Source organism: Anabrus simplex, chromosome 1 (assembly GCF_040414725.1).
Source record: "Anabrus simplex isolate iqAnaSimp1 chromosome 1, ASM4041472v1, whole genome shotgun sequence".
NCBI lineage: Eukaryota > Metazoa > Arthropoda > Insecta > Orthoptera > Tettigoniidae > Anabrus > Anabrus simplex.
The window spans coordinates 836,875,375-837,019,553 of NC_090265.1; positions in this window are offsets into that span (position 1 = coordinate 836,875,375).

Sequence of the window (144,179 nt, forward strand, 5' to 3'; positions counted from 1 at the left end):
ATAGGTCTTATCAGTCAACCATTCATCAATGATCTGCATTTAGGTGGCAGATTCCCTATCAGTTGTTTACCTATCTTTTATCTTAAACATTTTCAAAAGATTTGGAAATTTATCGAACATTTCTATTGATAATTTATTCCAATCCCTTACTCCTCGTTATATAAATGAATATTTTCCCCAATTTGTCTCCTTGAATTCCAACATTATCTTCATACTATGATCTTTATTACTTTTAACAGTTCCGCTCAAGAGTATTCGTCTACTTATGTCATTCCACTACAACACTCCACTGACAGCCCGAAACATGCCACATAGTCGAGCATCTCGTCTCCTTACTCCTAAGTCTTCCCAGCCTAAAGTTCGCAACATTTTAGTAACACTACTCCTTTCTCGGAAATCACCTAAAACAAATCGTGCTGCTTTCCTTAGAATTGTTTGCAGTTCTTGTATCAAGTAGTCCTGGTGAGGGATCCGTACACTGGAGCCATACTCTAACTGCGGTCTTACCAGAGACTTATACCCCCTCTCCCTTACATCCTTACTAAAACCCCTGAATACACTCACAACCATGTGAAGAGATCTGTAACCTTTCTTAACAGCCTCATTAATGTGATTACCCCAATGGAGGTCATTCCTTATATTAATACCTGGCTACTTACAATGTTCCCCATGGGGTACTATGACCTTATCAACACAATAATTAAAACTCAGAAGACTTATCCTCTTGGTGAAACTTACAGCTTGACTTTTCAACCTATTTACGTTCATACCATCGTCTGCTGTCGATCTCACTACATTCTTTGTCTCTCCCTGCAGTCGCTCACAATCCTGCAACTCATTTACTACTCCATACAGTATAACATCATCTCCAGATAGCCTTATCTGTGATTCCAATTCTTTACTCATATCATTTAAATAAATTAGAACCGAGCTCGGTAGCTGCAGTCGCTTAAGTGCGGCCAGTATCCAGTATTCGGGAGATAGTAGGTTCGAACCCCAATGTCGGCAGCCATGAAAATAGTTTTCCGTGGTTTCCCATTTTCACACCAGGCAAATGCTGGGGCTGTACCTTAATTAAGGCCACGGTCGCTTCCTTCCCACTCCTAGCCCTTCCCTGTCCCATCGTCGCCATAAGACCTATCTGTGTCGGTGCGACGTAAAGCAACTAGCAAAAAATAGATTAGGGAATATAAAGTTCCAATAATACTGCCCTGTGGGACCCCTCCCCATCCCCCGTCTTAATCATTATGGGATCAGATAACGCATTGACATTATTGCTTTTAAGCCATCCTGTTCTGAAGGTTTCATCATTGGTCCAACAATTAGATTTGAGACCAACGAAAACCAGCCGGAAGAGGTCGATGCAGAAAAAAGGAAGAATTTATGAAGAAACGGTGGACTTCTGGACTTCTGTAATCGACTTGATGTTAGGTGCTCGAGGAACCATACCTACATTTTTTGTCAACTTCTGCAGTACCTTTGGGCTGAATAGAGATTTCATCTATAACATTACGATTACCATACTCAAGAAGTCCATCATGATCTTCAAGAACCATGCTTACGGACCTGTTTGAGATGCCTCACTCAAATGCCTACACGTAACATCATACAATATCCATATATTGCTGTTAAGGTACTCTTTGTCTTTGGGCAACCTGCAGCTGTTGCAGGAAGATTGTACGATAATAATAACTGACATCTATTTTCTAGAAATGCAGCCACCCATTCAACCACTCTTTTGTCTAGTCCTATATCCCTCATTATCGTCAGTAATCTCTCACGATCTACCCTATCAAAGGCCTTGGATAGGTCAATAGCGATACAGTCTATTTGACTTCCTGAATCTAAACTAACTGCTATATCTTTCTAGGATCCTATAAGTTGAGCTTCACTACAATAACTTTTCCTAAACCCTAACTGCCTTCTCTCAAACCAGTTAGTAATTTCGCCTTCTTATGGGGACGATGGGATAAGAAATGGCTAGGAGTGGGAAGGAAGCCGGCCGCGGCCTTAATGAAAGCATAGCCCAGCATTTTCCTGGTGAGAAAATGAGAAAATACGGAAAACCCTATTCAGATCTGCCGACAGTGGGGTTCGAACCCACTATCTCATGAATGCAAGCTCACAGTTGCACGACCCTAACCACGTGGCCAATTCGCTCGGTTTCAGTACATTTAATTGCATATTAAGAAACCTTCATTTCTCCGGCCACAATCCAACAATTTACATCCCTCAGGACTGGTAGTAATTGAGAGGCCGTTAAGCATAGTAGTAGTAATAGTACTAGTAGTATTAGTAGCAGTTCTAAACATTTGGTGATGTTGAGACATGCGACTGCCCCTAATTTAGGAGGACAACCTGTCTGGTATAAATGAACAATACCTTCTATCGTTATATTGCCTCTCGCACGTCACGTTAATATGAATTAACGTCAGTGTATAATTAGCGTAATAAGGCTCAGATGTGGAGAAGCCTACAAGGATATAAATAAAATTATCATCAGACGAGAAAGGGGAAGGACGTACGTCGTTCATTAATTTTAATGTGCGTGGTGTTGTGCATGGGCTCTCACGACAGAACACCACGGTGCTTTCCATGCCTTAGGTATATCATCACTTTCATTAAATTATGGATGACTGAAAGAGGACTGATATATATTGCAACCTTAAAAAATTGATAGTATTAAATACATTTTCTCAGCTCCTTCTACGTGTACAGTCAGAGGCCAAACTTTTGTGATAAGGGCCCGCCTGCCAAAATAGAAATTCGGGCCCCTCAAATAAAATGTAAAACTTACGAATAACTAAAATAAATTTAACCAGGCGAGTTGGCCGTGCGGTTAGGGGCGCGCAGCTGTGAGCTTGTATCAGGGAGATATTGGGTTTGAATTCCACTGTCGGCAGCTCTGACTGTGATTTTCCGTAGTTTCCTATTTTCATACCAGGCAAATGCTGGGGCTGTATCTGAATTAAGGCCACGGCCGCTTCCTTCCCACTCCTATCCCATCGTCGCCATAAGACCTATCTGTGTCGGCCCGACGTAAAGAAAGTAGCAAAAGAAATTAATTAAAGCAGGTAGATAATATGCAACATATTGTCAAATTATATAAACAAAGTGATTATTCAGCCTATTAAAATATAATTGTAATATGTTTTATTTGGCTGCCTACGTGGTTTAATAGCTAAGCTGCTGAACCATACAAACTTAATTGTTCGTAATTAAAATTTGTTTCATTCTACAGAAATTACAGAAATATACTCTGTAATCGATACCAAAGTCTCAGTTAATGTATTCATTTACAACACAGAAAATTATACCAACAAAATTAAATCAAAAACTGTTCAAATAAAGCATGCAAATTATCATACTTCGATATTGTTTACAGCTGTGTTATAGTAACTGCTGCTACGTAGATACAACCAAATGGAAAATCCTTTAAACTGTAAAACAAACTATTTACACTGATTCTGAAAAACTGCCTGGACCATTTCCGTACAGAGTGACATTAGGCTAGATATATATATATATGTGTGTTATTCGTCGGCCTCTCACCACTGGGTTCTGTCGTTCAAATCCCGGTCACTCCATGTGAGATTTGTGCTGGACAAAGCGGCGGCGGAACAGGCTCTTCTCCGGGTTCTCCAATTTTCCCTGTCATCTTTCATTCCAGCAACACTCTCCAGTATCATTTCATTTCCTCTGCCAGTCATTAATCATTGCCCCAGAGGAGTGCGACAGGCTTCAGCAGCCTGAACAATTCCTATCCTCGCCGCTAAATGGGGAATTCATTCACCCCATTCCTGATCCGGTCAAATGACTGGAAAAAGGCTGTGGATTTTCATGGTGCGCGCGCTGATATAATGTGCTGTAGAAATGGAGTCATGCAAAAAAGACCCTGCACGCCCTAACGTTACGCCCCTGTGTACTTTATTGAAACTTTCTCAATGAAAAAATAACGCGTCTAAAATGAAGTACCATATTTCATAAGTGACGGAAGCCTTATCATATTCACTGATTAATTATTTAAAATGTGAGAACTAATTTCCTTCATGACTATGGCTTTCATTCATACAACCTGTGACAATCTTGCACTGAGGAAGCTAACTGAATCCCTGATGGAGTCTGCATCCCCAAAACCGATAAAGAGGAAAATCAAGCTCTGGTTCGACAGTGAATGCTACACAGCACGGAACCTGGTCCTGGAAAAACTGAATGACCTGAAAGAAATAGATACGAACGACGACACTCTAAGTCTCAACTATGTACACGCGAGAACGATGTATACCTCACTCCTGAAGGCTAAGAATCAACATTATATCCAGACCAAAGAAGAAGAATTAATACGAGAAGCAGAAGCAAAACCCTATAAAGTCGTAGAGCCACGGGAAACCAAGGTGACTCCAAGTATCTCAATGACAATATGAGAAAACCACTTCGCAAATATACTTCAGAAAAAGAAAATGCAATACCATGTTAAAGGAAGTACCCCGCTAACGGAAGAAGAAAGAATAACAGAAGACTAAGTCTGGCAATCAGTTGAAAACAGCAAACCTCGAAAGGCAGCTGGCCCAGACAATATCTCAAACGAGCTGATGAAGGGATCAATGATATATACCATTAAGTTATGGACACCCCTATACAACAAGTGCCTAGAAATCATGCAGTATGGAGAGAATCGACGGTCAAATTGATCTACAAACGGAAAGGACCACAGAACACCCTAGAATACTACAGAGGGATAGCCTTGGAATGTGTACTACTCAAGATAATAAACAACATCTTACTTAAAAAGATCCATGACATACTGGCACTTATACCACGGGAACAGTACGGCTTTACTCCCGGAAGATCAACTATACAAGCGGTGGGACACGAACTCCAATTCATAAGCGAAGCCCTGGTTAAACCCAAAGGCCATGCATATGCAGCATTCGTTGATTACAAGCAAGCTTTTGACGGGGTAAACAGGGATAGGATACTAGAGAAACTAAAGCCTGTGTTAGACGAAGAAAGCCAGATCTTTAAGTTTATAGCAAGCATCCTCCAAGAAAATACAATCAGAATCCATGATGGCCTAATGCAATCGAAAGAAATCCAGCAAACAAACAGAGTACTCCAGGGAGATCCTATAAGCCTCATTATGTTTAACGTACTTACCTATGATGTGATACAAAGAATACAAACAGAAGTGAGGATGTGGTTGTACGCCGATGACATGATCCTGCTCTCAGAAAGAAGAGAGCCCCTGCAAGAAGCCATAAACAAATTGGAAGAGTGGTCCCAAAAAATGACCTAGTTATAAATAGGGAAAATACAAACATAATGAAATTCAGAAAAGGAGGAAATCTGGCAAACACTGATAGATTCACTTGCGGGGAAAAAGTACCAGAAATAGTCAAAAGCTACAAATACCTAGGACTCACACTGCAAGTGACAGGACATGCCTTTTCCAAGCACATTGAAGACAGAGCTGTAAGAGCAATAAAGGCAACTTTCGAGATAAAGAAACTGAATCTACTATCCATCACAACAGCCCTGAAACTACTCGACATAAAGATTGCTCCCATTGCCTCATACGGCATACAGCTTATATGGAACCACCTCACATACTCGAATATGAAGCGATTAGAGGGAATTAAAACAGCCTACCTGAAAAGAATGCTCTGCGTCTCAAAACACACGCAAGACAGAATATCGTATATCCTGGCAGGCACAACCTTCTTTATAGAAGCTCATAATCTGATACTAACACCACGAAGCTCCAGATTCCTAGAAGACAGGTGACAGAAAGTGAGAGACATCAATTCCTGACTCCTCACCACCCCAGCGATGACAAGCACCGAATGGAAAAAGGCCAACTACCAACTGCGCCATGTATATACGAGATTGGCAGCCAACGGACTACATCACCAAGGGATACCACAGCTCGACTGACAGATGTCAGTGCACCCTATGTGGAAGACCATGCAACACGTATCATATCATTGAGTGCAAAGACAGGACATTGACTTTGTCATACTATCCAATGATGCTAATTTCGTTTAATTAATTAATACCGTGTACACAATGTGTTTAATAAATTATATTGAATAAAGTTCAGTGAATGAAGTCAGAACGGTCGATCCGGCAACACTAGCGACATGCAACGCTGCACCTGCGTAGCAGGAGGTTTTGACCACCTGCTCCCAACTTTGTTCAGTTGAACATCGTGTGTGTGCAGTGTAAGACCTGTTTGACACAGTGCGTGTTTAGTGCGTTGGTTCTGAACTGCGAACAGGAACATGAACGACCACAAGATCAATGTACAGTTTTGTTTTAAGCTTGGCAAGACACCGAAAGAAACGCATGCGATGCTGGTACGTGTTTGTAAAAATCAAGCACTGTGCTTGAAGTGTGTGTACGAGTGGTTCGCCCGTTTTCGAGGAGGCCGAAGTGTTTTTGACAACCCCCGTAGCGGAAGACGAAAACATTGAGAAGGTGAGGACATTAATCACGAACGATAGGCGATTCACTGTGCGCATGATAGCGGATGAACTGCAGGAAATAGATTTGACGATATTCCTGACATCCTACAAAACGTGACGAGGATTTTGAACACCATCCCAAAGGAAGCCTTCTTGCAAAGTTTCCAGGTCATGTATCGCCGATCTCAGCAGTAAATAGTTATGGGAGGGGACTATTTTGAAGGACAGTAAAGTCACTGTCGTGCATTGTTCATCTATGTTGATAGTACAGGACTATTCGCCGAACTTTATTGTCACAGGTTGTTTATTTGCATTCCTTTTCTTTATTGTGTTGTTTTAAGTAACTGATATAAGACTCACCGTCTCCAGAGATATACTTCCAAAATTAGAAATATTTATTTTGTGTTAATTTTGGTTAATTTTTTCATGCAAGAGCATCTGTGGCTCAGGCGGCAGCATATCGGCCTCTCGCCGTTGGGTTCCGTGGTTCGAATCGCGGTCATTCCATGTGATATTTGTGCTGGATAAAGCCGAGGCGGAACAGGTTTTTCTCGGGGTACTCTGTTTTTCCCTGTCATATTTCATTCCAGCAACACTCTCCAATATCATTTCATCTCATCTGTCATTCATTAATCACTGCCCCAGAGGAGTGGACAGGCTTCGGCTGCCGGCATAATTCCTATCCTCGCCGCTAGATGGGCCTTCATTCATTCCATTCCTGACCCGGTCGAATGACTGGAAACAGGCTGTGGATTTTCATTTTCAATTTTGCATACAGATAATTTTCATCTAGATATCTATCAACCATAAGCACACCAGTTTTATAGATACATTATTACACCCAAGAATACTAAGGGGAAAATGATTAGTAACTACTTTTACGGTTTACGAAGATGCCAAGGTGGCCATATTTTGTTCCGTAAGTGTTGTTTTACGTACATTAAGTTATACCACATAGTTTAGAAGTAATGAGGAAAAGAGAGCTGAAACAATTAGTTTACGGGAAATGAGCTATACGCAGTAACTTTTCACCGACTCCAGAACCACAATGCCTTACGTTTTAATAATTGATACCGTAACATCAAACTTAATGCATACATTTATAACATTCTTTCGCCAGAATGTACTACTATAACTGAACTATAAACAAAACCTGTTTGGTAGTCTATTCTTTGGAGTTTTTACACATAAGAGGCAGTCAAGTATAAACCGAACACCTGCCATAACACACATTCAGCGCGAATCTGCTTAACCTCCAGGGTTGGTTTTCCCCTCGGATTCAGCGAGGGAACCCACCTCTATCGCCTCAAGGGCAGTGTCCTGGAGCGTGAGACATTGGGCCGGGGTACAACTGGGGAGAATGACCAGTACGTCGCTCAGGCGGCTTCACCTGCTATGCTGAATAGCGGCCTTGTGGGTGATGGGAAGACTGGAAGGGATAGACAAGGAAGAGGGAAGGAAATTACCGTGGCCTTAAGTTAAGCACCATCCCGGCATTTGCCTGGAGGAGAAGTGTGAAACCACGGAAAACCACTTCCAGGATGCCTGAGATGGAAATCAAACCCACCTCTGCTCAGTTGACCTGCCGAGGCTGAGTAGACCTCGTTCCAGACATCGTACCACTTTTCAAATTTCGTGGCAGAGCCGGGAATCGAAGCCGATCCTCCATGGGTGGCAGCTAATCACACTAACCACTACACCACAGAGGCGGACCACCGTTTCTTTCTAGCCTTATAAGTACTGTATATAAAACATATACTGTAAATACAACTTCATTTTAAGTTATATCTTCAGGAACAAAACAGAATTTTGCCTAAAATCTGAGGTTTGGTTATAAATTAACTGCGTCGAAACTGAAGAGAGATGGCTTTAGATATTACAGAATATTCACGATTATCATAATTTTCACATAGGCCTACTTCCAACTGTTCCTTAAATGTTAGTTCTGTCTAAAAATTGTACATAAAAACAATATTCTAGAAAATCTACTTCTCTAACTTTTCTGCCTGAAACATTTTTACCGGATGAGTCACAATGATGGAGATATTCACAAATTGAAGTAATCTCAGCGGACAAACAATTAGTCACTTCTGGAGAAATCATCACAAACATCATTTAATGCCGTGTTACTCTGCCTCTGGACTTGGTAAACTCCCTGGATTCGGTTAGGAAGTGAGTACAAAAGGTTGTGCAAGTACGTCCATCCAAGTTAAGGCATTCGCTGAGGATTTGATCGCGCAATTCCACCAAATAGCGGGGATGCTTATGTTGGCGTTTTACCAACTATTCCAACATGTCCCATAGATTTTCAAGGAGGTTCAAGTCAGGTGATTTTGCAGGCCCATCGAGATGTAATAGGCTGGGGGAATGTTCATAAAACCAGTCACATATGCGTCCAGTCCGATCAACTTTCCGACTGTCATCTTGAAAAATGTTTAAATAAACATGCTGGTTCATGTTAGTCTTACGACAAACGCCCCCAAAATCCCACAGACCCAACTCCAGCTTGAACCTGTCCTTGCGCACATCCAGGATGAAATGCTTTATTTGGCCTTCGGTGCACTCGACGACTTGCGTCATTGGAATACAAGCAAAAACGTGATTCCTCACTCCACATTGCGTTCCGCCAGTCATGCACTGTCCACGTTCGATGATTTCTAACCCATTGAAAACGCGCAGTTTTACGTGCCTGTGTGAGCAATGGCCTCTTGCGAGTGATGACTCCAAATGTCCATTGCATGCACTTTCCGTCGCATGTTCTCTTTCTAACAGATAGGGATGGACCTTCATTCACTGACTGCAGCAACTCCTGTCGGGTTTGGAAGCGATTTGATTCGCAAGTCGTGAAACGCGTCTCCGGTCTCTCTCAGTCAGGAACTTTTCCAAACCCTACGGCACTTTACGCCGACCGCTGCTCAGCCCGAAGGCCTGCAGATTACGATGGACCGTGTGGTCAGCACGACGCATCCTCTCGGTCGTTATTCTGGGCTATCGAGACCAGGGCCGCCATCTCACCGTCAGATAGCTCCTCAATTCTACTCATGTAGGTTGAGTGGACCTCGAACCAGCCCTCAGGTCGAGAGAAAATCCCTGACTTGGTCGGGAATCGAACCCGGGGCCTCCGGGTGAGAGGCAGGCACGCTACCCCTACACCACGGGGCCGGCACTCAGGATCATTTACCGACCACAATTCTGACATCATATTTCGAGGCCACGTGTAGTACACACTGCTTGTATTTACGTTGTATAGTCCGCTACGAAACACAAACAAAATCAGCAACTTCGTGCACCGTACGGTCATGGGCACGGCTAAACCCGGTTGCCCCGTTTTGCCACTCTGTCACATCCTTACATCTACCCATGTTGACGTACACTGTCCGCATGAAACAGCAATGTCTCACTGACCGCTACTGCCTTATGCTCACGTAGAGGCAGTACGCGGGACTCTTCCGGTGCACCATCTGTACAGGCTTAACTATCCATCTGCGCGTGAGCACTACAGTGACAAATTGTTGGTCAGCTGAGTTTATTCACTGCTAACAAACGAGCTATTAATATATCAATGAATTCCATTGTCATTGCAGATAAATATCAGTAATCAGAGCCTAACGACTTATCCAGAAATGTTTCGTGGAGGTCAGACAAGAGATGAATGATATAAAGCCGGGTTGGGTAGCTCAAACGGTAGAGCACAGACCTTCTGAGCTCAAATTGGTGGGGTCAATCCCTGCTTCATCTAACGTTCTTTGAAGGTGCTCGAATACTCCACAGCCTCTTGTTGGTAGGTTTGGTTGCATGTAAAAGAGCACCTACGGGACAAAATTCTGGCATCTTGGTGTCTCCTAAAACGGTAAAAGAAGTCAGTGTTGTGTATCCATTAATATTATCATTACACAATATAATACTAATAATAATAATAGTAATAATAAAAATAATAATAATAATAATAGAATTTACGAACTTTGGCCCCTTGCCTAAATAGTCAGCATTGAGGTTTTCGATTCAGAGGGTCCCGGGTTCGATTTTCGGCAGGGTGAGGGATTTTAATTGTGTATGGATAATTTCTCCGGCTCGGCAACTTGGTGTATGTCTTTGTCTTAATACATTTTCCTCCGTTTACACACATCACGCCACACTACCAACCGCCACAGAAATACGTAACGACTACATCTCTCCTCATAGGGCAGGAGTCAGGAAGGGCATCAGGCAGTAAAATGGGGATGAATCGGCATCAAGTGCTGGTTCTAATAAATTGGAAAAGTGTCCAGGAAGGCGAAAGTTTACGAGAATAGATTGTTTGAATTTTGCTGCGTGTGGGACGCACACGTCACATCAAAGTGGTTCAAGATGTTAATGTGGTGCTCATTTCTGTAGTAGGCTGAGAGAATCCTCAAAACCACATTTTTCTCTCAATTCTAAAATTTTTCGACCTTATGACAAGGAATCGAACCTATGTCCTTCTTAGTAAAACAAGAACACATTATCGTATCAGGCAGGTAGCTTTTCACTGAATCTAATGTAAACGTATGAATGTAATACGCATCGCATCACTCGGCTATCTTCTTCCTCTTCTACATTTCCGTCTTCCGTCGCTTTCAAAACCCTGCTGGAGTCGCGGGTGCAAACTGTGTCGTACATGTGGACTTGGCTCTGTTTTGTACCCAGATGCCCTTCCTGACTCCAATCCTCTGTGGAACAGCGGTAGAGTGTCTGCCTATGTATCCCCAGATCGCGGGTTAGAAGAGGTAGTTGGATTGTTGAAGGACCAAAAAATGGAGATTCCATACTCCATGTCGTAGAGTGTTGGCATGTAAAAGATTTTTGGTGTCACATTTGCTGTTTGCTCGAGTAATTGAATTAACACTCTCGGACATGAATCGTCCGATAGAAAACCATTTCATAGCAATCTGGTAGAGTAAAAATGAACTTCGAAATTGGCACGTAGATTACCTAAATAGTCATATCAAAACACCCCCCACATGGTAACTGAGTCCATATCATATCTGCGACTAAGCCCATTAGGGCTATGTGAAGTACTTAGAGGCGTGCAATTGCGTTCGTTTGTACCCATATTTCATTCGTTTACTGTGGGCTTCCTTTCTGCCTTCAGACCAGGTTGTTCCAGTCTTCTTTGGTCTTTCCTCTTGGTCAACTTTCCATCTGAAGATTACCCTGTTTTGGACATCTGCTGGTGTAATTCTTGCCTGTTTTTATTTCGCCAGTCCATTTCATTGTGTCGATTTTGGCTTTACTCCTGTTTTCTTAGATTCAACTCCCTGTTTTGTAACTCTGTCTGGGTGAATTATTTTAATATGTCCAGAGAATCTTAACCTGCGATTTCTAATGTCACTGTGAATATTTGTGTATTGCTTGATCTGCTGTCTGCCTCTGAGTCAGTATTTTTCAACGGCGAGTTTTGGGCCTAGATTTTTCTTATGATTGTGCGTTCCTTTTTCAATGTCTGCTTTCCTGCTCAAAATTAGCATTTCTGACCAAAGAGACATTCTAGTTTAATGACTGTATTGTAATGTCTTAGTTTTGTGTGCTTGTAAATACTTTTTTTGTAGATGTTTTGAGTAAGTCGGTATGCAGTTTGCACCTTTTGCCATCGAATTTTAATGTCTTTTCTTCCGAGACCATTTTCCTGAATTGTCTCACCAAGTTACTTAAATTCTAATACTCGTTTAAATTTGCCATATTTCATGAATTTTGGTGCTTGTTTGTTGCTGGTAATATATTATGTCTATTCAAAATATATCTGAAGGCAGACATTTTCCACACTTTCTTTCAGAAGTTTAATCCGATTTTGGGCTGTTGAAATGTCTCAGGTTAATAATACTAGGTCGTCTGTAAATTCTAGGCAATCTATCGCTAAATCGCTAACTGTCCTCTGCCTAAAGTGATTTGCTGGTTCATATTATTATTCATCGCTAGGGCCGTTAAGAACCGCGAGATCTCAACTGTTTGTCTTCTTGCGAGCCCACTAGGTGTTCATCCTTTCGGAGTGTGCTTTCTCCCATGCATCAGAATGGACACGCTTCAGTCCAGTTGGGACTTCTTCTTGATGAACCTGTCTAAGTTAGTGTTTGAGTGGTGCTCGGAGTTGAATCTCTGTTTCTGAGATTCCATACTTTAAAATATCCTCATCGATCTCCACCAACCAAGGAGGAATCGTTTTGAGACTTCTGAAGTAGGATAGCAAACGGTTACAGATTGTTTCAGCGGGCAATCTGAAGAGGTGAGTGTAAGAAGTTATCCTTCTTTTCCGGATTACGCTTGATATATTTGCGGTGTGGAGGCTATATTTCTAAATTGCTCTGAAGTCTGTAAACACCATCTTTGAGGTTGGGACCAAGAATTTTTTGGTTAATTCTCTTTTCTTTAATTGCCAGTTTTTCAAACAGGCTATGCGTTCGAAGTGTTACACATTCTGCTGCATATAATGCTTCAAGTCTAGTTACAGTTTGATATGTCTGCATTTCGATAGATAGATGTTTTGCTTTATTATTATTATTACAAGCGAATTGGCCACTTAGGATCATGCTGCACTTCATTTCCTTTCTTTTTATTGCTGTGTCTAATACTCCTTCCAACATTTTCTGACCGGCTTCATTTGTCCTCCTACCCAGGCACTACCACTCTTCTTAGTTATTCCTTCGGCTTGAAACCCTTCAAAAATTTTCACTGTGCTCTTAAATGTATTTCTTTACAACATTTGGACCTCTGATAGAACTTTTGCATATCTTTCCACGTTTCCTCAATCCATAATGTAGTGGTCCTCTTTTTCGAGAATTGATGAAACATCTGTTTAGTAAATCTATTTCCGTTCATTCTCTACAAATATCCTAGAAATTCCAACCTCCTCCTCTTCATTGTCTCGGAGATTCTCTCCACATTTTGATAAACTTCCTTGTTGCTCCTAAGTTCCCATCTGCCTTCTTTTTTGGCAACGAACATAATTTTTCTGATGATTCTTCTTTCTAAGTCCTCTAGCTTTTCTAACTTCGTGGACAGGTATTCATTGGCATACAAGCATTCTCTTTTGACCACGGTGTTGCAGTATTTTTTTTTTTGCTAGTTGCTTTACGTCGCACCGACCCAGATAGGTCTTATGGCGACGATGGGACAGGAAGGGGCTAGGAGTTGGAAGAAAGCAGCCGTCCCCTTAATTAAATTACAGCCCCAGCATTTGCCTGGTGTGAAAGTGGGAAAGCACGGAAAACCATCTTCAGGGCTGCCGACAGTGGGATTCGAGCCCACTATCTCCCGGATGCATGCTCACTGCCATGCGCCCCTGACCGCACCGCCAACTCGCCCGGTGTGTTTTATTTTGACATTCCAGGATATGCACTTCTTATTGTGGATGTTTTTTCGTTAATACATGCGTATTCACCATTTTTTTAAATCGGATCATCTATTGTTGCTTTTTCTAGTCCATTCTCCTGTATTTTCTCACCAGGATACTTGAATTTCTAGACCCTTCCGATCTAATCCCTGTTTCGATGACCTTCAGCACATTATCGTCATGAAATTGTTCTTTTCTTTTGATATCCTAAGTCATAAGTTAGAAGTAAGAGACATGAAAGTAGCGAGACATTGCTGATACAAATAGGTGGGAACAATGGCAGGAAGATATTCAGAATGAGGAGATAAAGGCTAAGGAATGAACTGGATGGATGAAGCTGTACGCATAAACCGGCTTCGGTGGTGGGGTCATGTGAGACGAATGGAGGAGGAAAGGTTACCTTGGAGAATAATGGACTCTCTTATGTAAGGTAAAAGAAGTAGGAGACCAAGACGACGATGGTTAGACTCAGTTTCTAATAATTTAAAGATAAGAGGTATAGAACTAAATGAAGCCACAACAATAGTTGCAAACCGAGGATTCTGGCGACGTTTAGTAAATTCACAGAGGCTTGCAGACTGAACGCTGAAAGGCATAACGGTTTATAATGATAATGTATGTGTTCATGTAATGAGAAATGTATATTGGTCAGAGGAGTAAAGCAAATACTACTCAAATCCTTCCAGCCGGTCGATAATCGAAACGGGAACCTTTGAACTGAAGATCTTGACACTGACCACGCAACCAAAGACCTGGACTCGTTAATCTAAATATTATGGTAGCTCTTTTTTCTTTGACCGAGAATCCCATTAACTATACACAGCACGCTTCTAGACAGAAATGTATTGTTCTTGAGCAACAAGTTCATGTTCTGAATTTACTCATAGTACTGAGGTACGCGAAGGTTCTAGCTTTAGAGTAAGATATATTCATCACAAGAGAAGGGAGTGGGATTCCATGGCGGTATAAATCATAAGGAAAAGAACAGCGTATTCAGCAGCGCTGCGGTGGTGGATTCTTGAAGAAATATCACGAGGCTGCCGCTCGCGTAATGAATATTGCTGTCGACTCCGTTGCCATGGCAACAGAACATCCTCTCTTTGCTTGCAGGCAACTCCTCCCACACGATCGCCCCCGAAGCTTTAGAAGAGGATTTATGCTCTCCTTTTTCTGGGCATTCACGAGTACGATTCATTGTTAACTTTTAAAAGTGAAATTCCGTTTATATAACCAATGTTAAATTTGAATTTGTAATCTGTAGTACAATGAGGTAGCATTTATGAAAATTTGAACAGTAAAATGTAGCCAATGGAATATTATTTTTTACTCTTCAGTTGCCTCGAGTTTAGTCCCTAGACTCTCTTCAAAGCTGGTAATTACTGCCCATCTGTAGCCAATTTATCTTCGTCTAACATCGCTTGTCTCGTGGAACAAAAAGCATTCTGTTGGAATGACGAGGGTTTCGAATAAACTTCCACGAACATCGTTACGTCTGTCACTTACTAAATCCCGCCTTTTGCTCTCTCTCTCTCTCTCTCTCTCTCTCAGATCCGATCTGAACTGATCGATTTAAGATGTGACTATATTGATGGGAATATCATTTCCTGCTTAACTCCCAAAGACATAACATTTTTCAGCATATTAAGATTAATTCATTTAAACGTTTATTCAATAACAAGATACCGGTAGGTGTAATTATTAATCATTAATTGCTATATATTTATTTACTAGCTGATGTACCCGTGCTTCGCTACGGAATTCTACATTGTATACAGAATTCTAGGTTAGGTTGTGTGCATGTTGTGAGCAGGATTGTATGAAATTGCATAGCTCTTAACGTTACCCTAGAAACGCGACTGACTGAGTTAGGGAATTTTCACTGTAATGGTAGACCCGCTTGCATACCATCAGTCAAAATCAGGTTGGGACGTTCTCATTATAATGGTAGGAACTCACTCTCCACCTGCCTTTCTAAATCCTCAGAAAGACTGACTTAGTGGTTTTCCCAACTGAAATGAACATGCATTACAATAACGTCAGTAGGAATGGCGCGATTGAAAGCAATGCTTTCATATGAAATACTTGATCAAATGAAAAACCAGAAATTTTCTCACTTTTAACGAACAGGACTAAGCTGCCGATCTAAAAGTCCAAAGTTCCAGAGCTGGAATGACCAAGCCACAGACACCGCAAAGTTTTCCTCCAAGCCAGAAAAGAAATCCCCTCTTCACTGCTAATTTGGAATAAAATGAATGTAGAATTTAATAAAAATGAAAAGGAAGTAGCGGCTATTTTCAGGGTTGAGTTATGAGCATTTAGTGAATTGTAGTGCTATAATTTGGAATAGCTCTAATTGTTATTCAAGACCAGTGCATACTACTACTACTACTACTACTACTACTACTACTCTACTAAGTGAGCCTCTGCCTTAAGAAGCTATGCCCACTGCTCATTCAAAACAGCGCGTCAGAGTAGGGATCGAACAGCTGGAATACTATGATGAACCAGTGTGCTACGTACCAGCTGTATCAGAAAATGTATGAACCAAAGGAATAACATGCTAAAGAAGAAAGTTTTCTAACTCCCCGGCTATTTCCCGCCAATATTCCGTCAGGCTATTATACTCGCTACGCAGCAGTAATCCCATCTATCGGAGTTCAGAGGCAGCATAAGAGACAAAGAACATCACAATAAACAATGGTCAATGTAATGTTATTGTTGATCAATGTTATGAACTTTCGATACTGTAACCCTTCACATTTAGTTTTCTTTCCACTCTGAAATACCACTCTTATCATAGTCGGTACGTTAAAACTGAATAAAACATAAATGATCGGAAATTGTATTCTCTATAACCTTTGTTATGTAGTACTTTTCGATAGAACCAATAAGGTACTTAACAATTACATTTTAGGCGCCTCCCACTAAACTACAGTTTAATCCAGGGTGAATAAAATTCTTTATAGCTTAGACTGTAGTATCTTATTCCCCCACTCTATATACCGATTTTCATTAAATTATGTTAACCCATTTTTCCTTGACTCGGCGTTGAAATGGACTTCGCAACAAAAATACATATTCATCAATATCTGTGTTACCATAGCCGGTATGGTAAAAATGTATAAGACATAAATGGTCGGAAATTTAATTCTATATAACATTGGTTATGTAGTATTTATCGATACGACCACTAATAATATAAATATTTGAGAATTACATTTTAGGCCTTCCACTAAACTACCATTTCACTCACGGTGAATTAAATTCTTTACAGTCTAGATTGCAGTGCCTTATTCTCCGACTTTGCGTACCAATTTCCAATAAGATAGGACCACTAATAATGCAAATATTTAAGAATAATTTTTAGGCCTTCCCCTAAACTACCATTTCACTCAGTACGAATAAAATTATTGATAGCCTAGATTGTAGCGACTTATTCCCCGCCCTTGCATACCAATTTTTATTAAGATAGAACCACTAATACCATAAATAATTGAAAATTAACTTTTCAGCCTTCCCCTAAACTACCATTTCCATCAGTGTGAATAAAATTGTTTATAGCCTAGATTGTAGCGACGTATTCTCCTACTTTGCATACCAATTTTCATTAAGTTCGCTTTAGCCGTTTTCTAGTGACGCGTGTACATACATACAGACAGAGAGATAGACAGATAGACAGACAGACAGACAGAAATTACGGAAAAGTAAAAAGTGCATTTCCTTGTTACTATGGACATGACAGATACAGAAATACCATTCTTTTCAAAATCTGAGCAATGTACAGACAAAACTCTAATTTTATTTATTTATTTATTTATTTATTTTTATTTATTTATTTATTTATTTATTTATTTATTTATTTATTTATTTATTTATTTATTTATTTATTTATTTATTTATTTGTTTATTTATTTATTTATTTATTTATTTATTTATTTATTTATTTATTTATTTATTTATTTATTTATTTATTTATTTATTTCGTATAGAACAACTAATGTAGCCCAGCTTTCTGGATGACCCGAGTTCGATTCCCCGCCGACTGGAGGATTTAAGCCATGTCTGGTTATTTTTGTTCGTCTCAATAAATACCTCTCCACATACAACCAACACACCACACTACCAACCACCACTGGAATACGCAATAGTGGATATATTACATCCTTGCGCACAGGTTAGCGTCAGGAAGGACATCTGGCCATCAAACAGGGCAAAATCCACGTGTGCCACACAGTTCGCACCCGTAAACTCACCAGGTGTGGAAAATGTGAAAGGAGAAGAAGAACATGGAAATGAAAGCCATGGTTGGCAGAAGAAGCGAAAAAAAATCGAATATGTCATGAGTAGGGCGAGTATTTATAGGCACTAAAATCACCCAATATATGCAGGCAAATATGCACTTTAAAATCTCCAAATAAGCACTCAAATGGCACACATAGTCACTAAAACCCTGCCCGAATACAACATCTCCTTAGCATTTAAAATTACTCAGCATATGTAAATCGTCCTCAGCTAAAGGTTTTACGCCAAGGGACAAGTGGTCACCAAAATCCGGAAGAAGTAAAAGCTATTATTATTATTATTATTATTATTATTATTATTATTATTATTATTATTATTATTATTATTATTATTATTATTATTAGTATTATTCATACACTTCTCCACATGAATTATGGGTAGTAATGGGGCACGGGATGCACCAAGTGTCTTACAATAATTAAAGTATTTACACATTATCATACGAACGTTGATGTAGAGGTATATACGAAACTGTAGATCACGGGATCTTCATGCTTGCGAGAGGAACGATCGCACAATGTTGCATGTTGACAGGAGGACAGAATGTTGCATAATTTTGTAGATGTTCGGTGGAAGACCCAGTTCTCGCAGACTCTTCTGAAGTGTGTGTGACATGAGGCCGTTGACTGACAGAATCACAGGGAATATCCGTACCTCACTATTATTATTATTATTATTATTATTATTATTATTATTATTATTATTATTATTACAATAATTGAAGATACTTGTCTCCTCCAGACAATAATTATGTCAACCGTCAGCATATGTTACAATGGACAACCAGATTTTGTTCCAAATTTTGAACAGTAAAACATTGCCTGTTGTCAGCTAACATATTTTTAAATTGAGAAAATGACTTTTCCACTTCATATGAGGTCCGCGGACAGTATGTAAGAGCAGCTAACTTTGCTGGGGTGAAACAGGTGGTGATGCTACGACTTTCCCTTCGAGAACAGCAACAATGGCAGAAGCATCCCCCCATCTGGAATTCCTCTGCGAATTACTGTGAAATTTGGCACTGATTTTATCTCCTATTGCTCCATTAAGGTTAGCAATAGTCGCCTTCATCTCACAAATCCCTACAGACTTCACAAGGGGCAATTCTCTTTCTTCTATCTGCTTTATTTTGGAAGGAAGCGGTACGAACTTGTAAGAAATGTACGTGAGCCCGTTGAAGATCTTGTTTCCCAATGCAGGGTATAAGATTCAAGACCAGCTCTCTCTCTCTAAGCAGAATCAGACGAGAGTAAGAATGCTGTTGTCCTTTAATCACATTTAAGTGCTTGTCTTTGGTAGCTACCTGCAAAGAAGAATGCCTGCTTTCAGCGGCTATCTGGTAAATAAAACTAACAAATAGAGATGGTTAGAAATATACTATTTTAAATATTTTTCGTTATATGTAGTTAACATGCAAAATCTATCTATATATGTACTGTAAAACGCTAACGTGTATGCTTCACAAAACTAAAACTCTTAAACCACAGAGTGTTACCAAAATCTTCCAAATCGTCTCAATAGTACAGGAAAAAATCCTGCATTTCTTTCAAAGTCAACGAAAATACATTTATTTTCAATATCAAATCATTAAATAATCTCTCCAATAATTGCAGGCGAAGGCTTACCATAGCCCGCCATACATTCTGCGCTTAGCAGGTTGCTAAGCGACTAAACCTTGATGGAAGAACATTGCATGCAGCCATGTTCGATTGCTACCAGTGAAACCAGAGAATATACACTTCCTTTGTGATGGAAGAATTCTATTACCGAGCTCGATAGCTGCAGTCGCTTAAGTGCGGCCAGTAAACAGTATTCGGGAGATTAATGGGTTCGAACCCCACTGTCGGCAGCCCTGAAGATGGTTTTCCGTTCTTTCCCATTTTTACACCTGGCAAATGCTGGGGCTTGACCTTAATTAAGGCCACGGCCGCTTCCTTCCCAGTCCTAGCCCTTTCCTGTCCCATCGTCGCCATAAGGCCTATCTGTGTCGGAGCGACGTAAAGAGAATAGCAACAAAAAAGATTACTATTCTCTGCTGGATACTCTTTGATTCTCTGATATTCTCCAGCTTCTGAATATAATCAACAGATGGCAGAATGTTCCTAATAACTACTAAGAGAAAACAGTCTACGTACGCACAGACGTCAAGGTATCAAGTCAACTCGCCTTCCGTATGACCATTAATAAAACGCAGGAACAAACTCTTGAAAATCTGGGTAGTCTACTTATCCGAACCAGTATTCAGAGAAGGCCAATTGTATGTTGCACTATCTCGAGCAAGATCGTTTCACAATGTTAAGTGTTAGATACGGCCGAATGGTCGAAGCACAGAGAATATTGTATGGAAATAAGTGTTGTAAACTATATTACGAATGAATCAGATATTATGTACCAGTGTTAAATGTTCAACCAACTATTGAAAAGGGCAGGAATATTGGCCTATTTATAAGGAATGGTGCGGAGCAGCACGAGTCCAGTGGTATCTTTAAAATGGATACGAAATAGGCATTTATTGCCACTATAAAACCCACGTTTTTCCTTCGCAAATAGACTGAAACATAGTTTAGACTTACGAGCCTACAATTTTGGGTGGAGGGTAAAAATAGCCATTTATGACGAAATCCTCGCCTTAGCCATTAGTAGGATTTCGAAAGAAAAGAAATAGAAAGATTCCCTAGGAGTTTTATATCTGTGTAGAGTCATTTAAAAGGATAATAAGTTCACGATGCTGTATAAATTCCTCGCAGGAACACTTTCCTCAGAAACACATGAACATACAGATGTAATATTTGTTGCTGGTATTTACATGGCAGGTAAATTATACTGTATATCCAGCTAAGGTTGCTTGTAAAAATATTAAAAACTTACAATTGTATCGAATAAATGTGTGAAACATAGTTCCAAATAATTATGATAAGTGTGGGAAAGAAAGTAGTTTAAACAAAATGAAATGTCGTAAATGGAGGTTCCTTTGTTCGATATTCGCATTCTTCAACGAGTCACAGCTCTTTTCCTCCGACGGTTATAATTGAGAATTTCGATCTTCTTCCTTTGTCCCTCTATTACAATCATAATACTAAACCCATGACCTTTAGGGTTCAATACGTTACTATCCTTCACTAACGTCTCTCTCTCTCTCATTCTCTCTCTCTCTCTCTCTCTCTCTCTCTCTCTCTCTCTTTCTCTTTCTCTTTCTCTGAAGGCCACTGACGGATGTTGACGCATTCACGCACAGTCTTGTTTTATTCTTAATCATCTCAGATTCTGTACTCCATTTTCTATTTCCAATAGCCACTTAATTTTCAACCGACTGGTGTCTTATACTTATATTCCACGCCTTCTTTTCAACACCAAGAGATTAAGTTAATGAGCCTGAGGGAGTTTTTAATTTTCCCGTCTTTTGTTTTCTTTTTCTTCCCGGAGTCTAAACTCTTCTGTTTCCATTATTATTAAGAATGATCATTTTCTTCTACACCCCCTTAATGAATTAAGATTCCTAATGGTTACAGGTGAATAGCTGAAGACAGATCAAGATAAATAACACTACACCCATTTATTTTTCGTTATAATCACCAAAGTTATTGCCCGGACCATCGGACAAGTGCTCAGCGTGCTCAGTGCTTCGATTCAGAGGACCCTGGGTTCTATTCCTGGCCGGTCGGGGATTTTAATTTCCTATGGTTAATTCCTCAAGACAAAAGTAATGATTGTCAGTAGACAGAAAACCAACAAGCAAATGTGATGAGGGAGATTGCTAGTTTTGGGGTTGTCCAGAAATGTGTCTACTTGGGATCCATGATTTGCATCTTCCTATAGAGCGTCTTCTCAGGATCACTTGTAATTTGTCAAATGATTTACAGCCTGTTGCCGCGTGACGCCATGCCAGATTGATCTCTCTGGCTGAGACCTAGACGCAGCTGTTGACTCCTCTGTTGAGTTCGTCCGCCACTTATCCTACTGCTGATACTGGCAGTCAGCAGAGTTTCTGTAGACCTCCTCTTCGATCATTTCAAAGGAGTCCTACCGAAATCATCCATAACCCTAAAAATGAGCCCATAAAGCTCAAAGGCAAGATATACAAGACTGGTGTTAGACCCGCTGTCAATTACGGCTCCGCGTGTTGGACAAGGCAAAAGAAGCATGATCAGAAAATGCACGTAATGGAAATTCGGATGCTGTGATAGTCAGCGGGTGCCACCGTCTTGGACCGAGTGTGCAGTGAGTATATACCAGATGGATGCATACGTTTTTGCCGGGTTTTGTGGTAAGAAAACACATCATTTTCAAGGGAAATTCATTTTTGTTTTTTCAAAATATTGGCCATCGGCTTCTACACACTTCGCCCATCCTTCAGGTAAGTTATGAATACAATGCCAGAAAAACTGCTTGTCTTTTGCGGCAAACCATCCGTCGAGCCATTTTCCAACTTCCGCGTGCCCCATTGATGCGAAGAGGTGATAGTCAGAGGGCACCAAGCCGGGAAAGTACGGCGGGTGCGGAAGGATGTACCATCCAAGCGATTTCAAGGTGTCTTTCACTGGTTTCGCTGTATGAGACGGTGCATTTATGTGTAACAAAATCACTTTGCCATGTCTTTTGTCCCATTCCGGATGCCTTTCAATCAGCTCGTGATTTAAATTAATCATTTCTTGGCGATAGCGTTGTGCATGAACGGATTCGCGGGTCTTCAAGAGTCTTCGCACCTTTGTGGTCTACCAGAGCGTGCACTGTCTTTCACACTTAATTCACAGCGTTTAAATTGTCAAAACCATGCCTCACGTGTTCTAACCGATATAACGTGTTCACCATATGTTTCTACCAGCAAACGACGACTTTCCACAGCCTTTTCCTTCTCACTGAAGAAGAAAATCAATGCGTCCCACAAATGTTCTTTTTCAGGCGCAAACGTTGACATGATCACCGAAGGATGCAACACAGACGCTAGTGTTTGGCGGACTCATCTTGCGCGTGTTGGTAGGTTAATGTCAGACGAACAAACTGACGTATGTGTCAAATTCATACGCTGCGTACTGTTCCCTGGTGCATTCTCTTAGTGAAATCAGAAAAGACTTATGCAGACACCTGGTACTAGGATCATTTAATACGGCACCTATCAGTAAGAAATGAAGGAGCGGCAGACGCCCTGGTACGGATGGACACGTACAACGTCGAGATGCAGATCATCACGTTAAGAGAGCTCTTGCAACTTAGAAACCAAGGAGAGGGCGTGGGCGTCCGAGAGGAACATGGTGGCGTACAGCCGAAAAGGTCTTGCATAGAAACGGCATTCCAGTGGAGGAGACATCCAAATGGAGGGAGTACTCTCTGAGGATCAGAATAGCTGACCCTGAGTGGTACTTGGGAGTGTCCATTGTGGGCATACATACGGCCAGGAAAGAAGGAGAAGAAGAGCTCCATGATTTGCAATACGGCGAAATCAGTAGATGAACGACCATGACCAGGGCAGCTACCACAAAACTGAATAGCGTACGGGAAGTCCGTACTCTAACAAAGATCACAAAAAGTTCAGTTTTTCATATTCGCCATTGCCACTTGTAATCAAACAGGCAGATAACAGGAAACTGGAGAGCTTCGAGATTTGGGTTTACCGATGCATTCTCCGAATTTCTCGGGCTGAACACCGAGCAAATGCGTCCGTGCTTTAAGAACTAGACATCCAGACTAGGCTTCTGGAATGGACTCACCTCCGGTACTTCGGACATGCCGCCAGAAGAACTAGCACTCTGGAGAAGCTTGTGGTGAAGGGAAAGATTAATGGCAAGAGATCGCGAGGAAGACATCCAATCAAATGGGTGGGCCAGCTGCAGCGTCTGGTGGGGAAATCTCTCCTCGAACCAACGTTGAAAGTGACAGACCGCTAGACTTGGAGAAAGAAAATTAGGGCATAAAATCATGTACGCGGCCATGCCTTGTCGAGGGTAGAGGATTGAGGTGGAGGAGGTAGTTAATTCGGCTAAGTCGGGAACTAGGTGGTTTGTGTTGTCCGTTTTAATGCACATCTGTATTTACATACAACACGACGCATTATTGACCACAACAGAAACATGCAATGGTAATTACCTCCCTCCAGATTGGGCTGACTTCAGGAGAATCAATCGGCCGCAAAACTGAGCCGAATCCACATACATTTCAGACTCCAAGTAATCGGGAAAACGGCTAGAAAGAAAGAGAAATACCAAAATTTTTCAGACATTTATCACAGCATAAGACGAGTGTCTCCTTTACTTGACAATAGAAAGTGGCCTACTACGTGTTAAACGCCGTTAATGAATTGCATTAGCGAATTTGTCTAATTTCAATGGACAGCTAGTCCGCTCTTCCTCTTGCACAATCGTTCGACCCTCTGCTTCCAAACTTGTTGGGAGACATCAGTTTCTCTCCGTGTAGAGATACAATCCTTCTTTGAATGGTAGTTTCCATGCTCTGATCTGTAGAATAAAATCACCATGTGGACCTTCTCCCGTAACCACTTGTTCAGTAACTTCACTATTTTTCAACCGTCATTGCACCAAGGCTTTGGTTTACAGACTTGTGCGCTATTTTTCATTCATCACTGTGCCAAGATTTTGGTTTACCGACTTGTGCACCTGTGCGGAGCGAAACCTACCGATGTGACTACAAGCTATGTGGCTAGCTCAGTTCCTTGGTTTCTGAGCAACATAATAGAATATAGAATGTATTTATTTTAAGTTAATTAAAAGTAGGGCCAGATATCCCTTTGGCTGTATCTAACTGCCACTGTAACTTAAATTTATCAATTAATATACAAAATTTAATAACAAGAATGCATAAAAGATCGTAAGGTTCATTTTCATACCGAGGATAACATCTAGGCACAGTTCCTTGGTTTTTGAGCAATATAATAGAATATAGAATGTATTTATTTTAAGTTAATTAAAAGTAGGGCCAGATATCCCTTTGGCTGTATCTAACTACCATTGTAACTTAAATTTATCAATTAATATACAAAATTTAATAACAAGAATGCATAAAAGATCGTAAGGTACATTTTCATACCGAGGATAACATCTAGGAAATTATAAAATCTATTAAAAGTGTTTAATAAAACATTTTTGGCAAATCCGACCGTTATTTCTACTGGATCGATCTGCTTCATTTCTCTTTTATTCTCTCCGGAATTACCTGCCGGTGAATCATGAGACTTTGATAGGTCTCTCTATGGTCAGCCGCAATATGTTTTGTACTTAGCAGGTTGCTAAGCGACTAACACTTTCATTAATATTTTGATATATGTGATTTTCATCCTTAGTAATGTCGTTGCATGCAGCCATATTTGATTACCACCTGTGAATCCTGAGAGTATACACTTCCTCTGATGATAGAAGAATACTAATCTCTGCTAGATACTCTTTGATTCTCTGACCTTCCCCAGCTTCTGAAAATACTCAACAGATGGCAGGGTGTTCCAATAACGTACATACTGCTAGCAGTCTACGTACGTACGGACGGGAAGGTATCAGATTGACTAACCTTCTGTCAAGGTACGTAGAATACAAGGTAGGGATCACCAGAGAGGTGCGCAGTAGCAAAGCAGAGCTGTGACGTCACGCAGGACCCTCGCGTTGAATCTGCCCTGAATGAGGTAGAGGTAGTTCGAATAAGAATCGCTGTGCTCGCAGAAGCTAGGTGCTAATAATACACGATAGTAATATATCTGTGGTGTATAAGAAACCGTGTGTCTTTATTTTATGTGATGAAACGTAAAAATCAGTAATAGTGTACACTTTTCAGTATGGTTTGTCATGGGAGTGCAGGCTGTACAAAACATAGTAGGCACGCGAAAGAACGAAACATACACTTTCATGTATTCCTTAAAGCCACTGCCCTAAATAAATGGTGACAAAACTAATCAAGACATTATCGAAAGCTATCTTTCTCAGCTTCGAGAGTTCGGAAGACTTTTATGACCATCTTCTTCCGACAGCTGTGACGCAAAAGGTCAAATCATTGCTTCTCAGCCTCAATATGCTTCCGAGGTGACAAGACATTCCAACTGTTCTCCGGAGGATTATGAAACATTACGTCCAAATATGTTACATGCTACTGATGAACTCGATCAAAACTCAGATATCGGGGGGCAACGCGTCCGCCTGTTACCCGGCGTCCACGGGTTCGATACCCGGCCGGGTCAGGGGTTTTCAGTTGTAAATGATTAATATCCCTGGCCTGGGGACTGGGTGTCTGTGTCGTCCTTAACCTTCCTTTCCTCACATCCAACACTCTACACTTCCGCAATTCCACTTACCCGCAGGTTCCTATCATATGGTGAATGTAGTAGCAAAAGATCTACAGAGGTCGACGCCACGAACAAATATCGTAAAAAAAAAAGATAAAAAGGCCAGCGATGAACCCACAACATCCTATTCTTTACTGGAGGATGAGCAAGGGTTCGTTAAAACCCTTCAAGAGCTAGTAAAACAGCTCGAGGACAGTCCCAAAACCAAGGATCGTGATGAGTTACTTGAAGAATTCACTGGCTATATAGCTTTTAGGGTAAAGAAGAACAACCTCGATATAGAAAACAGGTCAACATACAAGGGGTGGAAATTAGATTTCAGAAACGTCTAGAGACAGTTTGATGCAGCCTACAGAGAGATGGCACACCACATTAGTGCAGATGGAAAGAAAGTTCAAATTTTACCACGGGAAAGAATTGAAAGAGGGTTTTAACATCATCACAAATCTTACGGTTATCCTGAAGAAGAAATTCCGCGAAATGTATGAGCTTACAAGTTGCTTCGTGAGAAGCCGTTCTTTTATTCGAATGGACGCTTTAAACAAAAGTAAGAAAGACATTCAAGAGACATTCAGTTAATACAAGACCGATAAAAAAGATGAAAAGCAAAGAAATTCCACTGATGCTATAGATAAGTGTGTTTTTTCTATTGGCTTTACGTCGCACCGACACAGATAAGCCTTACGCCGACGATGGGACAGGAAAGGGCTAGGACTGGGAAGGAAGCGGCCCTGGCCTTAATTAAGGTATAGCACCTGCATTTTGCTGGTGTGAAAATGGTAAACCAGGGAAAACCATCTTCAGTGCTGCCGACAGTGGGATTCGAACCCTCTATCTATCGAATACTGGATACTGGCCGCACTTAAGTGACTGCAGCTATCGGACTCGGTGATATTCTTTTTTTTTTAAAAAAAAAGAGCATTATTCTTTGTGTATACAGTGTTCTCCCTAGGACCTTTTTAATGGGCGCACCACCCTGCCATTTTTACAGACCGCCCGGCTAACATAACCTGGATACTGTATGTGCTAGTTGCGTAAAATGAATCTATATTAGTCAATGGATGCTCCAAATTAGAACGTGAATAATAAAAACGATCTATTTAAAGGATAACTCTTCATTATTGTCAACATAATTGCATCAGTTACATCGGAGTTTACATGTTTAGCTTGACTATCACTTAGTGTCGTGTGCGAACGGTGTATGGATTAGCGTGGAATCGCATTCGAGCATTCGATTCCGCATGACGTGACAACCCCGTATGGCACTCCACAGGAACCGAGTGATAAGCCCCGATGTTACATGGTTATGAAGGAGCAGTAAAACACAAGAAGTTCAAAATACTCTGTTATGTCTTGTTCGTGATAATGACACTAAAATAGCTCAGTTATACAATTAATGTTTACCTGCCTGATATTACTGTTAATTCCCAGAGGGTAACAAATTGAAATGTTATCATATTCATTTTTTACGTGTTTTACCCCGCCCGGCTACTCATTCCTGCCACCCGGATGAGGAAAATTTCTGAGGAGAACACTGTGTATAACATACCTGTTGTTGTTTATGAAAGGCACTTGGAGGAGAACCTTTACTGTACTGTTTGTGTTGTGGGCAGTTTCCTAACATTTGCTGTTCGTGTTGTTGACAGTGTATATAGTTTCCCAATATTGCTTGTAACAACGGACATATTTCTTGCAGTCATCAAGCTTTAATGTTCGAGTCTGTAACTAGTAGAGCCTCCTTGTTATTGTTATCATAGGTAACATGAACATATGGAATGGATGATCATTCCACTGCAATCACAGTCTTAGCATTGTTACAACCTTTTATACAGATCGAAAAACTTCAGAAACGCTGCCTGATTCACACTGTATTTGATGTTCTATTATTACTCTACTGTAATAGTGAAGTGGAATGCCTTTTCTGAGGTGATGTTAAAATATCAATGGTTCGAGTCCCACTATCGGCAGCCCTGAAGATGGTTTTCCGTGGTTTCCCATTTTCACACCAGGCAAATGCTGGGGCTGTACCTTAATTAAGGCCACGGCCGCTTCCTTCCAACTCCTAGGCCTTTCCTATCCCATCGTCGCCATAAGACCTATCTGTGTCGGTGCAACGTAAAACCCCTAGCAAAAAAAATATCAATGAAGTTCTCTTATCTCTTACTTGTGGCTAAAACAGAATAGCTCACAACTGTGTATTAGCCTACATCATATACTCACATCACGATACAGAAGACAAGGCGCTGAGGGTTCACGATGACGTCATCGGCGGCCAAGCTTGGCAGGGAGACCTGCGCGTGACCCCTACCTCTTACTCTACCTACCTTGCCTTCTGTATGACTATTCATAAAGCGCAGGGACAAACTCCTGGAAAAGTGGGTAGCCTACTTACCTGAACCAGTATTCAGCCACGGCCAAATGTATGTCGCACCATCTCGGGCAAGATAGTTTGAAAATGTTAAGACCCGGACACAGCCGAATGGTCGAAGCACAGAGAATATTGTATGAAAAGAAGTGTTTTAAATTACTCGTACATTAAATGTTCATAAAACTATTGAAAAGGGCAGGTAAAACAATATTGTTTATTGTTTATTGTTTATTGATTGATTTATTATTTTTCTCCAGATCTACAGTAAGAATACCTATTTGATCCGTTAAAGAGAAAAATAACAATGCCCAGCCTAAGCCAAAATTTACACTCTATGTACTGTACAGAAAAAAAGAAAATAATACACAAAATGAACAGAAACTGAATAGAACAATTTAGTAAAATAATGATACTTCTTGGACATGGCATGAATTTCCTCGGAACTGGGCGAGTTGGCCGTGCGCGTAGAGGCGCGCGGCTGTGAGCTTGCATACGGGAGATAGGGGGTTCGAATCCCACTGTCGGCAGCCCTGAAGATGGTTTTCCGTGGTTTCCTATTTTCACACCAGGCAAATGCTGGGGCTGTACCTTAATTAAGGCCACGGCCACTTCCTTCCAACTCCTAGGCCATTTCTATCCCATCGTCGCCATAAGACCTATCTGTGTCGGTGCCGACGTAAAGCCCCTAGCAAAAAAAGAAATTTCCTCGGATACCCCGGAAACGTGACGCCCCAAATGAGGGTCACCACGGTAGTCATCCTCGGCCTCTTCATGTCACGTCCAACTTCTCTCCTGAATATTACTATTGAGGTAAAACAATATGACTGCGACAGGCCTATGAACTCGAGTTATCTGACCTATATAGGCTATAAGGAATGCTGCGGAGCAGCACGGGTCCACTATTAACTTGTTTTGTCAATTTGTCGGATATTTATCCGTTTTTAGGTCAACTCAAGACCGTATCAGGGGTTTTTATTTTTCGTGTCTGCTTGTCTGTTTGTTCCACAATCGCGACGAAACGGCTGGATAGATCTCGACAAAACTTTACATTTAGAGTATACTAGCTGATGTACCCGTGCTTCGCTACGGAATTCTACATTGTATACAGAATTCTAGGTTAGGTAGTGTGTACGTTGTGAGCAGGATTGTATGAAATTGCATAGCTCTTAACGTTACCCTAGAAACGCGACTGACTGAGTTAGGGAATTTTCACTGTAATGGTAGACCCGCTTGCATAACATCAGTCACAATCAGGTTGGGACGTTTTCATTATAATGGTAGGAACTCACTCTCCACCTGCCTTCCTAAATCCTCAGAAAGACTGTCTTAGTGGTTTTCCCAACTGAAATGAACATGCATTACAATAACGTCAGTAGGAATGGCGCGATTGAAAGCAATGCTTTCATATGAAATACGTGATCAAATGAAAAACCAGAAATTTTCTCACTTTTAACGAACAGGACTAAGCTCCCGATCTAAAAGTCCAAAGTTCCAGAGCTGGAATGACCAAGCCGCAGACACCGCAAAGTTTTCCTCCAAGCCAGAAAAGAAATCCCCTCTTCACTGCTAATTTGGAATAAAATGAATGTAGAATTTAATAAAAATGAAAAGGAAGTAGCGGCTATTTTCAGGGTTGAGTTATGAGTATTTAGTGAATTGTGGTGCTATAATTTGGAATAGCTCTAATTGTTATTCAAGACCAGTGCATACTACTACTACTACTACTACTACTACTACTACTACTACTACTACTACTACTACTACTACTACTACTACTACTACTACTCTACTAAGTGAGCCTCTGCCTTAAGAAGCTATGCCCACTGCTCATTCAAAACAGCGCGTCAGAGTAGGGATCGAACAGCTGGAATACTATGATGAACCAGTGTGCTACGTACCAGCTGTATCAGAAAATGTATGAACCAAAGGAATAACATGCTAAAGAAGAAAATTTTCTAACTCCCCGGCTATTTCCCGCCAATATTCCGTCAGGCTATTATACTCGCTACGCAGCAGTAATCCCATCTATCGGAGTTCAGAGGCAGCATAAGAGACAAAGAACATCACAACAAACAATGATCAATGTAATGTTATTGTTGATCAATGTTACGAACTTTCGATATTGTAACCCTTCACATTTAGTTTTCTTTCCATTCTGAAATACCACTCTTATCATAGTCGGTACGTTAAAACTGAATAAAACATAAATGATCGGAAATTGTATTCTCTATAACCTTTGTTATGTAGTACTTTTCGATAGAACCAATAACATAGGTACTTAACAATTACATTTTAGGCACCTCCCACTAAACTACAGTTTAATCCATAGTGAATAAAATTATTTATAGCTTAGACTGTAGTATCTTATTCCCCGACTCTATATACCGATTTTCATTAAATTATGTTAACCCATTTTCTTTTGACTGGGCGTTGATATGGACTTCGTAACAAAAATACATATTCATCAATATCTGTGTTACCATAGCCGGTATGGTAAAAATGTATAAGACATAAATGGTCGGAAATTTAATTCTATATAACATTGGTTATGTAGTATGTATCGGTACGACCACTAATATAAATATTTGAGAATTACATTTTAGGCCTTCAACTAAACTACCATTTCACTCACGGTGAATTAAATTATTTACAGTCTAGATTGCAGTGCCTCATTCTCCGACTTTGCGTACCAATTTCCCATGAGATAGGACCACTAATAATGCAAATATTTAAGAATAATTTTTAGGCCTTCCCCTAAACTACCATTTCACTCAGTGCGAATAAAATTATTGATAGCCTAGATTGTAGCGACTTATTCCCCGCCCTTGCATACCAATTTTTATTAAGATAGAACCACTAATACCATAAGTAATTGAAAATTAACTTTTCAGCCTTCCCCTAAACTACCATTTCCATCAGTGTGAATAAAATTGTTTATAGCCTAGATTGTAGTGACGTATTCTCCTACTTTGCATACCAATTTTCATTAAGTTCGCTTAAGCCGTTTTCTAGTGATGCGTGTACATACATACATACATACATACATACATACATACAGACAGACAGACAGACAGACAGACAGACAGACAGACAGACAGACAGAAATTACTGAAAAGTAAAAAGTGCATTTCCTTGTTTCTATGGACATGACAGATACAGAAATACCATTCTTTTCAAATTCTGAGCAATGTACAGACATAACTCTTATTTTATTTATATAGATTCATCCCGGAGAAGGTTTTGATATGCATATGATTTACAAATCTCTGAATAGACGGAGGTGTATAGGAATAGGAGAACAGTGTCCTTCCATTTTCTCGTATACTACTGATTTTCTGTAAAAATCCGTGGACTATATGTCAAACGTCCCTTCATTATAAACAACTTTTATCAATACATAATTTCGCTTACTCTTCAAATGACAGAGGAAATTACTACTTTCTGCCAGTCTCATGCTCTGCGTTGAGTGACCGACAGCCCGACAACGACCTATAGGTTACCATGGCAACGTCCCCGACTGCTTTCCAGCGGGGAAGTAAAGTGTTGCCATTTTCGTCATCATTCCTGTAAACTCGTGGTTGTTACTTGCGCCGAAAACAAGAGAGGCGTCCATGGGCCATTCTGCGGAATACTGCCGGAATGGCGTTGGAGGTTACAATCGTCCTCGAATATCACTACGGGGCGTTGTTAATATTTGAACAGTACCGTGGAGTTCAGCGATTTATTTCACGCCGTAAGGTGTTTTCAGGCATTCGCTATAATCTTTACTGTATTTCTATTCTACTTCTGTTTTCCACTTTAATTTCTTGTCTCTGCCTTGCCTCTTTAGGAAAGTAATAACGCAGTATATCATGATCTTATTTGTTTACCTAAGAATTCCTACGCCTAAATTTCTCCTCTGTTACCGTCTTCTTATATCCGTAACTTATACCATCACAATTTATTGAGGGGCATTTTATTTTTCAGTACATCCACTTGGTATTTACGTATATTTCCTATACGGCTGTCCTCAGTTATAAACCTGTTTTCTATTAATTTCAACTTCCTTACCTGTATTGCATTCTTCCTTAACTATTCCGTATGTATGTGAATGCTAATTCCGAAACCTGGACATACTTTCCTTTGAAGAAAAATTCAAAGCTGTTTGGCCCCGGAAAATATCGAAATATGGATGCAATTTTAATGACAGAGGAAACCTTAGTTTCGGGTAATTGAAGGCTAAGTTGTAAGTCATATCACAAAACAGATAGCACTATCGCCGTTCAATGTGGAGAGATCTACAACTTTCGTTCTATGACTTTTTGTCGTATCTCTATGCATTATACGTTAAACAGAGCTGTATTTCTCGATTTCAAGTTAATTTTGTATTTTTTAAGAGTATATGTTATCGTTTGACGCACGTATATGAAAGATAGAATCAATACATTCGGTACACGTATCAACATGACCAGTGTCATATGTTAGTCAAATCTTATGATTCCAGTTGTCACATGAGTATTAAAAAAATACACTGACTGACAGAGCAAATGTAGCACCAAGAAGGAGTGGTCAGAACTTTATGCCAATTGCAGGGTAGACTGACGTCACTGAGGTATGCTCATGATGTGAAATGCGCCGCTGTGCTGCGCACGTAGCGAACGATAAATGGGACACGGCGTTGGCGAATGGCCCACTTCGTACCGTGATTTCTCAGCCGACAGTCATTGTAGAACGTGTTGTCGTGTGCCACAGGACACGTGTATAGATAAGAATGCCAGGCCGCCGTCAACGGAGGCATTTCCAGCAGACAGACGACTTTACGAGGGGTATGGTGATCGGGCTGAGAAGGGCAGGTTGGTCGCTTCGTCAAATCGCAGCCGATACCCATAGGGATGTGTCCACGGTGCAGCGCCTGTGGCGAAGATGGTTGGCGCAGGGACATGTGGCACGTGCGAGGGGTCCAGGCGCATCCCGAGTGACGTCAGCACGCGAGGATCGGCGCATCCGCCGCCAAGCGGTGGCAGCCCCGCACGCCACGTCAACCGCCATTCTTCAGCATGTGCAAGACACCCTGGCTGTTCCAATATCAACCAGAACAATTTCCCGTCGATTGATTGAAGGAGGCCTGCACTCCCGGCGTCCGCTCAGAAGACTACCATTGACTCCACAGCATAGACGTGCACGCCTGGCATGGTGCCGGGCTAGAGCGACTTGGATGAGGGAATGGCGGAACGTCGTGTTCTCCGATGAGTCACGCTTCTGTTCTGTCAGTGATAGTCACCGCAGACGAGTGTGGCGTCGGCGTGGAGAAAGGTCAAATCCGGCAGTAACTGTGGAGCGCCCTACCGCTAGACAACGCGGCATCATGGTTTGGGGCGCTATTGCGTATGATTCCACGTCACCTCTAGTGCGTATTCAAGGCACGTTAAATGCCCACCGCTACGTGCAGCATGTGCTGCGGCCGGTGGCACTCCCGTACCTTCAGGGGCTGCCCAATGCTCTGTTTCAGCAGGATAATGCCCGCCCACACACTGCTCGCTTCTCCCAACAGGCTCTACGAGGTGTATAGATGCTTCCGTGGCCAGCGTACTCTCCGGATCTCTCACCAATCGAACACGTGTGGGATCTCATTGGACGCCGTTTGCAAACTCTGCCCCAGCCTCGTACGGACGACCAACTGTGGCAAATGGTTGACAGAGAATGGAGAACCATCCCTCAGGACACCATCCGCACTCTTATTGACTCTGTACCTCGACGTGTTTCTGCATGCATCGCCGCTCGCGGTGGTCCTACATCCTATTGAGTCGATGCCGTGCGCATTGTGTAACTTGCATATCGGTTTGAAATAAACATAAATTATTCGTCCGTGCCGTCTCTGTTTTTTCCCCAACTTTCATTCCTTTCGAGCCACTCCTTCTTGGTGTTGCATTTGCTCTGTCAGTCAGTGTAAATACAATCTTACTCAATGCCTTTACTGTAATTTACGGAGAAATCCGTATACCATTTAGAATACCGTAGCGAAGCACGGTACATTTTCTAGTCTAAAATATATGTAGAAGATTACGACACTACCTAATATTTAATTTAATTTAGTGAAAATTCAATTACATTGCTTAATAAGTGGAAAGATAGTGGTATTTAAGACAGTTTTTCTGAGTTTTGATACTACTTCGCTGTGTTTAATATCATTGTACAAATAAAAGGCACCGAGCTCGATAGCTGCAATCACTTAAGTGTGGCCAGTATCCAGTATTAGGGAGATAGTGGGTTCGAACCCCACTGTCGGCAGCCCTGAAGATGGTTTTTAGTGGTTTCCCATTTTCACACCAGGCAAATGCTGGGGCTGTACCTTCGTAAAGGCCTCGTCTGCTTCCTTCCCATGCCTCGCCCTTTCCTGTCCCATCGTCGCCATAAGACCCATCTGTGTCAGTGCGACGTAAAGCAACTTGCAAATGAAAGGCAGTGACAATAAACGATTCACTGTCCTTTACCGTACGATGCTGTGGAACCAGAAGGGAACTGTAAACTTATTGTCACGATCATGCACTTAAATTATATGAACAGAGTAACTTGCTTCCTGGATCATGCTGAAAGAATCCGTTTACCGGTCAATTGACCCACCTAGGAATGTTCCCGAATTAATACTGTTATTGGCTTTACGTCCCACTAACTACTTTTACGGTTTTCGGAGACGCGGAGGTGCTGGAAATTAGTCCCGCAGGGGTTTTTTAAGGTGCCAGTAAATCTACAGGCACGAAGCTGACGTATTTTAGCACCTTCAAATACCACCACATTTAGGCACGATCGAAAGATAGAACCTGCCATGTTTGGGTCAGAAGGCCAGCGCCCCAACCGCCCGGCACACTGTACGATGAATAGTGTTGTATTTTTAAAAATAGGAACTTACTTCTCAACAACTGGTGTCTATACTTACATTCCATACTTTATTCTTACACACTCATCAAAAGCATGAAATCTCTCTCGTCCACTTCACTTCCAGCGTAAAACGATTTTCAAATTCCTTTCTTATAGCACACATTCTTCAGCAGCAACCTCTATTCTCACATGATTGTATTGCCTACTTTCACCGGAATTGTTATTTTCTTATAAAGGTTCCTGTGGAACGCGCGATGAACGAAATAATATTACCAGGAGACAGTGATGGGGACAGGTGCGTTAAGAGGTGTGATGTAAGGCAAGGTGTAAAATAAATTTTATTTTATTCAAGTACGTATTTTGGACATACAAATGCAGTTAACAGGAATTCTTTTCGTTTAACAATATTTTAACTTGTATTGATCTTAACCTCAATAATAATAATAATAATAATAATAATAATAATATACCGAACTCGATAGCTGCAGTCGCTTAAGTGCGGCCAGTATTCGGGAGATCGTGGGTTCGAACCCCACTGTCGGCAGCCCTGAAAATGTTTTTCCGTGGTTTCCCATTTTCACACCAGTCAAATGCTGGGGCTGTAACTTAATTAAGGCCACGGCCGCTTCCTTCACACTCCTAGCCCCTTCCTACCTCATCGTCGCCATAAGACCTATCTGTGTCGGTGCGACGTAAAGCAAATAACAAAATAATAATAATAATAATCATCATCATCATCATCATCATCATCATCATCATATGGCCTCAACTACCATGTGCAAATATTTTAGTTTGATGCGATTGACGCTGCCTGGGCTATCTATGGCTGAATTTTGAATTAATTTTGTGAAGGCAAACAACAAATGTGACATCGGAGATCGTTACATGTCAACATCGTATAACATGGAGAGTTGACTGGACTTTTTCTTAGCTTCATATATCCGGCTACCTCTGCTGGCTTTGAAGCCGCGATCTTGAGATCCACAGAGGGATCCGATTTTAATCCTCTAACGCCCAGACTTATTACATTATGTTGTAACAGTTTATTTTCATTAAAAGTATATCCTTCAGGCAGAACGAACCCTGTTATGTTTAAATAAAACTACTATATTTCCTTAAACTCTACCTTTATTGTTAAAATTCATTTTCCGTAAAATATAAATTCATGTCTTAAAGGAGAAAAACTTCATCCAGCTCCTTATCAGGCGGTAGTGTCCCAAGAATGGATGTAACATTCCTACGCATTGCAGCTATGCCGATGCGCTGTATACGAAAAGTAGATGACTGGGTATCGTTGGAAATCCGAACAATCCGTTGGCTAAACTCTTTCATAAAACTGAGGCCATCATTGACCCAGGTACCACTCGATTCTGTGGCTAATGGCACGAAGAAGAATTTATCCAGCCAGTCGCTGTATTTTCTTCTTTTAACACGTTTCGTACTCGCGGCTGCACCTCATTAAAGCAAAGGGGAAGATTGAACTGGGCGAATGTGTCGGCACAGGTAAAATCCCACAGGAAAGACCCACCCCTTTTCCATGGCACAGATTAATGTCATTCAGTCTGGCCTTTTGCTGTCTGAGTGGCAGCAGCCAGTGGGCTCTCGTATAAAAGGAACTTCTGCTGAAACCAGAACCTGCAAATGACATCATTTATAGCGGAGTGGCGGATGTGTCTGCTTTTACTCTTGACACAGGAAAAACGGTCAGTATTTGTCATATATTTGTAACAATACGTTTAAAATATTCATAAGATGGTTTTCTTCAAAAGTAACAATTATTCACGATTTCCTAATCAAAACGTTATACACTCACAAAACGTCGTAAAATTTCATTGCAGGTCAATTGTTATAATTTTACGTAATAAGCAATGAAATTGAATTTATCTCAGTACATGATATATTCATTGGGAAATTACACTGAACAATCTCGGAATCAAACCGGTTACCACTGGAGCCGAACACGGAAGATCGATATCAGGAGCCTGGCCTTCGCAGATGACATCGCAATCCTAACCAACAACTCTAAGATTGCTAAAGTCGCTGTTCAATCCCTACTTGAGTCAGCGGTGAAGGCAGGACAACAAATATCATACGAAAATACCAGGTACTTATAGATTAAGCACCCCTTTGACGACCATATAAGGAAAGATTGGAAAATTCAATCGATTTCGGTATCTTGGTGAATGGGTCCATCCCAATGATAGAGATGAAACCTCCATCTTAGACAGATGTGCCAAACTCAACACAGCACACCAAGTGTCGCCAAACCGTTATAATAAGAAGTGCATTTCGAAGAACGCCAAAATATGTCATTTCTAGGCTGTTGTGAGACCCAGTTTCTTGTATTTTGAACAGGAAAAGCACCATCGTCGACCTGGATAGAGTCGAAAGACGTATGCTCCGGAAAATGCATAAGCCAAAAGTGCTCCCGACTGAAAGCGAACTCTGAACTGTACCAACAGTTGAAAACGGCTAACACTAGCATGCGATGTAGGTGGCTGAAGTTTATCGGGCACCTTCTGAGAAGAATGGACAACGGCAGGCTTAGGAAGAAGATATCCTCTTACTCATCAAAAGTTACAAAACTGGAAGCATATGGTTCAATGAAGTCAAAAAAAAAAAAAAGAAATTTAGCTTCCTTCCGCTCGGATTTCTGATACTGATACCTCAGACACCCCAAATTTTGTAAAATGGTGACTCGTGGTCTCCTCAAACAAAGGTTGTTAAATCTCGCATACTTTTTTCATAAGAAAGAAAAGAAAGGCTAATAGCAGGGCTCAAGAGGTATTGCGAACAAAAGCGAGCAACCAAAATAAACTACGCATAAGCGCTCCCGGGCGGGCTTAAATCACTAATAATAAATTATGATGTACTAATCAAAATGTACTGAATGAGTATTTTCAATAGAGTCTAAGAATTCATTTGTCAGAACGAAACATTCTCTGTTACATATGTAGGCCGTAGTGTGAAGAATGTTGAAACAGCCGGAAGAGTGCTCGCCTTTTCAGCTTAAATTGGCAAATTCCCCGGCACAGACCCGCGATATTTGAAGGTGCCCAAATCCGACTGAAAACCTGTAGGATAAAATACTGTCACCTTGACGTCTACTAAGAAGAAGGGTCGGGGGAAAAACCAGGTAAGTCACTTTTTCATCGAAATTGAGATATTGTTACAGTCCGCTTCAGAGTGATCATGCGCATCTATGAGAGGTCCAAAATGGAAAAAAGTAGGCGAGTCAGGAGAAATTAGCATTCAAAGTTTCGCTGTTAGGGGAAAGAACTAGGGAAGTCAAGCACAAAAGTTGCTTTTTCTGAAGTTGTACAAATATTGACTCTCCTGCTTTTTTCCCCCTGACCCTTCAAAATATAAAAGAACTGGGCGAGTTGGCCGTGCGGTTAAGACACGCAGCTGTGAGCTTGCATCCGGAAGATAGTAGGTTCGAACCCCATTGTCGGCAGCCCTGAAGATGGTTTTCCGTGCTTTCCCATTTTCACACCAGGCAAATGCTGAGGCTGTACCTTAATTAAGGCCACGGCCGCTTCCTTCCCACTCCTAGGCATTTCGTATTCCATTCTCGCCATAAGACCTAAAGCAAATAGCAAAAAAAGCTATCAAAATAGTCATGGGAACGTGAAACAAATAACATTATTATTACTTCTTGTTTCTTAATCTGTTTACACACCATGGTCGGATTTTCCCTCGAACTCAGCGAGGGTTCACACCTCTACCGCCTCAGGGACAGAGTCCTGGAGCAGGAGACTTCGGGCCAGGGGGATATTGCTGAGGAGGGGTACCAGTACCTCACCCAGGTGGCCTCACCTGCTATGCTGAACAGGGGCCTTAAGGATAGCTAAGGAAGAGGTAAGGAAGCGGGCGTGGCCTTAAGTTAGGTACCATCTCGGCATTTGATTTGAGGAGAAGTAGGAAACAACGGAAAACCACTTCAAGGATGGCTGAGGTGGGAATCGAACCCTCCTCTACTCAGTTCACCTCCCGAGGCTGAATGGACCCCGTCTGAGCCCTTGTACCATTTTTCAAATTTCGTGGCATAGCCGGGAATCGAACCCGGGATTCCGGGGGTGGCAGCTAATCACGCTAACCACTACACCACAGAGGCGGACATTATTATTAATATCACTATTATTATTTTATTATTAAATGAAGAAATACCGGGAAATAAGTTTTGAAATAATTTTGATTTATAAAATATGCCGCATTATCATATTAATTATTTCATCTGAACACAAGGAACGTAGTGCGAATTAATTAGGATATGAGCTGTAATTTTCCTAACTGTCTGACTTATTTACAAACATATTATAAATCTGCATTTTACTTGAAAATATGAAATATCTGCATTTAAAATGGAAAATCTAAAAATTAACATTCATTAAATAAAATACACACTCGTCGGACCTTGTACTCACACTCACTTGTTACCTGCTTACTTACACATACGTTATTTGAAGGGCGCCAGCTGCCACTCAGTGCAGCAATAATAGAATGAGACTCTTGACTATCTCTAGGGTGTGGGGTAATAAGCTTACTTTTGACAACATACCATATAAGTTCTGGGAAAAGGAGATTGGCATTCGGTTTTCCCATTAATTTTGAGGTTAAGATATTTTACTGTAATTGAAATTAAACTATGAATTCGTTTGATAGAACAAAATATATTCTTTAAATAATATATTAAAAATAGTGAGTCTTGTTGCGATAAAACAGATGAGAACATGAAATTATGACATTGCAACTGAAAGAAACTAGGCATGAATTTGAATTCTTCTTGACCGGACATTTAACACTTTATACGAAATATTTCCCTCACTGATTCACTTGACTGTACCTTCAACACTTTTAGTGTAATTACGACGTATTCCTTTGATCTGGTGTTTACTGTAGATGTGTCACGCCTAACTTGGTGATACATCCTTGTGACTGCTTCTTCTCCATATCATCTGACTTCTTTGTAAGTCAATATGGTATTACCTCTTGGCAGGTCCAGGGTTGCCCTCTCTGACTTCATGGTAAGCCCTTGCGTCCGTGTCTTCAACTAAGTGACGGACCAACTTTGGCCTCACTCTCTCAATGACCAATAATTAATGGCTCACTGAGTCTTCTCCATCTCTCGTTCACACTCGTTGACTGACCGACTGAGGCCTCTTCATCTAGTAGACTTGTTCACTGTACTGCTTCCGTTTAAATAATGACTGACGCTACAATATGCACCCACCTTTTATAGACGTTGGTTGACACAGCTACGTAATCTCCAGAAATAACAATGACATACTCCCACAACGCGGCAAATATTACATACAATGGTGAAATCCCCCGGGGCGGCTGAGTCTCTGAGCGCATTGCTAAATAAATACGATGACGTAGCCATGGCGTGGCAATGACTTGGCAGAATCGCCACCAATCTTGCACAATGTACCAACGTCACATCCAATCTCTGATATATACAACAATTCTCACTGTACAGGTATTGAGTGTTATTCTACACATACGTATATATGCATACATCTAAGTACAATCTTGCAAGCAACAGGCATTGCAAAATCGAATTGAATAAAACTGATAATTACAATAATAGTAACAATATCACAGATAACATAATAATAATAATAATAATAATAATAATAATAATAATAATAAAATACAGATAAAATCATACAATAATAAAAATACAGATATCGTCTTGTAACGGGATTTGAACCGTTACAGAGCTACATAATTTTCTCAGGGATTGTTTATTATTATCTGATAGGTGTAGATCAGTTGACTCCGGTGGTCAGTTTTCTCAAGTTAGTTCCGTCCCGGTCGAATATGGGCTAACAAAAATAAAAAACCCATCCCCTCTCAGTTAAATTTTATTTAAAAATACAAGCAGTCCTCTTCCCTCCCATTTAAAACACATAGCTGAGTTTTAAATTACGTTGTACAGTACGCGGACTAATATTATTTTGTTAACGCACCCTAGACCACCGTAATTACATTTTGTTTCCCCACTAAGAGCACATTCTGTTCAATATGAGCACGGTAGTGGTTCTGTGGTTCCGTTTCAGCTGTGTTAGTAAACGTACACACTTTGCTACTGTTGAAACAGTTTGTTGTTCGGAGGTCGTATTTGGCTGTTTATTTCTGACTAAGGCAACGAAAAGTATGAGAGGGAATGCCTCAAATTATTATTATTATTATTATTATTATTATTATTATTATTATTATTATTATTATTATTATTACTTTCTTTCTTTCTTTCTTTCTTTCTTTCTTTCTTTCATTCATTCATTCTTTCTTAATCTGTTTACCTTCCAGGGTTGTTTTCTCCCTCGAACTCAGCGAGGGATTCAACCCCTACCGCCTCAAGGGCAGTGTCCTGGGGGGGTGAGACTTTGAGTGGGGGATACAACTGGGAGTATGACCAGTACCTCACCCAGGCGGCCCCACCTGCTATACTGAACAGGATCCTTGTGGGGAGATGGGAATATTAGAAGGGATAGACATAGGAAGAGTGAAGGAAGCGGCCGTGGCCTTAAGTTAGGTACCATCCCACATTTGCCCGGAGGAGAAGTGGGAAGGATGGCTGAGGTGGGAATTGAAATCACTTCTACTCAGTTGACTTCCCGAGGATGAGTAAACCCCTTTCCAGCCGTCGTACCACGTATCAAATTTCGTGGCAGAGCCGGGAATCAAACCCGGGCCTGCGGGGGGTGCCAGCTAATCACGCTAACCACTACACCACAGCCCCACATAGGCGGTAATTATTATTATTATTTTATTATTATTATTAGTATTAGTATTATTATTCGTATTCTTCTTCTTGTTTCGAATAACCCATTTGGAGGGTAGATGAATCAACTCTGGTTACTTTTCATTGTGTTTCATTTCCTTTGCTTCCAAATTTCCTTCATCCTTCGAGAGTGTCGTTCCTTCTCTTCGTGAGTCCACTTTCTTCTAGTTGTTGGTTTCTTCCGCTCCTGAAATGCTGCCTTTTGAACTGCGCCTCTAAAAAGTGTTCTGTTTTTGATTGTATCTGTTATAATTCCAGCATTTTTCATGTCTTTCTCGATTTCAATGAACCTTGTGGGTTTAGATTTGTAACTATTCAGAAGGATGAAGATGCACCTGGTTAGTCTATTCTCATCCATTCTGCAAAACGTGTCCAAAAAATTGTAGTCTTCTTTTCCTCATTACGTCAGTTAGTCTTTCAATTTTCAAATATGGCTCTCTGTTTGGACTTAACCTGTATTCTGCATTATTACGTTTAGCTCCCAGTATTTTTCTCATAATTCTTTCAACCTTCTCTAGTTTTTCGAGAACTCCAGTTCTTGTTAGTTTAAGATTTTCTGCTGCATATGAATTTTCAGGTCTGTTTGGTAGTGTCTCAATTTTGTGGTGAGTCTGTTCTGAAATTATACCACTTGTCTGAAATTTTAACTCTCTGACAGGAATGGTACGATGTTTTCCAGGTGAACATTCACCATTTTGGCTATTTATCCTACTGCATGCTCTCAGATAAATCCTTAACCCGCAATAATACGGAAGTAATGATAAATTTTGTATCAAGTGGAATCCAAACCACGCAGACGTGAATTTACATATCTCGTGCGAATTAGTTCCTATTCGAACTGGAGCCTCGTTGGTGTGAAACCAATGTCGATGCCTCTCGGTATCACCCTTCTTTTATCAGATAAAACATGAAAATTCATCTAAATCCCAGCATCGGTCGTAGCATGCTGCTAAATAATGACTTCGCCACCTATTGCCGTATATTCTGAACAAACTGTACACACCGCTTAGCAAACACCTCGCACATGCAGCGTAATATTGATCCAATCCAATCAGTTTGGTTCGTTAAGGTTAGCCTGAAAGATGACCCAAATTCTCATTACGAGCTTCCAGCACGTTCTTAAATTAGATATCTCCATTTACTAACCTAAACTTCAGTGTACATACTTTAATTAGAAAGAGTGTCTGTTTGCTAGGTTAAACCTCCAGTTTTAGTAACAATTACCCCTTTATTTGGTATAAGTGTGATTACATTAACTCGAAATATCATTGACAGCTTAAATAGAACGGTGTATCTTCTTACATGGAATGACGAGGGTGGTCCAATAATTAAGTTTTAGAACAGACCGCTATCAATAGGGATCGGATATTCAGGCGCTAAAATCAGGAGAATACTTGCATATTAATAATAATATTATTGGCTTTGCGTCCGACTAACTACTTTTTCGGTTTTCGGATACGCCAAGGTTCCGAAAATTTCATCCCGCAGGAGTTCTTTTATGTCCCAATAAATCTACCGACACGAGGCTGACGTATTTGAGCACCTTCAAATACACCTGACTGAGACAGGATCGCACCTGCCAAGTTGGGGTCAGAAGGCTAGCGCCTCAACCGTCTGAGCCGCTCAGCCCGACAAGAAAATATTTGAAATGTGTGACCAAAAAAAAAATTATAATTCAGTGTATTTATGTGAATACAAACAATATGCAGTACCCACGAATGCAATGTATGCTATGCCTCACTGATTGTTTAATACAATACACGATGAGATTCATTCTGAAGTTTTTCATCACGAATGATCGACGATTATAGTGAAACACTGACATACTAGGAAAATGAGTGCTCCACATCACAACATATCAGTCTGGCAAATTTATAACAGGGCACGTCGGTCACACTCATATCGATATCCTCTTCTTGATAGCCATCTAACACATTCGAAATTTTTCACATACTGTAGTTTGAAAAATCACTATTGTTTTTAAACACACGTCTGAATTTATTTTGTATAATTTGTGCTGTATATCTACTAATACTGTTATACTGAACTGTTTCTGACAGAAGGATCCCTTCCTTTTCATGTTAGTCAATTGTGCTGCTAATGAAACACAAGTTAACAGATATACCTACCGAGCTCGATAGCTGCAGTCCCTTAAGTGCTGCCAGTATCCAGTAATCGGGAGATAATGGGTTCGAGTCCCACTGTCGGCAGCCTTGAAGATGGTTTTCCGTAGTTTCCCATTTTCACACCAGGCAATGCCGGGGCTGTACCATAATTAAGGCCACGGCCGCTTCCTTCCAACTCCTAGGCCTTTCCTATCCCATCGTCGCCATAAGACCTATCTGTGTCAGTGCGACGTAAAGCAAACAGCAAAAATAAAACAGATATACACAGTATCTTATAACTAATAGCGCAAATTTAAACATCTTTGCGTATACGATACTAGAAGCAAAAACATCTTTGTAAACATGGGTCCGCAAACGATCCGTTTGCGAGATAAATTAGAATTTGTGGTTATCAGTCACCACTGACTTGATTGTCCGTAAACATCATCGTAGTTAGGAAAAGGTACCAATACAACATTAAGAAAAGCACTAGATGGTTTGGTAGAAGTGCAGTGAACAAGAAAGCAATCTTACTTGTAGTATGTTACAGCTTCATATGTCCGACTCGTTGGCTGAATGGTCAGCGTACTGGCCTTCGGTTCAAAGGGTCCCGGGTTCGATTCCCGGTCGGATCGGGGATTTTAACCTTAATTGGTTAATTCGAATGGCTCGGGGGCTGGGTGTGTGTGTGGCGTATTCAACATCAGAAATCATCCTTGGTAGGGCCCTCATCTTCACCGACATGCAGGTCGCCTAATAGGCCGTCTACTAGAAAAAGACCTGCACCAGGCCTCTCCGGAGGCCATACGCCATTATTATTACAGCTTCATGTTACAATGACTGTACAGTATACTTACTCGTGGTAAAAATAAGTATTCAAAGTGTCATCCTTGTACCTGGATGCAGACCTGTACTCGTCACCGTATTGAGTTTCAAATTCTTTCAAACACGCCTGGATCATTTTGAAATTCTTGATAAGCATTTACAAGTTTTTGCTCCAATTCTTCAATCTTGTTAACCGGAGTGTCGTACACAACATACTAACTACGACTGTTTTCCTGATCATTAAAACAACTGTACTTCTACCAAAGTATCTAATTACCTTTCTAACTAGGATCACTTTTACGCACAATAAAGTCACTGATGGCTGGCAACCCCAAATTCTAAGTTATCACGCAAACGGCTCGTTTGAGGACCCATGTTTACTAAGACATTTTTGTTTCTAGTATCGTGTACTTGCAGCTGTTTCAATTTGCGCTATTGATTATGATACAGGAGCCTGCATGGCTCAGGCAGTAGCGCGCTGGCCTCTTACCGCTGGGTTCCGTGGTTCAAATCTCAGTCACTCCAATTGAGATTTGTTCTGGACCAAGCGGAGGCGTAACAGATTTTTCACCGAGCACTCCGCTTTTCCCTGTCATATTTCATTCCAACAACACTCTCCAATATAATTTCATTTCATCTCTCATTCACTGATCATTGCCCCAGAGGAGTGCGACAGGCTTCAGCAGCCGGCACAATTCCTGTCCTCGTCCCTAGATTGGGGCTTCATTCATTCCATTCCTGACCCGGTCGAAAGACTGGAAACAGGCTGTGGATTTTCATTTTCATTTTTTCAATTATGAAACAGCCTGTATATGCAAAGTTACTTTTTAACACTGTATCACTTAACATTTCCTGAAGGATTCCAATTGAACTTGCATTATCTTTCTCCAGTACATTAACTACTGAGGCAAAACCATCAACATATTATGCATAATATTACGTTATTACTAGGGTAGGCAGTAGCGGTACGTTGGTAAATTCTTCTCAGCGACTTAATGAACACTATTTTCTAAATTAAAAATCAATTTCGTCCACCTCTGTGGTGTAGTGATTAGTGTGACTAGCTACCACCCCCGGAGGCATGGGTTCGATTCCTGGCTCTGCCACGAAATTTGAAAACTCGTACGAGGGCTGGAACGGGGTCCACTCAGCCCCGGGAGGTCAACTGAGTAGAGGTGGGCTCGATTCCCACCTCAGCCATCCTGTAAGTGGTTTTCCGTGGTTTCACACTTCTCCTCCAGACAAATGCCGTGATGGTACCTAACTTAAGGCCACGGCCGCTTCCTTACCTCTCCCTTGTCTTTCCCATCCAATCTTCCCATCGCCCCGCAAGGCACCTGTTCAGCATAGCAGGTGAGGCCGCCTGGGCGAGGTACTGGTCATCCTCCCAGTTGTATCCCGCGACCCAATGTCTCCCGCTCCAGGACACTGCCCTTGAGGCGGTAAAGGTGGAATCCCTCACTGAGTCCCAGTGAAAACCAAACCTGGAGGGTAAACAGATTAAGAAAAGCGAAAAGAAAACGTCAATTTCTCCACATTAGGATATACTGGTCTAATTCCTTCACCTAACATGGCTCACTTAGAATAACTAACAACAAGACCTTCTACTGCCTTCTTCAAATATGCTGCAGCATCTGTCAATAACAGTAAAACATTATCAAACCTCACACCACCTGGCCACAAAATTTACATTGCTTCATGAAATAATCTTACAACAGGCACATGTTTCGCAATAGTTATTTTTTTGGTTTGTTAGCAGAAAACATTTCTTCGGAATCACTCCATCGTTTTCTAATACCTAACAATGACATTCCCAATATTCTTGCCAGTAGAGTATGAAGTTTCGTCTCACGTAACCCAGATTTTGTTTTTTTCACACACTGAAAGAATTGTTGGTAACACTTTGGAAGATACATTTTTTTCTCAATGTTGACTCATCAGGAGTGTCAAGATTTGAATATTTGGAGAGAAATGAAATGGCGTATGACTTTTAGTGCCGGGATGTTTCCGAGGACTGCGGATCGCCAGGAGCAGGTCTTTTGATTTGATGGCCGTAGGTGACCTGCAAGTCATAATGAGGATGAAATGACGATGAAGACGACACATACACCCAGTCCCCGTGCCAGGGGAATTAACCAATTACGAGGGTTCAAATTCCCTTCCGTAACACTGGTTTATTTACCTTAGAAAGAGGTAAGTCGGCTGACACTAATGTCCCGCCCACTCTTCTACTACCTGTACGGGGCTGAGTGGCGCTGGACTTCTGACCCCAACTTGGCAGGTTCTATCCTGGCTCAATCCGGTGGAATTTGAAGGTGCTCAAATAAGTTAGCCTTGTAGTTGCCTCTGTGGATCAGTGGTAGAGTGTCGGCCTCTGGATCCCAAGATAGCGGGTTTAAACCCGGCAGAGGTAGTCGGATGAGTGAAGGGCGATTAAAAAGACCATTCAACACTCCATGTCTTACGATGTCGGCATGTAAAAGACCTCTGGTGATATATTTGTTGTTTATCCGACAAATAATTAAATCTCAGCCATAGACGCCCAAGAGATATTCGGTTCACTCTGTCTGCCATCTAATGAACCTAGAGTAAAACGGACGTCGAAATTGACGAGCAGACAGCCAGATGGCGTCGAATTAAGATGTCTGCACACGGTAGCTGGGGCAATACGATTATTATTATTCAGCCTTGTGACGGTATATTTACTGACACGTAAAAAACTCCTGCGGAACAAAATTCTAGCTACTCGGCGTGTCCAAAATCTTTCAAAAAGTAGTTAGTGGGACGTAGAAAACAATAACGTTATTCATTATTAGTCAATCAATCAGTCATACATTAAATAAAATATTTTACCGAGCTCAATAGCTGCAGTCGCTTAAGTGCAGCCAGTATCCAGTATTCGGGAGATAGTGGGTTCGAATCCCACTGTCGGCAGCCCTGAAGATGGTTTTCCGTGGTTTCCCATTTTCACACCAGGCGAATGCTGGGGCTGTACCTTAATTAAGGCCACGGACGATTCCTTCCCACTCCTAGACCTTTCCTGTCCCATCGTCGCCATAAGACCTGTCTGTGTCGGAGCGACGTAAAGCAACTTGTGTGTAAAATACAATATTTTATTTTTGTTTTATTTTTACTTTTTAGGAACTAGTCTGAGATGTAAGTGAATCCTGTATCCAGCCTAGCGCTCCAATTTACATCTACAGACCATTTCTTCTTGTTCGCTTTTAATATAGCCTGTCTCTGCCCACTCGGTGAGCAGCACGGCTCGCACGTAGACTCTCGTATCTGGGGTAAGGGGACATTCCCAGCAGCTGTGCTATCATTAAGTACTGGGGATATATTAAATAATCTTCCGCCCTAGTAACTTTGTAAGTTACTCGGAGGCTTGCGCTCCGACGCTCAACAAATGGTCGACAACTTTCCCTCTGGCTGCTATCTCAGCTCGCAGATGTATTTCGTTAAAACTCTCAAGCAAACACCTAAGCTACAACGTAATTATTTCTGTTTTCATTAAGACTTTCACGGCTAGGAGTAAAGCAAATGATGCAGTTTAAGGCTTTATATCATGAAACTACATGTTTTCTAGATATTTTAATGATACATATCTGTGATACTTCATTTTTCGAATTGTCGGACCCTTTTCTTTACCCGCTGTGGATGGGGAACGCAGACGAAGAATACACCCACGGTATCCCTGCCTGTCGTAAGAAGCGAACAAAGAGGGGCGACCATGTATGATGTAACTGAAACCATGCGATTGCTTGTGATTAGTACAATTAAGTGAGGAACACCATGGGCCAACGTTACTAACGATTATTACCATTTATGTTAGGGACACCATGGGTCTGGGTGCCTGTGATTACCTGTGATTAGTACCACCGTGTAGATTTCACCGAGGCGGGGGAGCGGGCGCTCAGCTGCAGCGACTAGCGTCTAGCCGGAATAGGTGCCGAGCGCTGCGCTCGAATGGGTTCCTCCACTGTGTTAAGAATGGGTCTGCGTTACCTATGAGTAGTACCAGTATGTGAGGAAAGCCACGGGATTGTGCATTGCCCATGATTAATACCACTATATAAGGAACACCATGGGTCTGCACTACCTCGGAGTAGTACCTTTGTGAGGAATACTATGAGTATGTGTTGTCTGTGTTTTGTGCCATAATGTGTGATACACCGTGGTTCTACATTGCCTATGATTAGTACCTCTCTGTAAGGAACACCATGAGTATACGTAGCCTGTGATGAGTACCACTATGCGAGCAACATCGTGAGTGTACGTGGCCTGTGATTAATACCACCATGTGATGAAAAACACGGATCAAGCCGGCGCCCGTGATTAGTACCTCTCTGTGAGGAACACCATGGGTTTACTTTGCTTGTAGGTAGTACCCTTATTTGAGGAAACTCATGGGTCTGCGTTGCTTGTGAGTAGTACCCTTATTTGAGGAAACTCATCGGTCTGCGTTGCTTGTGAGTAGTACCCTTCTTTGAGGAAACTCACGGGTCTGCGTTGCTTGTGAGTAGTACCCTTATTTGAGGAAACTCATGGGTCTGCGTTGCTTGTGAGTAGTATCCTTATTTGAGGAAACTCATCGGTCTGCGTTGCTTGTGAGTAGTACCCTTATTTGAGGAACACCCTGTGCCTATCTTGTCTCAGACCAGTACCGTTGTGTGTGACATACAAAAGGGTCTACATTACCTGTGATTAGTACCACCATGAGAAGGAACACAATTTACCTCTGATTCGTACTATTATGAGGAGAGTGACTTGGACTTTGGACCCCTTTGGATAACAAGAATCATCCCGGAAAGTACGCCATTGTGATCCAGATCCACTGATTATTTTGGATTCATGGTCACTTTCATCATCATTCATTTTAGATACTAGTCAGTGGATACATTTTGAAGTTTTAATTATCGTTTCATTTCGTTGCACCTCGTATCATTAGAGGCCGAATACGTAGCTGCTAAACCCCTTTAAACAACAATCATCATCATTATCATCATCATCATCACCATAGGAAATATATCGGTATGTTAATAATGGCTGCAATGGTGCTGAGTATATTGCAGGTAAATGTTGTATTAAGAGGAAAAGCGAGTGTATTGTTTATTATTATTATTATTATTATTATTATTATTATTATTATTATTATTATTATTATTATTATTATTATTATTATTAGGATGCCTCCGTGGCCCAGGCGGCAGCACGCCGGCCTCTCACCGCTGGTTTCCGTGGTTCAAATCCTGGTCAGTCTATGTCAGATTTGTGCTGGACAAAGCGGAGGGGAACAGGTTTTACTCCGGGTAATCCGGGTACTCCGGTTTTCCCTATCATCTTTCATTCCAGTAACATTCTCCAGTATCATTTCATTTCATCTGTCAGTCATTAATCATTGCCCCAGAGGAGTGCGACAGGCTTCGCTAGCCGGCACAATTCCAATCCTCGCCGCTAGATGATGTGCGCTTCATTCACTCAACTCCTGACCCGGTCAAATGACTGAAGACATGCTGTGGATTATTATTATTATTACTATTATTATTATTATTATTATTATTATTATTATTATTATTATTATTATTATTATTATTATTATTATTATTATTATTATTGTCGTTATGTCTCCCGTCTCCCGGACGTTGACGATCAATATGGACAATTTTCTTCTGTCTTCAGCAACACGATAGTTATTCGACGGTTCTTATTCCAGTCCAGTCTTCAATGTTCTTGAGACATGACGTCCTTTTTCCTCCTACTCCTCGCTCTCTCTCAATTTTGCCTTTTAAAATGAGGTGCAGTACTTCATATCTTTACATCCCTATAACCACTTTTAGAGTTGTGAAGACGCCGAAGTGCCAGAATTTTGTTAGAGTAAATCTACCGAGCCTAGTCTGATATATTTGAGCACCTTCAAATACCATCTGATTGAGCCAGGGTTGAACCCGCGAACTTGATCTCAGTCAGCATGGAGGTATAAAACTACTTCGTGAATTGTTTTTTATGGAGTGTTGTCTAAGATATTAGTAGACACTTCTTTTTCTTAGAAAGCTCATTGCCAAGTCCAATCTTTACTTCATGCGTACCGGGTGAGTTGGCCATGCGGTTAGGGGCACGCGGCTGTGAGCTTGCATCCGGGAGATAGTGGGTTCAAATCCTACTGTCGGCAGCCCTCAAGATGTTTTCCGTGGTTTCCCATTTCCACACCAGGCAAATGCTGGGGCTGTACCTTAATTAAGGCCACTGCCGCTTCCTTCCAACTCCTAGGCCTTTGCTATCCCATCGTAACCATAAGACCTATCTGTGTCGGTGCGACGTAAAATCAATAGCAAAAAAAAACTGTATGCGTACATTTCCCGTCAGATGTGATCCGACTTCCTAGATATCTGAATTCCTTTACTTGACCTAGTTTTCCTCCATATATTAACACATTGGCAATTTGGTCATTTGTTCCTTCTAAGGTCTTCTTTTTGCTTATTCTCATACCGCACCTCTCTTTTAGTAATTCGTTCATGTGATTTAGCATGTAATCTGATAGAAGTGTGTTTTCCATGTACGAGTGTAAGGAGGTTATAATCTTGTCGACTGTGCAGAGCTCTGAGAGAGGAAGATTTGCATGAGTATGAGGATATTAGTGTGGAATATCTTCACTGTGGAAGTAGAGATACGAAGTTGCTCCCGGGGAAATACTATATAAGAATACGTATTTCTTACTGGACACAATTCATGGAGTGACGAATATAGAGTAAAGTGCAAATTAAACTTCTCAAAAGATATATGATTTTGGACTACCATCTCGGTATTTGCCTGGAGGAGAAGTGTAAAACCACGGAAAACCACTTCGAGGATGGCTGAGGTGGGAATCGAACCCTCTCTAATCAATTGACCTCTCGATGCTGATGTGTACTACATTCCAGTCCTCGTACAACTGTTCATACTTCGTGGCAGAGCCTTGATTCGAACCCGAGCGTCAAGGAGTGGCAGATTATCGCATTAACCACTACACCACAGAGGCGGACTCATTAGAAGTAATTACCAGTTAAATAATCACGTGCAAAGGTGGTCAGATATAGAACTAAGCACTTTATGCCACTAAGTGCCGAATTTACGGTTAGGGAAGCCTTTACCCTTCACTACTTCATGGCCTGTACATATACGGCTTCGTTTCTCTTCTAACTACGTATATAAAAAGGCTGTGGGCGCATCACATTACTTTCCAGTAAAACACAGCTGACTTGCACACAAATTCTTTGAAGCTCCTATACAGAAAATTTCATCGACTTCACTATGTTCAAGATGTTCACTTAAATGATCATACCGATTTCGATAGCTGCTGTCGCTTAAGGGCGGCCAGTATCCAGTATTCGGGAGATAGTGGGTTCTAACCCTAGTATGGGTAGCCTTGGAGATGGTTTTCTGTGGTTTCCCAATTTCACACCAGGCAAATGCTAGGGATGTACCTGAATTAAAGCCGCAGCGGCTTCCTACCCAATCCTAGTCCTTTCCTTAACCATCGTCACCATAAGATCCATCTGTATCGGTGCGACGAAAAGCAACTTGTAAAAAAAATCATAATAAACTCAGAAGATAAAAACTAAGGCAAAATGCATGCAGACTGCTAATGGGTTGGTGAGCGATAAATGGGATACTACGTTACGTTGATACATTTTACTTTGTCACACACCCGGTTAACGGGACTATCTCTTCCACAATGCCATTCCGTAGGGTAATTATTTAATGTAGATAGATAACATTTTAGTCACGTCGTAAATTGTGTCCAATAAGATATACGTATTCTATTTTCTCGCTAGCAACTTCGTATCTCTACTTCCACAGCGAAGATATTCCGCATTAATATCCTCATCGCACATGCAAATCGCCCTCTAGCAGAGATCTGCTCAGTCGACAAGATTATACTACTCCCTAATCTCGTACATCTAATACACAATGAAGTCATAACAATAATCAGACTGGTGTATAATAACTTGTGAGTAAACAAATCATATGCGTAGTAGAGTCATAGTTCATGTACTGGCCGTCTAGTGTCGCTGTGGTGTACTATAGAGGACAGTTTGCACCACAGGATGTTGCCGTGATATGTTTTCACTAGTCCCAGCAACAGGCAGTTGCCTGCATTCGCAATAAGCGGAACTACGGTCTCTGTTGTGAGGAGAAGTTGAATTTCAGTGGCGGAACATGGGAATGTCGTAATTTGAGCAACGGGCAAATTTTAAGTTCTGCCAAAAATTAGGCAAACTCGCTAGCGAAACATTTGAGATGATGAAGTCGAAATCGTCCGGATCACCACGACGGGAAAAACACACGAAAAGACAGGTCAAAATACTACGCGATCCTTGGACTGTTCGCGCCAGTCCAGGAACATATTGACTGTAGTACGTTCACAGGTGTACACGGTGTTGCCTACACTGCAAGCGCCAGTCCAATTGGTTATTGACTGTAGTACATGAGTGTAGGCCGTGTTGGCTGCACTGTTGGCGCCAGTCCACGAACTTAATGACTGTAGTAGTATTCACGTGATTATGACAGTAGTGTCTGCAATATGGAGGCTTCTAACCGAGACAGGAAAGGCGTTCTCCGTTCACTCGGACAGCCGTGGGTTTGATTCTCTGTCAGTTGGAGAACGTTTTCTGGAAGGCACAATGCCATCAGGGTTCATTCAGGCTACTCTAGAAATGAGTATCAGATTAATTCCAAACTATCTCACTTAGTACAGAAGTTACCGTAGTGGTCCGAGTTAGTTAGCTCATGGTACTGGCCGTGTAGCTATGAGCTTGCATGTAGGAGATGGTTGGTTCGAACCCCACCATCGGCAGCCTTGAAAAAGGTTCTCCGTGGTTTCCAATTTTCACACGGGGTAGTTGTTAGGGGGTTGTTGTACCTTAATTAAGCCTACGGTCACTTTTTCCCTGCCCCAACTCTTCCCTATGCTATCGTTTCCGAAAACATATCTGAATTACCGCCACATTCATTGTTACCAAAAACATTCGTAATTGAACCCCCTAAGGTTTCATGGCGCTTTCACGGCCTGTATGGGGATGACTGCTTTCTACATTGTTTTGAAGGATGCGGAGCCACGCAGCGTAATCTCCCACGAGAAAGAACAAACTCTGATGAGAAGGGTGATGAATTATCCGATTTGGAAAGAGTATTGAGCAGAGAATATGTAAACGAAAAAATAATAATAATAATGTTATTTGTTTTACGTCCCACTAACTACTCTCTTAAGGTTTTCGGAGACGCCAAACGAAAAAATAAAAGTCGCCTCCGTACAGGGTATGAAGACCCATGTTAGGGTGGGAGGTAAAGGCTTCCACTACCCGTAATCTCGGCACTTGGTGGGTAGAATGGTTAGCTCTACGCCCGGCTGCCTTTATCCCCAGGGGTAGTCGTTTTTTATGTAGGCTGAGTGAACCTTAGGGCCATGGGCACCTCCGGAAGTGGAAGTGTCCTTTTATTAATTTGTTGTCTTCCCGAGGGGAGTCGAACCCACGTCCTTCCAGGTGAACCGAGCACACTTTTACCGCCTTGGCCAGCCAGCCCCTACTATAGAATATAACTGGTGTTAATTATACAATATTACGCACACAATGTCAACATTAATTTCGTCTACAGGGCGAGTTGGCCGTGCGCTCAGGGCTGCGCTGCTGTGTGCATGCAAGGGGAAATATTGGGTTTGAACCCCATTGTCGTCAGCCCTGAACATGGCTTTCCGTGGTTTCCCATTTTCATATGAGGTACCTTAATTAACTCAACAGCCGCTTCCTTCCCACTCCAAGGCTTTTTCTATCCCATCGTCGCCATAATACCTATCTGTGTCGATGCGAGGTAAATCAAATTGTAAACAAAAAAATTAAAGTAATATTTTCGCCTCATTAACTTGACATCAGGAAGGGCATCCGGTCGTAAAATCTCGCTAGGAAGTTTCTTCTCACTTCATACCCGAGCCCGTAGAGAGATAGGGGCTGGACATACATACACGTATATAATTTCTAAAATATTTTATCAATAGGTCATAGCATGAAATAAATTTCGTGCCTAAGGTCAGTTTTATAACTTTTACGGCGACATAATTTTGACAGGAGAGTTTCTAGCATGTACTATTACTAAATGTTTTCATTCTTCCCCTGAGGGGGTAGAGGGGCGTCCTAAACGGTGACGCCATCTCTCAGGCCAGAAGATTGGTGTGGAGAAGGAGATTGGTGTAGAGAAGGAGAGAGGGTCGGCGGCCGTGGCCTTAACTAGGAACTGTCCCGCCATTCGCTTTAGTGCCGGAGATTGGAAAACCAAAGAAAACCATTCTCAGGACAGCTGACGGTGGGGACCAGCTCCTCCCCGTCTCCCGAATACAGAGGCATGGAGCTACAGTACAGTCGTAGCCACCCCTCCTCATCTCGGTTGGAGGTCGGAGTGCCGAGTTGTCGGACCACGGGCAAGCCGTGCAAACTTATGGGCCGAGACCCACTCTGCATCCGCCGACCTCTAGCATCTACTGGTAACAAAGATAAGAGCTATTCGGAAAGTAAACTAATTGGAGGTGTGAAACCCTTACCAGGACTACTTTCATGTATGAAATATACCAAGCAGAACTCATATAAACAGTGATTGACTGTATTAATTTCTCGTTACAGCTGCTCTCTTTTGTCAAGAGTATGAATTTCATTCATTTTACTATACTTACAACAGACGGAGAAACAAATATATTCAGGTCTGGTATGAGAAAACGAGGCAGTAACCGAAAATAATAAAAAAAAAGGATTCTGTAACCAACAGAAGGAATTAGAGAGCATAGTTATCCGGAAATTCAAAGGAAGAGCACAAAATTCCTAAGAGAAACTTTTTTTTTTTTTTACTGAATGTCTAACGCAGATTTCTAGGAATATAAATACTGGTGGTAGGGGTTAAGGTGATTATTTGCCCTAAAAGAAATTGAACTTATTATAAGAAATGAAGTTAATTTTTAGTCCGTATTGACATCAATACGGATGTTAGGGAAAAGAGTCTACCTTTTCAATGGATGTTAATATTCATCAGTATTCATCAAGTAACTGTATTGTTAACATTGATACTTTCACGGCCCGTACTTGTAGACATGATTTATGTTCTATACATAGAACATCTCAAGCTTAATGTTTTCGTCAGCTCCCGCTTGGAGCGCTGTGCCAGCATACAGAGAGCCTCATGGTGACGGACGAGCGTACCAATATAGCACCAACGGTAATGCATTCTTAAATGCAAACGCTCATTATTTTAGAAGTCTTCCTTGTGAACAGTCCAGGTTTTCTTATGAATACTCGGAACTAAGTTTTTTGTGAAACGTAAAGAGTTTTACCTTGTTTTCTTTGCACGGCATAAGCCCAAAAGGCCAAATCATGTCTACAAGTAACTGTATTCTTCATCCTGTAGATGATTTTGTAACTGTATTCTTTTCTGAATATTAACTTGCATTGAAAGGTTGGACTATTTTACTTAACAGCAATAAGTACAACTTAAACAAACTGCCTCCAGCCTACCACAGAATGAGAGTATTACTAAAGAAAGACCCAGGAAGGGCGCGAAATTGAAAGACTCGCTAGATCTTGAAAACCTAATACCTTCGGAATCTGAATCCGAAGAGGACATAAGTTATCCAAGGAATGTCGTGCAGGAAAGATGCAAGCGAGAAGCCTAGAACGAGTAAATGAAGGTAATGTCAGAATCATCCTTGTAGTCACAAATTTATGCTACTAAGTTGATAGTACTGGAGTATCATCCCTTTAACCCTGGATTGGAAACGTAGGTTCCTTAGGACATAAACATGCACTGAGTATCTCATATTTTAAATGACAATTTGCATAAAGCATCCTGTTGTATTTCAAAATCACTATGTAATTAAGATAAGTGTATGTACGATACATATTGACTTAAATATGTCTTCTAGCTGGGAATCATCGAAAATTTCGTTCACGAAATTAGCTATAAAAATGTGCGACGCGATGTTACCTAGCAACCGTGAAGGCTGTGATTGGAAATAATGATGGATGACCATGACTGAGAGTGGTGGTGATGGTGATTATTGTTTTAATCGGAAGTACAACTAGGCAACCATACTCCCATGACTGATAGACATACAGAAAGCTCTTTTATCAAAGAGGCCTCATCATAGTCTAGAGGTCAGACTCGTTGGATGAACGGTCAGCGTACTGGCCTTCGGTTCAGATGGTCCCGGGTTCGATTCCCGGCCTGGTCGGGAATTTTAACCTTAATTGGTTGATTCCAATGGCCCGGGGGCTGGGTGTATGTGTTGTCTTCATCATCGTTTCATCCTCATCACGACGCGCAGGAGGCAAATATAAAGACCTGCACCTAGTGAGCCGAACCCGTTCTGGGATATCCCGGCACTAAAAGCCATACGACATTTCATTTCATTTCATAGTCTAGAGAACTGACTATTTCATTCCTGGTAGCTTATTAGGCCCTTAATTAGTTCCCCCCTTTCGATGCACTGAACCTACACTTGCCGACTCCCAATTCCATACAGAAGCCTCTTAAAAACGATTCATTAAATGCAAATAAATTAATTGTTATCAATTTGAGTTTTATCTATTGAAAGAGATAATTATGGTCATTTGGTTTTTCCAAAGGAAAATTTTACACCATTTTACATCCCATATCATGTGATGGATCTTATCAAGCAACTGGATTTCTCATTTCAGACGATTCATTTAATAAGATCAACTGTAATGCACAAAAAATGATATTTTGTTGAGTGGCACGATATGAATACCGCTGAACTCTTTAAGACTGCAGTCGACAAACCAAAGATAGCTATGTTGACAGCCAAGGAAAGGGCAAGGTAAACAAAGAAGGAAGAGAGAGGAAAATAGAGAGAGTGATCCTTCAAGCGATTTACACCTTGTCAGTTACACCTTCTTGTACGTCCACAGAACGTCGCTGCAAATCTTGATCATAGAAAAACATTGCCTGCCATAGAAACCTAAAATGAGACTTCTACATCTCTGTAAACGTTGGTCAATGGTGATCAATTTACATCATGTTAAGGGGAATAGTTAACACATTCGTCTGCGTGTGAAATTGTCAGCATAGAGAAACTAAATTTCCATCACAAAGGAAACATCTTATCGTCCTGGCCACGGTACAATGAGTGTGCGACGCTGTAACCGCCGATAAACGGAATAACCTGTGAAATGCTGTATCGGTGCATTAGAAACAATACTATATCATAATCAAAAATATTTATTGCTTTGTGATGAACAACATAATATAATCTCGGTGACTTAGGAAAGGTAGAAAGAGAAGAATAACGCAGAAGAGACTAGAAGTAATAACAGGACCCACTAGAAGAACTTCGTAGCAGGCGAACTTGAAAGTGGCACGATATGAATACCGCTGAACTCTTCAAGACTGCAGTCAACAAACCAAAGATAGCTATGTTGACAGCCAAGGAAAGGGTAAGGTAAACAAAGAAGGAAGAGAGAGTAAAATAGAGAGAGGGATCCTTCAAGAGATTTACACCTTGTCAGTTTGGGGAGGAGACCACAAGTCCCCGGCTGAATCATGTTCACTTATTCTTGTCGAACCCGAAAATATTTGGGTCTTTTTTTGCTACTTGCTTTACGTCGCACGGACACAGATAGGTCTTATAGCGACGATGGTATAGGAAAGGCCTAGGAGTGGGAATGCAAGGCCTATTCTCCATTAAGTTACAGCCCCAGCATTTTCCTGCAGTGAAAATATTATTTTTCCGCGGCCTTCATTTTCATTCATTTTTTCTTTCATAGACCTTCTTCCTTTATCCTGGGTCTTTATTCTTTGAAGGTTCCTAACCTCTTCATATTTTCCTAACGACAATCACATAGATATTCCCCTTCTAATATCAACTACTACCATCACTACCTCCAGAAGGAACTCTATAAAATTAAAGAAGGAGGGACTGGTTGAGCCTGAAATTCCAAACAGTCTTTGTCAAATAAATGTAAAATAAAAAAGTTACCATGCATCTAAACCTACCGTTATTTGTAATAAAATGTGAGTCATCAGTTCCTAGAAATAATGTTCAAAACGGCGTTTACCCAGCCTGCGAACTGAGGATCTATGGGAGGCCATGAATGTAAACAATACGATCAGTTATCTGGGCAGCAGTCATCTTGGCAGTTATTAGTGGTGCATAAGTTTTGATGTTTTGTAGAAATGAAAATTAATTAATTATTTTAGGATGATTCATTTTAGATTTAGCACTCATGTGGTACATGTAATCGTCAGTGTTACGTGAATTTCTTTGAAAATTACAATTTAAATGCATTTTAAAAGAAGGGGATTGACTGTGGATACGTTAATGCCACATTTAATACAACTTCCCAGTTCTTGCTTGCAACGTGCCTCAGCAGGTAGGTAGCTTCTCATGTAGAAAACTGACGGCAAAACCTTTAATGAACTTAGTTCACGATTGTGCATTGCTGAAAGGTGGGAGGGAGTCTGCTGGCTCGAATTCCAACCCTATGGTCCCGAGTTCGAAACCTGACGACTAGGATATGAATTTTACTATGACCAGAGCGAGGTGGCAGGAAGGTTAACTGGTCGTAATCTCTCGACCATAGAAGAACATGAGAAGAAGGAGACGTCCAGAAGGAGACGTTCAGTTCCCTGAATGGTCAGCTTAGCGGCCATTAGCCCAGAGGGTCTGAGTTCGATCCATGGTAAGGCTGGGGATTTTATATATATCTGATTGATTCATCTAGGTTTGAAGCTGGACATTTGCGTTCATGATAATGCACATCTCAATTTACACACAACATATCGCACTACTGAACGCCACCAGAGACACGAGAGAGTAAATGCATCTCTCCACATATGGTTGGCTTCAACAGGGCATCCTCCCTTAAAAATAGTCCACATCTACATTAAGAAATGATCCCAAGTAACTAGAAAGAGGCCAGGAAGAAGATAGGGAGAGGGTAATAACTGTTCTGCAATAGTATAGTTAAAGCGCGATTACTATCGGAGGGCACTAAATAAGTCTTGTATACGGACGAATCCATGTGTTACAGCGTGAATAAGAGGGGAGGAACGTTCACTTCGGTAGTTGCTACGGAAGGGTTTACATAGACTCCTGGTAAATGAATGTCCTTGTCGACGCTTCTCTTTCTGCTGTCAGCAGACGCGCTGGCGATTACGTTAGTGTGACGATGCTTCATGTCGCTCCCAGTAGCACAGTGTTAGTTAACCCCTCCACTACCTTCCTTCCCCTCCTTTCACCACTAATCTCTTGGCTTCGCGCAGTTTTGTGCCGTCCGATAGATATCACACTCTACTCTGCTTCAGTGATAGAAGGTGATATTCCCGACGCTTGACGCAAAAGCGACTTTTTCCCTAAGTAGAAAAGTACAGGAGACATTTTTCAGTACAATAATTATAGAGGAATTAAAACAAAGTTCATGTCACACACATTTAAGGTATGAAAATGAATTATTAATATTCAAATCAATTTTTATTAAAAATACTAGATGAAGACAACATGCTTCGCTTGTTTTTTTGTTTTGTTTTGTTTTCGTAAATCCGTGAGGTTTCCTCAATATAACACTGAAGACGTGGATTCAAAGATCACTCTTTCTCTGTTTCTTATTTTATTTTTATTCTTTTGGGGGTACATAAATATCTTATATTATAAGTCATTTCATAATAATGCATTCTTATACACTATATATGCACAAACACATTTTGTGCTTGTCCGACACGGGAGACCTGTTTTGCTTTACTGTCGCACCGACACGGATAGATCTTATGGCGACGATGGGATAGGAAAGGCCTAGGAGTGGGAAGGAAGCGGCCGTGGCCTTAATTAAGGTACAGCCCCAGTATTTGCCTGGTGTGAAAATGGAAAACCACAGAAAACCATCTTCAGGGCTACCGAAAGTGGGGTTCGAACCCACTATCTCCCGGATGCGAGCTCACAGCTGCGCGCTCCTAACTGCACGGCCAACTCGCCCGGTGATGGGTAGTTGTGGCTGCAAGGTGGAATATACGGACACGCACGCATATTTTTATATAGTTGGGTGCTTTTAACCCTCCCACATCTCCCACACCACCACAGCTACCGACAAGCAACCACCATAGAGCATGACGGAAGACTCGAGTTACTACCACACAGAAGCATCAGTGGTCTGTGATGGATAGTTGTGGCTCCGAGGTGAAATATACGAACACACACGTCTATTTTTATGTATAGTCGGCCAATTTCAAGCCCCCTATTTCCCACACCACCAAAGCTACATTCACATAGCCACTATAGTGCACGATGAGGACCTCCAGGCTACTATCACACACAAACACGAGTGATCTGCGGTAGGTATTTGTGGCTCCAAGGTGAAATATAGGAACAGACGCGTCTATTTATATATAGTCGGCCAATTTAAACCCCGACATCTCCCACACCACCACAGCTACAGACACGCAATCGCCATAGTGGACGATGGGAAACTCAGGGCTACTACCACTCACAAAGACCAGTGGTGTCTATTTTATGTATACATATATAGATAGATATTTCGTTTCACGGTTGAAAATGTTCACCACGGTTGCTGTACGCCTGTTTCTTTATTAAGGAAGAACTGTTTAACCGAGAAAATCTCTATCTCTTATTCATAAATATTCGAATAATGTTTGATAGCTACTTGGGGGCACTATATGAGGAGGTTTTGCTGCAAATGAATTGGGAAAACGCAAAGGAGGAAGAAAGAGGCTGTGATTGCAGAAGTTTCTATTCTAAAGAAAAAACTGTCCTATATATTATTCATTCAACAAGCGACACTTTAAAGTCTGGAGAATCCTAGTTAAGTCTGCTGTCAACATGTTTGAATGGGATTAATTAGGTCTAGCGTGACTAGAACAAAGAGCTCTTTAAGACAGCCGCTGCCAGAGACAATGAAGGAATTACACGCCATTATATCCCTTGTCTCTTCCTTGTCACGTTATTGTAGTAAAGATCGTGCGTTCCTTATCATGACGAACAATTTGCATTTTCAAATAACCTTTGTTCATTACAAGTTCGTGTTTCTGTTCCGACGAGTGTAGACTTGAGGGAAGCGATAGAATGAAATTACCCAGGTCAGCAAACTCCGTGTGTGCAATCATGATAGCAAATCTACAAAAATGTTATAGGAAATTGATAATTAATAAATTATTTCCGATGAGAGCTCAATATCAATTTCGATGGATCAGAAATTATTTAAGAATAAAAGAATATCACACCACTTTCTCAAGAACCGCCAGCTGGTGAGATTCACACATCACAACTTATATTTTTTAAACAGAAGTGCACACAAGTGTATTTTTCACTGTGCGCTCAGAACGTCTACGAGGTACAGAACGTTTTTATTTATTTATTCACCGTAGGATTAAAGGAGAAAATACTTTACAGAAAACTATTTACAAAAATATACACGGTGAACCCTAACTCAACAGACAAACTTTCGGAGGTTTTTCAGGGATACCTTCTGAGTATATTGGTACAAGGGACCCGTGGTCTTCGGTGACATATTATAGAGTAATAATGTAAATATGATATATACGGCTTGTTACACCAAACATCCTTGTTCTTGGGAAAATATCTTCAGAATGATGAGAAAGCCTGTAATATGCAATAACCAAAACGTGGTTCGGCTCGACTGCTAAATGGTTAGCGTGTTAGCCTTTGGTCACAGGTTTCCTTGGTTCGATTGCCGGCAGGGTCTGGAATTTTTACTATAATTGGTTAATTCCGCTGGCACGGAGGGCTTGGTATACGTGTCGTCTTCATCATCATTTCATCCTCATCACGACGCGCAGGTTTCCTTCGGGAGTCAGTTCCAAATAACTGCACCTGGCAATCCGAACTTGTCCTCGGACACTCCCGGCACTAAAAGCCATACCTACGCCACTTCATTTTTACCAAACAGTACAATACAACACACAGTGTAATGCAACAACCCTCAGACGAAACATGTGCACTTTATCATAGTGTGTTCAGTAAATACCTTAACCAAACCAAACCCCATGGCACTACAGCCCTTGAAGGGCCTTGGCCTACAACGCGGCCGATGTTCAGCCCGAAGTCCTGCAGATTACGAGGTGTCGTGTAGTCAGCACGACGAATCTTCTCGGCCGTTATTCTTGGCTATCGAAACCGGTCAATAAATACCTACATTTTCGTAAAAACATCCGGAAACGTACTATGCGTGACCCCAAGGATCCTGAATTTTACAAAACCCTAGAAGACGTAATGTTACAACTTGGAAAAAAATAGTTCGTATTGTCACAGGTGTGTTTTTCATTACTGTTATTTTCAAAAAATTGTATAACAAGAAATTATCTCTGAATTATTCTCTGAGACTCAAAGACGCTTACAGACGCTTGAAGTGCACCTGTGCTATTATTTGAGTATGTACAATGTTATCTTATTGGTCTGTTGTTTTCTGTTTCGACACTGGTTGTTCCCCCTCCTGTTCCGTCCACTTTCCTACTCAAGCGTAGTCTTGGTGGCTGCTTGCGTCCAGCGGTTGATTCTCATTCTTATTTTTCGCTTGATCAGAGCATCAATTAGGGGTTCCTTTCGAACCCAAGGCTGCTGGGCTGCAAGCATCGGAGTGTAAGTCTTGAGTGTATATTGTATGTTGAGTGAAAGCTTAATGATTGTGGCAGCGAATGGGCGTGTGATTGGGCTTTCTGTGTGTGCTGTTCTGTGTGTATGTTCTCGTAGCCCAGTATGTTCCTTGCCTGTATGGCTTTCTTATTTATTTTTCTAGGGCCAGATGTTGGCCCTTCCTTTTTAGTATTATTGTATTTTTGACTGAATTCATTTGGTACTTACTGTTTATCACGGATTATTGTAAATCATGAATCAAACGAAGCCAATAGAGGTATATTGGTGTATTTCTGCAAGGTGCTTCAGCAGTTTCGTTTACATTTTAAAAATGTTGCTCCCTTGTTACGTTTTGTTAAAAAGTTAGAATAAATGGCTGATGAATTTACAGATGATAAACTCCCTAACCTGTGGTCCACCTTGCTTCCTCTCTGGGTATGTTCCTTTTCCTAGTCCTTAATGCTAGTTCCTTGTCAGTGCGCATAAATAAAAGTTACTTGGACTCACTACGGAAGGAAAATGCAACACGACCATACTATCCACGGCCTCCCCACTAACTGGACTCAGGTACCATCGCGCTGTGCTGTCATGGTTGGTAACTTCCACGTTCCTTCAAGAATTTCCATGATCACTGTCAGAACCAGAACTTCATATACCCTGATGAAGGCCAATGTAATTTGTCGGAAAGCTCGGCTTTGTTTTAGTAATAAGTAAGTGGTTTTTAATACAAATAATTATATGTACTCATTTTAATACAATGATCTAAGAAAACGTACGTTCATTAATTACTTTAGAAACTCTACAAACTTATTGACATCGATCACTAAACCCTCAAAATATGCTCAATGAAAAAATTAAAAATGAATATTCAAACATTAGCAGCTACTGTATATTTCATACACGACACAAGCACATAATCGACCCTACAAAGATGTTATAAATCCATAATGCACATAGCCCCTGCTTTTGAATGAAGTACTCTTTGGAAATAGTTGAGTATCGGTTAGAGCAGCAATTGAATGTCATCATTTCGCCACCTGACGATGGAGCCTAGACACTGAAACACGTTGTGAACAACGTGTGACTGGTAACGAATTTAATTATAAAGATGATTATTGTTATCATTATTATTTCAGGGGACAATGAACTTAGATGTTAGGCCCTTTTAAACAACAAGCAAAAGTTTGTCGGTGGAGTTCGAGTTCGCCCTGTACAGTATACAAGGGTACGCACAATCTCAAGTTCGTAATCTATTCTTAACTCGAGGTCCAGGAGGGAATCTGATCAGAGGCTTCTTGAGATAGCTCGCGGAGATCTTCCATTCTACCTCTAAAAACTCTGAGGTAACATCCAAACGCTATATGGTCCATAGTTTGCTGCTGTTCACCGCATTCACAGTGAGGAGAGGACTTCCAAACCGATTGATTCAACACTGTACCGCACCTGTTCCGACCCGTTCTTTCCCGGTTCAGAGTGCACCAGTGTCTTCTAGGTAACTGGAAGCCTGCGGGCCGCTCCCGCGGAGTATCAGTTATGTGATTATGTGTCAAGGAAGTTTGCTGCTGCCTTTTATTATTCCATATGTGGCCATGACTTCTCGCAGATGGGCGGAAGCAAACTATGAACTGCGACACCTGGTGACCCGAATAGCAATTCATGGTTTCCACCACCGGTTGTGCAGAAGTAAAACTCTATCATGAACCCGATAAAGACCGTATATGCCACCGTTGCAACAAACATTGTGAGATTTGCCACGTTCCAAAGTGCTCCAAAAGAGGCGTTACGACATTCTGGAGGTGTAATTCCAGTCTAACATAGACTCTAAGTAATAAAATAGTCCCTTATGGATTACTGTAAAAATAACGCAATGTTAATTATGCGTTGTTTACTTACGATAGTTTAATGGTTTATATATCCATTTGGCGGTAATAAAATTATTATTATTATTATTATTATTATTATTATTATTATTATTATTATTATTATTATTATTATTATTATTATTATTATTATTATTATTATTATTATTATTATTATTATTATTATTATTATTATTATTATTATTATTATTATTATTATTATTGCAAGTTGCTTTACGTCGCACCGACATAGATAGGTCTTATGGCGACGATGGGATAGGAAAGGGCTAGGAGTGGGAAGGAAGCGTCCGTGGCCTTGCTGACTTACTTTATGGCAGGGACTCTCAAACGTCCAAAATCTCACGCGTGTTAAACGAGACGCATCGTGGATCGGTCCTACTCGGCTCAGTTCGGACCAGCGTTCTGTCTCGGGGCGACTCGGCTAAGTCCGGCTCAACTCGGCTCGGGTGTAGAGCCCTGCAGGGCAAGTGAAGAAGGGGGAAACAGACGAAACGAGTGAAACTGGCATAGGGAAAGGGAAAGACAGTGCTGTTGCTCAAACTCGAGGAGTGGGGGTTTTGCATTCTGGTCAATCTAGCGAAGTCGCCTTATGCACCCTGCACCGCGCAATACACCGGCCTCTGAGAGGCCCTGAATTATGATGCCGAGACTTGGACCTAACATAGAACACCACCAAGAAAGCTCCGATCCTTTGAGGTGTGGTGCTACCGACGCCTGCTCAGAATATCATGGGTTGAATTGAATTGAATTGAATTGAATTGAATTGAATTGAATTGAATTTAATTTAATTTAATTTAATTTAATTTAATTTAATTTAATTTAATTTAATTTAATTTAATTTAATTTAATTTAATTTAATTGAATTGAATTGAATTGAATTGAATTGAATTGAATTGAATTGAATTGAATTGAATTGAATTGAATTGAATTGAATTGAATTGAATTGAATTGAATTGAATTGAACTGAATTGAATTGAATTGAATTGAATTGAATTAATTTAATTTAATTTACTGATGATGATTTACATGCCACTGAGGCTGAAAAGCCCCTTTATGTGGCGTCTTCTGATGATACGATACAGGTTTATGAACACACTAACTACATATTTATAATATTAAGATATTAAACTAAACATGGAACTTTAAAAAATGAAAGTACAGGTACTAAATCCAGTAAGATTAATACAAACAGTATATAATAAGTAAATCATTAAGCCCATTTGTTATTTTAGACTACATGAATCTAAGAAATATAAAGCTAAAGCAGAAAATCAATTATCTTCGAAATATACATATTTCTGATTGTTAGACAAAAGAATGCCTGATCTCAGGCTCTTGCGTACTCCTCCAGAAAGATAGATGTTAAGGACTGCTTTAGTTGGGTACAGTTAGTGTTATTTGCGAAACTGTGAAGATTAAAAACGTTAAAGATACGTGTTGCAGTGCAAACAAATGATTTGGTAAATTTAGTGGTACGATGAAGGGGAATTTGAAGGGTGTTTTTTGTAAACCTAGTATCTCTGTTATGTACCGACTCCATGACGGGATACGTAACCCGTATCCTAAATTAACTTAGCGGCGTACAGGGTAAGAGAAACGGGGCATACCTAACTATAATGAGAGCACATTCGTATAGAATTTAAGTTAATGCAAAAGGTTTAATAAATCCATCAGGACTGTGTGGATGACGCATAAATACACAAATGAGGTACATTATTCACTGATATTTGCTGTGGATCATTTATGGACTTGTAGTCTTGTATGATAGATCCGAGTATTATTTATCGCGAAGCAATATATCATGACACGGCGTGAACGGAAACATTTATCATAAATAGTGAAGCTATCTCACATTATTAGCAAATGACATTGACAATCATGCAGCGGGTCTGAGTGATCCCTATTTTAAAGGTACACGATTATTTCCCAACGAAATACCATAAAAGAAATTATACAAATGCGGGTCAAACACTCGGGTTTGAACCATCCTCAGTGGAATACGATTCGCCGTGCCGATGGGACATAGCCATCGCCGACGCTAATCACAGTCTCAACATATTACATAGAACAACATAAAGAATCACACATTATGTACAATCAACACGTAAGGCACACATCCTTCATTTCAGTACTGTGGAATACCAATGTCTACGTAGAAGACTGAACTGAAGACCCCAGAGATGAACATGTGGCACTGAAAACTCTAGCTAAATTATCTTCTTCATAAGTCTCCAAACGGAGGTAGACGATCCACACGGCCAGATCCGATCTTGATGTTTCAGCCATGCCATGTGGATTTATTGGAATATCTCTCAGGGTCTTTAATGCAGTGGTTTGCCGTTGCCTTCTGCATCCTAATGCCGTTGACTAAACTGGTTCCTCCACCTTTGGGAACAATTTCTTGTCCCCAGGACAATAGAGTGCCCTTACCCATACCCGCTCATCCACTCTCAAAGAGACTGTTGGCACTTGGTATAGGGGATTTCCTTATACCGGGAGATAATCGGTCCCTTCATTCGTTAGCCGCCTGCATATAAAATTTTATTTTTATATGCAGTCGTTGCCCCCTCTCTACCGCGAGGAGGTTAATGTCAGGATTTCACCGTCATTGAAACAAGGACCAAATGGCATTTCCTTCTTTCTCTGGTTCTTTAGAGAGGAGCTAAATTATACTCAAATAAATAATAATAATAATAATAATAATAATAATCTAACAAATATTAGTACAATGACCGTGTCATTTATCAGCAAGTACATCATTCTGGCGTGTTGAATATTTCCAATTATTAGCCAATTCATTCACGCCTTCTTTCCTTAGCCAAAGCTCCCTCCCTCAGAATCGAGACACGCACAAAAACACGTCAGGCGCAAGGTCAAACGTTTCCACCCCCCAACACGGGTTGTCATTAGCCTCGAACTCCACAGGCATAACAAGCCATTTCTCTAAAAACAACTCGTCCCGAGGTACATTCTCAATAAACTGAGGTCTATTTCTTATTAATCAAACCGTATCGACTTCCAATAAATCACTTCAATTCAACACATATATTTCTCATGGTCAAACCATGACTTTAAATATCACACCTATCTCACGAAAAGACACCGGTTCTATAATACCAATATTTGCATTATTACTACGATTATTATTATTATTATTATTATTATTATTATTATTATTATTATTATTATTATTATTATTATTAGTTTTATCTGTTTACTGTCTTCCGACGTGATTTACCTGGTAATTAGATCATACCTAACCATCACACGGAAAATTCCTCATAATTACAATGTAATTAAATAATCAAACGGCAATTAACTCATAATTAAACCCTCATTAATGTATAGTTAACACATAATTAATTTATAATTAAATCGTCACACGGTAATCAACTTATAAATAGATATTCACACAGTAATTAATTAAATATTCAAACGGCAATTAGCTCAATCAAATTTTCACACGGTAATTAACTCAATCAAATATTCACACGGTAATTAACTTATAATTAAATATTCACACGTTAATTAACTCATATTTGGTCCATAATTAAATTGTCGCACGGTATTTAAATCATAATTAAATCGTACATAAACTGATCAAAACAACCATCATAAATTGAAACACTCCCTAGCTAAATAATTCAATGGAGGTATAAGGGGTATCAGTCCTATAGACATCTCTCGTAACTCTGGCACCTCACGTAGTTTAATTATACTACTTACCACTCATGAAATTATCAATACTGGGTGAACTACAACCTACCTTAAATTATCAGTCCCTGAATGTGCTAAACTACTGGTCTCCTGACCCATTAACTGACTACAAGTCTCCCGAAATGAAGTAAATAAGTAAATCTTCTACCGTATGCAAATCTCTCAGACTATAGTTTCCCCTATTTAAAATTGAATCACTCAGACCTGTTACTAATTAAATAAAATAAGAAATAAAATCTACGTGCTTATCTCTGGCATTTCTACATTTAAATAAAATTACATCCCTACCATTATAGCGTCGGCTTATGATAAATAATTCCCGTCCCTTCTAACCATGCCATTTGAATATGAATAATACTCATCTCCATCATCTGACGACACCTTGGTCAGCTAAGGCGGCCCATGTCGGGGTTTACTGCTGACACATTGGCACCAAGGCGATCACTGGTAGCTCCATTTCATATTCAAGCCGGAAGTCCATGTTTCTTGATCGATGAAGTCGCTTGCAATATCCTGAGCACAAAGCACGTCACTATTTATTTTCCCAATATGTTTAATTGCGTTCAACGTGGGCGTCCGGCCACGATTTCGGATTAGTACTTTGTAGTCCGCGGTTCGCTATCGAATTCCTTGCACCTCTCAGCCATTATTTATTTATTACTACCTGACACAGTCGTGCGGCAGTAATAATAATAATAATGTTGCAATTCGAACTGAGTATTCGCGTCACGTCACAGATTTAAAAGTTTAATTCCTAGCGTCACGTATATCAACTCTATGCAGTATTCAGACAAATTACTCTATTTCATTGGAATTTTAAGTTTGAAGTCACTGAACAAAGGATTAGTAGGAGCTCAGCTAAACATAGCTTTGCCCTTGGTGAGCTGAGAGTCCCGAATGACTAGCTGTCCCTTCGGCATCGCTTTTTACAAGAAGGCAATTTCCCCTATTCCAAACCTGCCTATGGCCTATCCACGGCCCACTAGAGATATCTGCGTACGTTTATTCTTCGTAGGATCTCCTGTAATTAATTAAAGATTTTTCTGCTTCCCCTTCCACACTAGGGTGAACTCCCGCATCATGGAGGTGTCATAACAGTAACCAGATGGCCCCTGGTACTTTTCCACGCAGAAATAACACAGTATTCTTTCTCCATCCGAAAGTTATCAAGTAAGAGGACATTAGACACTCTAAATAAATGCCCAAATTATAGTTATCTCTTTTAAATCGGAAGACGACTCCAGAATTCAGATTTCATTAATTTTCACATCTTAAACAATCAAGTTGGCTAGGCTGAATTGAAAATGGCTCCCATATTTTGTTTCGAAAAAGTTTACCTCCCCTCACTTTCGTGGTGGTGAGGGAGGGATGACTTCTCTCAAATTATGTCATGGTGAACCACCGATTCCAGCCCCACCCAAGACTTGACGGGCTTGACTCCGCTGCGGGCTCCCAGCTGGACAAAGAAAGATTTTTCACAATAGATCTCAAATAATATAATTCTGTAGAATTAATTTTGTAGACTTATTTTATCGGTCTCAATGATATTGATATTAATTAATTTCTATATTTATTTCCACAAATAGCATTGCGTCTGCAATTTAAATGACCAGTCTTAACCAAAGGTCCTTGGATCATGCCCCTGTCGGGTGCACCTTACAAGATAAAATTGAAAGAAGGAGAAGTAGAGGAAGAATGAGAATACCTTGCTTATGGAATCTACTAGAATGGTATGGGCTCAGAATCCCCACACTTTTCCGAGTAGCTGAGAACAACAACCAGTTTGCCCTGATGAAAGTTGACATCCAATGAGAATATCGTACAAGATGAAGAGGAATATTGGAGAATCTGATCTCTAAATACAGTTTTATGTTTGTAACTTATATATTTGTCCCGCACGTGGAAGGTTTGGACAACAGCATTTGGAGGATTCCGTGGGAAAGAATTACGTTTAAAGTATTCATTCAATATCATTCATATCTGATATTAATGTTGCTTCAGCTTCAGGGAAGCTCTTGTCCTGGGCAATCAAGTAGTACGGAGTTGCCTTATTTGTAAAGCTCACTAGCTGATCATTGCCACAGTTACCGTAGCATTATTCGCGCAATATCCTCGTTAACGTGTTGCACATGAAGATCTAGGCCTGCTTCAACTACCGAGTTTCAAAGACTGCATTGTTGCCACTTTCCCTTCTACGCTTGTGTGATCATGCGGTTTTTGACCAGAAATTTAAATCGACAAGACGGACTAAAGTAGTAGTGTTTACGAACACTGCTATAAGCTCCTCAATGGCCCTGAAACGTTGCATAGCTAACTCAATGTGGAGAATACATACAAACGCCAGTATGATGCTGCATGCGTGCTATTGCAGACTGACACATATGAACGCAATCTGTTGGTGCAGTGAGGAGTAAGCAGGTTCTGCTGATCAGCTAACATTGCCACTTGTTGTTACCAACGGCCGTTAACGAAGATACTGCGCCAATATACAACGGGCTGTAGTGGAGTTTTCACCCGTCAAGCGTAGTGTTAGTGGAAAAATAATGTAAAACTTATGATATTTGTGCGTTCATGTCTTTTTACATAATATTACGCACTCAATTTTAAATATCAATGTGAAATAAACTGTAAGTTTGATAAATATCATTGCCTGCAGGACGTTCAGTTATAGCTCCTTCTCGTCAGCCGATGTCTTATTGTAAAATAATATACATTTACCATCAAATAAATGTAAACAAAGAACAAATATGACAGAACTCAATATCATTTTATCCATACTGATGCCATAACTGAGAAAAATAGTTGAGAAGTTGACCAACGGATTTCGTATAATAAATATGGCAGAGTGGAATCTGCCACAAGCAATTTTTCAGCTGGGGTTCCATGTTGCACTTGGCGAATCGTGGAGGAGGGAATCATACGTTTTAATTTCAAAGCCTTTCCTCGTTTTTATTTTCGCTAATATCTGGTGTTAGTTTGGACACATTACACGCACCAGAATTATTTTTTTCTGAGTCAAAGCTTTTCAAGTTCGTAAGTTCGTACGTTTCCTTGCGGAGAACACACTTTCACGAACAAGCAGAAGAGCACCGAGGTGGTGAGACATTACTTCAAAGTAGTAGACAAGAGCCTCAAAATTTGCTCCTGCTCCCAGAGCCATGTTTTGTGAAGACTGCATTAGAACACTAACAGTTAGTAGCAAAAGACCCACTATCCCGCACTGTGTCGTCAATGGAGGAAGAAAGGGGAATACATCTCCTTGGTTAAAGAAAGGAAGATCAATTAATGGCGGTAAAATGTAAATATCTCTACGTCTCACAAACCTAATACAGTAAAACCTATGTAAACCGGAATTGCTAGAGATTCTGTTTTAGGGATTTCCGTTTTATGCAAGGGCAACCTATATTTGATGCTTACTGTGATTCTATTTCAATTCAAGTATCGAAAAAGTAAAATTCGAGAATTTTCTTTGAAATGATCAAATGTTAACTGCATGTAAGTACTGTACTATCGTCATATATGTAATATTTCAATATCTTCCCCCACCTAGAGGCTGCCCGAATAAAAACAATACGCAGTACCCAAAGTCTGCTGTTTTAAAAAGTAATATTTGGAATATAAATTAAAATTGTGAAATTAAATCCTTAAAATGTAATAACCCAAATAGAATTTGTAAATATAAAGTGTACACAATTTTAAAAATTCTGAAGAATTATTGTAATACTGTATATATTTCAGAACAATAAAACACTGTGTCTTTTGCTTCGAGATACTAGAGCCGTCTCAGTTACAGTTTTCGGTTGTGAAACATCAACAATAGTACCGGTATTAGAAACCGGTTGCATAGTAGAATTCCTTCCTTGCCGTTTTTATTGCACATATTGTGTGTAATATTACATTGATAGGAGTTCCGCTTTATTCAGAGACTTTACCCTCGCGGGACTGGAAATATCTGTACGTGTCCGCGTTGGACAGGTTCCATTCCAGGCTGCATGAAGTGCCAGATAGCTTCAGCTTCATGGGACCACCTAAAATGTCCATTTGAGGCAGATTTTCGGTGTGTTTATGGTCCGCTTAATCAAGGTTTTATTCTACTACCAGTGTTGGAAGAGAACAGGGAGGAATCTATCACAAGCAAGTTACCTTAGCTAAATAACCGTGACGTACTTAATAATTCTTAAGACTCGTGGAGTAGCCCTTACACGAATTCAAAGCAAGGAGAATAATCTTTCACTTACTACGTTCATTTTAGTCTATGTTTTGTTGTTAATTTGTAAAGAAAGAAAAAATAAAGATATTTAGGATCCACTGTACTGATATGCATCACATCACTTCTAATAAGAAAACTATTTGTGGTGGTCTGTACACAGTTTATAGGTTTAGTCCACACAGAGTCCCTCCTCGCAGAACAACCACACAATACAGCTATATGGAGTTCTGCTGGTATACGTCTGAAGTGTAATATATGAGTTATAACAAGCTGAGCTATCTTCAGAGCTCAGTTTCTTCATTCTCTTAATGTAATTCACTCAAAGGCTGAAAGCCTTCGTCCATTGATGAAAGCGTGTGAGTAAATACAGTGACCATTAAAATAAACCCCTGGATTTCTACTTCGCATTCAGACACCGAGATGAGTTACACTATTTTAAAGTATTCAGATATTCATACAAATAATTAATATAATCCAAACATCCATGTTTATTTCAAAATAAGTTTTCAGCATGAAGCTAGTGCTTAGTACATACAATACTTTACATGCCAGAGAGTTGTTAAGTACAGAATGAAATGGCCAGCCAGACACCAGCCGGAATAGAACCTGCAGCCTTCATCTTAATGTGATTTACTACACAGACGTGAAAATGACCACCACAGTTGTGCTAGCCAACGTAGCAGAAATGCTGAGACCATCGTAGCGTTACCGGTAGAACCGATGGTTGCCGGTTTGAGTCCCACCAATATCCAGTTGGTCGGTTTTGCCGTGTATAAAGCATATCAGTTTTGGTCACTGAGCTTTCAGCTTGCTTGCGGGAGATGGCGGGTTCGAACCCCACTGTAGGTAGCCGTATTCCTTATTTTCCCACGTTCACACCAGGCAAATGCTTCAATTGTACCTTAATTAAGGCCATGGCCGCTTTCTTCCCACTCCTAGCCCTTTCTTATCCCATCGTCACCATAAGACCTATCCGTGTCGGTGCGACGTAAATCAAATCGACATGTACAGTACATATTTGACACGCTATAAAAATTGAAAAATCTATTTAAAGAATGATTTCGATAAAATTAAATATTACGTGCATGTTTGTAATTTTTAATCCGAAATATTCCTTAATGTACATAACGAAGCTACCGAATCCGAAATATGTGTCGGGAGGTTCGTTCTATTTAGAAAAAACTGCATTAAAATATTGTAGAGATGCCCTCAAATCTAGGATGCAAATTTTGTTAACGACACTGTTGTAAATATTTCACGGTCTGTTGAGTGAAAAATGTTTGTGGAAGGATATTCAGGTATTTCTATTTTGGAACATTATGTTGTTCCCTAGAAAATGTAGAAGAGAAAGAAACTTAAAATTATTAAAATGCCTAATGTCCGCTTCCGTGGCGTGACGGTTAGTATTTTTAGCTGTCATTCTCGGAGGCCCAGGTTCGATTCCCGGTAAGGCCAGAAATGTAAGAATGGCAGGAGGGCTGGTATGTGGTTGAAATGGTTCATGCAGCTCCCCTCCATTGGGAGTGTGTCTCAAAAGAGCTGAGCCACCTCGGACTAATGGCCTTAACTACGCCAATAAAGAATGAGGACACGAATTTACCTTTTTCACCCACGGTATGCACTACCAGTCGTAGGAGGCGACTAAAAGGGGTGACCAAGGGAGGATTGAATTAGAACCATGAAACTACTTGTGATTAGAGCCAACACCCGGGGAATACCATGGGTCGCCTTTACTTGCGAGTAGTAGCACTATGTTAGGTACACAATATGTTTTGTAATTAGTAGCAGCAGAGAGGGGTTCACTGAGGGTTTCCTGTACCTATGATTAGTACCACTACATGCGGAACATCACGGGCTTACGTTGCCTGTGATTTGTACCATTATGTGAGAAACACCACGAGTCAGGGCGTTGCCTGTGATTAGTACCACTAAATGAACGACACCGTTGGTCTGCGTTGCCTATGATTTGTACCCACTGTGTGAGGAACACCACGGCATAGTACGAGTCCCTGTGATTAGTATACCTGTGTGAGGAACACCACGGGATTGCGTTGCCTACAAATGGCGCCATAATGTGAGAAACACAATAGGTCTGCGTTACCTGTGGGACGTGCAATACTTGTGAGTAGTACCATAATGCATGGAACACCGTGAGTTTACGCTACCTTTGATTAGTACGGCTACTTGAGATATACAATGGTTCTACTTCACTAGCGATAAGTAACATTATGAGAAGCCGTTGACCTGGATTTTTGAAAGCGTTCAGAGAAAAGGCATCATCAACTTAGAATTGTGCCTTGAAGCAGTCGCTTGGTCAGTAATAGAGTTTCTGGGAAGGTGAGGCATTGCAGGTCGGATCCAATGATTGTTTTAAATTCATATGCATCCATTCATTCTTCATCATCACGTTTTGAATTCTGGTCAGTGAATGAATTTTGGACTTTTAAATTGTCGTTGCATTTCGTCGCAATTCGGACCATTATGGTCCAATGACCTGGATGTTAGGCCTCTTTTAACAACAAGCATCATCATCATCATCATCATCATCATCATCATCATCATCATCATCATCATCATCATCATCATCATCATCATCATCATCTTCATTTTATCTTTTAAAAGGACTAATAGGTCCGCCTCTGTAGTGTAGTGATTAGCTGCTAGCCCGGGAGGCCCGAGTTCGATTCCCGGCCCTGCCACGAAATTTGAAAAGTGGCACGTGGGCTGGAACGAGGTCCACTCAGCCTCGGGATGTCAACTGAGTAGATGTGGGTTCAATTCCCACCTCAGCCATCCTCGAAGTGGTTTTCCGTGGTTTCCTATTTCTCCACCAGGCAAATGGCGAGATGGTACCTGACTTAAGGCCATGGCGGCTTCCTTCCCACTCCCTTGTCTATCTCCTCCAATATTTACATCACCCCACAAGGCCCCTGTTCAGCATAGCAGGCGAGGCCGCCTGGGCGAGGTACTGGTCCTCTCCTCAGTTGTATCCCCCGACAGAAAATCTCATGCTCCAGGACATTGCCCTTGAGGCGGTAGAGTTGGGATCCATCACTGATTCCGAGGTAAAAACCAAACCTGGAGGGTAAACAGATTAAGAAAGAAAGAAGGACCTAATAGAATGTATGATATCGTAGAGAAATTCTAAATCCTTGGAGGTTCTAAACTTTTCATTGTTATATTTATCAGTAGTTCACAAGATGTTATCATGAATGGATGATTACTCGGTATTTGCTAACGTAAATGTGTTCGAAATTTTTTGAAATTCTCTCAGTATTAGACAAACTATTATGCTGTACGCCGGCCCCGCGGTGTAGGGGTAGCGAACCTGCCTCTTACCCGGAGACCCCGGGTTCGACTCCCGGCCAGGTCAGGGTTTTTACCTGGACCTGAGGGCTGGTTCGAGGTCCACTCAGACTACGTGATTAGAATTGAGGAGCTATGTGACGGTGAGATGGCGGCCCCGGTCTAGAAAGCCAAGAATAACGGCCGAGAGGATTCGTCGTGCTGACCACACAACACCTCGTAATCTGCAGGCCTTCGGGCTAAGCAGCGGTCGCTTGGTAGGCCAAGGCCATTCAAGGGCTGTAGTGCCACGGCGTTTGGTTTGGTTTGGTTTTATTATGCTGTACACTTGGTACCGCATACTACGTACGTAAATAATTCTAACTAGACCAGGTGATGTAACAGTAACTAGATTAGTGTAGGAAACGTAATAGGGTACAATCCAAATCTTATCCGCAAGTCACAAATACATCAGCAACGGAAGGACATAATATGAATTATCTATACACCGCAAAATAAGTCTGGAATATCAAGAATAACTAACGCAAATAAACAGTACGGTAACAATAAAAATGTTACAATTTGTGTTTTGTTTCGTTTCGTTTCTATTCGTTTCGTTTCGTTTCGTTTCGTTTCGTTTCGTTTCGTTTCGTTTCGTTTCGTTTCGTTTCGTTTCGTTTCGTTTCGTTTCGTTTCGTTTCGTTTCGTTTCGTTTCGTTTCGTTTCGTTTCGTTTCGTTTCGTTTCGTTTCGTTTCGTTTCGTTTCGTTTCGTTTCGTTTCGTTTCGTTTCGTTTCGTTTCGTTTCGTTTCGTTTCGTTTCGTTTCGTTTCGTTTCGTTTCGTTTCGTTTCGTTTCGTTTCGTTTCGTTTCGTTTCGTTTCGTTTCGTTTCGTTTCGTTTCGTTTCGTTTCGTTTCGTTTCGTTTCGTTTCGTTTCGTTTCGTTTCGTTTCGTTTCGTTTCGTTTCGTTTCGTTTCGTTTCGTTTCGTTTCGTTTCGTTTCGTTTCGTTTCGTTTCGTTTCGTTTCGTTTCGTTTCGTTTCGTTTCGTTTCGTTTCGTTTCGTTTCGTTTCGTTTCGTTTCGTTTCGTTTCGTTTCGTTTCGTTTCGTTTCGTTTCGTTTCGTTTCGTTTCGTTTCGTTTCGTTTCGTTTCGTTTCGTTTCGTTTCGTTTCGTTTCGTTTCGTTTCGTTTCGTTTCGTTTCGTTTCGTTTCGTTTCGTTTCGTTTCGTTTCGTTTCGTTTCGTTTCGTTTCGTTTCGTTTCGTTTCGTTTCGTTTCGTTTCGTTTCGTTTCGTTTCGTTTCGTTTCGTTTCGTTTCGTTTCGTTTCGTTTCGTTTCGTTTCGTTTCGTTTCGTTTCGTTTCGTTTCGTTTCGTTTCGTTTCGTTTCGTTTCGTTTCGTTTCGTTTCGTTTCGTTTCGTTTCGTTTCGTTTCGTTTCGTTTCGTTTCGTTTCGTTTCGTTTCGTTTCGTTTCGTTTCGTTTCGTTTCGTTTCGTTTCGTTTCGTTTCGTTTCGTTTCGTTTCGTTTCGTTTCGTTTCGTTTCGTTTCGTTTCGTTTCGTTTCGTTTCGTTTCGTTTCGTTTCGTTTCGTTTCGTTTCGTTTCGTTTCGTTTCGTTTCGTTTCGTTTCGTTTCGTTTCGTTTCGTTTCGTTTCGTTTCGTTTCGTTTCGTTTCGTTTCGTTTCGTTTCGTTTCGTTTCGTTTCGTTGGAAGTTGTCCAATCTTCACACTGCCTTGGTACCTTTTATGGCCTTCTCTAGCATTTTCCAGATCTCTGGCACACTTTGGCATGCTTGTGATCAATACATTGATGTCATCTTGAGGAAGAAGGTGTTATTCCATTTGGGCAACTCTAATAAAGTCTGAGAGTGTCTGTGGAGGTTGTGGTTGATCTAAACCAGCCGTTTTCAACCTTTCCCATGCACGATCAATGCAGTTCATATCCGGTGAATTAGTTGGGAAATTCCTATAGTTGAGACCCACCTCTCTCAAGAAGTTCCTCACTGATGCACCTCGATGAGGCCGATCATTGTCGTCAACAGAAATGAATTCAGCACCATCTTCATCCCTAAAGAGATGTATAAATGGTCGACGAATTTCAGTGATATACCGCTGGGCACTTAATACCCTCGAAATTGGTATCAAAGGTGTAAAGTGTAAGACGGCCTTGCATAATCCCAGCCCAAAACATTACACCAGCGTTTCCAAATGCATGCACCTCAGGAACATGCTGATTGTGTCCATCACGTCCTTTACGTCTCTACACACTTTGTCGTCGTGTATCTGGCCTAAGTGATACCCGTGATTCATCTGCAAACATGATATTGCGCCACCCAACCGACCCCCAACCTCTCAACATGATGATGATTCTCTAGTGAAACACATGTAATAGGTTTAAATGACCTTCATTGGACACTTATGCAATCGTTTGCGTACAGTTTTTGCAGATACAACGTCCACTCGTTCCCTCAAAAAGTCATGTCGTAGTTGTTGAGCAGTCAAAGTTGGTCTCTTCTGTGCTGTTACATGGGTAAACTGATCTTGAAGTGACGTTATCAGCCTCGGACTGTCAGTCACATCACTGGTCCCATGGTACGTTTTCCACATTCTTAACACTAAGAAAACTCGTGTCCTCATCCCGAGGTGGTGCAGCTCTTTTCAGGCACACCTCCATTGGAGGTGAGCTGCATGTACCATTTCAATCACATACCAGCCCTCCTGCCAGATTTTTAATTCCTGGCAGTACCGGGAATCGAACCCGGGCCTCCGAGGACGGCAGCTAATAATACTAATCGTTACACTACGGAGGCGGACATTCTTAACACTGATTTTTGGGTAACCAATTCGATGCGTCATACTGCTGCTTGTGTCCTTCCACCCTGAACCAATGACATATACTGGCTCGGTCGAAATGTTAAAATACATAGCACGTGAAACGTAAACACTAGCTTAAACTCGTACTGCACTGTACAGCTTACTACCAGTCCTTACCTGAAATGGTAGAGTTTCTTTCTAATAGGTACCTCTACAGCCTGTTTTAGGTCATTCGACCGGGTCAGGAATGGAATGAATGAAGTTCCCATCTAGCGATGCGGATGGGAATTGTGCCGGCTGCCGAAGCCTGTCGCACTCTTCTGCGGCAATGATTAATGACTTGCAGATGAAACGAAATTATATTAGAGGGTGTCGCTGAAATGAAAGATGACAGGGAAAACCGCATTACCCGGAGGAAAACCTGTCCCGCCTCCGCTTTGTCCATTATAAATCTCACGTAGACTGACCGCGATATGAACCGAGGAATCTAGCGGTGAGAGGTCGGCGCGCTGCCGGCTGAGCCACGAAGGCTCTTTCCGAAAGGTACCAAATCCAAAAAATTCAAAATTTTGATGATGATGGAAAACATTGGCAGGAAACTGCATAATACTGGGTATAAAAGAAATTGTCAAAACGACCCAAATCCATGGCAAAGAAAGCGTTAAAAATTACGTTTTATGCGAATCATTACCAATTTCCATAGGATGAACTAGCCAAAACAAAACGTATCCATGTAGCCAATGAGGAGCCATTTCTAGGGCACTTGACCAGCAACAAAAAACACTTAGTTTAATTTATATTGTTGTGTTCGATGATTTTATTTAATATTGTTTAAGTAATCTGTGCCTTCACTGCAAATTACTTAATTTTTAGGGAGTAATAGGTTAGAATGTAAACTAGTTTGGCTGTTAGGAAATGTCTTCTAACCCGTTCTCCGTCTTGTAACAAGAGTAACATAAATTTTAGGGGTTATGATGGGCCGTGCCCCTAAATGTTATGTAAGACTCATAACATAACCGTTGTGTAGTGTAGACCATATTTGTTACTCGCTTCAAAAAGTTTGTATCCTAACCTATCACTGCGTAAAAATTCGGAGTTTTAACCATTGTATATTTAAATACAGTTTGGAAGTATTCAGAGTCGCAGTGCCAAACAGCATTAAATACATCCCGTTTTCTTGAATATTTCTTAAACTCAAAACGTTTTAAAGCACATAGTTTCTACAATGATGCATTTATAGCAGATGGACATAATAAAAGTGCTCAAATTAATTTTCTCTTGAAATTTTATACTCTTGAGTGTTTTTCCCCTCTCCCGTAAATTTTTCTATTTGGATGTGTTATCCTTCGGAAATAAGCTTCACAGTTCACCCAGGCTCAACACAGGCGGTGAGCAGCGAGATCTGCAGTATTGTAAACAAGGAAATGAGTTACTTGTGTATATAACGCTCTCTACCACTTACAACTGGACTACAGACGTCCTACCACATAATATGCCCAATCCCACAATATTTCAAACTTTTTGATGCTGCGATTTCTGTTAATAATTCGTCCTAAGGAACGGCTAAGCTTATCGGGCTCGTAATGACCTCAAATTAAATCTCTTTTTTCTGAACATTGGCAATGATTATTTGAAAGGAGGATTTTTTGTGACTATATTTTAAATTATTAAAGAAGAAATCATTGTTTATTCCCCTGCGACACCGAGCAGCTGAAATGTCCATTATAGCAACAAATAATAATTATGTGTGGCTATTTATAGCCACCGGGTACATCCCTTGTAAGGCAGACCCTCCAATGACGGTGGGCGGCATCTGCCATGCATAGGTAACTGCGTGTTATTGTGGTGGAGGATAGTGTTATGTGTGGTGTGTGAGATGCAGGGATATTGGGGACAGCACAAACACCCAGCCTCCGAGCCATTGGAATTAACCAATGAAGGTTAAAATCCCCGACCCGGCCAGGAATCGAATCCGGGACCCTCTTAACCGAAGGCCAGTACGCTGACCATTCAGCCAACGAGTCAGACAACTTGTGTCCTCATCCTGAGGTGGCACAGCTCTTTTCAGGCACACCCCCAATGGAGGTGAGCTGAATGTACCATCTGAATCCACATACCAGCCCTCCTGCCATTCTTAAATTTCTGGCAGTACCAGGAATCGAACCCGGGCCCCCGAGGACGGCAGCTAATTACACTAAACGTTACGCTACGGAGGCGGACATTATAGAAACATATTCTGCATTGAATAACCCGGTGATTTTGAAAACTTATCTCCAAGCTCCTCGCGTTTTTCCTAAGATAAGGCATCTCCTAGTACGTTCAGCATATGCTATGACAATTAAGAGAATTTCACGGCCAGACTTACGGCAAAAATGGAACCTTAAATGGGCCAGTATTTAGTAATGTACAGTAATGGCTATATGTAGCCATTCTCTACGAAACAGCTAGCAGAATGTTAAGAATGAAGTTACCAGAAAGGAAGAGAACTACTGAAAAAGTATTTCACAAATAAATTTGGTAATATTCTCTCTTAACTAAATCCCACGTACTGAAATCATACGACACGCCACTGTTGCATTTAAACAATATTAAATGCGCCAACCTAGGTGCGTAACCCTCTGGGGGTGGAGCGGTAGAATAACATCAACGGTACCCATGACTGTCGTAAGAAGTTACCAAAAGAGACCTCAGGATCTCCCATCTAGGGAGCGTGATTTGGCGACCACGGGACAGTTAGTTGATTTCTGGCATTGCTTCCACTTACTTGTGCCAGACTCCTCACTTTCTTCTGTCCTAGCGGATCTCACCTGGTCAACTCCTGTTCTTTTCCGACCCGACGATATTAGGTTTCGATGCCTAGAAAATCTTTCATTTCCAAGCCCTTCGTGGCCCTTGTATTTCTCTGACCGATACCTTCATTTTTCGAGGTTTCAGACTTCTTCCATCATTTCCTTCTGATTAGTGTTAATAGAGCATTGCTTCCCAGTTGCACTTCCTGCTAAAAACAATAGTGACCACCACCACCATCATCTAGGCATGTACTGAACCACGATCTTAGGATCAGAAAATCCAATCTAAGTATGTATTTCCAAGTGTTAGTGAATCATATTTTAGCCTGTAGAGTACGATCATGCATTCGGGGGATAGTGGGTTCGAATCCCACTGCCGGCAGCCCTGAAGATGGTTTTCCGTGGTTTCCCATTTTCATACCAGGCAAATGCTTGGACTGTACCTTAGTTAAGGCCATGGCCACTTCCTTCCAACTCCTAGGCCATTCCTATCCCATCGTCGCCATAAGACCTGTCTGTGTCGGTGCGACGTAAAGCCACTAAGAAAAAAAGTACGATAATTAAATTTTATCAGATACAAGCATAAGGCAGACAATTTGTGTGCAACTCGTCATTGCAACTCGTCATCCAGTGATCTTATATCGCACTCCACGATTATTATTCTAGTCGTGCCTACAGGAATCCTTTTGTATAACCTTACAATTAATCATTCTTAATAATAACTCGATAGATTCCACTTAATTCAAAACATAACTGACATATTGAGCCCCATAACTTTAGGGTTTAGTTTAATTAGTTGTAGATAGTAATAGCTTTGATATTTCTCAGAATGTATGGTTATCAGAGAGCATGTTTTATAGCTGAGATACAATATACTACGGTTAACAGGGACTTGCAATTTTAACATATTCTATGGAACAATTGATGTTACTTCGACGTAAATCATGGACCTGTATGGCACATAAATATCCTCTCTAAATAAAGGCCCCGGTAATCACTAATATTATCCTTCTAGCAGAGTCAATGATGTGGGATCTCTCTCAGTATTGTTGTTTACGCGAACATGCATGCACGGGCTACACAGCTGGTCGACCGTTTAGAGCTGCGGGCTAGTATTACAGCGTTTCATTTCATTTGTTTCCTATCGATATTTCAGTAATCGACAACTACCAGTGAATGTTGCCAATCATGAACGTTCCAGTGTTACACAAAAGCATTAAATAAAGTATATGACGGAACGAATTGATTACGCAGGATGCGTCGTGTAAGCTCTCTTGCTGGAAATGGTGGGTTCTCACCCTTTTGGCGGTAGTTATGAAGACGAAATGGTTTGCTATCTCATACCTGGCAAACGCCTCGTCCGTACCTTAATTAAAACTTCCGCTGTTTCCTTGCCAGTCTTAGCCTCTCTCATCCTAGCCCCAGCGAAAGCCTATCAATGGGTGTCGGCTTGGTAAAACGACTGCTACCCATTCAGATGGCCTGAAGATTTTTGAGTGCCACTTAAGGTAATCGCCCACTGCAGGGAACCGCGCCGCGCCGCGCGGAACAAGCTTGTGGAACATTCCACGGGCCATTTTCCGAGACTTCGCCCATACAGCACACCTCACCGCGCCGCGCCGCCTCTCTCCAGTTGGGGAAGTGCAGCTCACACAGAAATATGAGTTCCATTTCCGAGGAGGACTTATTATTTGCGGTTGCGATACTTGCAAATGAGGAAGAAGAAAAACGCGAAAGAAAAGTTTGGGCCCACAACATTTATGAGAAAATGGAAACGAACGGAGAGTTTCACCATTTATTTCCTTATCTACTAAAGGACCGAAGTAAATTTTCCCACTGCTTTCGTATGTCCCAAGAAAAATTCTATGAACTATTGAACCTAGTTAAGCCGTGTGTACCGAGCTCGAGAGCTGCAGTCGCTTAAGTGCGGCCAGTATCTAGTGTTCGGGAGATAGTGGGTTCGAACCCCACTGTCGGCAGCCCTGAAAAGGGTTTTCCGTGGTTTCCCATTTTCACACCAGGCAAATGCTGGGGCTGTACCTTAATTAAGGCTACGACCGCTTCCTTCCCACTCCTAGCACTTTCCTGTCCCATCGTCGCCATAAGACCTATCTGTGTCGGTGCGACGTAAAGCAACTAGCAAATAAAAAAGCCGTATGTAGAGCGAGAAAATATCACCTTTCGCCGAGAAAGGCGTACAGTGCACAATACCACTAACCGCGTGAAGGTACGAGCGTGCTGGCACTAGTCGAGGATTCACGAAGACTGCCGAAACGGCACGAAACCACATTCTTTCCATTAATCCTTCCTTCTACCCTCGCCCATACAAGCGCGCCGAAAGGAAAAGTTCCGTTCCAGAAACCTGGGGGCTTCTGGTGCGGAAATTCCGCAAGCTTGTTCCGCGCGGCGCGGCGCGGCGCGGCGCGGTGTAGTGGGCGATTACCTTTAGTGAGGAAAATGTAATCCTCAGCGATGTTACTTGGCTTTCATGACCGAGATATAGAATATGGTAATTACAAAGGTGTGTGGCCTCCGGAAAGGCTTGGTGCTAGCATTTCGATGTGACCACTTGCAGGCGAGCTGTACGCATATAAGAATGCGGCCCTACCTATGATGAATTCTAATGTTGAAGACGGTATACATATTCAGCCCCGAGCCATCGGAATTATCCAATGCAGATTAAAATCTCCTGACACGAGGCTGACGTATTTGAGCACTGTGGCACCTTAGTATCGAAATACAGCGGAAACAAGTAACAGACATCCTCAGAAAAACCACAGAATACAACCACAAGATTAAAAAGGTGTTCTTTCTTTGCCAGTTGCTTTACGTCGCACCGTCACAAATAGGTCTTATGGCGACGATAGGACAGGAAATGGCTAGGAGTGGGAAAGAAGCAGCCGTGGCCTTAATTAAGGCACAGCCCCAGCATTTACCTGGCGTGAAAATGGGAAACCACGGAAAACCATTTTCAGGGCCGCCGACATTGGGGTTCGAACCCACTATCTCCAGAATACTGGATACTGGCCGCACTTAAGCGACTGCAGCTATCGAGCTCGGTTTAAAAAGGTAAAAGGACGGGCAACTTACCTCAAAAAAAGGTCAGGGTGTCCAGTTTTAAAGAGACGTGAATCGAAACACTTCCGAGTACCGATAAATAATTACACCTTTTAAACTCAATCAAAGTGTATTTAAATTAAAAACGAAAGCAATTTATATAACAAAAATTTAGAAAGTCGTTGTCTCTGAAGATATCAAAATACTATAATAGTAACTTACTATAATAAAAGGAAGATCAACAAACTAATTTCAACGAGGTCGGCCAACGTAAAAAGAAGAGAAAATATTAGTAAAATAATAAAACTGTTACAATTAACCTAGCTTAACATGGTATAATAGGTACATCATTAACCTTCTTTGGTTTAACAGAAAAATCCACACTGACGTGTTAATTGCAATTTGGTTATTTGTCAAATTTTGATGTTATCAAGGACGTCCTACTGAGCTTCCGCAAGCATCATTTCATCATCATCCACCAAATTTGTACTTTAGGTACATTAATGCACTAATAAACATGGAAAACATAAACACGAAGATGAGAAGGAAAATACTCAAACATATCCTGGTAGAAAAAGAATCAACATAGAATACTCCACAAATACCGAAGTCTTTCATAGAAACATCAGGCACCCCAGCTTGTTCAATAAAAACAATCACCATCATCATCACTATGGCAATTCCCAAAACAAACAATTGAACCACGAACCCAGGAACAAACCCAACAATGAGAAAACTTACACATCTTCAAACAATGGAGAATCTAACAGTTCCCATTAGACCAAAAATATCACAAGGTTAAATAAATAAGGTGAAAAGGGGGGACAGAAAATTACATAATAAAATGAGATCCGTATAATTTTAAAACTTCTTGTGGAAACCCCAGTGGTAGACAAATCGCCTCTAACAAATTTTTTTTGCAAGTTGTATTTTACGTAATTGTTCAAACAACATGATGACGATAATAATAATAATAATGTGATTAACTTAACCCCATAGACAGGAAAGCGGTTTTGACGAAAGGTATAACAACAATAAGCATAACGCATAATTATTGAGACAAAGCTCGATAGCTGCAGTCCTTAAGTGCGGCAAGTATCCAGTAATCTAGAGATAGTGGGTTCGAGCCCCACTGTCGGCAGCTCTGAAGATGGTTTTCCGTTGTTTCCCATTTTCACACCAGGAAAATGACGGGGCTGTACCTTAATTAAGGCCACGGGTGCTTGCTTCCACTTTCTAGGCCTTTCCTATCCCATCGTCGCCATAAGACCTATCTGTGTCGGTGCGACGTAAAGCAAATAGCAAAAAGAAATTAGTAAGAATTACTCAAATCCTAAAATGATACAAGAAGCCCATCCAAACTTGAATTATAGAAGGAAAATTACGATCGTGGAAGACCAAAATTCGCATAGCGCATGTTTATCTGTATGTTCAACACGAGGTAAGTAGGTGATCACGTGAAGCCGATCCAATCAACGGAGGTATTTTTGCAGTTCATGACGAAAGTCCAAAGTTTAATACAAAGGATTACTTATAGTTTTTGAAGATAGATATAGTAACCCCACGTGGAAGAAAACTATATTCACTCCGGAAAATCATACTGACCGTACGGGGTGGGTTTAGAGGATTATTTAAAAATATAATAAATAGTAGGTACAATTGAAGAGATGATGAAGACCACGACGGCAGAAACAGTGTGATAACACCCTAATTACGAGATTCACCTGGGTCCATGGTGGCAGGGAAACCCTGCACAAGACGCCGGCATACTCCACAACCTTCATCCATAGCGGCGGAACACAGAATGGCCAACAATCTCACGCTAACTGCGACCTCTCAGCTAAACAAAAGTACCGTGCTCTGATTGGCCAAAAGAAAACAGATGTTTGGCTCGCTACCGACTAGCGGCAACACCAGACAGGAACTAGTGCTCGAAACGCAGAGAAGAAGAAAATCTATATATATAAAATAAGAGTTTTGTCTGCACATTGCTCAGAATTTGAAAAAAATGGTATTTCTGTATCGTTCACGTCCACAGTAACAAGGAAACGCACTTTCTTTTCCGTAATATCTGTCTGTATGTATGTATGTACACGCATCACTTCAAAACGGCTGAAGAGAATTTAGTGAAAATAGGTATGTAAAGTCGGGGGATGAGCCACTACAATCTAGGTTATAAATCATTTTATTCATGCTGAGTGAAATGGTAGTTCAGGGGAAGGCCTAACATTCAATTCTCAAATATTTATATTTTAAGTGGTCCTGTCGATAAATACTACATAAATAAAGTTACATAGAATTAAATTTCCGATCATTTATATCTTATACAATTTTACCGTACCGGCTATGATAACACTGATATTCACGAATTTCGATTTTTGTTGCTAAGTCCACATCAACGCCGAGCCACGAGAAAATGGGTGAACAGAATTTAATGAAAATCGGTATATAGAGTCGGGAAAGAAATAACTGTAGTATAAGCTATAAACAATTTTACTGAACCTGGGTGAAATGGTAGTTTAGGGGTAGGCGCTTAAAATTTAATTTTTAAATACCTTCGTTATTGCTCCTATAGAAAAGTACTACATAACAAAAGTTATAGAGAATACAATTTCCGATAATTTATGTTTTATTCAGTTGTACCGTACCGACTGTGATAAGAATAGTATTTCAGAGGTGGAAGAAAACTAAATGCGAAGGCCTACAATATGGAAAGCGCATAACATTGATCAACAATAACATTACATTGACCATTGTTTGTTGTGATGTTCTTTGCCTCTTATCGTGCCCTCAACTCTGATAGATGGGATTACCGTTGCGTACCGAGTATAACAGCCTGACTCAATATTGGCGAGAAAAAGCTGGGGAGTTAAAAAACTAACTGTTTTCTTTAGCATGCCATTCCTCTGGTTCATACATTGTCTGATACTGCTGGTACGTAACACACTGGTTCATCAGTATTCCAGCTATTCACTCCCAACTCTGACACGCTGTTTTGAATGAGCAGTGTGCAGATTTAGCAGAGGCTCACTTAGAGATAGTAGTATGACCTGGTCTAGAATTACAATTTAAGCCTATTCCAAATTACAGCACTACAATTCATTAATAATTCAAAATTAAACAATGAAAAGAGACGTTACTTAAGAAAAGCGTCTTCCTCTTCACTTTTATTAAATTCTACATTCATTTTGTTCGAAATTAGCTGTGAAGAGGGGTTTTCTCCTCTGGCTTGGAGGAAAAATTTGCCTCCAAGTCAGATTTTTCCGCCACCAGTGTAGTGAAATGAGATTTTTCGACTCATCGTTTACTCATAGGAAATAGATTAGTAAAAGGGCACAGATTTGTCCTGGGACTCCCCGCTATTCGACTCCCCCCCTCCCCACGACGAAAAAAAGACGAAAAGTGTTCACGGATCAAGGCTGTGTGGCTTGGCCATTCTAGCTCTGGAACTTTGGACTGTTAGATCGGCAGCGTAGTACTGTTTGTTAAAAGTGAGAAAATGTGTTGTTTTTCATTTGATCGAGTATTTCATATTGCTCTTTTAATCGCGCCATTCCTACTGACGTCATTGTAATGACCTATGTTCATTTCACTTGGGAAAACCACTAAGGCAGTCTTTCTGAGAATGTAAAAAAGCAGGTGGAGAGTGAGTGTCTGCCATTATAATGAAAATTCCGCAACCTGATTGTGACAGAGTAGGCAAGCAGACCTACCATCACAACGAAAATTCCCTAACCCAGTCTTCATATGAGAAAAGACGTTTTGTGACTTCCCCCTTACGTTTCTGGGGTAACGTTGCTATGCAATATAATACAATCTTGCTCACAAGGTGTACACTACTTAACATAGAATTCTGTATACAATGTAGAATTTCGTAGTGAAGCACGGGTACATCAGCTAGTTCATAATAAAATTTTAAAAGGTCACGAAGAAGGCAACTGAAAAAGAATAACGGGAAATAAGTTCCCAGGTGACACGAATTTCCAAGGCGGAATGCCATATCGAAAATGTTAATGGACAGGTGATATAATAAACTCGGCTATCCTTCACTTTCCACCACTCCCAGGGCTTTTATGGCCTGTACGGAGATAACTTCGCTTTGCTTTTTATATTTACAAACAATAGCACACGGAATCATAGAAATTTTCGGATAAAACTTGAAATATTCCCTTATGTATCGTAGGTGCACTATCCTCGTTAACGATCGGCAGACCTTTGGTAGCAGCACGTGGCACTATTAGGGGAGTAGTGAAATCTGTTTCTCCTCACTACAACAATAAGCAGCTTTCGCAACAACTGCTGCTTATAGCCCATCCCGTTCACTTTAATATATGGTTATCAATAGTTTGATCACATCAGCGTGAGAAGGAAAAGTGACAACAACGCATTCATCACAATTCAGAAGGTGACGCGGCTTTAATTATAACGCAGTCACTCAGAAATCCACTAAAAAAGACAATTACAGTATGACAATTGCAGTTACAATAATAAACAACGCAAACACTTACAGTAAACCAAGAAAACTCAGAGTGCTGTAATAATGCCCAAATTATTGAATTAAATTTCACCTTTGCTCACTTTTAATATTTCTTATTAGTCTAATGACCTTATTAGTTTGTTATAATATTATTTAGCTCTATAGATCGTCAGGAAACATATTAGACTCTTGTCCAAATAAAGCAATATGAACTCATTCCCGCACCATTAACAGGCGGGATGAAGCTTGGGTCACTCCTGGGAAGATGATATTATGTGGTTTATGAGGTATGTACAATAAGAAACCACAACAGAATAAATACGAGATGAGACAACTGTAAACGGTACATGTATTTAAATACATAGGAAAATACCGAAAGTAGTAGAAAGATCAAGAGAATGCGTATAATATAGAACGCATGAATTCCCCCCGTTGGCAGGGGCAGATTGGCGCACGACCGCACAATGGTCGCCTTTCCCTTCTACATCTCTCCCTGTCGGAGCAGACAGCTGGCATGATCTGCTAGTGTGTTCCTTCTCGAAGTCTTTTTCCGCAGCATTTTCGTGTTTGCGTCTTTCTATCAGTCTTCCGTCATAAAATGCGAAAATAATGCTGAGTAGGACAGATGGAAAAAAATTACTATATTACAATTGTTTTGCGCAAGAGCCATTTTATTCATCTATCGGAAGTAACAATATATTTAAAATAGACAAAATTTCCGCACACGGACAAACGCAAGGATATCTTGAAATTGACGTCTGTAATGTTTGATCTCAATCTTGATTCGTAACGTTTCATAGTTGAAGAAGTCTCCCATATCCATACGTGCAACTAAACTTCATTGGCCATCGGTCATATAGCCGCTTAGAATTATCGTCTGTTTGTTTAAATGAAAACAAGGTCAAACATCGAAAGGTAAACACAAACACGTTTAAATTACCGCTGGCCTACCCCAGCCTCAACAGCTGCTATGGTATCTCTACCGGAGTGGCTTTCGGTGCTTTTGCACGTGTACAGTATAGTGTCACCGTGGAGCAGTATGCGAAGTTCTCCTACCACAGGTCTAGAGTAAGAGTTCCAAAGTTTCCATGCGCAACCAAGGGATGGATAGAGACCGTAACGGGCCCACTTGGTCTAGTACCTATCTGAAAAACGACGTTGATTATTATTATTATTATTATTATTATTATTATTATTATTATTATTATTATTATTATTATTATTATTATTATTATTATTATTATTAATATTATTATTATTATTATTATTGGATACCCTGTCTGGTGGCCATTATGGTTAAGGCATCAAGTCTCTATAGTCTGACACGCTTCAATTAAGTTAAAATATATGAATAACTGGTTTAAATATTAAATGGAGACCACGAAACTCAAAAACTCTCTCATCATTCCTCACACTCAACTGCCTAGAACGCCGTGATGTAGTCGTCTTAGGCAACCACCACGACAAGCTAGTCTTGCGGGAATATATGAGAAGCCCCTACTTCAACGTAGGCGCGGGATAGGAGGTACAGCACCGCAAAATCAATTGTCGCCAGAACGATACACTGCAAGTTATAAGTTCAGAGTAGATGACGTAATGACAGAAAGTTCAACGAGTAAAAGTAAACATAGCACATACAGTTTATGCTGGCGACCACATGACTATAACCTAAAGGTATATATATAAATCTCTTTATTATCTTAGTAAACGAAAGATACAGAAAATTCCAACTAATCGAATTTTATAAATATAAAATAATATTTCAACAATATTTTTTTAAACGTTGCTCCAGCTCGAAAGTCTAAGGTGTAAGATAAAAGACTTCGTCCAGCGGAGCGTTTTCAGGAAACGTGCCCATAATGCTGGCAGCATTTCCTCGCTGGATAACAATTCCGATCTGATGCCTCAGGAATTCTGTTGAAGAGGAGTCTCAAGTGATTGTTGTTAGTTGTTTGCCAATATCTGAAATCAGATTTTTAGCTTCTTAACACCACGTCCCCATCGTTTCGACTGCGAATACCACGAGAATGTAGTTGTCCGTTACTGCTCTGTATTTCGCCCTTTTATTGCGCACGGCCAATTCCGCAGCAGAGCCAGCAGTCTTGACAGTGTGAGACAAATGAGATGGTGCTAATGTATCCACACACGTCATCCCACATGGGACTAAAGTCAGACCATCAGGGCGTTTTCCGTCTGTGCGACTAATTCCACTCGGTTCTAGGACAGAAGGGACATCGATAGATGTAAAAGCTCTTTTGATAATGTCATTAGTTGAACACTGTCTTGAGAATCGACCAGCACTCTTAGAGCACCTTAAGGCGACGTCCGCTCCACATGCACACTTATGTGACTGGCATATTTTGCAACCAAGACGTAAGCCGATTGCGATTTTAAACGACATGGGTGACGGGAAAACCTTTAGCCATAAGCCTGCTTCCTTTTCCTGGATAGCAAGATGTCGTGCTCGTCTGTTGGACGTGACAAAATCAAAGAATCGAAAATTAGACGGGTGGTTATCATATCCCAACTTCTTTGTGAATCCAGGGATGCTGGAGATCTGAAGTTATTGGTCATGATATTCCAGTGATATCTTGCGTCAGCCAGATGGCATATCTCTACATTATCACCGTAATCAGAGAACAGAGACTTGATAAAGTCAGATACTTCATGAGCGCAAGCAAGAAAAGCGGAAATGGAAATATCACTTAATATACGATTTCCGAGGCCTCCAAAACTTATTGGTAAACACGCCAGGGTCCAGTTATATTCCTCAAACGGTATATTTTGTAGAGACTCGAGACAACTTCTTGTCAAATCATCAGCCTGAGCAATGAACGAAGGAAATAACCATAGAGGTGTGGTCCGCAGAAAGTAATTAAATTTTGGAATAAAAATACAGTTCTTCAATAAGAAGTATGCCATGTGAGAATTGATCGCTCGGAGACCATCATATAGCCTCATTAATTCTGTTAGCTTTTGCTTCGCAATTTCTTCCACGGCCGCAACTGTAAGTGCTGATCCAAGTAAGGATAGACTGGAATTTGTTGTAACGTGAATACCGAGAACAATGTCTTGAAATGCAGAAACTGTTGTCTCATCTCTCGCGGAACAGAAGTAGATTTCACATTTATGAGAATTAACTTCCAAACCGATGTTTACACCCAGTGATAATTTTCTTTAGATCCATAAGAACCATATAATGATCACCACGGATGATTCCATTATCCAAATAAAATAAGTTAAGGGGACTGTTCAAGTCTGCGATGACAGGCTTGAGTACAAGGCTGAAAAGTAAAGGTCCTGTTGGATCACCTTGCTATACTCCAGACTGTGACGAAATAATATGAGGCCCGAAATACAAGTTAGAACGGTATCTATACGCTTGCCACAGGAAAGCATAAAGTTCAGGAATTCTATCTTGTAACGCATGTAACATGGAATCTGTATCAATGGTATAAAATGCATTTCTGAAGTCAATTTTTACTAAGATTTTATTCGATGTAGCATTTACTGTAAATGTAGGAAAGTTCATGCAGAATGGATAATGGTTTCACATCCCTTTGGAATACCAAAGCCAAGTTGGTGAGGATTGAGATACTGGCTAATGGTCCCTTTTACTGCCATGCAAGATAATTTAGCAACCAGCCTTTGAAAGGCGTTCCCAATAACAATAGGTCGAACGCCTCCATCAAGTTTCTGAAGGGCAATTAATACGGCCCCATAAAAATTTGGGCACAATTCAGAACAGAATTGCCCTCTTAAAATGAAATTTCATAATTTTGTGATGAAATGAAATTGCAAATTTTTTGATGGATTGGAGAAGTCTTTTCTCGGCATCTCCAGCTGATTTGGAGGTGAGATCTTTGAGGTGTTGAGGGCGGATACCGTCAATTCACGAAGCAGAACCGTTAGGGAACGTCTTTATTCCTTCAAGCACCAATTCCGGTGTCACGCTGAGATAATTGTCACTAAGATCAGGGGGATCGGAAAACGACAATGGGCGTGACGGCGGAGGGTATTTATCTACCAAGGATTCGAAGGTGGTACGGGTGCGTTCTGCTATCCCACTTTCTGATGAAAGAATCCTAACCGCTCCTCGAATATCCCCATCTGCTTGATGAGCGTGAACATGAAAGAGTTCCTAAGCCTCAGAAGCCTAATAATATCTGGGTTGGTAGAAAACAAGAATTGGCTAAGAGAAGTCAGATAGGAAAGATGATGGCTAGCCTAGCACAAGTAATTGAGGCAGTGCCAGATTCAATTTGATGCCCATGGTCGATAACTTGTGCCTGCAATTTGGGAGCACCCTTTCAGTCTCCTCTTATGGCAGGTAGGTGATACCGTGGATGTATTCTACTTCTTCTTAGATTGGTAAGATACCAGCCGTGGCTTTCATAGTGGTACAAACCTGCAATTATTTGCCTCTATGTCAAAATAGGAAACTATACAAAATCATCGATAACACTAAAACCACAAAATAGTTTCAAAAATATCAATCCAGCCTATCGGCACTGGGATTTGAATCCACAATCTCAAGAACGTAAATTGACTGCGTGTTAAGTCCTGAGATCAGATTCTGGTTGGATCCTCAAATAGGACCACCTAAGGCTAATTGCAGTTATAGCGAAACCGTAAAAACCAATGGTAATGCCAAAATTAGGCGCACTAGGCAAGATGAAGAGTGATGTCGTTTGCCGTTGCTTTCTTCACTGGGACAGAAAGTGGTATTACCATGTACAACATGCCGGACCCTATGAGCACCACCTTTCATAACGATCAGACACACTGGTCGTGCTCCGAATGGCATTGCTAAGTACCACCCGTACCCCAGCAGCTTCCATATTGACACCGTCATGGATGAGACTGAGACCGGTGGAGCCTACACTTTGCTCTACCTGGCGAGTTAGCAGTGTGGTTAGGGGCACACAGCTGTGAGCTTGCATCCGGGAGACAGCGGGTTTGAACCCCAGTGTCGGCAGCCCAGGAGATGGTTTTCCGTGGTTTCCCATTTTTATACCGGGTAAATGCTGGGGTTGTACCTTCATTAAGGCCATGGACGATTCCCTCCCACTCCTATTCCTTTCCTATCATATAGTCGCCATAAGTCCTATCTGTTTCGGTGCGACTTAAAGCAAAATTGTAATTTAAAAAAGTAATTCTTTGCTCTAGCCTGTGCCAAGAGATGGATACAATAATACTGCATCCATCAACAAATAGCAACAGGCTGGAGAGTAAACTAGCAGCTGCATAATCGGTACTACATAGAGAGATAGCACCGTTACTTTTTCTTTTCTTACGAACCCGACTGTATTAAGTTTAAGAGTCCTAGGAAATCTTTTACATCCACACATTTTATGGCCCTTTCGTTTCTTTCACCATTACCTTCATTCCTTGAAGGACCAAGCCTCCCTACTCTTTACCCTTATCCATCCCACCATCGTCTAAAACCCATATGAGTAAATGTGACGTTAAACTAGCGTTTACGTCCTTGTGATGGTAATAATAATAATAATAATAATAATAATAATAATAATAATAATAATAATAATAATAATAATAATAATAATAAGTAGGTCCGACTCTGTGTTGTAGTGGTTAGCGTGATTAGCCGGAAACCGCGGAGGTCCGAGTTCGATTCCTGGCACTGCTACGAAATTTGAAAAGTGGTACGAGGGCTGGAACAGGGTCCACTAAGCCTCGGGAGGTCAGATGAGTAGAGGGGTTTCAATTCCCTCCTTAGCTATCCTCGAACTGCTTTTCCGTGGTTTCTCACTTCTCCTCCAGACAAATGCCGGGATGGTACCTAACTTAGGGTCACGGTATATTCCCTCCCTCTTCCTTCTCTATCCCTTCCAATCCGCCCATCCCCTAATAAGGCCCCTGTTCAGTATATCCTTATAAGAATGGGTGAGGTACTGGCCTTCCTCCCCAGTCGTATCCACACGACACAAAATCTGATGCTCTAAGACACTGTCCTTGAAGTGGTAGAGGTGCGATCCCTCGCTGAATCCGAGGGAAACCGATCCTGAGTGTAAACGGATTAAGAAACAAAGAAAGTAATAATAATAATAATAATAATAATAATAATAATAATAATAATAATAATAATAAAAGTTCAGATGTTAGACAGGAAAATATTTCGGACCAGATCCAAAATTTGGAAGGGTTTCAAGTTGAAAGACGCTTTTTTTTTCTAGGGGCTTTACGTCGCACTGACACAGATAGGTCTTATGGCGACGATGGGATAGGAAAGGCCTAGGAGTTGGAAGGAAGCGGCCGTGGCCTTAATTAAGGTATAGCCCCAGCATTTGCCTGGTGTGAAAATGGGAAACCACGGAAAACCATTTTCAGGGCTGCCGATAGTGGGATTCGAACCTGTCTCCCGGATGCAAGCTCACAGCCGCGCGCCTCTTCACGCACGGCCAACTCGCCCGGTAGTCGAAAGACGGAAAGAGCCTGGACGGATGAATAGAAGCAACACCATAGCGCCGATATGAAGGAGTAATGGAGGAAGGGGAAACTTCAGACAAAGAAAAAGTGATATTTTCGCGTGATCCTCAGTGGTCAATTCGCAAATAATAATAATAATAATAATAATAATAATAATAATAATAATAATAATAATAATAATAATAATAATAATAATAATAATAGTTGCATGTCCCACTAACAACTTCGGTTTTCGGAAACTCCAAAGTGCTGAAATTCACATTACTTCTTTTACGTATAAGTCTACTGACACGACACAGTGCTGACGTATTTGAGCACCTATAAGCACAACCTACTTAGAAAATAACTTCAGATGAAAAATTTTCAGCTAACATAAAGAGCAAAAATGCACAGGCAAATGTCGTATGTTACATCGAGGAATCTAGTCGAGGAGATTAAAAACTGGTTAAGTGCTGTGTCTGAAGTGTGGCCTTGTTTGGTTCAGAAACGTCTGGAGGCACTTGAGACGTGGTGCTGGAGGAGGATGAAAAGGATTTCATGGACAGAAAACTCAGAAGTAAAGAAATTCTTATAAGAATAGGCGAAAAAGGATCTTTATTACCAACAATAAGAAAAAGAAGAGACCATTTTCGGCCATCTTTTCAGACACGATAATTTTATAGTCAATGTCATAAAAGGAATGATTCAAGGCAAGAGTGGAAGACCTAGACTGAAATATTCTAGACAGATCAGAGAAAATGTAAAAGCAGGCTCATAAGAAGAAATGAAGAGTTTAACAGATTACAGGGAGGAGTGGACGTGGAGGAGAATTGCTGCCAAGCGATTTTCGGATTGAGAATTGAGGAGAAATAGAACCGGCTGAGTCCAAATCACACCCACGAACTTGCATTCGGAAGCTCCTCAGCCCGGCTAACATCTTCGAAGCTTTGGACAACTTTCTCTTTCTTCTGTGATAACAGTTAAGAGCCGGTGTTATCTCGTCGTATTTACCTTTAAAACAATGATCACCACCACCACTATAAATAATGGAAACTACCTTTCAGCCAACTATTTTCTTCTTCTTTCTGGAGCTTCTTTCGTCACGCTACTACTACTACTTGCTTACTACTGTCGACCAGTTCTTGGACTGGCCGCCTACAGTTCAAGTACCACCTAGACTTTCGACTTGACTTTTTGCGACTCTCTTCTGTCGTTGTAATACGATTTCGCCTTCATCATCTCGAACGTTTCGCTACCGGACTTGTCCAATGTTTGGCAGAACTTGGAATTTGCCCATTGCTCAAGCTAGCACATTCTCAAGTTCCGTTACTCACATTGAACTACCCTTCATAACGGAGACCACAGTTCAACTTAAACTGCAAGTTCGCAACAACCTCCTGCTGGAACTAGCGGAAAGCTGTCCCGCCACTATTCTGTGCTCACAACCAATCCGCTGTAGTGCGCCATAGGGACACTAGGTGGCCAGTCCACGAATTTCACGACTCTACTACTTCTAATACGGATTACTCGTAAAACATTTCACATGAAATGGTCCTTAGTCATTAAATGCAGGAAGAATAGCAAAATATATCACCTAAATGAGGGCTTCAATGCAAAATTTCGTTAAGTTCACTTTTTGGAGAAAAATAGTTTTTGCACGATCTCTGCAGAAGGCGTTAGTGGGTAACTGCTGGTGTACTAATTTCTAATGTTAAGCTTCCATAAGTCCGTGTGTGAGCCATTGACAAATAACGACATATCACCATATCCAATACAAGAAGTAAATACGTCAGATTTACCAATCAAAAATGTAATTAAGTCCAGTAGATTCAATTATGAAATTTATAAGTTCATAACACAGTCACTCAGCCTTATTCTTAAAAGAGTACTTTAGGGTGCTTGAACCTGAACTTAAGTTATCCTTCAAAGATCAACTTATTTAACATTTTTAGTCATGTATTTTTTATTAGCTAATTACTAAGAACGTTGAACTCCACCGTTTAATCATCTGTACCAGGAATCTGTCGCCAAGCATTGCTTCGATCTTGCACATGTGGGACCTGAAGAAAAAGACGTCTACTTATATAAGGGAAGAGTAAGCAAAAATTTTCAGAGGCTATCCTATACAGAATTACGATGGACTTATCTCGATTAAAGACGGAAATCTTAAGGACATCGATCATCTGCTACCGTTCGTTCTTCAGGAACACTTAGGGTTTTATAGAACAATATTTCATCCTGCAATATTAAACTCTGAAGAGAATGTTGATGATTATGAGTGAATAAAGACTTTATATGCATGCCTTAATTAAATTGAGCACTATTGCTTGACTGTACTTTTGAAATTAATAAATATCTTAATCCGAATTTAACAAGTAAACCAGTCCAAATTCAGTAATACAAATGATAGGCAACACAATAAAAAACGCATCTTCTCCTGCCTTGCCGATTTGTTAATGTAACATGACGATAACTTTATTGCAAAAATGAAAGGTTGTAGTGCGTAAAACTTGTTTCTCATATCCTGAAAAATGTGGGAAATTGACTTACTCTCATCTAGCGTTGGAACCTCCAAATATAAGGCAAATTATTTCCTGTGATGCTATGAATTGTGTGCAAATACTCTTCACTCAGAAGTTGGTTCAAAGCACACACCGACAGTCGGCTGAGCCTCCGTCTATACGGACGACTCTATTGATTAACGTGCAGACACCGCAGGTCTCGTAGTTTTCCACCCTGCGTGGCATGCTCACTCGTGTCTAAAGGTCCACTGTCTGTTTCCTGCTTGGATGACTTGGGTTCATACCCCGGCTCTGCCGCGAATTTAATCCAATTAAGGGGTTATAAAAGGGTGAACTCGGCAGCATATTACAAATGCTGTTGTTGTTGTTGTTGTTGTTGTTGTTGTTGTTGTTTCTTTAGTCATCAGTACATAGACTGGTTTGAAGCAGCCTGCGTGCTACCCTATCCTGTGCTACGTAATCACTACATCCTACATATGCTCTAATCTGTTTATCATATTCATATACCTTGGTCACCCCTACCATTCTTACCGCCTACACTTCCCTCAAAAACCAATTGAACAAGTCCTGAATGTCTTAAGATATATATCATTCTGTCTCTTTTTCTCGTCAAATTCAGCCGAATTGATCTCCACTTACCAATTCGATTCACTATATCTTCATTCGTGATTCGTTCTATCCATTTCACTTTCAGAATTCCTCAATAACACTACATTTCAATATCGTATATTCTCTTTTATATGAGCTAGTTATCGTCCTTCACTTCCATGCATTGCCACGCTCCAGACAAAAGTCGTCTAAAATAACAATAGTATTCATTTAAGACTTAATTTCATAATCTAATCTCTCCAGCATCATCTGACTTCGTTCTACTGCACTCCATCACTTTAGTTTTGGACTTACTCCTTCCCCAAGATTGCGCCCCTACCATTCAGCAATTTCTCCCGATCCTCTGCAATATCAGATAAAATAACAATATCATCGACAAATCTCATAGTTTTGATTTCTTCCACTTGTATTGCGATTCCCTTTCCAAATTCCTCTTTAACGCCTATTCTATATAAACACAGAAAATGAGGGGAACAAACTGAAGCCTGGCCTCACTCCTTTCTGCATTGCAACTTATTTTCAAACGCCCTCGATTCTTATCACTGCAGACTGATTTCAATACAGATTGTAGATAATTCTTCGTTCTCGGTATCTGATACCGATGACCTTCACAACCTCAAATAGCTTGCTCTAATCAACATTATCTTTTCTAGATCTACGAACGACATTCACGTTGACTTGTACTTCTTAATTCGGTCCTCTAATACATAAGAAGATTAATGGTTTAAAATCACCTTCTACGTCTTTGGTTACATTCAACTCCGGACGAATACCGGCTTATCACCAAGAAAGGGTCCGGATCCATGGCTAAATGGTTAGCGTGCTGGCCTTTGGTCACGGTGGTCCCGGATTCAATTCCCAATAGGGTCGGGAATTTCAACCATAATTAGTTAATTTCCCTGGCAAGGGAACTGGGTGTATGTGCCATCCTCATCACGACGCGCAGGTCACCTATGGGAGTCAAATCAAAAGAACTGCACCAGGCCTCTCCAGAGTCCACACGGCATTATTATTATTATTATTATTATTATTATTATTATTATTATTATTATTATTATTATTATTATACCTACAAACGGATCTCATTCGCCTCCATGCGAATCCTATCTGCCTCAAATAAATTAAAAATACACCACTGTAGATATTCTGGCGAGCGGAACTTGTCCTCGGACACACCCGGCACTAAACGTCATACGCCATTTCATTTTCATTTCAGTTACTGTACATATTACATTCAAATAGGTTATGAGACAAGGCTTCATATGCTCAGAATGTGTAGTGCTGTGGTTGTGAGGAGAGTCGAGAAGTAATTGAGTAAAAGTAATCGCTTTCCTTATAACGATTTTCTTAGTACTTGTTATTCGTAATCGTTACGTTTTATAAAAATGAATCAGTACTAGTAACTTACTTCTTGAAATAAAATTGTAATCGGTTACATTCTAAAAATAGTTATTTTCTAGCAAGTGATATAAAGCCATCCCTGTGGTGTAGTGGCTAGTGTGATTAGCTGCCACCCCGGAGGCTCCAATTCGATTCCCGGCTCGCCACGATATTTGAAAAGCAGAACGAGGACTTAAAAAGTAATTTTTAATTTAGTAAAAATATTTCTCATGTAACCGTAATTAATAATAATGTTATTTGCTTTACGTCTCACTAACTACTTCTTAAGGTTTTCGGATACGCCGAAGTGCCAGAATTTAGTCCCGCAGAAGTTATTTTACGTGCCAGTAAATCTACCGGCACGAGGACTGAGCTAGGAGCTAGGATCGAACCTACCAAGTTGGGGTCAGGAGGCCAGCCCCTCAACCGTCCGAGCAACTCAGCCCGGCGGTAACCATAACTCAACCCGATTACATTTTTCTTGTACTCTTCTCACCACTAGTTGTGATTATTGTTTTAAGAGGAAGTACAACTAGAGAAGCCACCATCTTCTATTAACATCGTATGTATACAAGGCTAAATAGTTAGCGTCCCCGTTAGAGGATCCTGGTTTCGATTCCCAGCCGGGTCTGGGATTTTATCCTTAATTAGTTAATTTGTCTGGCTCGGGCACTGGGTGTTTGTGCCGTCCTCATCATTAAGAATCACCTTAGGTAGGGCCCCATTCTCACAGACACTCAGGTCGCCTATAGGCCATCTACTAGAAAAAATACCTGTTATAACAGTTATAACAATAATCAGAGGAATGAAAGACGTCTAACCCTTCGAAGAATGAAGGTACCGGTAAGAGAAAGAGAAAGGCCGCGATTGGTGTAGTTTCTTCTGTACAGTTTGCTTTACGTCACACCGGCACAGATAGGTCTTACGGCGACGATGAAATAGGGAAGGACTAGGAGTGGGAAGGAAGTGGCAGTGGCCTTGATTAAGGTATAGCCTGGTGTTAAATGAAGAAACCACAGAAAAACATCTTCATAGCTGCCAATGGTAGGGTTCGAACCCACTATCTCCCAAATGCAAGCTCACAGCTGCACGCCCCTAACAGCACGGCCAACTCACACGGTAGGATGTGAAAATCAAATAAATCGTAGTTATCACAAATCGATCATCACCGGTCTTGGAAGAGAACAAGAGTTGACCAACTGAGGTAGTATAGGAAAATTGAAAGTGAGGAGCGAGACATAAGAGGAAATAATGCCAGACTCAGCTAGGTGACCGTTGGATACCAACTCAAGCTCCTAGGTAGGATAGCCCCTAAGACTATCCCCTTGTAGTCTTCTCCATTTTGTCCAGCACAAATCTCACATGGATTGACCGGGATTTGAACCACGGAACCCAGCGGTGAGAGGCCGGCGCGCTGCCACCTGAGCACCGGAGCCTAACCTTCTATAATTTCCTCTTCTCTTAGTTTATTCATTTTTAAAATCTTTCTTGACCTCTTCTATACAGCCCGTCATTGACTTTTTCTCCCAAAAGTACTTAAATATCCTTTTTTGTCAATCTCTTGCCATTCATTCTGTAGATTCGTTCAAAAAATAGCAATTTTCTTTTTCTTATTGTTTTTGTTATATTTCCTATGTTCTGGTAGATTCCGTTATCTATATATTAAAAGAGTTGACAAAAAACAGCTTTGTCCGATCCGTCTGTCCGTTCTACTGGACCGATTTGCTTCATTTCTTATATATTATCTCCGGAATTACGTGCCGGTGATTCAGGGGGCATTGATAGGGCTATAAGTTCAGTGAATACTGAGTAATCCTAAAATCAAATCATTAAATGACCACTCCAGGCGATGGCTCACGCTAGCCCGCAATACATTCTGTACTTTGCGGGATGAATACAGTTAAGGAGCAATATCTTTACGTAAAGACATACGCGAAGCTAAAAGACGATGGTTACTAGAGGCAAACCTCCAATTTCAACCAAACTAGGTGCACACATCAATAATTGATGCCACAGTGTTCGGATTCGCTAGGCTGATTGGTGGACAGTGTCAATAAGAGTTGGAATCGTGTACGCGGAAATAGTACATACCACTTAATTTCATTATTATGTAGTTGAAGGGATCAACTAATCTGGAGATAATATGGGCTGCAACAAGGAGAAAGCACCACGCGAAACAAAATAATCTGATATCAAAACTTTAAATTAAACACACAACGATAACTCTAAAACTACAAAAGACTTCGTAAAATATCAATCAACGTCACAGTAAAGAACACTACAAAAGTTCACTGGACATGTAATTAATAGGCAATACAAATACTAAAAGTAGAAATTCAAAAAGTACCCCGGCAGAGCGTGGAGCAATTTCATATTGAACCCATGACCTTTGACCTTAAACGGTTCAATATCATTATTATTATTTTAACGTTTTCATTCCCCACCCTGAAGGGGTAGGGTGGGCCACCTAAAGGGTTACGCCCTCTCTCTGGCTAGGAGATTAGACGTTCAATATCAATATCAAGACACATTATCTGACCTATTTATACCGAATGCTGCGAACAGCACGAGCTCTCTAGTTACTTCTTTATTTCCATCGTTCTGTTATCTTCATTGGACCGGAGATTTTTCTCATGTTTCTTCTTTCTAGTACCCCCAGTTTATCCAAACCATAGGTCGGCAATGACAGAGCTCGCTCCTCGAGCTAACTGCATGAGCGCGGGCAGAGCCGAGAAGCCGGGAGCAGCTGACGTCTGTCTGATAGTTTGTGCTGTAAAGACTAGATGACGATATTCGGAGTCAAGGCGCAAGCATAGCTACAGCATGACGCCGGGTTGAGTATATTATGTTTACGCAATGAAATAGCATATTGTGGTACAGTGCGTTGTTTAGTCAAAATACGTATTACTCATTTTGTAGACAGTATTACTGCTTTCAAGCAAATATTGAAGGTTTGGCAGCGTCAGATGTTGAAAGGTGAAAATTGTCAGCGCGGAAATCTAGTTGAACTCAAGATCAATTTCAAACATTTACAGGTACTCTTGCGACTCTTGTGAAACATTTTTCCATCCGATTTAGAGATCTGGACGATTTAACAATTGATCTGAAAGTATTTGCTGTGCCCTTTTCAACTGTTATAGTAATTGATGACGTTGCATCTGATTTACAGTGCGAGTTGTTCACAATTCGATGTGATGGTGAACTGAAGGCTAAATATGAATCACGAACAAGCCTATCATATTTTGTGAACTTTCTTTGCAAACACATTTCCTAAATATGCACAAAAAGGCTGTAAAAACTTCTATCAATATTTGACTCTCGTATCTGTGTGAGAAACTGTTCTCTCAGATAAATACATCTCCACGAAGAGCCACCCTGACGCACATCTCACTGCCGTTCTTCGAATTGCAAGTGGAAGATCGAACACACCAAATATTTCTTCTTCTCCAGCGAAAAGATACGCACTCCTCCTCATTATCTGCTGATGAAATTTCAGATATATAAGAACACATAGGTCCATGTTTTATTTATGGTAAATTATATTTATTCATGTAGCTTATTTATTTCTGTTTTTAACTTAGGGCTAGTTTTTCGTTCATTGTTTATGCTGTGTTCCAAACAGTTTGTTATGTTGGCTTATTGCATTAGTATTCAGATGTCAAAGTAATTTGTTTCCTACGCAAAATCTAATGAAAGGAATATAATAAACGTATTTATTTAGTACCATGATCTAAAGCGCTGAATAGAACGAGACATTAGACACAACAAAAATGTCAAAAGTTAAATATATTTTGATACGCGGCTTGTTCCCAGTTGTGACGGCAAGATGTGCGAGCAGCTACAAGGTTTACTTCCATCGCAGCGAATACTCTGCTATTTTTTCTACCTGAGATGGAGCAATGCTCATTGAGCCGAATTGTGCCTTCCTCTGATCTAAACTATAGTAAAACTAGACATTCTCATGCGTAAATACATTCCGGTTTCACCACTGTATTTCAAGATATTTTAGATAAGAATTTCTTGTAAAAATTCTTAGTGGCGCCATACGCTATATCCGCCTTGTGTAATCTTTCTTCTATAACAGATTTCTTAAAACCATTTTCTTGAAGTTTCTCTCTCAGGTATTTGAATTTCTTTACTTTCTCTATTTGAACAACATCCGTCTTGAAAAATTTTGGAGCGTTTTTCATGTTTGTAATAAATTTGATTCTCTCTACATAGATTCTCAAACCTGTTCTGTTGGCCATTTCTTCCAATAGCTTATTACTATTATTATTGTTATTATTATTATCATTATTAGATGCGAAAAAGACCAAAAAACGCAAAGCTCATTTAGAAGTTTTGCATTTCCTTCTTTGCCGAGCAGCCTTCAATTTTACTCTCATCGTGATTCTTCGTTCTTCTGTCCACTTGGCTCCTGTCTTCTTGTGGTTTCTCTCTGATTCTACTTCCCACTTGCTGATTTTCGTTCTGTAGTAGGTTCGGTCTGCGATGTCGGCCACGTTGATTAATGATTTTTCCAGGTCTTGGCGGGTTTCCGCTGACCAGCTATTTGTATTCATGTTTTATCTTGCCTCTAATAAGATTCTTGTCAGTCTATTTTCTGGAAGGCGTTTGATGTGTCCGTAAAATTTCAGGTGTCTTTCTTCTGATGTCGGCCGCAAGGTTTGAGAGCTCCCCGGTTTTTGTACGAGATTGCAGTCGGTATTCTTCGTCAGTCACTTTTGTGCCGAGAATTTTTTTGGTGATTTTACGTTCCCCTTTCAGGATGTCTTCGAGTACGGTTTTTCTGTGGAGATCAAGTGTTTCACTCGTATATAGTACTTCAGGTTTGAGCACGGTGTTGTAATGTTATTTTTATTATTACTTAAATTTTCGTTTCGGCCGTCTATGGACCACGTTTGACAACCTTTGCAGTATTTTCCGCCTTACCGGCTTCACAGTCTGCAAGAATTTTCTCATCCTTTCTCCAACTTCCTTCTTTTGCTCTTTCGGATAGGGCGTTCCTTTCCTCTCTAGTGTTTCCCCAGTCTCCTGGAAACCACGTAACTTTCTGACGAGTTGTCTTTCGGATAGGGCGTTCCTTTCCTCTCTAGTGTTTCCCCAGTCTCCTGGAAACCACGTAACTTTCTGACGAGTTGTCTTAATTGATTTCTGTCCAGGATATAATCTTCCGGAACCCCTATCTTCGTCCAGTCCAACCTCACTTCTCGTAACCTTTTCAGCTCTGTCTTCCTCTACCTGAAGAATTCAAAGATTTTCTTCTGCAGTCTGTTGCTGTCAATCTTCAACAAATTTCTATAGAACTGTAACATTTTCTTTCTCATCAATTCAACCACTCCGTCAGTTCATCGGTACAAAGTTTGGTTATATTTGAGTCTCCTGTCCCCATTTTTTACATTTGGGCCCGAAATTTTTCTTAGCATTTTTCTATCTCTCTTTCGGATATCCTCAAGTCCACGTTTTCCAATCGTGTCCAATGTTTCCGCTGCATACAGGCACTCAGGTTAAACAACGTTGTCAAGATGCCTCAGTCTAGCCCCATAACACAAAACCTGTTTTGTTGTACGTGTTTCTTGTCAGTTGAAACATCATTTCCATCTTTCTCGCTCGCTCCTAATTACTATTATTATTATTGCACTAGGTGCGAATATTGACACCCTACTGTAATACATGTGACAAGTGCCATTTTAAACATACTATGCAATATTTAATGGCAGTCATCTGGTACCTTCGTTACATATAAACACATGAGCCCCATGTAAAAGGATAACAATGTTATTTCAGATCTCGTGTGGTGCTGACAAACACAATTATAATATAATTCGTTAGTCAATTGTAGTACAGCCTCGATATCTGCAACATACCTATTGGCACACACGAGTTCAGCCCGCAATAGCAAAAATGTTCACCCATAAGAGCTGAAAGAAATCTAGAGGACACAAGCATATGCTGGAAATGGCCTACGGGAAATACACTCACTGACAAAAGAAAACTTAATATTTTCATGTAAACATCATGCGTAGAATGCGGATTTTATGTGAATGAAATAGCACAAATATCAAAGTGAAATATTTTATTTATAATATTTTGTTAAATACTATGAAATTGTCTTCTTCCTGTTCTCAAAAGAGTACGAATGGCACTTTACAGTAGACTAATTACCTTCCGCGCAGTTTTATTAGAATTCGTCTCTGATTGGTTGAAATCCACTTCGCAGTAATGTAAACACGGATAGTCAGAGAGGTTCAATATTTGGTGTTTTTAATGGACTTTTATTTTTCAGTAAAAATGTTCCATGTTGTAATGAGCTGTTCAAATTTCAAGATGATTCCGTTTTTCCAAGGGAATGGTATTTGGGTTTTTTGTTTTATGTTTGTTTTTTACAAGTTCTTTTACGTCACACCGACACAGAGAGGCATTATGACGACTATGGGAGAGGAAACGGCTAGGAGTGGGAAGGAAACGTCCGTGGCTTTAACATGTCGATATCGTAAAACATGGAGTGTCGAATAGACTTCCTCCGCCCTTCAAAAATCCAACTACCTCTGCCCGGTTTGAACTGCCGGGTTACTTTACAGACCGCCCATAGGTCAGTCCTTTATCGTCATCCTGTGAAGAAAGTTTTCCATTTGTACGTATTATTGGTGGTGATGATGGTGTTTTTGTTTTAAGAGGAAGGAGGAAGTGTAACTGGACACTATACTCCACTAGCGCTATGTGCAGCCTGTTTCCAGTTTCAGCCAGGTCAGGAATGGAATGTTTTTTTTTTGTTTTTTTTTTTTTGCATCGCACTGACACAGATAAGCCTTATGGCAAAGATGCGGTAGGGAAGAGCTAGGAGTGGGAAGGAAATGGGCAGTGGCCTTAATTAAGGTACAGCCCCAGCATATTCCTGGTGAGAAAATGGGAAACCACGGAAAACCATTTCCTGAGCAGCCGACAGTGAGGTCCGAACCGACTATCTTCCATATACAACCTGACAGCTACGCGACCCAAGCCGCGCAGCCACTTACTCGGTAGGAATAGAATGAATGAACCCCATCTAACGGTGAAAATAGGAAATGTACCGGCTGCCTAGTCCTGTCACACTCCTCTGGGGGAATGACTAATGACTAACAGATGAAATGAAATTATATTGAAGAGTAGTGCAGGACAGGGACAGATGAGAGGAAAAATCGGACTACCCGGAAAAAAACACAAATCTGACATGGAGTGACTGGAAATTGAATGACGGAATTCAGTGATGTGAGGCTGGCACGCTGCCGCCTAAGCCACTGAGGCATTAGTGTTCTTTAGCACCAATCTGAGCAAAGAAACAAAGAGGTCTGACGTTTCGAAGAATGAAGATATCGACAAAAGGAATGGGAGGGCCACGAAGGGCGTGTAAATGAAAGACACCATGGGTGTCGCAAATTTAATACCATTGGGACCGGAAGAACACAGGGATGACCACAGAAAGTCGGATAGGAAAGGTTATTGTGTGGAGTCAAAATTTCTTTTTTTTTTCACAACTTGCTTTACGTCGCACCGACACATAGGACAGGCAAGGCTTAGGAATGGGAAGAAAGCGGCCGTGGCCTTAATTAAGGTACAGCCTCAGCATTTGCCTGGTGTGAAAATAGAAAACCACGGAAATCCACTTTCAGGGCTGCCTAAAGTGGGGTTCGAACCCACTATCTCCCGGATGCAAGCTCACAGCTGCGCGCCTCTAACCACACGGCCAACTCGCCCGGTACTCGAACAAGTAACTAGAAGAAATGCCAGACTCAGATAGCACCCTGTGGTTGCCAAATCACGCTTCCAAGTTGACAGCCCCTTAGAGAGAGAACAGTTGAAACTGTACGTGCGATTTAGATATTGTGTGACCTTTCAACAACAACAACAACAATAATAATAATAATAATAATAATAATAATAATAATAATAATAATAATAATAATAACGTTTTTCACACATATGTGGGGTCACGGGTGCGAACTGTGTCGCACATGTGTATTTGGGCCTGTTTTACAGCCGGATGCCCTTCCTGAGGCCAACCTTATATCGACGGATGTAATCACTAGCCTATTGCGTGTTTCTGTGGTGGTTGGTAGTGTAGTGTGTTGTCGGAATATGAAGAAGAATGTGTTAGGACAAACATAAACAACCAGTCCTCGAGCCAGAGGATTTAATCAGAGGCGATTAAAATCCCCTACCCGTCCACTAGTCGAACCCGGGACCCTCTGAATCAAAGGCCTCAGCGCTGACCATTCAGCCAATGAGTCGGACAATAATAATAATAATAATAATAATAATAATAATAATAATAATAATAATAATAATAATAATAATAATAATAATAATAATTGTACAGCATCAGCTACCATGTGCAGGCATTTTCTTTCTACACCATCGAGGCTGCCTTCAGATCAGTTTAGAATGTTTAGACTTTCCGTTGTACTCTACCAGATAGTAGAGTAAACCGAATCTCTCTTGGGTGTTCAGTGGCTGAGTTTTAATGAAGTTTGCCGGGCAAACACCAAATGTACCACAAGAGATATTTTATATGCCGACATCGTACGACATGGAATATCTAATGGACTTTCTTCCGCCTTTCATACATCGGAATACCTCTGCCGGGTTCAAACCCTCGATCTCGGGTTGCTGAGGCCGATACTCGACCACTGATCTACAGAGGGAGCTGGCCTTTCCCCGACATCCGTAGCAGTCCCAAGTCCCTTATATGATGAAACAGAAACAACACGCGTTGTATCGTTCAGAGAATTACTGTAAAAACTTTTAGGGCCACTTATTCTTCCCCTACAACGTTTAATCTAAATGTAAAATATCGTGGACTCACACACATTCTCCGCACGTGATGGATGTTTCCTTCTAAAGAGAGTTTGTTTGTAGTAAGAGTTATATTCCCCTCGTTCTCGAAGAAATGTAATACGATGACCAAACTGGACTGTTGAACGCACGTTTGAGAGGGCAGTGGTGGAAATCCACTACAAGTGAATAATTCAGAGACTTTGAGTAGAAAGAAAATAAATGTTTAACGACGTGCACAACAATTAGTATTAAACAGATCCATTGATCCCCGACTAAACATAGTAAAATACCTACCTTGATTCTTCTCGGACCGGGCGAGTTAGCCGTGCGGTTAGGGAGGCGCAGCTGTAAGCTTACATCCGGGAGATAGTTGGTTCGAGCCCCACTGTTGGCAGCCCTGAAGATGGTTTTCCGTAGTTTCCCATTTTCACACCAGGCAAATGCTGGGGATGTACCTTAATTAAGGCCACGGCCGCTTCCTTCCCACTCCTAGTCCTTTCTTATCCCACCGTCGCCATAAGACTGATCTGTGTCGGTGCGACGTAAAGCAACTAGCAAAAAATAAGAATTCTTCTCGGATACACTTAGACTTTCCTCCATACACCACGAGGGGATTGGTTGCTCAATCATCAGGCCGGAGGCTGGTTGAACCCTTCAACAATACCACAGAAGTGTAGTGTTTAGTGTGAATAGCTGCAACCCCAGGAGGCCTTGGTTCGATTCCCGGCTCTCCTCAAAATTTGAAACGTGGTACGGGGACTGGAAAGGGGTCCACTCGGCCTCTAGAGGTCAACTGAGTACAGGGGGTTTGATTCCCACATCAATCATCCTCGAAGTGGTTTTCCGTGGTTTTCCCACTTCTTCTATAGGCAAATGCCGGGATGGTACCTAATTTAAGGACACGGCCAATTCCTTCACTCTTTCTTGCGTATCCCTCCCATAGCATAGCAGGTGAGGCCTCCTGGGCGAGGTACTGGTCCTCCATCCCAGATTGAGATATATAGGTCTCTACAAGGAGTGGTTGGTTGCACAGTTGTACTTCTTCTTAAAACAATAATCACCGCAACCTCCCTACAAAGACGGTGGGGGTGGAGGTGAGGAATACAAGAAGGTAACTATCTCTTCTTAACGATATTCAGAAGTCAAAAGTGAAAAGAAATTCGACATTTCCAAAATTGAACGTATCGACAAAAGAAAAGGCATGAAGGGAGTGAAAATGAAAGACTACGTAGGCCTCTCAAATCCAATACTTTTCGGGTGGAAATTGAACAAGTGTTGATCATGGGAGGACAGATAGAGAAGATGAAACTGAGGAGCCTGGCACAAGTAAATGGAAACAATGCCAGACTGAGCGGTGTCCACAGTAACCAACCCATGTTCTCATGTCAAGGGCCCCTAATGGTCCCGTTGTGGACGCCTCTTATGATAGCACGGGAAACCCTCCAGGGAATCTGTACACAGAGACAGAAGCAACCATTTATACTGCACCCAGCAAGAAATAACAACAGCTAAAATTCAATGTTCAATCTAGTGCAGCTGAGAATGTTAATTTATGGCTAGCTTCTGTGAATTATTCTTATTTTCTTCTTGCAGTATGCTATCTGCGACTCACTTCTTGTCACTATTTCCCTTTCTGTTATGTATCTCTGTATTTATTCATGTACTTAATTTATCGCCAGGCTGAGTAGCTCAGAACGGTTGGGGCGCTGAACTTCTGACCCCAACTTGGCAGGTTCGATCCTTGCTCAGTCCGGTGGTATTTGAATGTGCCCAAATACGTCAGTCTCGTGTTAATAGATTTATTGGCACGTGATAAAACTCCTACGGGGCAAGATTCTGGCACCTCGGCGTCTCATAAAACCGTCAAAAGTAGTTAGTGGGCCGTAATTAATAATTAAGTGATTTATTTATTTATTTATTTATTTATTTATTTATTTATTTATTTATTTATTTATTTATTTATTTATTTATTTATTTATTTATTTATTTATTTATTTATTTCGTATGGTAAAAATAAGGATATACAGGAAACATACAATGAACTTATATAAAATATTTATATTTCAGACTGTAGGTAATATTTGGTTTGTTAAAATACAATGTCCAGTGTATGCAGCCAGGTCACTACCTCTTCAGTGGCACTATGTATTTCTTGGATCCATGGAACCTTCTCCTTGGACACTCCATAGCGACGTGCTGGATGGTCTGAGGCACGTTATCGCAGTCACACAGTGGACTCGTAGTTTTTCCCCATCTGAAGAGCCAGAATTTACATCTTCCATGATTTGTCCTAATTCTGTTTAAAGATGTCCATTCCTTTCTCGGTAAGTTGAAACTAGGCGGAGCTCTGCATGGATTATTGATTAAATCCTGGTGGTCGGGGTTTGATGAGTTCCATTCTTCACGCCAGGCTTGATCGGCATAGAAATGTGAGTTGATGACCTTCTCACTAAGCTTCCATGATGGGTTCCTGGATTTCAACCTCTGTCGTGTCTGAAGTTTGCAGTCCTGATTTAAGGGAAAATGAGTATCACTGCGACATTTCGGCCATTCTTTTAGCAGAGCTGCTTCTCTTCGTATGTGAGGGCGGGATGTTGGATAACACTGGCAGCTATTTCAGAGGTGTTTATTTTGATGGTGCCTGCTTTTGTCCTCATTGTGTCATTCAGCTGGACATCAACTTTTGCAGTGTGTGCACTGTTATGGCATACAGGGCAGCATTATTCTGCACCTGGGTAGGCCGAGGCAAGGGCTGATGTTCTCAGAACTGTTGCATTTGCTCCCCAGACAGTTCCACTGAGATTGTGCAAGAATTTATTCGTTGTTTTTTAGCTTTGCAGCGGTATTTAAGATGTGTTGTTTATACAACAGTGTCCGTTCTGTTGTGACGCCCAGATATCTTGGGCAAGGATTATATTTTAGGTATTTGATATTTCTTCTCTAATTTTACCTTTGACATAGTGTTTGTCAAAATAGCCTTTACGAGATTTAGGATCTTATTGTCTAGTCTCAATTCAGTAAGGGTCTGAAAGAGAGATTATCTGTCTATGGAATCATAAGCTTTCTGGAAGTCAAAGAGACTAGTGGGAATAGTTTTGAGGTTCAGGATCTATTTCGCACATGATCTTGATTTGCTGAATCTGGCTAGTTACGCTTCAATGCAGAAAATTCAACTGAGCTTCTTATATTGAGAGCAGTATCTTGGAAAAGATCTTGTAGGTCACGGAGAGGAGTGAGATTCCTCCGTAGTTGTTTAGATCAGACTTGTCTCCCTTCTTGTGCAGAGGGTGGATGATAGCCGAGGTCCTATCACTAGATAGTTTCCCTGTTATCCAGGTGTCAGGTATAATCTCATGAATACATTGAATGGAATCTTCGTCTGCATATTCCCACAATTGTGCGATGATACCCAATTCACCCGCTACTTTGTTGGACTTAAGCTCGAAAATAACTTTCCGTCTCTCTTCCTCCGTTGGTGGGAGCGGATTTGGGTTCGGAACATCTTTTATTTCAAAGAGTAATTTTTCTCTGGTTTCCTCTGAATTGAGAAGGTTGCGCTACGGCATGTGTGCAATCCACATTGTTCAGATTCATCTTCCCATCTAATCTCCAGAGGTGAGGTGTAGGTGATGAGTACGGGTTTATTTTGGCCCTGAGGGCTTGGTAGAGGTCTCTCGTGTTGTTTCCTTGAAAGTCTTTTTCCTACTGTTCGATAATGTCATTGTATTGCCTCTTAGCGTTTCTGGTGATCCTGGCGGTGGATTTCCTGGTTGTTAATAAGTTTGTGTAATTAGCATTGCTCTTATTACTGTTCCACTTGAGCCATGCGTGCCTTCTCTCCATAATTGCATTGTGGTTTTTGTAGCTGCATCTAATTTTACGTTCTCCAGTTGGAGCCATCCTTTTTTCTCCTTATTGTCAGCTAAGGTCTTGGTGAAGACATCGTTATCCTTCATCATGGTCGCATTGAATTTTGGAATTTTCTACTTTCTTCAGCTTGAATCTCTATGCCTTGTGAGAGGAATGATATTAATTTTGACCATGGAGATGAACTGGTATGATTCAATATTTTCACTTCTTAGGACTTTGACATTTAGCACTTCTCTGTTATTTCTTCTTCCAATGGCAACATGGTCAAGTTGGAACTCCCCTGATGTGGGGTTCGGACATCTCCATGTCTTCGTTTTCGTGGGCATAGTTTAAAAGCAGTCGCTCTCAATATTTCTGTTGGTTCTCTTGTGGGCTAGATATTTCCCAACTATGGTCTTGAATTTTTGTTCTTTCCCAATTTGGGCGTTGAAGTCCCCCTTCCCCCCATTAGGATTGTTGTTTGATGTTTCGGTATCCCGTCTATTATCTGTTCCAGTTCTCGCCAGAATTTTACAGCGATTTTTCTATTTCTATTGGAATCATTGGTTGGTGCATGGAAGTTGACAATCGCGTATGCTTTGTTGAGAATTCTGAAGGCTAAAGTGGATGTCCTTTCATTAATAGATGAGAAGGAGATAAAGGAGTTGATAATTTTGTTTATGACTATGAAACTCATGTCCAGATGTGACATATTTTTCATCACTTTCTGACCAGGATCTCCCTTGTAGATCTGTAACGCAATTAAAGAAACGACTAAGTAGTTACTGGGCTAGCTCGCAAAATAGTCCTAATTAAATCACAGTTTCAACTCTCACCGTATACACTCAAAGAATAAAACACAATTTCAAATGAATTACACCACAAGTACAGAACCAAATAAGAAAATTTAACGTACCTTGCAGTGACCCAGCCAACGTGGAACACGCAGGACCATACCGAAACACGAAAGAATAAACCAATAAGATTCTGCGCTCATCTACTCAAATTAAACCATATTATTAAATTCACAAAATATATTGATGGACATGAAGCGGCAATCACATGAATGGATAAATAATTACATAATTCAGTGATAATTATTTCAGAAGTAGATGTTTGTAAGGACTATAATAAAAATAAATTAATTGGTGACCAAGATTCTTCCCAAAAATCACCGTTCCTGGACAGTAAAACAAATCGTTACAATGATTCAGGTATGTTGAAACCACAATTAAACAGATAGGCGCTCGCTTATGTCACAATTCTCAAAACATTCCGAAACCAAGTTAAGAACCTAGAACTCTTTTAAAACAAATAAGTGGGTTATATTTTAACAGGGTTTAGTTAGCAACCGAATAAAACCGAAGTGATTGTACGTAACTGAAATAAGGAATAATAATAATAATAATAATAATAATAATAATAATAATAAATAATAATAATAATAATAATAATGTAATTTCAAAGAAAACTGCCCCCAAACTAACATAAAAATGTCAATACAAATCCAAATCAGCAGCGAAGAGGTTTAAAGGGATTAAAGGAAATAAAACATGGGCAATATCTTTATAACGGAATTAATTAAGGTGTAAGGTAAATTAAGATGTACGTACACTATGTTCATAAAAACATAACACCTTGAAAGACTAGAGAGAGAAACTTCACATTCGCACGACATGTTCACTAGTATGTTCTGCAGAAACGATTAGCATTTCAGTCACCTAGGTTCAGCATGTGGCATGTTGCCTAGTTGGTACCGGGACCTCCACGGGCACTGAAAATTTGTTCCATGCGTGATGGTGTCCATTCAGATGAGGTGTCAATCTTCTCGAGGGATGGTCTAGGTGGTGCGACCAGACCCATCTTGTCGTGTTCTACGGCCTTCTGTGAACCATTCTGTACACACCCGTTGCACTGCAGACACACTTCGTCCCACACGAGCAACAATTTTCCGGATGGATGCATCACGTTCTCTCATGCCAATAATGCGCCCTCTTTCAAACTCACTCATTTGACGGTACGGTTCTCGCATACATCTGCAAGGCATCCTGCACGTCTTCTCAAGTCACACTGATCCATTACCTTCAGTTTATAGTGACGAGAACCACGGACACATACCAGTCGGTGGTGGTGCGCCGAGATATCAATGTGGACCTTGAACATGAGGTCCGACGTGGTTCAAATGCTAATCATTTCTTGAGAATACACTAATGCGCATGTCCTGTTTATATGAATCTCTAGTCTTTCAAGTTTTTCTGGTTTTTATGAACATGAGTTTACAATAAATTGCTTAGTGGCAATGGAATACAGTTAGACACATTACGACTAACTCACTCATAAAATGATGATTAGGTAGGGTGGATCACCACTACGCAATCACATTTTCCAGTAGTTACAAAGGTTTACAAAGAAATGAATAAGAATGGGTTACATTTCGCCACATTAAAAGGTTTGAATGAAGACTTTGATCCTTCCCTCAAGCATATTAAAACCTTACAGCGTTGATAATCAAAACAAGTTTTTCAGGATAGTACTTACAGTTTTCAAGTCGAATATTTATATTTTACCAGAGTAAAGAGTAGTTAGGCCACCGTGCGTGTTGTTCGTTTGTAGGGAATATGCCTACTAAGCAGACGTGAGATTCATAGCCAAATAAAATAAATGTAATTAAATCATTGCTGCTGATCAAAGGAAAATTCAGAGAAAGGAAACTTTATTTAGCCTGGGACAACCTTGACCATTACTTCACATAACATCTTAAATCTATGAAAAATTCCTGTGTCACAACACATCTTGCACGTCATTCGAGCAAAAAACTCTCGTTCCAATTCCTAGTTAAAACCAACTAACGGTCAGTCCATTATTGAAGAAACTACAAGAACAGATCACGTGACTCCCAGCCGTTATAGTCCCATGCCTGGTGGCAGAGCGTGCCACCATACAGCAAAAGTATTAAACTATCTCAAAATTACAATATCATAGGGGAAGCTACGGAATGCCATTAGGCGAATAATTAGTTAATTAATTAATTAAACGGTGACACGAATTTCAAATTATGCTTAAAAGCAATCCAGAAAGAATCAAGGTGGTATTGTAGTGAGACTAGGCTTAGTCACATTACAAGATCCTATAGTCCTGTGATTCCATCGCTTCTTCGTTTATAAACCTAGTCTCTTGCATTGCTGTTATCTGAATATTCTTCTTTCTTCTTCTTGCGTTCCTGCCTTCTAAGGACCACGTTACAATTTCAATTCTTCCTCCTTAGTTCTTTCCTTTTCTTCCAGTATTCTTTCATTGTTTCACTGTGCTTCTTTTTCCTGTCTTCAGTCCACTTTGTGCCTGTTTTCTTTTCCTTCCTCCCTTGGAATCCTTCGATTTGTAAGACTTTCTTCCTAAAAACCTTTCTTTCCAATAATTCTTCTTCTCGTATGTTGTTCCTTTCCAGGTCTTTCTTGACTTCTTGAGTCCAGGTGGTAGTTGATTTCTTTTCCCAAAGGTACTTGAAGATTTGTTTAGTTAGTCTATTATCATCCATTCTGTAAATGTGTCCAAGAAATAGCAATCTCAATTTTCTTATTGTTTCTGATATGTTTTCTATATTCTGGTAAATGTCATTGTTACTTCTTAATTTCCTAAACTCTGCAGTTCTTAGAGGACCTAATATTTTCCTTATAATTCTTCTTTCTAATATTTCTAATTTATCGAGCTTGTAGTTCAGTGCTAGACATTCGCTGGCATAAGGCATTCTGGTTTCACTACTGTGTTGTAGTGCTTTATTTTAAGTTTTCTTGATAAGCACTTTTTGTTATAAGTATTCTTAGTTATACCGTAAGCTCTTTCCATCTCTTGTATCCTCTCCTCTATAGCAGATTTTTCTAAACCATTTTCTTGAATTGTCTCACCGAAATATTTGAATTTCTTTACCTTTTCTATTTGACCAATATCCGTTACTAAAAACTTTGGGGCACTTCTTATATTCGTCAAAAATTTTGTTCTCTCGGCAGAGATTCCCAAGCCGGTCATGTTGGCTATCTTTTCAAGGAGATTGACTTGCATTGCTGCATCTGTAAGGCTTTCTGAAAGTATGGCAAAGTAATTTGCAAATGCTAGGCAATTTATTGCAACACCTTGTTCTTCCCCAGCATGAGTGGCAATATTTTGGATTCTTCCAGTTTTTCATTCCAAATTCTTACTATTTTCTCCAGGACACAATTGAAAAGGAGTCAAGATAGACTATCGCCCTGCCTGACACCTGTATTTATTTTGAAAGGTCGAGATATTTCACCCATAAATTTTACTTTCGAGATAGTGTCTGTAAGTGTTTCACGAATTAGGTTTGCCAATTTAGATTTAACTCAAAATTCCTGGATTACTTTATCTAGGGTTTCCCTATCAACAGAGTCAAAAGCTTTTTTAAAGTCAATAAATGTTACAACTATGTTTTTGGAGTTTATTAATCTGTGTCGAATTATAGATTTCAGGTTGAAAATCTGTTCAGAGCAAGATCTTCCCTCTCTAAATCCACCTTGATATTCACCCAATTGACTGTCCAGTGTCGATTTTACTCTATTTGGTAGTATTGTTGAAAATATCTTGTAAGCAACTGCAAGAGAGATATACCTCTGTAGTTGTTGACATCTTGCTTGTTACCCTTCTTGTGTAATAGGTGTATTAGAGCCACTTTCCAATTCCTCTGGGATCTTTTCTGTTTCCCAAATTTCTTCAAAGATTATTTGTAGATCTTCTATAATTTTCGGTTCAGCCCATTTTAAAAGTTCAGCTGTTATGGAGTCTTCCCCACTAGCTTTGTTATTTTTAAAAAATGTTAATGCTTCCTTAATTTCTTCCGCTGTTGGAGGTGAATCAGCTTCTAGATTTTCGTGAATTTCTGAAAATTCTAATTTATGATTTGGCTCAGGGCAGTTCAGCAGGTGTCCGAAGTGTTTTGCCAGAATCTCACAATTCTCGGCATTGTTAAGGCCAATATTACCATTTGCATCTCTGAACCAAATACTCCGGGACTGATAATCTTTCAGGTTATTCTTAAAGTTCTGATAGAAATTTCGGGATTTATTTCTTACAAAATTATTCTCAATTTCTACTAGCTGCGATTTTTCAAGATATATTTTAACCTGCCTTATTATTCTTGTTGTTTCTTTTCTCTGTTGTTTAAATAGCTCATAGTGTTCATTCTTTCCGGAACATTTCCATTTTTTCCACTTCTTCGTTCTTTCCATAAGTGCTTCCTCACATACGTTATTCCACCATACTTTCTTTTTAGTTTTAACTGATCCAAATACTTTCTTCGCTGCACTATTAATCTGTTTAGATAATTCTGGCAATTTGCTATTCTGAGTTACTTTAATTTCTTCCTGAAAGTTTTCTATAGTTGCTTGTGTAATGTTGAGCATATCTAAATTGTATTTCATTAATTTTCTCGACCTTCTTTGATTCCTGCGAGGTAGAAGCTTTAGCTTAATTTTAGAGAGGTAGTGATCGGAGTCAAACTCTCCACTTCTTATTACTTTAACATTCATACATTCCCTAATACTTTTTTGAGAAATAGCTACATGGTCCAATTGAAACTCACCTAACATCGGGTTTGGGGACACCCATGTTTTAGCCTTTCTTGGAAGTTTCTTAAAGAAAGTCGACATTAATTTTAGGTGAAAGGATTTACAGTGATTATTAGTCTCATTCCATTTTTGTTTGTTCTTTTGTGTGCCGGATATGCCCCTACTGTTTTGCTGAAAACTTTTTCTTTGCCTATCTGTGCATTAAAATCACCTAGTAGAATAATAACATTTGATTTTGGAATATTTGACATTTCATCATCTAGAAGACTCCAGCATTCTTCCGTTTTACTCGGGCTCATGCTATTATCTTCATTTATTGGTGCATGACATTTAACAAATGTATACTTTTTGTTCTTGCATTTAAGTGTGAGAAATAACCTTTCTGAACTAGATTTGAATTCCATAACATTATCAACTATTGTTTTATGGACATAAAAGGCGGTACCTAGTAGTGGCATTCCTTTCATAATTTTGATTGCTGGTTTACCTTTACAGATTCTATAATTTTTGGTTTCTGTTACATTCTCATCCATAAACCGTGTCTCTTGAGCTGCTAAGATCTGGATTTCATGTCTATCTGAATATTATATTTTGTTAGGACATCTAAGGTATGTTTAATTTTCCCTGTCTTAAGGAGGAAATTGATAGTGATATTTGACAAGTACGGTGCAGGCTCCCCAGAATCCGAAGGGCTGAAAACCCGGCCAATGGCCGGTGTGGATTGGTTACCACTTGGGGTAGTTTCCCTGTTTATTGTTTGCTCCCTGTATCCAGAGTTACGAAAAGATTTCGTGTGGTTACCGAAAGGTAGCGAGTTGTTAACTATCAAAGTTGTGAGGCCTTGAAGCAACCATCCTCTATATCACAACGGCCGATGACCTAGCTGTTAGCCCCCTTTAAACAACAACAACCTACATAACACTAATCAGAGAGAGAAAATGGAAGGGGTCCCACACTTTGAAGAATTCAGATATCGGCCTAAGAAACACAAGGGCCACGAAGGATGTGAAAATTAAAGACTCCCTAGGCCTCCATATGTAATACTGTCGAGCCAAGGGGTACCGTGGGTGTCATTTTATCGTCCCCGCCAACAGTGGGACGACTATAATAAGAGAATTCATGAATTTAGATGAATTTAGACTTCTGTTGCTTAGTCCATATCAAAGACGAGCTTTGCTGACATGGAAGTATTGTTCAATCGTGTTAACTGGCGATGGATTCTGTCATGATTGTCTTAAGGTGTCAAAACGCATGGTCATCGATACATATCAACAAGACAAATTGTGAAGATGATTATAAAAATGAGAAAAAGGCATGAAGGAACGTATAATAATAAGAATAATGAGACAAGATTGTGTCATGAGAAAGGAGTACTCACTTTACATATGATGCCCTTATATCACAGAGTCGGAAGAAAACTAAATGTGAAGGCCTACAATAAGAAAGTTCAAAAAATTGATCACCAATAACATTATATTGACCATTGTTTGTTGTGATGTGCTTCGTCTCTTATGCTCCCACTTATCTCCGATTGATGGAATTACTGCTGCGTACCTAGTATAACAGCCTGCCAGAATATTGGCGGGAAGTAGACGGGGAGTTAGATATCTCTCTTCTTTAGCATGCCATTCCTCTGGCTCATACATTTTCTGATACTGCTGGTACGTAACACAATAGTTCATCATAGCATTCCAGCTACTCAATCCCTACTCTGAGGCTCAGATTGGAATGAACAGTATTCACATTTAACGGAATAATGGCAGAGGAGTGTTCGCGGCTGTCAGCTTCCTAGCACTGGAACTTTGGACTGTTAGATCGGCAGCGTAACTTAGTACTGATCGTTAGAAAAGAGAAAATGTGCCGTTTTTCACTTGATCGAGTATTTTATACGATAACATTGCTTTTAATCGCTATATTTCTACTGATGCCATTGTAATGATCTATGTTAACTTCAGTTGGGAAAACCACAAAGACAGTCTTTTTGAGAATTCCGTAGTGAAGCACGGGCACATCAGCTAGTTAGTTAATAACAATACAGTACATTGCCTTGTAGTATGGTACATAATAAAAATCACAGCACGAGGAAGGGTTTCTAATGAAGAACATGAAGTTTATGAAAAATATTCTCTGTCCCAGTATGGAAGCCGTTCTGGTGCTAAAATGAGCAGGCCGCAGAAGGGTGGCTTCTGTTAGTTATTCTGGTAGAGAGAAAGATGAAAGAAAAAATGAAAGAAAAGAATGAGTGAAACTTTTGTTTCAAGCTGACTCGACCGAACCTCAGAGAGCGCCAGACAGCATGATAATGAGCAGTAAGGAGATTTTTCCCAATCGTAGATTGCTGACATCTTCTCTTTTCAACCATTGTGCCTTCCAGCCAGATCGATACCAAATATTGGACTTGTAGGTGTAAGACAGCCAACTTATCAAATCCTTTCATCAACGTTGACTTTTAATGCAGTAGTTGTAGGTACTGTAGTAGCATTCTAATGTGAAAGGAGACGTCCTGGCTCGGTAATGGAGGAGAACGCATTCGAGGGAAGAATTAGATTAGGTCCCTATTATTATTATTATTATTATTATTATTATTATTATTATTATTATTATTATTATTATTATTATTAAATGTTGAAAAAATGCTTAGCATACAAAGTAGGGGTTTCTAAATTACGAAAAACCAAAAATTAAGCCATTTCCTCAATTATGCAGAAAGTTGAACGGCTAAAGTACCCAGAAACGATTCGAATCTTGAGTCTTGGATAGATCTATCAAACTAAAACAGCCAATTTCGAAAGATCGCTTCCGGCCTAAATCCAGTTCTGGAAAAACAGCCTAAAATCGCTTGTTCCTTTACTCGCTTCCTTTTTTATTCAAATCTTAGCATAATTAACTTACTTGCATAATTCTTTCTGTAATGTGTTTCCTTGTTTCAGTATCCTCAGGCGTTTTCTGATTTTGTTTCAAATGCCCACACCGAATGAAGGAATTATAAGGACTTAAATGAAACTCTGCATCGACTCACATTAGCGCTCGTAGCGGTACTTAAGCAAAACAATGCATTGACTCACATTAGTTCTCGTAGTGGTAGAAAAGAGGCAAAATGCTAATCTAATCGACCAAACGATGATGATTAAGAAAAGGATTATAATTTTTAAGAATAAATAAAGAATATATTCTCATACTTTATTTTATGTTATTTACCTAAAATTCGTAGCTCATATTCCTGGGATTTTTCCAACATTGAGTTGCATACCTAAAGGGCTAGAACAGTTGATTTTTTATTTTATTTTCATTCTGCTGTGGACCACGTTATTTCTACAAAAATTTTCATCCTTGATCTTTAATTCTTCTCCAGAATTCCCGCATTCGCTTTCAGTGAGACTCCTTCCTTTCATCAGTCCACTTCTTACCTGTTTTCAACTTTGACTTCGTCCGACTCGTTGGCTGAATGGACAGCGTACTGGCCTTCGGTTCAGAGGGTCCCGGGTTCGATTCCCGGCCGGGTCAGGGATTTTAACCTTCATTGGTTAATTCCAATGGGTCGGGGACTGGGTGTTCGTGCTGTTCCCAACATCCCTGCAACTCACACATAACACTATCCTCCACCACAACAACACGCAGTTACCTACACATGGCAGATGCCGCCCACCCTCATCGGAGGGTCTGTCTTATAAGGGCTGCACTGGCTAGAAAGCGCCACGCGAAATTATAACTTTGTCTTTTCTTGGAATCGCTGGTATGCTCGAAGGTTCTTCCGGAGAGGAACAAGTCCCTGGATATCTCCATCTATGATCCTCACTTCTCGAAGGTCTTTTTCAACTTCGTTGAACCAGGGTCCCTTTGTTTTCTTGTTTTCAAAGTAGGAAAAGATCCGGTTGGTAGTCTTTGCGATCTCCCACGTGTTATGTCACCATAATTAATCCTCCTTTTCCGAATGGTGTCCGTTATCCTCTTCACATCCTGGTACAGTTCATTGTTATGCCGCCTTCTGTACTCACTATTTTCTCTAGTCCGCCTGGTGGCCATGATCGTTAAAGCGTCAAGTCTATAACGGTCTGTCATCTTGGTCAGCGGGTTCGAGTCCCGTTGGTCGAAAAAATTAACCATCAGAAATTTGGCCGGACAGAGCTTCCGTGGCTCAGGCGGCAGCGTTCCGGTCTCTCACCGCTGGGTTCCGTGGTTCATATCCTGGTCACAACATGTGAGGTTTGTGCTGGACAACGCGGAGGCGTGGCAGATATTCCGGATACTCGGTTTTTTTTTTCATCATTCGTTCCAGTAATACTCTCCAATACCATTTCATTTCATCTGTCAGTCAATAATCATTGCCCCAGGTGAGTGCGACAGGCTTCGGTAGCCGGCACAGTTCCTACCCTCACCGCTAAATGAGGGCTTCATTCATTCCATCCTTGACCCGGTCGATTGACTGAAGACAGGCTGTGGATTTTCATTTCTTCATAATGTCGGCCGGCATGGTATGAGAGGTGGTGATATACAATTTATAATCACTAGATTGCGTGGCAAAAGCCTGGATTCAATCCCCAACTTCTCCGCAGTATTCATATAGAGTGAGAGCATACGAAGCTGGTGATTCGTCCGTCGGATGGGGATGCGAAGCTTTTGAGCAGAACACTTTGTGTTATTACACAATAGTAGACTACGAGCCGACACCGAGTTTCACTGTCTCCCTGCCTCATTATCATCTTACCGCATCGAGATGCGCAGGTCGCCCATGGCCGCCAAATATAAAGGCAACAGGCGAGCTGAACATGCCCTCAAACACTCCCGGCACTAAAAGCCATACGATAAATAAAACAAATTCTCTAATTGGTCCTAGGATCTCACCCAGGATTTATCTTCCTTTGGCTTCTAACTTTTCAATCAGACCCTTCCCATTCAAGGCATTCTGCTCAACAATAATGCCTAAGCTTGGCGTCGATAGGCACCAATCTTTTGTTCAATGTCAGATACGCGGCATTTTTTAAGTCCACCGATTTCTATCTGAAAATGGAGCACAGACGTTCACATCATCTTGTGCCCGGAAATGCATAGTTTCCACTGTAGATGGCACTAACGTCATTCTCTCATAACTTTCTGCGTGCGTTTTGAGTGTTGTAGATAGTGTGATTTAAGCAACGTGGAAGCACGATGTTCCGGTATTCATTCCAGGAACAAGTCGTGATGCTGTTCGTGGCCAAACTTTTGGAAACGTTCGAGAGGCAGCACGGATGTACCGAGCCACGTACCATGACAGATAGGACCACACACATTACACGTCATTTGGAGTCAGTATGGACGTTTCTGTGAGCCTGGGTCTTTTGTGAAAGAAGAATGTATTGGGCGGCCGCAGACTGTGCGTACACGAGATGTGGAGGCACATATTCACCATAATTCTGATAACAACCCTGGTTCAAGCTCCAAGTTAGTGGCCCGCTAACATGGTGTAAGCCTAAGGACGGTTATCCGTATCTTACATAACAGCCGCTATTATTCCTATACCTCCAACGTGTGCAGGGATTATTACCTGCGGGGTATCCTCCACAGGAAAGACTCTGTCGCTGGTTTTTATCATCTGTGGACTACAGAAAATCCTCACGGAATGGTTGAAGCGTCTCGTCAGCAGCAGCTCCACATCATTGTTTGTGCAGGAATAATTGGTGACCGCCTAGTTGGACAAGTTCTTCTTCCACAACGCCTGAATTGAGAAACGTGTCTGGACTTCCTACAGAACACTCTGCCTTCATTGCTAAAGAATGTGCCTTCGACAATACTACAGGCAATGTGGCTGCAGCACGATGGAACGCCAGCCCACTCCCGCATCACTGTTCGCCGACACCTCAACGACTTCCCCAGACAGCGGATAGAACGTGGAGGCCCTGTTGCATGGCCTGCTCAATCACCGGACTTAAACCACTCAATTTTTACTTGTGGGGGGCATCTGAAAGGCAGTGTGTACAGTGAGCTTGTTCCTGATGTTGAGACCCCTGAACAGCGTGTCTACGTAGCCTGTGAAGCTATTCGGACACAGGCCGCAACATTGGAACGAGTGAGGCAATTCATGATGCGACGTGTGAACGCGTGCATTCCTTTCCATGGAAGCCACTTTGAACATCTGTTGTGACATGGATGGATTCAGGCCATGTACTGTGTACCTGGCCTCTTTGTTTGATGTCGTTCTTCAGTGACGTCTACTGTGGAAATTATGCATTTCCGGGCACAAGGTGATATGAACTTTTCACCTCCGTTCTAAGTCAGAAATCACCCCATGAAACTTGTCGGTGGACTTAAAACGCAGTCCTGTATATTATGAGTAATGATATAGTAAACGATATTCCCATCACCTACCTAATATGCATATTTTTAAGAGATAAACGACGAAATGGTTGAGACGCACTGGGAAGAAGAGGAGGAGTGATATTAGCAGATGCACCTTCTATCTTCTTTCTGATCTCGGGTTCGTTAAGTGTAATAAAATCACATTCAACTGAGAAAACTTGACCCTTTGTACAGCTGGCTTGGAACTCAGCGGAGGTTGCTTCTCAAACGATCAGCTCTACGTTGCCTACTCCAAGGTCAGGTCGGCCCCGTATTCTATGCTATAAAATGCTTTAACTTACAAACACAGCTTCTCGGGCGCCGGTTCATGCCCTGCGAGATCGAGAGGAGAGGACGTGTGAAAAGTTAACAGTTCGCCTTGCCATTCTGCCAGCCGATCAATTTTCGAAGAGTTTTCAAGACCTCAAAGGGCTCGAAATGTACTTGCCTTTCTTGCTTTTTCTGAGAATGTCCCCTTGTGCCCCCAACTTGAGTTAATAGACCTGCAGTACTACAAGAATATATTTCTGCAAATCCGAAACGTGCACCAGTGTTTACAAAACACTTCCTCAACAGGAATATACTCGACTGCGCAAGAAATTTGCCAAAGATCCTCCGGTATTCGGTTCTATGTAAGTGAGCAGTATTTTTAATTATACAATTGACTACGTCCCGGCAACGCGCAGATTTAACGGTCCTCAATAACCTGCACAGCCCCATGTAATTGACCATATCACGTACCTTTGTTCCAAACGTAGAATACACGTACATTTTAAACATAAATAAAATAACACACTTCCCATCTCAGGTCACAGCGTTATTTATTTTAGCCGGGCTGAGCGGCTCGGGAGGTTGAGGCACTGGCCTTCTGACCCCAACTTGGCAGGTTCGATCCTAGCTCAGTCCGGTGGTGTTTGAAGGTGCTCATATCCGTCAGTCTCGTGTCGGTAGCTACAGTAGCACGAAAAATAACTCCTGAGGGACTGAATTCCGGCACCTCGGCGACTACGAATACCGTAAAAGTAGTTTTTTTACACTCAGCTTTACGTCGCACCGATACAGATAGGTGTTGCGATGACGATGGGATAGGAAAGGGTTAGGAATGGGAAGGAAGCGTCCATGGCCTTAATTAAGTTTTCTGGTTTGAAAATGGGAAACCACGGAAAATCATCTTCAAGGCTGCCGACAGTTGGGTTCGAACCCACTATCTCCCGAATGCAAACTCACAGCTGCGCTCCCCTAACCACACGGGCAACTCGCTCGCACGGGCAACTCGCTCGCACGGGCAACTCGCTCGCACGGGCAACTCGCTCGGCAAAAGTAGTTAGCGGAACGTAAAACTATTATTATTATTATTATTATTATTATTATTATTATTATTATTATTATTATTATTATTATTATTATTATGTACTTATTTATTTATTATGTTGAAAAGTATTGTTCTAACTTGCCGAACGAAAAGGGGCTTATGGAAGGAAGAAAGTAGAACTGGCTTGCGTCAGCAAGGAGGATGAGTCTGGATATGTTAGGAGTTAATGACATTCGGCTAAGGGGAGATAACAAGGAAGAGAGAGGAGATTATGAAGTGTACTTGACGGGTGTTAAAACGGGAAGATCAGAGAACGGGGTAGGACTCTTCATCAGGAATACCATTGCATGCAACATAGTTTCTGTTAGGCACGTAAATGAGCGAATGATGTGGATAGATTTGGCTATTGGAGGAATTAGGACGAGAATTGTCTCAGTGTATTCACCATGTGAGGGTGCAGATGAGGATGACGTTGACAAGTCTTATGAAGCATTGGGTGACACCGTAGTCAGGGTCAACAGCAAGGATAGAAAAGTGCTAATGGGCGATTTCAATACGAGAGTTGGATATCGAACTGAAGGATGCGAAAGGGTAATTGGTAAATGTGCGGAAGATATGGAAGGTAATAGGAATGGGAAGCGTTTGCTTGACTTCTGTGCTAGTATTGGATTATCACTTACAAATACATTATTCAAGCACAAGGCTATTCACCGCTACACATGGGAGGGTAGGGGGCACCAGATCCATAAGAGACTATTTCGTAACTAACTTTGAATTCGGGAAATCTGTCAGGAATGTGAGGGTATTCCGGGGATTTTTGATGATGCAGACCTCTTTCTAATATGTAGTGAACTAAGAACATCTAGGCCGAGGATAGAGAAAGTGAAATGTGTCTGTAGACGGATAAGTGTAGAAAATTTCCAGAACGAAGAAATTAGGCAGAAGTTCATGAATATGACTAGTGAAAAGTTCCAAACAGTGGACAGTAAGCAGGTTCAGGATATAGAAAAATAATGGGTGTCATAAAAGGATGCTATAATAGGAACAGCAAGGGAATGTTTGGGAACAACTATGTTTAAGGATGAGGAAAAGCGAACGTCTTGGTGGAATGATAAAGTGAGAGCAGCTTGTAAACGTAAAAAGAAGGCGCTTCAGAATTGGCTCAAAACAAGGACTAACGCAGACAGGGAATTGTATGTAGGAGAAAGAAACAGATCGAAACAAATAGTTGGTGAATACAAGAAGAAGTCGTGGGAAGAGTTTGGTAATAACTTGGAAAGGCTAGTCAAGCAGCACGGAAACCTTTCTGGACAGTAATAAAGAATCTTAGGAAGGGAGGAGAAAAGGAAATGAATAGTGTTTTAGGTAAATCAGGTGAACTCATAATAGATCCCAGGCAATAACTGAAGAGGTGGAAGGAATATTTTGAAAATCGTCTCAACGTAAAAGGGTATTTTCAGTGTAATGTCGCAAACAACCGAGCTCATGGAGAGGAGGCCAATGATGTTGGTGAAATTACTCCTGAGGAAGTGAAAAGGATGGTAAATAAATTCAGTTTTCATAAAGCAGCAGGAATAGATTAAATTAGACCTGAAATGGTGGAGTTTAGAGAGAAGGTAGGGATAAAATGGCTTCATAGAGTAAAAAGATTAGCTTCGAGAGTTAGTGAAATACCTTCATATTGGACAAAAGCAGTAACTGCACCTATCTATAAGCAAGGGTACAGGAAGAACTGCAACAACTATCGAGGTATCTCATTAATCAGTATATCAGGCAAAGGGTTCACTGGCATCTTAGAATGGAGGGTGCGATCAGTGCTTGAGAGGAAGTTGGGTGAAAAACAGTGTGGTTTCAGGCCACAGAAGGGCTATCAGGATCAGTATACGGCAGGTAATTGAAAATGGTACGAGAGGAATAGACAGGTATGTTTATATGTTTCGTAGATCTAGATAAGGCATATGACAGAGTACCGAGGGAATTCGCCTTACTGAGGAACTATGGGATTAAGGGTAGATTATTAAAGTCAATCAAAGGCATTTATGTACGATTGGGCTGCAGTGAGAACTGACAGCAGACTGAGTTCTTTGTTCAAGGCACTGTACCAGGAAGGCACAGGCCCTGGCACATCAGGTTATAAAATCTTTAATCATGAAAGAATGGCTGAGTTGTGACACCAGAAGCAGCTGTCCGAGGGAATGTTCTCGTCTCTACTGCTCCGTGTAAGTGTGAAGGAGATAGCGAGAGAGGGGAACAAGGTCAAGTGACGTCAGCGCAACATGTATCTTACCTCCCCGTGGAAACGTCTAGAAATGATTTTTATAACTTCTAAATGGCCTGATAGATAAAAACGATGGAAACACCAACATGTAGCTCACATTACAAATGTACAATGTTGAAAATTTTAGATCAATCCACCAAGTAGTTTAGATGATATGATGGGTTGAAGTTTGGAATGCATAACCACCCCTCTGTCGCCTGACCCAGTGAGCTCGCTCCCAGCAGAATATAAATAGGTCAACGACTCAAGGGTATAGTCAGTTGAAATCTACAACTCGATCATGGCTAGAAGTTATACTGCTTCGTCGCGCTTCGCGAGAGATGTGTAAGTCATATTCTAAAACTTTGAATTTGTGCGAGGTTGTAGTAAGTGAAGTTTCAACCGGGTTTTGGACGTGTGAGATGTTATAAAGTTCTATCAAACCAAGTTTTGTCGTATAATATTTACGGATTTCTTGAACAATTGAATTGATATAGAGACTGTGCATTTAAGTAGAACTGAGAATACCAATGTTTAACTTACCATTCGACAGTATAATAGACTTTGTCAATTCCTCACATACTTGAACCCTGTCATGATCATTTACAGTGATGAGCATATTATGAAATTGTGCGTGATGAATTAAACCTTCAATGAATGATAATTTCATTGGTCTTGAGACGCATTTCTCGTATACAATTACGACTTGAACTATTTGAAGTACTATTCCACTCAAATATTCAGAAATTAATAGGACTGAAAGTGACTAATTTCACGTTTTTCCTTGAATATTCGATTAGTGTCATAAGAAAAGAACTGAATGTTAATAAGATTTTAAGGTGATATTAGGTCACACGAACTCTTATTATGAGAACTCATTCATAAAAACCACTTAAGCAGTGAATATTAGGATTCAAGAGACTGTTCTAGAAGTGACCTTAATTGCATTTATTCGAGTATTTAACGGACTGTAATAGTTATTCTTATACCGAATTTCGAAATGATCTGTGATTATTATGAACTGTGCTAGTGTCTCATTTCATGTCTTATAAACTGTGTGGTGAAAGACCGTGCTTTCGACTGCAGAAGCGATATCATTTTATTACTACAGTAACTTGACTTATAGCTCGAACTGTGACATAGACTGTGCTATTCCAAGTCACGTATTTAATGCTATAGTACAAAAGTACGAGTACAAACAGTGCATTCGGACTTATTTTAGTGTGAAATGCAACTCATTAATGACAATTAATAGTCCTACAACTCGCTGTATAGTGCCAATTGAACTTTCCCGTGTTTCAACATTTCTTTTTAAAACACAGAAAATGTTGGCAAAGTGTCGTCGTATCACACTGCGTAGAACGTCGTATCCAGCGTGGGATTATTCGTGGTGTCTTCGAGGGACATTCGTGGTATCCATCGAGGGATTAATCGTGGTATCTACGCCGGATTAAAACGTGGTGTCGTCGTGGGATGTAACGTGGTACGCTGCTGGTGCTGAGTTCGAGTTCACGCTGTTCGCTGCAGAGGTTCCTGTCACCAAGCTGCAGAGCTGTACTTCATCCATTCTTATGAGCAGAACACAGGTGATATAAGAGTATTTCACCTTTTTAAGAGTAATTACACTAAGACACTAACTGACCTTTTAATAAAGCACTCAATCATTCAACAGTGCTACGTTGATCAGATGAAAATTGCTTCGTAATTTTGATCGTGTGAATTCTGCTTGTAGAAAATGTAGGTCATTCAACAAGACCTCAATGAACCTCAATGAACTTCAGGTTTCTCTTCGAAGTTGTGTAAACTGAAATCATTTCACAATAACTAGATGAACTGTAGGGCTTGTCACATAATAAGTGCACTATTTAACAATCTTGTATAATTGGTTTAGATGAACAGTAGGATTTCCTCAGCAAGTGATTGAAAATTTTTCATTTGAACTATACGATTGCTAAAGCACGTGTAAGATAATATTATGTTAATGATTTTAGAAAGACTTTATGTTTTTCAACACAAGTGATGGACTTAATTTGTAATTTAAAAATATTGGTAAATCAACAAGTGGTTGAATAAAGTTCTATGAATAGAGTGTTATTTTGAATTTGAGTCTACATGAGAGACCCTAGATGAACTATAGGATGCATTGAGGTCTTAGAAATCTGGTATTTATTCTGAACATTATTAACATCGAGTGGATGTATTGGATTATAACAGCGCAAATTTCATTTACTTAATTGCATTCTGAAGAGATCAATTAAAATTTAATGTTAATGAAGGAGAAGCAGGGTGATTTGCTTGAGATTATATCAATAAATATTGTCAAAAGTTTTAATCACCATCTATTATTCACCCTGCGAAATCATCCTTCTCTGTACCTGCTCCAATCGCAACCGTACACTACCTGAGATCCTTCCCATGTTCTTGCTCCATAACTATTTCCCGGTACAGTACTTAGACGGGCTAGACAAGGCTGTAATCTTTCACCTTTAATGTTCATACTTTACATGGATCATCTGCTGAAAGATATTAAGTGGCAGGGAGGGATTCAGTTAGGTGGACATGTAGTAGGCACAGTCTGCCCTATGCTGACGACTTGGTCTTAATGGCAGATTGTGCCGAAAGCCTGAAGTCTAATAACTTGGAACTTGAAAATAGGTGCAATGATTATAGTACGAAAATTAGAATTTCTAAGACTAAACTGAGTCCGGCCCCGCGGTGTAGGGTGCAACGCGTCCGCCTGTTACCCAGCGTCCCCGGCTTCGATTCCCGGCCGGGTCAGGGGTTTTTAATTGTAAATGATTAATATCCCTAGCCTGGGAACTGGGTGTTTGTGTAGTCCTTAACTTTCCTTTCCTCGCATTCAACACTTCACACTTCCGCCATTTACAAAATACCCGCAGGTTCTTCACATATGGTGCAAGTACGGGCAAAAGATCTTTCTTGGTCGACGCCCCGAACAAATAGCATCTAAAAAAAAAAGGTTAAATTGAAGTCAATAGGTAAGAAATCCAAGAGAACTGAATGTTATATTGGGAATACAAAGCTGGAACACTTAGATAATTTCAAGTATTTGAGACGTGTGTAATTGAGATTGATTCAAGGTGATGTATTCTGTAAGAAGGAAGTGAGCTCCCGGACTAAAGTATCTTTACATCAGTCTGTTTCAGACCAACTATACTTTATGGGAGTGAAAGATGTGTGGACTCAGTATATATTAATCATAAGCTAGAAGTAACCGACATGAAAGTAGCGAGAATGATTTCCGGTACGAACAGGTGGGAACAATGGCAGGACGGTACTAGGAATGAGGAAATAAAGGCTATATTAGGAATGAACTCGGCGGATGAAGCTGTGTGCTTAAACCGGCTTCAATGGTGGAATCATGTGAGGCGAATGGAGGAGAATAGATTACATAGGAAAATAATTGACTCTGTTATGGAGGGTAAGAGGGGTAGAGGCAGACCATGACGATGATGGTTAGACTCATTTTCCAACGGTTTAAAGAGAGAGAACTAAATGAGGTCGCAGAACTAGTTTAAAGGTGGTGGCGATTAGTAAATTCACAGAGGCTTGCAGACTGAATGCTGAAGGGCATAACAGTCTATAATGAAGATGTATGTATATATATGTGTGTGTGTGTATGTATGTATGTATGTATGTATGTATGTATGTATGTATGTATGTATGTATGTATGTATGTATGTATGTATGTATCATAAATGCAAAATATTATTTCTGTCATCACATTATGTCTGATCGTCCGGTACCTTGGCTGAATAGCCTTCAGTTCAAACGGCCCCGGGCTCGATTTACGGCCGTGTCGAGGATTTCAACTACGTATGGTTAATTTTTTTAGCTCGTGGACTGAGTGTTTGTGTCCGTCTTAATAACACCTTAATTTGCAGTACGTACAACACAACACAACACATGTCAACCACCACAGAAAAACGCAATAGTGAATATAGGGTTGGGGTCAGGAAAGGCATCCGACCGTAAAACTGGGCTAAACCTAGACGACCTGCCTACCAGAGTGAGCTCCCGGACTAAAGTATCTTTACATCAGTCTGTTTCAGACCAACTATGCTTTATGGGAGTGAAAGCTGAAGACCAGGGTGAAGAAGAATGAGAAAAAGGAAAAGATCATAGGCCTATCATGTTTGATTTCGAAGGTTTTGATCGTGGATTTTGCTTCATCAGTCCGTTGTTACCACAAACACGCTTTGCCCTTACCCTTGCCTTTCACGAGTGACTGTATATATCCGTCTCTCTCGCACCTTCTCACCGAATATCACATTGGTGTAGGTTAACCGGAACGACAGCCAAACGTGGTTTGCACTCTCGGGAAGCGCTAGTGGGAGTGAACGTCTGAGCCAACGTTGCTCTGTCTGCTCAGTTGTTGATCATCTCCGTTACATGGCATTTATTCTGAATATATTATGGATATACGCTTTCTACAATGGCAGATATACAAACCCAAGGGTACAATGAAATAAAGCACGTTTGTCGGATGCAGAGTGGGTCTCGGCCCACAAATGGTCACGGCTGGTCCTTGGTCCGACTGCTATGCAGAGGAAGGGTGGCCACGACTCAAGCGTGGCTTATACCTCTGTATTCTGGAGACGGAAATGGATTGGCCCCCACCGTCAGCTGTCCTGAGAATGGTTTTCCATGGCTTTTCCATTCTCCTGCACTAAGGCAAATGCCGGGACAGTTCCTAGTATAGGCCATGGCAGCCAACCCTCGTATAATCTCCGCACATCTTCTTCTCCAATACAAATCTCCTGGCATGAGATACGGCGCCACCATCTAGGAGGCCCGCCTCCCCCTTCAAGAGAGGGATGGAAACAATGATAATCGTATAAGGCGTGATAAAAAAATTTCCATTTGAAGGGGTTGCTGCAGTGGACATCCAACGTAGCGCGATTCCGATGCGGATATTTAAGCACGGACATGTAGGCAAAGAGATTAGTGTCTAGTCGTGTCGTGCCGAGGTGAGTGCGTTAAATGCAGCCACGTGAACTATGGCGACGTTATTACCAAATGCGTCCAAACAGGACCAACGTGCTGTTATTCTGTTCTTGTCTGCCGAACCATCGTAAAATGGAGGCTGTGTCGAAAACCACCGTTGTGGAAAGGTGCACCAAGTTCCGTGTGGGTCGCGTTTCGACAAAAAACGCCGGTAGATCTGGAAGGCGGTGGAAGACACTCGAGCAACCGCCCTATAGTCCTCATCTCTCCCTCAGAAATGCCTTGAAAGGTCGACGCTTCCTGTCAGACGATGATGTGCAGCAGGCGGTTAGGGACTTCTTCGCGCAGCAGGACACAGTGTTTTTCCACACAGGGTGGGATGAATGCCTCAATGTACACGGCGATTTTGCCGTCGAACGGTAACTTTTTGATTGCCCCTTAAGTAGTAGTAGTAGTAGTAGTAGTAGTAGCAGTAATGGAATAAAGGGCTCTATGAATTTAACATGCTGAAATCAATAACGTTCCTGTTAAAACCTAACTTATATTGGCTGACTATGTGTTTTGTCATTGAATGGTACTGTTCACAAAGTATCTCTCTTTCCTTTCCAAGTTCTTATGAAACGTAATTCCAGAACACACTAGTCAAGTCACTGGTGTTAAATAATGTAAAAAAGGGGCTGTATTGGCACTGCTGGAAACAAAGAGCCCCCCTTGCAAATTGTCGACTGCCAGATACGTACTTGTAGACTGTGTAATGAAATGTCATTTAGTCCGTCAACAAGTTCCATTATAAATACACAACCGCTCGGCTCTTCAAGTGCTCTCCATAGAGACAGAAAACTGGCCATTGTGTTATGCCGTGCGAGCAATGCTCATTTATAATACTAAAAATCAATTAAACGGACATAACAAATGGCTCCGGTAGGAAGTTTTGCTGGATGGTTCCTTTGGGTGAATTAATTTAATTTTGAAATAAATATGTCGTATAAATCGCGACGAAAGTTCAAAAATTTGAGCTAGACTAAAATAGGAAAGGTGTTTTTGTCGTTGTTTTGTTTCCTTTTTCTTACAATTCGCGTTCCGTCGCACCAACACAAACAGGTCGATGGGACAGGAAATGGGTAGAAGTGGGAAGGAAGCATCCGTGGTCTTAATTAAGGTACATCCCTAGCATTTGCCTGATATGAAAATGGGAAACCACGGAAAACCATCTTCAGGGCTGCCGACAGTGGGGTTCGAACCCACTACCTCCCGAATGCAAGCTCACTGCTGCGCACCCCTAACCAAACGGCCAGCTCGCTAGGTAAGGGAAGATTATAAAACGTTATAAATTATAAACCACGCACAGTAAACTCAAGTTGCGAATAAACATGCGTAGGCCTAAGGCAACAGTTTAGGCATCCACAATAAAACTATCTCGAAAATATTCAAGGGTACGACGAGGAATAGGTGTTCCTCCCGGGCGTTCGATGCCGGACGGCCAATCGACTTTGAGAGAGTGCATCGAAAACTCGTGATAGCCGATTTAAGGGTGAATTAACAGGAAAAATCGGGAGTGATATTTCCTCTTTTTTTCCATATAATTTTGTTTAGAAGGGTCTAATGCATCTCTGTGTGAAATTTCGGGTGGTTTTTTTCATACTGTTTCGAGCATTTGAATCCGTAGATTGGTCACCTCAGCCTATTGACTTAAGTGTATTTATTCTGTAGGTCATTCGTAGGGGGCGTTAATAGAAAAAATATTTTTCTTTTGTTTCATGCAATTCTATTTAGGATTCTAATACATTTCTTTGTGAAATTTCAGACCAGAATAATATTTTCATGTTGTTTTGATCATTTGAATATGCACATTGAGCTCTTCAGTGTATTTGCTGAATTTCTGTGCAGGTCATTTGCTTTATACATTTGTCACAAATGTTTTTCTCAAATACCATGTACCTCTTCTCTGGAGCCATGCACTTTGCTAACTTTAACTTTTACCTGAACGTATTTTATGTCTTTTTAAATAACCTGTATCATTTAGAATGTCAAGAAGATGTTTACGTTGACTATAAAATAGTTCTTCAGTGTCAGATTTTGATGAACATTGTACATTTTAATTCTAAAAGCAATAGATTTTGATAGTTAAAGTAACTTATATATACGCAGGGTGTCTGAAAATAAGTTATGGAAATTGTTAATAGGACATAGTGTTCTGAATCAAAAATTGTTTTCCATCGCATTTTTTCCTCTTAGTGAAAACTGGCCGGAAAACCGACAAATAAATTTAAGTTCAATCATGAGAAAAGTCTGTGTCAGCCTATGCATCGTGTGGCTGGCTAAACTCTCCTGCTTCAGAACCTTGAGCGGTGCGCTACCGTAGCACACTGACGTGTCGCTTGCTCACATGCAACCTTGCTAGTAATGGCGGAGTATCACAGAGCAGCATCTGATCATCAAGCCTGGATAATGTTGCACCTTTATTCAGATTATCATTAGCTAAGGTATCCTGAACCGACTGGCGTACAAAACTAAAATCCTAGTAGTAAAACTTCTCTCAGTTTTGAGTGAGCACAGTGCATTTTCTATGAAGCATATCGGTAAACACAGTACATTTCGTACATGTCAAAGTACGCCACTCTACAAAGTAATTACTGAAATGACTTACCCACGTAACATACGTTATTATGTAATAAAAGTAAACATTGCAAGCACGTCGTGTGGTATTGACAGGTATTAAAGGATAAGTGTAGAACAGAGTGTCCTAGGATGTACGCTAATAAAACTAAGTCCAAAGTAGTTCCGTATCGAGCGAGTTGGCCATGCGGTTAACGGCGCGCAGCTGTGAGCTTCCATTCAGGATATAGTGGGTTCGAATTCCATTGTCGCAGTTCTGAAGATGGTTTTCCGTGATTTTCCATTTGCACACCAAGCATATGCAGGAGCTGTACCTTAATTAAAGCCACGACCGCTTCCTTCCCTCTTCTAGCCCTTTCCTATTCCATGTTCGCCATTAAACCTATCTGTGTCGGTGCGACGTGAAGCAGATTGCAAGAAAGAGAAGAAGAAGAAAAAATTCCGTACGTTATTATTGAGTTTTGATAGGTGTCAATCATAAATCACCACTAGTGATGCCAAACATCTTCTTTACGTTATTTAGTTTTCTTGACGTAAAAGGACGGGCCTTTACAGGTCGACTTTACAGTCCTTAGACCATTGAGGAGATAAGTCTAGAGATAATTGATTTCTGTTAATTTTTATGCACCGTACATGCTGTGAATATTAATATCTTTTTATTTTTGTCGCGAATTTCTCGCAGTGCAGGGCAAAAACGCGAAAACATATAGGAAATTATTATTTAAATGCCTCCATCCCTATGTCCCGCTTGCCAACTCCCCTACATCTGTTGAGTCACGCAATACACACAACTGTACTGCTTGCCAACTGCACAGACATGTGAACAGCCAATACAGTGCTATCCTCAGTCACGCGCTCATGTTTGTACTCCGTTCGCTAGTAGAGATTCTGATCATTTCTGCGTACCCCATGCATTTTCCTTGGGAATTTTGAATGCTAATATTAACACTCTTCACCGCTAACGTTTTGTTGCGAATTCAGTGCACCACGTCGCAGGACATAAGAGGTATGAACTAGTTAACCCGGCGATTAACTAAATAGTTTAGAAAAGAGTGGATGATGGATCCTCACATATTATTGGGTTTATTATGTCCATACGTTTTCCGTAACTCTAGATATATATATATATATATATATATATATATATATATATAGAGAGAGAGAGAGAGAGAGAGAGAGAAAATAAGAGATTTTTCTGTACATTCCTCAGAATTTAAAAATAATTGTATGTCTGTATCGGTCGTGTCCACGGTAACAAGGAAATGCATTTTTAAATTCTCTGTCTGTCTGTCTGTCTGTCTGTCTGTCTGTCTGTCTGTCTGTCTGTCTGTCTGTCTGTCTGTCTGTCTGTCTGTCTGTCTGTCTGTCTGTCTGTCTGTCTGTCTGTCTGTCTGTCTGTCTGTCTGTCTGTCTGTCTGTCTGTCTGTCTGTCTGTCTGTCTGTCTGAGAAAATGCCTGAAGATAATTTAATGAAAATCAATATGTATGTTAAGTCAGAGAATGAGTCGCTACAATCTAGACTATAAATAATTTTATTCAAGCTGAGGCAAATGGTAGTGTAGGGGAAGGCGTAAAATGTAATTCTCGAATATGTATCATATTAGTGGTCCTATCGATAAATACTTCTTACGGTAACTGAAGTTATATGGAATTAAATTTCTGATCATTTATGACTTATACATCTTTACCGTACCGGCTATGATAACAAGGATATTCATGAATTTCGATTTGTCTTGCTAAGTCGATATTAGCTCCGAACTACGAGGAAATGGGTGAACAGCAGTTAATGAAAATCGGTATGAAAATTCTGGGAATAAAGTACTACAATCTAAGCTATAGATAATTTTTATTCAAGCTGAAACATATGGTAGTTTAGGGCAAGCTGTCTAAAACATAATTTTGTAAATACGTATATGTTATTGGTCGTATCGAAAAGTGAAATTACCATTAAAAAATTTGAACCATACTGACTATGATAATAGAACTCATGAATTTAGACATATGTTGTTTAGTCTATATCAACCCCGAGCATTGCTAATATGGAAATATTGTTCAGTCGTGTTCACTGGCGATGATTTTTGTCATGATCGGTGCAAAATTGCGTGGTCATCGGTCCGTGCGACAATTAAAATTGTGAACATGATTATAAAACATGGGAAATTATCGTAAAAGAAACGATCGCTTGAGAATAAGACACGCTGTTCTAATATCCCAGAGCCGGAAGGAAACTAAGTGTTAAGGCCAACGATATCGATAGCTCATAAAAATGATCAATAATAATGTTACATTGACCATTGCTCTTCTGCTGCCACTCATCTCCAATAGATGGGACTACTGCTGCGTCCCGAGTGAAACAGCATGCCTGAATATTGGCAGAAAGTAGCTGGGGAGTTCGATAACTCAGCACGTGCTATTATAATGGTGCCATCAACAACGGATACGACAGGTAGGAAGAGAATAAGTACACAGGCCCAGAACACTGGGTTACTTGGTTGGCTTGAAGAGGTGCATTGTTTTCAGTGAAGTGATAAAATATTTCTAACAAATTACACTGATCAACAAAAAATGACTTTCGGTGAATTTCTCGGAATCCAACACGCGTTCTAAGACAACTAAAACATGTTGATTCAAAATATGCAAATCATTTGTCTCTATCGCCCACTGTTCTTGATATATACATCATTTACGTATGTTTAACATTGTATCGAGGAAACTAACTCGCAGACAGAATATTCACTAGAGCATTGATTGCTATATGGAGTACTAATGAACATGGCTTGAGCCCCACATAGCACATATTAGATTTGTTTGATACACAGCCGCGCACGTAGCAAAACACTACTTATGCACACCGTTTGAAAAGCAATTGATTGCTTAAGTTTTGAAACAATGTTTTCTTAGATTGACTGGTAACTTAATTTGTTATGACTTTTGGTAATTACAGTATTAGTACTTCACATTGATATCTGGTTAACGCCGGGCGCCTAGCCCACTTTGAGAGTGGGTAGCGAACGCTCGTATTGGCCGATTTAAACGAAATAAAAGTAATTTCGTGCAGAATATACTGAACTGATCCACCTGTGTGATATAGTTGTTAGTGTGATTAGCTACCACCTCCCGGATACCCGGGTTCAATTCCCTGCTCTGCCACGAAATTTTAAAAGTGGTACCAGCACTGGAACGGGGTCCAGTCAAGGTCGGGAGGCCAAATGAGCGGAAGGATGTTTGATCCCCACCTCAACAATCTTTGAAGTGGTTTTCCGTGGTTTCCAACTTCTTCTCCAGACAAATGCCGGAATGGTACCTAACTTAAGGCCACGGCCATTTCCTTCCCTCTTCCTTGTCTATCCCTTCCAATTTCCCCACCCCCACAACACCCTTGTTCAGCATAGCAGATGAGGCCGTCTAGGCGAGGTACTTGTCCTCCAGCCATTTGTATCCCCAACCAAATGTCTCACGTTCCAAGACACTGTACTTGAGGCGGTAGAAGTGGAATCCCTCGCTGAGTCCGAGGAAAAACCAACCCTGGAAGGTAAACGGATTAAATGTATGTCCAAACCCTTGTCCCGTTTCTCTACAGGGTCGGGTATGAAGTGAGATGAGACGTAGCGAATTTTTGATGGAGAAATCATTCCTTATTGTATAACTAAAATATTTAATGATAAATGTTGAAATCCGCCTCTATGGTGTAGCAGTTAGTGTGATTAGATGCCACCACCGGAGGCGCGGGTTCGATTCCCGGCTCTGCCACAAAATTAGAAAAGTGGTATGAGGACCGGAACGGAGTCCACTCAGCCTCGGTAGGTCAACTGAGTAAAGGGAGGTTCGATTCCCACCTTAGCCATCCACGAAGTGGTTTTTCGTGGTTTCCCATTTCTTCTCCAGGCAAATGCCGGGATGGTACCTAACTTAAGGCCACGACCGATTCCTCCCCTCTTCCTTGCCTAACCTTTCCAATCCCCCAAAAAGTTCCTGTTAGGCATACCAGGAGAGGCCACCAGGGCGAGTTACTGGCCTTCCTCCCCAGTTGTATCCCCGATCAAATGTCTCACGCTCCAAGACACTGTTCTTGATATGATAGAGGCGGTAGAAGTGGAATCTCTCGCTGAGTCCGAGGGAAAACCAACCCTGGACGGTAAATGTAATAAATAATAATAATAATAATAATAATAATAATAATAATAATAATAATAATAATAATAATAATAATAATTGGCTGGAAGAGATACGATGAGATATACAAAGACAGAAGATCGCAGATGACATAATAAATATCAGGGTGACCCTCCGGCGACAGATCAATTTTTCGGAATTTTCGCGTTTACAAATTCGATGTCTACCTCCGAGAGTGTTATCGGAAGAATAGAGGCAGGTGATCAACCGACGTATGAAGTTCTGGGCAGAAGGAGAAAATAAAAATACTGTACGATGGTCTTAGGTGCTAAATGGTCTATAAATTGGCCAAATTTTTAATAATAATTATTATTATTATTTACAATACTGTTTTACTGCTTACGTTGCGTAAACTTGTCAATGGGTAAAAAGTAAACTCGTGTCCTCATCCCGAGGTGGTGCAACTCTTTTAAGGCACATTCACAATGGAGGTGAGCTGCATGTACCATTTCAAAACGTGAATGGATGATATTATGAACAAGGGTGACAAATCCATTTTTTTTTTTTTTTTTTTGCTAGTTGCTTTACGTCGCACCGACACAGATAGGTCTTTTGGCGACGATGGGACAGGAAAGGGCTAGGAGTGGGAGGGAAGCGGCCGTGGCCTTAATTAAGGTACAGCCCCAGCATTTGCCTGGTGTGAAAATGGGAAACCACGGAAAACCACTTTCAGGGCTGCCGACAGTGGGATTCGAACCTACTATCTCCCGAATACTGGATACTGGCCGCACTTAAGCGACTGCAGCTATCGAGCTCGGTAAATCCATTATTGACACTTTAATCAATCTAAGAAACTTCTCTGTTCTTTCCTTAAATAGAGCTTTTAAAAATCCACTTGCATTAGCCAGAATTCATACCGCGGCCACTTTGGTTAGAAGCCAGCGACGATGTCACTGGACGATCACGTTTCTCTTCAGATAATAGAGACCATAGTAAGCAGTACCCAACATACACAACAAATCTTCTTAACCTTCTGTCATAGAGTGAGAAACACGTAGATTACTCAGTTTATTCATATGCGGACAAAGAGGTGGAAAGGGGATTTGGGACAGGCCACAGCTACCACTGTCATTAGAGCACAAGCTGTGTTTAGTGTGAGTGGAAGGATGAATGTTCCTCGTACCGAGGAAATTTTGCGGCAGCTCCGGCGTGGGAGCAGGATTACTGAGCATTATGTAAACGTTCATGGAAATAATAACCCTGTGAACGAATACGTGCATATGGAAGTTCATATCATCCACTTTAAAAAAACGAAAACCACTTTATGAGCCCCCGCCACCACCACAGCTGTTCTACTTGTTGGTTTAAAGATGGAATTTGTAAGACGATTATCCCCGTCTCTATATTCGCATTATTGGTTCATTCAACATTTTTTTAAATCAGTTTTTCCTCCAGGGTTGGTTTTCCCTCAGGCTTAGCGAGGGATCCCACATCTACCACCTCAAGGGCAAAGATACAACTTGAAAGGAGAAGCAATACCTTACCCAGGCGGCCTCACCTGCCATGCTGAAGAGGGCTTTTGTGGGGATGGAAAGATTGGAACGGATATACAAGGTAGAGGGAAAGAAGCGGCGTGGGCTTAAGTTATGTACCATCCCGGATGAAACACATTGAGAATGTAAATATTTTTCACAGTCAGTTGACAAAAATTTGTTCATATAAAACTTATATATTCTTATCCCATATTTTCCAACTTGAATTCTTCTACGTTCTTACTGTTGAAGAGTCGATACTTAAAAGCATAGTTTCGCTCCAATTATGTTACGGCATAGTCCTGAACGTTCAACTCCCGGGTCCACAGGATTCTGGTGGACATTCAGATGGACCATTGAAGGGTGAGCATCTGTGGGAGACACGTTTTATGAGTATGACACTGCTACAATTCAAAATAAACATGCACCCGCTGATAAACACAAATCAATCACAATACCGTGATATATTAAAGAGTTATGAACCCTTACGGCACATATTTTCAATTAAAATGCAGTAAACATGTAGCAAATATGAATTTATAGCCAAGGTAAAACCCTATAATGAGGTTATCGGTTTTATGGGAAAACACAAATGTTAATTTGGATTAGTTAATAAATAATGTAACAACGACTTCCAGGCAATGTACTGCAAAGGATGTACACATCTTCATTATTGACTGGGATGCCTTTGTGTTTAGTCTGCAAGGGTCTGTGAATCTACTAAGCGCCTCCACAATCCTCTATTTGCGACTATCCCTTTGACCTCACTTAGTCCCACGTCTCTTAATCTATAAAATCAAAAGTAAGTTTGTGTGTTCGCTATACGCCTCCCCTGATCAGTACCAAAATTTGCCGCAAGACTTATGAGTAGACAGCGGATTTTAGGCAAATGCCTATTTTTCTTAACATATGCATGAGTCAACTTTTAAATTTACATGTTTCATGAACGTTTAGGCCTATATAAAGCAGTTTTATAATACCTAAAAATGCCTATTTTGACGTTGGCGCATATTTTCCATTCTATTTTTATTGCCAATTTTCCAGTTTGACCAGTGTTTCCTTTGTTAGATTTGAACTTCCGTTCTACTGTGCTTTTATTTTTAAAGAGCATGTACCTTAAAGGTCAAGTATGATTCCTACGAGCCTGCATGAAACTCTGCAAGAAGAGTTAGCAACCCCTTCCTCCTTCCCGGATTTGGAAAGCCCAGCAATTAGTGACACAATGCGAACGTAACATCCTCAAATCTTGGAATTTCATCTTTCACTAGAACAAAAGCTGCACTGTTGGCGTTTAGAGCTCGACGTGTTCACTGGAGGAAAACGTAATACTGAAAATAAAATTATCTAAAAAATCATTAATTCGTTAGTGACTCCTTGAATTCCTCGATTACTGGACAGAGTTGTATTGTTTTTCTGATATCTGCAGTTATATATGTGCCTATTGTTCAAGTTAGTGCCTCAATATGGTAGTTACGGTTAGGCGCCTAAAACATTACCTTTTAGAGCCTAAATTTCCGCTGTCTACTGATGAGACACTCGGACGGGTCGTAGGGATAGTTATATATCTCAAAGATTTTATAAATTTGATCATAATATGTGATAAACTAGTAGAAATGTTTATGTTTTGACGCCATTTTTTATACCAAAGCTCTTAAGGAATAGTCGGGACAGACGAAAAGTATGTAACATAGAACAGCAA